The 144,179-nt window shown below is 35.8% G+C and overlaps 2 protein-coding genes across 7 annotated transcripts; one reads left to right on the top strand and one right to left on the bottom strand.

Moving 5' to 3' along the window:
* The first annotated feature begins 14,007 nt into the window (after positions 1 to 14,007).
* On the top strand, positions 14,008 to 81,738 carry Brd8 (Bromodomain containing 8). Of its 6 annotated transcripts, none has more exons than XM_069844039.1 (18): positions 14,008 to 14,229; positions 18,929 to 19,022; positions 22,691 to 22,890; positions 25,676 to 25,808; positions 28,996 to 29,096; positions 33,588 to 33,724; positions 36,299 to 36,415; positions 42,728 to 42,959; positions 51,527 to 51,655; positions 52,548 to 52,662; positions 57,920 to 58,028; positions 60,008 to 61,335; positions 63,606 to 63,866; positions 66,749 to 66,889; positions 68,516 to 68,693; positions 70,018 to 70,224; positions 78,784 to 78,926; positions 81,427 to 81,738. In XM_069844039.1, exons 1-17 carry the CDS (start codon positions 14,211 to 14,213, stop codon positions 78,883 to 78,885), a joined length of 3,603 nt encoding a protein of 1,200 aa, XP_069700140.1. In that variant the 5' UTR covers positions 14,008 to 14,210; the 3' UTR covers positions 78,886 to 78,926; positions 81,427 to 81,738. The 6 variants fall into 6 exon arrangements, with proteins under 6 accessions (XP_069700140.1, XP_069700148.1, XP_069700155.1 ...); XM_069844047.1 differs by having other exon boundaries at positions 78,784 to 78,902; XM_069844054.1 differs by having other exon boundaries at positions 78,793 to 78,926.
* A 229-nt stretch (positions 81,739 to 81,967) lies between these two features.
* Positions 81,968 to 108,485, bottom strand: LOC138712393 (uncharacterized). Its single transcript, XM_069844112.1, has 10 exons — positions 108,132 to 108,485; positions 105,978 to 106,063; positions 104,560 to 104,700; positions 103,089 to 103,221; positions 101,629 to 101,765; positions 100,141 to 100,257; positions 97,836 to 98,085; positions 94,372 to 94,601; positions 86,894 to 87,108; positions 81,968 to 83,040 (listed from the first exon to the last, which is right to left on the bottom strand). Exons 1-10 carry the CDS (start codon positions 108,332 to 108,334, stop codon positions 82,870 to 82,872), a joined length of 1,683 nt encoding a protein of 560 aa, XP_069700213.1. The 5' UTR covers positions 108,335 to 108,485; the 3' UTR covers positions 81,968 to 82,869.
* Between the last annotated feature and the right edge of the window lie 35,694 nt (positions 108,486 to 144,179).

Here is a 144,179-nt window from a genome sequence, read left to right on the forward strand (position 1 = left end):
TTTTAAACTACAGAGGCTATTCATAGACGATAAGATGATAAATGTAACTGTAATTCTTTATTTAACGTTCCTTTTAAACTACAGAGGCTATTCATAGACGATAAGATGATAATTTTAATTGTAATTCTTTATTTAACTTTCCTTTTAAACTACAGAGGCTATTCATAGACGATAAGATGATAATTTTAATTGTAATTCTTTATTTAACGTTCCTTTTAAACTACAGAGGCTATTCATAGACGATAAGATGATAATTTTAATTGTAATTCTTTATTTAACGTTCCTTTTAAACTACAGAGGCTATTCATAGACGATAAGATGATAATTGTAATTGTAATTCTTTATTTAACGTTCCTTTTAAACTACAGAGGCTATTCATAGACGATAAGATGATAATTGTAATTATAATTCTTTATTTAACGTTCCTTTTAAACTACAGAGGCTATTCATAGACGATAAGATGATAATTGTAATTCTTTATTTACCGTTCCTTTTAAACTACAGAGGCTATTCATAGACGATAAGATGATAATTGTAATTGTAATTCTTTATTTAACGTTCCTTTTAAACTACAGAGGCTATTCATAGACGATAAGATGATAATTGTAATTGTAATTCTTTATTTAACGTTCCTTTTAAACTACAGAGGCTGTTCATAGACGATAAGTTGATAATTGTAATTGTAATTCTTTATTTAACGTTCCTTTTAAACTATAAAGGCTATTCATAGACGATAAAACGATAATTGTAATTGTAATTCTTTATTTAACGTTCCTTTTAAACTACAGAGGCTGTTCATAGACGATAAGTTGATAATTGTAATTGTAATTCTTTATTTAACGTTCCTTTTAAACTACAGAGGCTGTTCATAGACGATAAGTTGATAATTGTAATTGTAATTCTTTATTTAACGTTCCTTTTAAACTACAGAGGCTGTTCATAGACGATAAGTTGATAATTGTAATTTTTTATTAATCATTCGTTTCACACTGGACGGGTTATCTAGAGATGGAAATAATTGTGACTGTTATTTAACATTCCTTTGAAATTGCCGTAGGTATAAGAATCGTTTCGTTTAGATATTACCGTATATAATAATATTGGTGAGCTCTTAAGAAAAGTGAAATAAGTTAACTCGTAGCGAATTTTATCTTATAGTATTATTTTGTTTGCTATTTTATATTAAATGTAGAAAAGTAAATAATTGATGAAGATATATATATATATATATATATATATATATATTAGTGCTGTCAATCAGTCAAAATATTTAATCGATAAACGATTTCACTTTATTGTTAAATTTGGTTTGTGTTCAGTGATAAGTATAAAACTTTGTATATTTATAAATACGGTATCGTTATGTTACAAACCAATACTACTTTAGTTATTTACTAACATATTTATTATGCAGGTTTATAATTTACTGCAGCCGTGGCGAAAATGTAACTCACGAGCACATTGTGGCTCGCAATGATAGCTGTGCATTTCTCTTACTTCCTGCCTTCCCCAACCCCCACCCTCTCACTCACTGGAATCAAACCCCGTTCCATTTGCTTATTTATCTCTGACCTGCGAGTGGCGTATCGTCGCAATGTCTCTCTCGAAACCATGTACCTCTACAAAAACGAAAGTTCCGAGTAGGATGGGAAGACGCATTTTTTTGCTGTCAATATGATGAAAATATTACATGTATGATTTGTTCACAAGTATTACGAGGAAAACGGTTGTATAACATAAAACGGCATTATACTGCATGTCCCTCATGAAACATTAAAAGGTGAAGTGTTATTACTATTATTATTATTATTATTACTATCTCTGTACTTAGATCCTTTTTGAGCAGATGTACGAATAATGCCGTTAGATCTTCAATTTAAACTCACAGATTTACTATGTGATGTCAAATGAAAGCCAGATGTAAGGGCTTGACAAATGTTGAACTTTCAAATCTTTGCCAAAAATAAATATCCGAAGCTTCGTTCTTTCGCTCGCTCTGTTGAAGACATGTTCGCTACAACTTACGTTTGTGAAAAAATATTTTCAACAATGAAAATAGTAAAAACCAAATTTAGATCACGACTGACAGACAAATACCTTCGTGATCAATTACGACTGGCAGTAAGTGACATAATTCCTGATTTTGAAACTTTGTCGCAAGACATTCTGAAGACAATTATTAATAGGTTGTGATAATGTGTCCTATGTTTTTTGGTTCATTTCTTTCTCCGTTACACGTACAGTACTAAACATTAGTTTGTAACATTATATTGTATAAATTATATTTAAGTGCTTGACATAAGGAGAATGAAATCCGTTAATAAGTCCCCTTCGGTTGTCCGCCTCCCTCCATAGGTGCTATGCACGTTGCAGGTTACACAGTGGCTCGGCGCACGATGACATTTTCGCTACGGCTGATTTACTGTGTCAATTTCTCCGAGGATTTTTGAGACAAACACAATAAAAAGAGGTATGAAAACTCGCCTAGTTAATACTGCTTCATCCATGATTTTAAACATATGAGTGCACTCACATGGTCCGAATTAAGTGCCGTTCTATATTTAGTAACACTGTTTCCTGCATCACTAAACACGAAAAAATTATTTTCTGTCAAGCACTTCTCCACGATGGTTCAATTTAGTTAGTTTACCCCTCAAATTGTCATGTGACATAATGGAGTTTTCACTGTTCACAGATCACAGAAATCTGTTTGTTTTTTCTTTGGCAAGCTAAACACAAGTTTCATCTACAAACTCAGTAAAGAAACTGCAACAATGCAGCGGTCAAAACAGTAAACTGACCCCTATTGTAATCGGGTCACAAAATTTGAGAAAGAGACGAAGATAGTTACTTTCTCACTTTCACATATTGTAGTCATGGCTAAGGGATGAGTGGAGCGAATCCCAGAAAAATATGTATCTCATATGTTAGGAAGACGAGTTGACAAGGTGGAAGTTTTCTTGAAAAATCAAAAAACTTAATACAATAAGAGTTCCACATTGTGTTTCAACTTTCAATAGAGGTAGACCAGGTCACTGTCCTTATATCTCCATCTCTTTCTGGAGTGTTTGTGCAAAGATTTGCCCTATGCTACCTGCTAACTGCTTTGTAGTTACAAAATAACGGTACTATTGTGCTCTGAAGTTGAGAGACGAATACTGTCAGAATTTTTAGTCTGAGTTTGCATTAACAAAATAATAATTCATATCAAGTACAACTGATTAATTTTAATCGACTCGATTATTCGATTAAATATTTTTGATCGATTAATCTTACAACAGAAATTGATCGATTAATCGATTAAATTCCACAACACTAATATAATATATAAACGCTGTCTATTTTGATTACAGATCTGTTGCTGTTTGCTGATTCAGCTTTCAATTTCGGTACTAAACTTGAATTCGTTTGAAGACAAGACAGGATTTTTGGATTGCTTGATGGAAACATGCAAGAAATTTTTTGTGCCTGGACGACCACTAGTGTTTGCTCTGAGAGTTGTGAAGTTCAGCATTGAATCGACACAGTTCAATTCTATTCCAGTCAGATTTGAGAAGATTCCAGTGCCAAAGTATATAGACGCATTTAACACGATTCGTGGCATGCATTTGAGAAGCAACGAAAAATTAGATTTGGACCGATTGTTCGAAGATAACATTACAGTGACAAGCAACTGTTCAGGTTGCGAAGGCGCGATGCTCAGACGTTTGCATGCGGCCAGCATATGGCCTGTTGTCGTTTCTCCAGTTCACATGGCCAAATTTCATCACTCTCAGTTCAGTCATTGTAATTTTCTATTAGTACTGAATTATGAGGAAGATGATTCGGGTTCTCTGATAGAAAGTTTGTCCCGTCAGTTAAATGTGTTTTCCGAAACCCAATGGTGGACGCTGATACATCGATTTCTGGTCGTGGTGTGCGGAGGTCCAGGGACAAGTAAAGTAGCTAAAGCAATTCTCGAGAAGCTTAGACGGTATGACGTCATGAGCGCTGTTGTTATGTTGCGAGATTACAATCCCATAGTTTTCAATTTGTACACGTGGTACCCCTACAGACAGCCTTCTGGAAATTGTGGCTCTCTGCAGGAAGTTGTTCTGTTGGATACCTGGTTGCATGGCGAAGACGGTGGAAGGTTCATTCAGAATGCGGACATATTCGAAGGCTTGCATAATACTGATATGCAGGGATGTTGCTTTTGTATTTCTCTTAATGAATTTCCTCCATTTGTTATCGTACCCGAAAATAAGAAGAAAGGTTATTCGAAAGACGGATTAGTTGTGAGACTCTTGAATCTGATTGCAGATCGCATGAATCTTTCTCAGCAACATTGTAGCGATGGGTATAATTCTGAATCTCGTATCTCCTTCACAAACACCTTACAGACCGAAAGTGCATCACCGAAAGCATATTTCTACACGGTTAGATACACTTTCATTTTGCCACGATCGGAGCAGAATTCCCGCTGGGCTAGTATTTCAAATGTTTTCACACCATCTGTTTGGATTTGTGTCTTCTTTTCTTTAATTCTCGCCACATTTTCAGCTAGATATCTCGCATACCCTCATTTCGTGAAGGAGTATCACATTTACAACTCCGTCAGTTCTTTCATGTCTACTTGGGGCGCCATTTTGGGTACCGCAATCAAACTGCCCAGGAGTACCACCGTTCGAGTTTTCTTCTTCTCCTGGCTGGTTTACTGTCTATGTGTTAACACCGTCTTTCAGTCTTATATGACAAGTTATCTGATAGATCCTGGATTCAGACACCAGATTAACTCCCTTCAAGAACTCATAGACTTGGGATATAAGCTATCTTTTGACGCAGTGGAGCCGTTTCTCCAAATGACTCACAGACATCAGCTTGCAAACCAGACTTATTACTTCTCTGACTCGAGAGAAGCAGTTGTATTCTTGTTAATTACGGATAGATCTGCTCTCTTCACAAATGAAGAGTTGTTCGCAATCAACATGCACCAGCTGCGACCCGCAAACAACACCGCAACCTTCCATCGCTTTAGCAGCGACATAATGCACTTCCATGTAGGCTTGAGCCTGAACACCAGAATCGACACGGTGGTGACTCTAAGCTACTCCGCCATGCATGAACGTTTCAAGGCGCTTGTCAGCCGTTTGGTTGAGGCGGGAGTCACTGAGAAACTTATGAGAGACATTGTAGGTGTAAAGGAAATCAAGAAATGGACATCAGTGGATTTGAAGGAGGACTTTGTCCCCATATCTCTACCGCATCTACAGTCGCCATTTGCTCTCATGTTTCTTGGATTTGGAGCAAGCCTCATTACCCTCATCGGCGAGATAATAATGCATAATATACGATCAGTCTTACTAATAAACCGTGTATAGTTTTTATACGAGACTTACGCAGAGTTGAGACAGAAAACGTTACTAAAAACCGTGAATAAGCTATGGACGTATAAACAGGCTGTAACTATACAATGGGAATTACTTTGCAGTAGTTATATACACGAAACCCCTTGTTTAAGCGTTGTATATAGGGAAAAAATGGCCGCCCCTCTAACAGCTGTTCGTATCGACTGTCATTTTATGATGATGGTTACCTTGTAACCACAGAAGAACAAACCAAAGATCATAGAATTATTAGAATAATATTGCTGTAGCTTGTACTCTTTGACCAAAATGTAGTGTGGTAATCGATTAGAGCCAGTTGTACTATCGATATTTAACACGCCACACTAGAGTGTTCTACCGGATCCAGTAGAGAACCTCAGATATTCTATTACCTTTCGTAACGAAGTAATGATGAAACTATGACGTAGCTGTGTAACAGTTATATTGTTATACACGAAGTATGTAGTGATTATTAGTAAGGAATTTACACACGACTTATAAAAGAGCTACTCATTGTATAAGTATAAGACAGTTAAACGTCTATATATAGAGTTTTTATTAGTAAGACCGGATGAAAATTGTTCTTCTTTTTCGTCCCCGTTTGTTCTAAAGCATCTGTGTCCTTCAGCCACTTTCTAAAACTAAATTCCATCTTGGGCGAGGTGTGATCATCCGTCCGACATCTTCTTTAATTCTCTGAACCATTAATACTCCAAGTCAGTGATTACTAGACTTCGTAATTCAGCTACCTGTAAACTGGAATGAGGTTGCCTGATTCGAAGTATATGTGACGTCACAGCGCAGGTACAGGTATGTTCGTATACAAAATAATTAGGCTACACATCCTCTGCCCTCTTCCTCTAGAAAGTCAAAACCGGGACGCAGTCATAGTGAGTAGTCTTATCGATCACTGCTCTTACTAGTCGTATTATTTAAATAACTACATCTTTGTGGCTGATTGAAGGGTCATTGAAGAGGTAAAATGCCTTAGGTAAGACACTCAAGCGTGTAATATTGCAGGGCATACTTGAGGATAATTAAAATAATATTTTCACTGTCAATATAGACAACATTACATATAAAAGTGTAAAATATACGTAAACGTCATAAAAACAGTGCACTGAAAGACACTGCAATACCAAGAGGCACTGAAAGTGTGTTGAACGTAATCTAAAAGAACCAGTACTATCACAATCTGAATATTATGAAGACATTAACTCGACGTTTAGCATGGATTTGTGTAGTCTACCATGATGTTCAGTGCTAACATTTTTTTTATTTTATTGGGTTATTTTACGACGCTGTATCAACATCTCAGGTTATTTAGCGTCTGAATGAAATGAAGGTGATAATGCTGGTGAAATGAGTCCTGGGTCCAGCACCGAAAGTCACCCAGCATTTGCTCGTATTGGGTTGAGGGAAAACCCCGGAAAAAACCTCAACCAGGTAACTTGCCCCGAACGGGAATCGAACCCGGGCCACCTGGTTTCGCGGCCAGACGCGCTGACCGTTACTCCACAGGTGTGACCAGTGCTAACATCCCAATTAATAAATTGTGTAGTCAAGATGTATAAATCTACATTTTAGGGAATTTCTAGAAAGGTACATTCAGTGATAAGCGACATATGCAATACCCTAATGAAATACGGAAAAATATCAGACAGTAGGAATATCTTGTAATATAGTAGTGGCAAAAAAAACCGGACCGACCCTTGTAGCTGATTTCAGAGTCACAGATTCAAATTTTGCTAGTCATAAAATACATCCATCTTGTATAATTAATTGTAACAATGAAATTTATTGCATTTGTTCGATTCTTGCCTTCTTTTGTTTCCTTCAGTGCCTCAAACTTACAGATGAAAAAACTTTGAGAGTTTTATTTTCATCTGGCATCAATATTACATTTCTACCTCTATTCGGCAAAGATAACTGCGTATTTTTACATTAAATAGCAGTACATACCTCTGGCTTCACTATCCATACTGAAATTACCACAGTTTGCCACAATACACAGCATAGGGTCGGTTCGGTTTTTTTTGCCACTGCTGTACATCATGCACCAATAACATTATATACATGATATTCAAAGACCTGTTACTAAATCTACGTATTACTCTGTGAAGAGATTTATCAAATCTACATACTTAGACTTCAACAAACAAAACTTGATGACTCAATCCCAAGGGAAAAAATGGAACTCCCTGTATCAAAATCCAAAATTCCCGATTTACCACGAAAATCGTTTGTAGCTGCATTTAGATTGGCAACAGGCCATGATTGTTTGGCCAAACACCTGCATAGAATTGGAATATATCAGTCCCCTAACTGCCCATTGTGCAACTCAAACCAAGAAATGGATTCGGAACACCTCAAAATCTGTGCTTCAGTGGCTGGTCATGATAATATCTTTGAAAAATATTGGAGTGCAAGAGGTCAAATGACTTTATTGTCAAACGCCTGGCATTAGAAAACAACAACAACAACAACATGACATTCAAAGATATCTGACCCCACTCATCGATAGTACGGAAGTCTTGCATCCTTGGAATGGAGCAGTTCATATTCCTGAGTCCTAAGACATTTCATTTACTTGGGGCGTGTTCAATAATGATTTGCACTCCCCCTATAACTCCTGCAAAGTAGCAGTTTGAAATGTGTGGCTATGTATGCGTGAAGATAGACAATAGTACTGTCTACTGCCACCTTTGAAATGATCGGCCTTCTGTCCTATGTAGAAGTCGTTGCAAGTACTGCATGTGAGTTTGTATACACCTGTTAAGTTATATTTATTTGTCTGTGTTGAGATGTTTTGTAGAGTGTTTTGTGTTCTGTATGCGATGTTGTAGTTTAATTTCTTGAATGAAGATGCGATCTTGTGTGTGTGTGTGTTTTTGTTTTCGTATGTTAATATGATGTATTTGGATATGATGATAGAGACTGGATAAATCTTGAATAATTTTTCGAGGGGAAAATTGTTCCGGGGCCGGGCATCGAACCAGGGACCTTTGGTTTAACGTACCAACGCTCTACCAACTGAGCTACCCGGGAACTCTACCCGACACCGATGCAATTTTTCCCTCTATATCCACAGACCTCAAAGTGGGCTGACAACAGTCAAGCAACCAACTTCGAGTGCACACTAACTCCGTGTGACTTAAATTGTGGTTTTCTGTTAAGGAACAGTAACGTGTATTATGCAAATCAAGATTTCAGGTATAACTCCCTGTAAAGTTGATTTGAATAATTTTCGAGGGAAAAATTGTTCCGGGGCCGGGCATCGAACCAGGGACCTTTGGTTTAACGTACCAACGCTCTACCAACTGAGCTACCCGGGAACTCTACCCGACACCGATGCAATTTTTCCCTCTATATCCACAGACCTCAAAGTGGGCTGACAACCATCAAGCAACCAACTTCGAGTGCACACTAACTCCGTGTGACTTAAATTGTGGTTTTCTGTTAACGAACAGTGACGTGTATTATGCAAATCAAGATTTCAGGTATAACTCCCTGTAAAGTTGATTTGAATAATTGCATCGGTGTCGGGTAGAGTTCCCGGGTAGCTCAGTTGGTAGAGCGTTGGTACGTTAAACCAAAGGTCCCGGGTTCGATGCCCGGCCCCGGTACAATTTTTCCCTCGAAAATTATTCAAATCAACTTTACAGGGAGTTATACCTGAAATCTTGATTTGGATTAATCTTGCACAGGATAGGGACCGATGTACAGCATGCAATAACGCAAATCTAGCTGGACAAAATTCATAACTTCTCTGCATTTCAATGGATTGTTATGAAACCCTGTACACACCTTATATATAGCACATATTCTATGTGTACAAACTCATCCTGCCTAAGGTTTTTCCGTGGTTTTCCTAAGGCGCTAAGACAAATGTCGGGATGAGCCCTAAAAGAAATGGGCCACGGACCTGCACTCATATCCCCATTAATCTCCCTAATTACTTTAAATTAATCAACTAATTACATCTCTCCCCCTCTTCGTAATTGAGCCATCATATAGCCAAATGGCTTGTCTCAAAATTGAGACGATTCAACAAGGCTCATGACAGCAATCACCTCCTACATAATAGCCAAATTGGCTAGTCTCTTATACATGAGACAACTCATCTCGCCTAAGGTATTCCGTGGTTTTCCTCAGGTGTAAGACAAATGTCGGGATGAGCCCTATAAGAAATGGGCCACGGACCTATATGCCCTTCCCCATATATATTCCACTCTTATTATAAACGATGTATGCCCTAGTGCGGATAATATAAATAGTCTATTAAATATACGAGGTCACTCAATAAGTCGCAAATTGAAAGGACAGGGAACTCTCAAATTGCAGATTAGATTTCACGGCGTTTCTTCCGACGGCCTTCACGTGCTTTGTCATCGAATAACAGATGACGGCGTCTTGCTATTCTAACGGCAAACACCAGCCAACTCCTCCTCGCCCCGTTCCGTGATCAATTGATCAAAGTCAGTCCCCCCCCGCGTATGTGGTACCTAAGAGGTTACGTCCAATTTCGGCTTCCCCTTCAAAATTTTCTAGAGCTCCCTCAGGGGAGCAGCGTAACCCGGAGTGAGACTAGTGGCCAACAGGCTTGGAGCTCACATATTTAGTTTTGTACAGCCCCCGACCCCTTGCAAGGACGGGTTTTGCGTACCTTTTAAATTTTCCTCCCAATTCTCCTTCGATTTTTCGATTTTTTCGTGTACAAACTCTGACTACGATCGTGTAAGAGGAACTACCTCTTTACACGGGGTGGTTTTAGACAAAAATAGTAACTTCTCTCCTAACTAATAAATTTTTATGAAAAATTGTACGGAAGTTACAGGTAGGATATATTTTTTGTGTACAAACTATATTTACGATCCAAAGAGGAAGTACCCCTTTACAAGAAGTGCATTTACATAAGATTAACTTCTCTTCTACGTAACACATTTTATGAAACTTTGTACAGGTAGCATATAAGTTACTTTTGTGTACAAATTCTGATTACATCTTTATGCTATGTATAGGCCTAAGTTAGTAGTTGTACAAAGTTGCATAAAAATATATTATATAGGAGAGAAGTTGTTAATTTTGTCTAAATGCATCGCTATAAAGAGGTACTTCCTCTTATAAAACATAATCAGACTTTGAAGACAAAAAAAATATATTCCACCTGAAACTTCTGTATAAAGTTTCATAAAAATCTGTTAGATAGGAGAGAACTTATTAATTTTGTTTAAATGCATTTCTAAAAATAGGAGTTTCATTATGGAACCGTAAATACAGTTTCTGCACAAAAAGTATATGCTACCTGTAACTTCCGTACACAGTTTCATAAAAATATTTTAGATAGGAGAGAAGTTATTAATTCTGTCTAAATGAACTCTCTATAAAGGGGTAGTTTTTCTTGTGCAAACATAATCAGAGTTTGTACACAAATCATATGTACCACCTGTATGGCATGTACAAAGTTTCATAACAATGCGTTACTTTTGTTATTGTAATGTCTAGCAGTTCTGAAGATGGCTCTCAAGTCGAAACTAGTCAACTAGGTATCTAGAACTTAGCTCTATTTAACGCGTGAAAGTTATATATTGTATTCAAGTGATATAAAAAAAGTTCTGTACTCAAGACGTAGGCCTATATACCTAATATGCAATTGCAATTCAACACACATATATACAAAAAACAAACAATATCCGCCACCACCAAAACAAATACTCCCACCAGGGGCCTGTTTCTCAAAAATAGTAGTTTAGTAGTTGACCAGTTACTAGTTACCAGAGTATATTTCACCAGCTCTAGTAGATTCTGTTTCTTAAACTATTTTACCAGTCTAGTAACTTGTGACAATTTTTCACTAGTCACATGATCTGTTTCACTAGTTAGCTGATTGAGTTCATTTGTTTATAGTCATTGGTAGATATTGTGATTTGAGGTTAGAAAGCTAAGTTGTTTGTTTTGGTTTTGTTTTCTCTTTTCGGTTGAAATTCCATCAATTAAAAGCAAATTAACTATACTCAATATGATTAATAAATCAAAGGATATACTATTCGGTGCTTTTTAAAGCATATTAACAAAAAATGATGCAGTAAACGAAATGAGAAGAAATTTTGTAATGTGTGAGGCTAGGGAATGGACACCTCAGAACAAAGATTATGCATACGTTAGGGACACTTACTGGCCCAACATTAAGAAAGCAACTTCGATAAGTACCAATTCAAATTGACTAGTGGGTCTACTTCCGACATGAATGTCACTTATAACTTGATGAAAAATCCGCTATTTTTTTTTTTTATTTTAAATTTGATATATTCATAATTATTATTGTCATTTTATATTTAATTTGTAGGCTAAAGCTAACAATGTCAGAAGAACTGGCTGTGGAGGAGGAAAGCCAGTAAAAATTACTGCAGTTGATGAATTGGTATTAGATTATTAGTAAAGAATTCTGCAAATTTTGCTGGTCTAGGATAGAAAGACCTGATGGCACTGGAAAATAATCAACATCCCGATTTGTAGAGCAATTTGTATTTGAAGCTTTGCTGATAATGTATGACTTCTATTTGTTTGTCTTGTTATGGCAGGTCCCACTATATTTAACAACTCTTCAAGCTTTTCAGCACTTTGCCTAAACTTTTCATTATATTTAAACAATGCTCCCTTAAAGGAATAATATTTATTCTTTCTCTATATAGTTTTAGCTCTTCTCATAACAACTTCATCACTTCAATCAGAATCACGAAACCACAATATTTTGTTTTGATTATCTGAGAAAGGTTGTCACTGGTAAATGATAATATAGGAATCACCCGTCTTTAGAGTCTTGTAGGAATATTCCTGTTGAATACTAGTATAATCAACTAGATTAGCATTTTGAGAAACAGAATCACTTATGAACTGGTGAAATCGACTAATATTACTAGTCTGTGAACTGGTAACTACTACTTTACCCTTGTAGTTTCTAGAAACACAGACTTGTAAAATAAAGTAATATTACTACTGTACAGACTAGTATTACTAGTCCGTGAGGTTTGAGAAACAGGCCCCAGAAAACACCGAAACTACAAGCAATACGAGCTGATGCAACAGTAATTCACCAGATGCTGACGAAGACATAAAGCCAGTGTCGAAATAGTATCGTCAATTATTGTACAAGGTACTAGTATACTAGGCTACCTTTTTAATGATTTCAAGTTTTTATATAGTTTTATATTTAATAAATTGTTACCATAGTAATATAATCATAGTGCTTCTGTATAAAACAAATAAAGTACTGCATAAAAAATGCTATTTCAGATGATATTTAAAAAACTATATGGACCCGTTTAAAAATATTACTCCATGACATCATAACTTGCATAATAGCTACAAAAATATTTTGTTTACATAAAAATATTCCTTTCTACATAAATTTGTCCAAAATCCCCTCATTCAATTTTAATTTAAGTTATGAGTTAGTTTTGAAAAACTCTGTACTAGTACCAGTATGTAATAACATGGTGCATTAAATATACTGTAGCCGATCTGACAATATTAGGCCTATTTGTAATTTATCTACAGCTAATTGATCATTACTTTCTGGACACTTCTCATAAATATGTGTTGCATTAAACTGAAAAAGCAATATACATAACAAGTTTATGAAGTGGCTGGAATCCATTGGAAGACAACGTTTTTTATTTGAATCTTTAATTTTTTATCATGCAATGAATTTCTTTAATGCATTATTATTATTATTATTATTATTATTATTATTATTATTATTATTATTATTATTATATTGAATGTAGTTGAACCAAGATCTAGTATATAGTCACGAAGCTCAATACGTAGTAAATATGCATTCACAGATAGTTGCTAACCACTAGGATCGCTACTATCGCCTCATCACAGACAATACGAAATAGTACCTGCACAGTCTATTGTTCCTAGTACCCTCATCAACTCAAGCTTCGTGATTGTATATACTATACTGTGGTTGAAGTTCCAACTTTAGAATCCAATATGAAAACTTTTTTTTTGTCCAATGCCAGGACCCTTGTTATTAATCGCTCCAACTCTATGAGCGAATTCATATATGTAAGTGGGGAACCGGAGTACCTGGACCAGGGATTGCCCAACACAAGTTATGAATTCAGGATAGAACGGATTTGAACCAGGACCCTCTGACTTATAAGCCCAGCACTCTAATACAGAGTGAGAGCTACTATAACGGTTAGAAGCTAATATAAAACTAGCCTAAGTTTTGCATTTGCTTAACGTATTGCATCAATATTTGTTGTACCTATATTTTTCAGCATTTTAACACAAGGAAAATAAATGAAAAGTTGTACTTATTCAATCTACTTCAATGACAGAAAATCAAAAAATTCATACATAAGGTTTACCTTTTCAGTTCCTTTGGCTCTAGTTAATTGTGTACATTTTTTCCAAATTCAAAGAAATTTAAAATCAAGAAGAATGATTGAATTTCCACAACTTTTGCACTGGCGCCACTTTTTCCGCATAGAACTGCTAGCGCTCCGCTAGTGTGCCGTGCAAGTTAAAATGTAACAAAAGAGTAGCGGTGACGTTGCCAACATTGACTCGTCTTTCATGTTTTTACGGACTACACCTTCATCTTCGCACTAGTTCGATTACTTTATACTAATCAAGTTTTGAATTTCATATAAATTTTACATATAGGTTTGACCAATTGTTTCTATTGGACGACATCAGATTATTATTTTTGTATATGAAGTATATGAAAGAAATTGGTATGTTATATTTGCATACCCTGCAAGAAATTAAAATGGCGTTTGTGTTTCATGGATGTAAAATTATTTTCTTATTTCTTATATATACACAATGAATTCTGTACAAGAAAGTAAGTACATAACGTGTATTTATGTATATAAATTATAAGTATATTATTTTTAAAATTTGGGATATGTTGAATATGTGCTGCACTTAGATTTTATTAGGCCTATGTAGGGAGAGCATTGAGGGATCAATTTAAGACAATAGCGTAGATTTCAAATCACTTTTGTTATATTTTGAAACTCTGAATAGCCTGTTAGAATATTTGTCTCCGATGAAATGATCCTTCACGTTGAGGATAAGGGTGAAGTTCAATTATTGCTTGGTAGGTACTGTAACCTCACAGAGCATCAAGTGGAATAGTTCCTCACTTGTATACAGTAACAAAGGGTTGGACCATCAAAATGTCACCATTGTTTTCAAGACCAATTGGCCATGGAATTTATATATAGATGGTGGTAGATGATGAAGTTTGAATACATGTAAGCACCAATGCGGAACACGAGAAATGTTATAAAATGACACAATCTACGACAGGCACCGTAAGGAAGACTATATGAACGTTGTGAGAGTTAAGTTACTTAAATGTTCATGTGATTTATCACTTGTTATATGTGTACGAAAAGGTGCTTGCGCATATTGAAGCTTCAGTTGGGTGCTGGAGATCTAGTTTTAAGGATGAAAGTATAGAATTCGGGTGACATAAACCTTTGTTCTAACATGACGGTTGATATAATGGGAGGTTTGTATGGAAAATGAGTACTAAATCTGTGGTTTTGAATTAATTCAGAAGCGTGTGAATTTTGACACGGGATTCTTTTATTATAGGATATCGCTTAATTTTCGTCAAGTTTGACAAACGATTCTGACGTCACAACATGGCCGACGTAAACCAACACGAGTAAATAAAGCTCACTGAGATATCACCTCAACTAACCCACTAACCTTCTCACATACGTCGACCTCATGTCACTGAGATATCACCTCAACTAACCCACTAACCTTCTCACATACGTCGACCTCATGTCACTGAGATATCACCTCAACTAACCCACTAACCTTCTCACATAAGTTGACCTCATGTCACTGAGATATCACCTCAACTAACCCACTAACCTTCTCACATAAGTTGACCTCATGTCACTGAGATATCACATCAACTAACCCACTAACCTTCTCACATAAGTTGACCTCATGTCACTGAGATATCGCCTCAACTAACCCACTAACCTTCTCACATACGTCGACCTCATGTCACTGAGATATCACCTCAACTAACCCACTAACCTTCTCACATACGTCGACCTCATGTCACTGAGATATCACCTCAACTAACCCACTAACCTTCTCACATAAGTTGACCTCATGTCACTGAGATATCACCTCAACTAACCCACTAACCTTCTCACATAAGTTGACCTCATGTCACTGAGATATCACATCAACTAACCCACTAACCTTCTCACATAAGTTGACCTCATGTCACTGAGATATCGCCTCAACTAACCCACTAACCTTCTCACATACGTCGACCTCATGTCACTGAGATATCACCTCAACTAACCCACTAACCTTCTCACATAAGTTGACCTCATGTCACTGAGATATCACCTCAACTAACCCACTAACCTTCTCACATAAGTTGACCTCATGTCACTGAGATATCACCTCAACTAACCCACTAACCTTCTCACATACGTCGACCTCATGTCACTGAGATATCACCTCAACTAACCTACTAACCTTCTCACATACGTCGACCTCATGTCACTGAGATATCACCTCAACTAACCCACTAACCTTCTCACATAAGTTGACCTCATGTCACTGAGATATCACCTCAACTAACCCACTAACCTTCTCACATAAGTTGACCTCATGTCACTGAGATATCACCTCAACTAACCCACTAACCTTCTCACATAAGTTGACCTCATGTCACTGAGATATCGCCTCAACTAACCCACTAACCTTCTCACATACGTCGACCTCATGTCACTGAGATATCACCTCAACTAACCCACTAACCTTCTCACATACGTCGACCTCATGTCACTGAGATATCACCTCAACTAACCCACTAACCTTCTCACATACGTCGACCTCATGTCACTGAGATATCACCTCAACTAACCCACTAACCTTCTCACATAAGTTGACCTCATGCCACTGAGATATCACCTCAACTAACCCACTAACCTTCTCACATAAGTTGACCTCATGTCACTGAGATATCACCTCAACTAACCCACTAACCTTCTCACATAAGTTGACCTCATGTCACTGAGATATCGCCTCAACTAACCCACTAACCTTCTCACATACGTCGACCTCATGTCACTGAGATATCACCTCAACTAACCCACTAACCTTCTCACATAAGTTGACCTCATGTCACTGAGATATCACCTCAACTAACCCACTAACCTTCTCACATAAGTTGACCTCATGTCACTGAGATATCACCTCAACTAACCCACTAACCTTCTCACATACGTCGACCTCATGTCACTGAGATATCACCTCAACTAACCCACTAACCTTCTCACATAAGTTGACCTCATGTCACTGAGATATCACCTCAACTAACCCACTAACCTTCTCACATAAGTTGACCTCATGTCACTGAGATATCACCTCAACTAACCCACTAACCTTCTCACATATGTCGACCTCATGTCACTGAGATATCACCTCAACTAACCCACTAACCTTCTCACATACGTCGACCTCATGTCACTGAGATATCACCTCAACTAACCCACTAACCTTCTCACATAAGTTGACCTAATGTCACTGAGATATCACCTCAACTAACCCACTAACCTCACATAAGTTGACCTCATGTCACTGAGATATCACCTCAACTAACCCACTAACCTTCTCACATACGTCGACCTCATGTCACTGAGATATCACCTCAACTAACCCACTAACCTTCTCACATAAGTTGACCTCATGTCACTGAGATATCACCTCAACTAACCCACTAACCTTCTCACATAAATTGACCTCATGTCACTGAGATATCACCTCAACTAACCCACTAACCTTCTCACATACGTCGACCTCATGTCACTGAGATATCACCTCAACTAACCCACTAACCTTCTCACATACGTCGACCTCATGTCACTGAGATATCGCCTCAGCTAACCCACTAACCTTCTCACATAAATTGACCTCATGTCACTGAGATATCACCTCAACTAACCCACTAACCTTCTCACATACGTCGACTTCATGTCACTGAGATATCACCTCAACTAACCCACTAACATTCTCACATACGTCGACCTCATGTCACTGAGATATCGCCTCAGCTAACCCACTAACCTTCTCACATAAATTGACCTCATGTCACTGAGATATCACCTCAACTAACCCACTAACCTTCTCACATACGTCGACCTCATGTCACTGAGATATCACCTCAACTAACCCACTAACATTCTCACATACGTCGACCTCATGTCACTGAGATATCACCTCAACTAACCCACTAACCTTCTCACATAAATTGACCTCATGTCACTGAGATATCACCTCAACTAACCCACTAACCTTCTTACATACGTCGACCTCATGTCACTGAGATACCACCTCAACTAACCCACTAACCTTCTCACATACGTCGACCTCATGTCACTGAGATATCACCTCAACTAACTCACTAACCTTCTTACATACGTCGACCTCATGTCACTGAGATATCACCTCAACTAACCCACTAACCTTCTCACATACGTCGACCTCATGTCACTGAGATATCACCTCAACTAACCCACTAACCTTCTCACATACATCGACCTCATGTCACTGAGATATCACCTCAACTAACCCACTAACCTTCTCACATACGTCGACCTCATGTCACTGAGATATCACCTCAACTAACCCACTAACCTTCTCACATAAGTTGACCTCATGTCACTGAGATATCACCTCAACTAACCCACTAACCTTCTCACATATGTCGACCTCATGTCACTGAGATATCACCTCAACTAACCCACTAACCTTCTCACATACGTCGACCACATGACATCACCCCAATCTCCAATCTAGCCAACATATATTCTCATAAACACACTACCGATATCCTATGCTGTGCTCCAACCACGAGAAAGTCTCTGCCGGTTGAGACGAAAGGGAGTAATGCTGTGAATGAATGTTGATGTCATAAGATGTCATAAGGTCACACATGTGGGTACTCATATCTCTATTGGCTCGCTGTCACAGCACAAACAATAACATCAATACACACATGTTTATACTACCCTAGTTACAAAATTAGATCACTGTTAATCTTCTGGTCTTTTAATCTCTCCATACAGGAAATAACAAATCCAGGACAGCGCATGGTTTTTAAACAGACGTTATAACGATAATATTATATATCTACTTCGCTCCAGTACATGTCGCAATAGTAAGCACATTCCTTTCACGGTTGATCTCCTGGTTGGAGAACAGTAGTCATATAGACCCTTTTGACACATGGAACTGATGCTTTGTGAAATTACCCACGAAACTCTCGCTCCATAATGCAAGCAGATACATCTCGTGATATTGTTGTCTGGAGCATGAGTCGTATTAGCTGGGGAACTGGCTACAGCCAGTCAGGGTACACAACAATTACGTCAACTGGGTTCTGAATTGCACTGCATTTTGAAAGAAAATCGCAACATGTGATAAATGATTTGCTTTCAATAATTGTTTGTTTTTATTCGGAGAAGTGATTTTGTATTGTTGTATTTCTGTTACAGGACTGAAATTGAAGAGAGTTCCTATAGACACCTGGTCCACCAAGGAAAAGCTATGTCTGGCTTCAGCTGTGTTGCGGAGTGGCGACCAGAATTGGTATGTGAATGTAACTGTTTCTTAAGTTTAAGAGTTTGTGATTTGTATGCAGCTGTAAGCACACGATTATTATTATTATTATTATTATTATTATTATTATTATTATTATTATTTAATTTATTGGTCTGACCCAATATTTTGGGTTTGCCCTGCGACACAGAATAGCTCACAATAAAATTAAAAATTAAAAATTATATAAACAGGTTTCAGACAAAAGTGATTAAGACATAAGAAATAAAAATAGAACCGAGTGTAATTTAAATTGAATGTACACCATAAAGATGCTGACGAAATATCGCTACAGAAAATTTTATTACGGTGGTGACGATGGCATCTTGAAGATCTCTCGTCAGCTTGTATTTTTCCCTCCACTTTACAAAGGCTTTCGGAATGGTGCCTCTAGCTCTGAAGAAGAGACCGGCAACTGTGATTTTTTCTATGTTGTATTTCGCTGATAGGTACTGAATCGTGGGCTCGTAGATCTTCTTTTTCTCTTCATTCACTTCAGATGGTTGAGTGGCTGAGATTTAAAATCTGATTGTAGGATCAGTTATTTCGGCTGTCTGTTTATTCCTATTTATAGGAATGATATCGATCCTACGATTGCTTCCACCATCAGCAATACAATGAACTTCCTCGTGAATGTCTAGATTTTTGGATCAAAGTGCATCTGCGATCATAGAACGTATGATGTTGTGACGTTTTATTCTGAGTACTTCTCCCTGTGGGCAACTCCCAACTCCCTGTTGTTGTTGTTGTTGTTGTTGTTGTTATTATTATTGTTATTGTTATTATTATTATTATTATTATTATTATTATTATTATTAGTATTAATTATTAGTATTATTATTAATTGTATTTTTAATTAATAAGTTTATTATTGTCATTATTGAGTGTAATTAGTTACCACTGCCACCGGGTATATACCCACTGCAGTGTGAATAAATACATACATACATGTGGTAAAGTTTCATACTCACTGCAGTGCCTTACAGTGGGTTGTGCCTGCAGAGTGACCAGGGAGAGAACATACTGGTGCCACCATCGCAGTCATTTTTAGCATATCTCTCCATTCAGAACTTGATGATCCTTCATGCTTGATGATCCTTATTATATTCCTGTTATGTTTTTCTATAAAATTATTTCTTAATGTTTGTTCACTTGTCGTTTTCTTTGAAGGTTAGTAATCCTATAATCAATTTACCAGCCATTAGATAAATAAATATTACTGCTATTATTGTCTAATATTATTAATTATTATGTATTATTATTAATGTGATTATTATTATTATTATTATTATTATTATTATTATTATTATTATTATTATTAATTTCTTTTTCCTCACCAGTCTCCAGATGCATTAAAAATGCCAACATGCATGGCTGCGAATTCAATCCCTTCAATGTATAGACTTATAGTCGTGTCGCTGTTATTTCCGGTGTGACTCCTCCCCTTTGCTTACGTCTTAGGAAGTGAAGGCTGTATAAAGTCTAGGTAGGTAGTATCGTTCGCCATATTTGTTCTTTCATTCCCGAGCTACCAGACGAGGAATCTATTTGCTTCACTGTTAAACATTATCATGTCGTAGCTCCTATGATAATAAATCAAACGCACTGTAATTCAGCAAATAATTGAGCGGCAAATAACGCCCTCGTGTGATTTCTGCGAACGCAAACTAAAGAGCCAAAATGGCGGGCGATTATATTACGTATTTATCGAGCCATAGGAAATTCATTACATCATCAATAGCGAATCACAAGACGCACACGTTTAAATGTAGCTGACCTGCAACGTGATTGGCTGCCGGAAATAAGAGCGACGGGACTATAGTTTGCTCTTAGCATTGACTTATCATTTATGTATTCTTGTAAAAATTGTATTTAATTTTCATTGCATCATCTCTAGTATTCTCCTAGTATAATATAGCCTATCATAGATTAGAAAAGAATTCTTCACTTAAGATACTTTTAATTTTTTTATGCATCCATTAATTATTAACATTACAATATTGGATACTTATTTTAATTTTTGCATATTATTATTATTATTATTATTATTATTATTATTATTATTATTATTATTATTATTATTATTATTATTATTATTATTATTATTATTATTATTATTATTATTATTATTATTATTATTATTATTATTATTATTATTATTATTATTATTATTATTATTATTATTATTATTATTATTATTATTATTATTATTATTATTATTATTATTATTATTATTATTATTATTATTATTATTATTATTATTATTATTATTATTATTATTATTATTATTATTATTATTATTATTATTATTATTATTATTATTATTATTATTATTATTATTATTATTATTATTATTATTATTATTATTATTATTATTATTATTATTATTATTATTATTATTATTATTATTATTATTATTATTATTATTATTATTATTATTATTATTATTATTATTATTATTATTATTATTATTATTATTATTATTATTATTATTATTATTATTATTATTATTATTATTATTATTATTATTATTATTATTATTATTATTATTATTATTATTATTATTATTATTATTATTATTATTATTATTATTATTATTATTATTATTATTATTATTATTATTATTATTATTATTATTATTATTATTATTATTATTATTATTATTATTATTATTATTATTATTATTATTATTATTATTATTATTATTATTATTATTATTATTATTATTATTATTATTATTATTATTATTATTATTATTATTATTATTATTATTATTATTATTATTATTATTATTATTATTATTATTATTATTATTATTATTATTATTATTATTATTATTATTATTATTATTATTATTATTATTATTATTATTATTATTATTATTATTATTATTATTATTATTATTATTATTATTATTATTATTATTATTATTATTATTATTATTATTATTATTATTATTATTATTATTATTATTATTATTATTATTATTATTATTATTATTATTATTATTATTATTATTATTATTATTATTATTATTATTATTATTATTATTATTATTATTATTATTATTATTATTATTATTATTATTATTATTATTATTATTATTATTATTATTATTATTATTATTATTATTATTATTATTATTATTATTATTATTATTATTATTATTATTATTATTATTATTATTATTATTATTATTATTATTATTATTATTATTATTATTATTATTATTATTATTATTATTATTATTATTATTATTATTATTATTATTATTATTATTATTATTATTATTATTATTATTATTATTATTATTATTATTATTATTATTATTATTATTATTATTATTATTATTATTATTATTATTATTATTATTATTATTATTATTATTATTATTATTATTATTATTATTATTATTATTATTATTATTATAAATTTTTAATTCTGTACTATTATTGTATCACTTCTGCAGGGGCTATTATTGGTCTATGGCTGTTGACTAGCACATTAATATTAATATAAATAAATAAAAAGTACTATATTCGGTCACTAGGATCGAACTCCATCTCCCAATTACTAGGCAAGAATGGTAACCGTAACTGCACAATGCTTGGTGTTTGTTTGTATCATGCTTTTGTGACATTACTGCTGTACATGTGTAGGATGTCTGTGAGCCGAGCTTTGAGGCTGTTTGGAGAGCCTGGCCGCCCGATTGACTGGTTTTCCCAGAAGAGTTGTGCCCTCCAGTATGGAAATCTGCTGGAGAATGTGGACACCCCTAAGCGTAAGAAGCGAACAGACAAATCAGGCAGTGAGCATGTGGAGACTCCGGGGGAAGCCATTGTGAGGAACCTGACACATGGTAAGTGTCCCCATCCTACTTTATCACCATGACAACAATCACAACAAAAACCTTCCTTGTCTCCATCATCCTCCGATCTTCCTTCTTAACTCTGTTCTTGTTTTCCTCATCCTCCCTTTTCCTTGTGTTTCGCGTTGCTCCTCTAATTTTCCTTCACACTCTTCCTCATCCTTCTCCACCTCAACTCTCTTGTTAATTTGCTTCTTGTTTTTCCATAAAATATTTTTTTTTCTACATAATTACTCCTAGAGTATTTTGGATCGTAAAGATGCTCTTAAGAATTACTTTTCAGATTTTTAACTAGAAATACTTCTTTATCTTCACTAGGTATAACTTAGAGGGGAGCTTGGGAATTGGCTGTCACATAAAAATGCACTTGCTCCGTTGTTCACATTGTCTTCCCCTTGTTCTTCTTGTCTTCCTCATATTCTCATTGTCTTCACCTTGTCTGCCTCGTCTTTCTCATGTTTTCATTGTCTTCACTTTGCTCTCCTTGTATTCCTCTTGTTCTCTTTGTATTCTCCTTGTTTTCTTTCTAATGACTAGAGAGCGGAATTTTAGGCCCTAAAAGGTGGCATTTTAGGCGTCTAAAATAGGGTCTTAAACTCCTTTATTTAGACTCTATGAAATAAAAAATTGGCTTTCTTTTAATCATTATTTACTTACTTACTTACTTACAAATGGCTTTTAAGGAACCCGAAGGTTCATTGCCGCCCTCACATAAGCCCGCCATCGGTCCCTATCCTGTGCAAGATTAATCCAGTCTCTATCATCATATCCCACCTCCCTCAGATCCATTTTAATATTATCCTCCCATCTACGTCTCGGCCTCCCTAAAGGTCTTTTTCCCTCCGGTCTCCCAAGTAACACTCTATATGCATTTCTGGATTCGCCCATACGTGCTACATGCCCTGCCCATCTCAAACGTCTGGATTTAATGTTCCTAATTATGTCAGGTGAAGAATACAATGCGTGCAGTTCTGTGTTGTGTAACTTTCTCCATTCTCCTGTAACTTCATCCCGCTTAGCCCCAAATATTTTCCTTAGCACCTTATTCTCAAACACCCTGAACCTATGTTCCTCTCTCAGAGTGAGAGTCCAAGTTTCACAACCATACAGAACAACCGGTAATATAACTGTTTTATAAATTCTAACTTTCAGATTTTTGGACAGCAGACTGGATGATAAGAGCTTCTCAACCGAATAATAACACGCATTTCCCATATTTATTCTGCGTTTAATTTCCTCCCGTGTGTCATTTATATTTGTTACTGTTGCTCCAAGATATTTGAATTTTTCCACCTCTTCGAAGGATAAATCTCCAATTTTTATATTTCCATTTCGTACAATATTCTGGTCACGAGACATAATCATATACTTTGTCTTTTCGGGATTTACTTCCAAACCGATCGCTCTACTTGCTTCAAGTAAAATTTCCGTGTTTTCCCTAATCGTTTGTGTATTTTCTCCTAACATATTCACGTCATAATCATTATTATTATTTATTTATTTTTTTTTTTTTGTTAAAGAATGTCACTAATATAAGATTCAACATTTATTTAATGCAAAATTCTAGGATTATAAGGGTACACATTTCCATAGTTTGCTTCACAGTAGATGATCAGTACCTATTGTGGCTATTGTGTCGCTCACTGCAAACTTACAAATGGTAAATAAAAGAAAGGGGTTGTTATCTGTCTTGGAATGTAAGAGAATGCTTATTCGGGTACAACTCAGCGAGTTTGTGTTAAATTGCTCACAGACAGAGAAAGATATAATAATAAGTTTTGCAGGAGTTCTTTTACATGTTAGTAAATCTATCTACTGACATGAGCCTGTCGAATTTAAGCACACTTAAATGCCATTGACTTCTCTATTGTGTTGTTCACTGCTAGGAAGGAGTTGTTATCCGTTTTGGAATGTAAACGGTACAGGATGTTAAGAAAAACAGTAATCAGTTACGAAAAAGTTGCAACAATTAAAAAAAAAAAAAACTTAAAAATAGACACTAACGTCGAAATAGGCATTTTTAGGCACTACAAAACCCCTTTATTTATACCTGTATTTCCATGAAAATTGTAAATATTAAATCTCAAATTTGTGTATATCAAGGAAAAAAATAGATTTTTTCCTAAATTCCGCTCTCTGCTAATGACTTCGTTGTCCTTGTCTCCCCCCTGTTCTCCTTGCATTCCTCTTGTCCTCTATTCCCCTTGTTCTCTGTGTATTCCCTTTGTTCTGATTGTCTTCGCTTTGCTCTCCTTGCATTCCTCTTGTCCTCTATTCCCCTTGTTCTCTGTGTATTCCCTTTGTTCTGATTGTCTTCGCTTTGCTCTCCTTGCATTCCTCTTGTTCTCATTGTATTCCACTTGTCCTCCTTATGTACCCATGGTTTTTCCAGCCTTCCCCTAGTTATCTTTGTATTCCCCTTATTCTCTTTTTATTGTCCTTATCTTCCTCTGTTCCCCCCTGCATTCCTCTTGTCCTCCTTGCATTTTCCTTATTCTCCTTGTATTCCCCTTGTTCTCCTTGTATTCCGCTTCTTTTCCTTTAATTCCTCTTGCTATCCTTGCATTCTCCATGTTTTCTTTGTCTTTCCCTTGTTCTCCTTGTATTCCTCTTGTTCTTCTCCTTGTTGTTCTTCCTTTTTTATTTCTCATACCATTCACGCAGCTGTCGATTTCTTTTCGTGTATATTTTGTTATTCTTGCATGTTTTCCTCTTACCTATAAACAGTGGCTTCCTGTCCCCCTAAGAGAAGTATGTAATTCTTGTGCAATTTTAGAAAGAATAAATGAGCTGAAGAAGTTGCTGCAGGAAGAGCGAGCGATGTACCTGAAGCTGAAGGACGAAGTGGCGCAGATCAGAGCTGGCCAGGTGGACGACAAGCTGGGCGAGATGTGTCAGCATGTGGAGGAGTGAGTATGCAGATGTGTGGGGTATTTCATCTTGTAGCTCTGCAGCGTATTCAGTTGAAAAACAGGTCAATTCCTAAAACTATCAGGAAGTGATGAAGTTATCCCTGATGGTCTATTGTTCATCTTCCTAGCCATTGGAACCCGAAGTTACCCGATCCTGATGGATTTGAAAGAATGATAAAATCTTTGACATGAATTCTTGTGGGAGGGAAGTAAAGCTGGGAGACCTGTGCCTTAGATTTTTGGCACATATAAGAACCCTGTTCGTGGTAGAGACAGAATTTTTCAGCCATTTCTCGCCTATGGTGAATTTTGCTGCCAAATGTGGAGTGTCGTTTCAAATCATATTAAATACATCCTCGGTCGAAATTTAGTTTGAAGCGATTTCGCATAGCTGAGACAGTATTCTTTAAGACCCTGATCTCATATTGGAGCAATTCGTATTCTTTCCCGTCTTTTTTCTATGATGAAAATTATGTGTTGGATCAAATCGTATTATGTACAACTCCCATGATGTGTTGGATCAAATCATATTATGTACAACTTCCATTAGTTAAAATCTTAAATGGACAGCGTTGGCCAGTGTGCTGTATCTTCCCGCTATTATTGAGTTTCTCGCTGTTTTATAACATTGTGATTATCAAGGTATGTTCAATAGCAAAATCTATTAAGAGCAGTAAGGGAATCAGAGAGAGGAGAGGTGGTGCCCGAAAGAGAGCACTATATGTAGCTAAGAACAGGGAAGTAGTGTAATTTATCTCCACACCTGGAGTAACGGTGAGCACGTCTGGCCGCAAAACCAGGTGGCCCGGGTTCAAATCCCAATCGGGGCAAGTTACCTGGTTGAGATTTTTTCCAGGGTTTTCCTTCAACCCAATATGAACAAATGCTCGGTAACTTTCGGTGCTGGATCCCGGACTCATTTCACTGGCATTATCACCTTCATTTCATTCAGACGCTAAATAACCTAGATGTTGATACAGCGTCGTAAAATAACCTAATAAAATAAAAATCTTCCTAGCCATTGGAACCTGAGGTTCACTGGTTCGAACCTACCCGATCCTGATAGATTTGAAAGAATGATAAAATCCTTGACATGAATTCTTGTGAGAGGGAAGTAAAGCTGAGGGACCTTTGTCTTAAATTTTTGGCATATCTAAGAACCCTGTTCATGATAGAAAGCTTCAGGTTCAGACAGAATTTTTCTGCCATTTCTCGCCTATATTGCAGTTTAAGTGTTCTTAAAACATAACTAGGTCTACTACAGAAAAGCTTAATAAATACCGTAAAATTCATTAAAACCAAATCTGTTTCAATGATAAATGCTAACATTTCATCATAAAGTCAGCAAACCATTTCTTTACTTTCGTTTTTCAATCGAAGTCAGAACCCAAATAACCGGCAAAACCAAAACAGCAACACTTTTGACTGGGTAAAAAAATGTTTAAATCTGCCATATTGCTACAATCATTGTTGCCACATTAGGAAATTCGCACGAACTTTCGTTTTCAGTGAATATTCGAACCTAGAATTAATTTTTTTTTTTTTTTTTTAAATCCAATACCATCAGATTGTCATTTGACATTTCTGGTCTCTCCTGGCAATGGCTTATTTGTAACCCATTTCTGAGGTTGGGGCGCCTGGAAGGCGTAGTTACGCTGCCCCGATGATGTTATGATAGGATGATGATGAAGTGCCAGTAGAGGTCTTAAACCTAAGCCTAACCTAATTTCCAGACATGGACGAACACAGGAACATTCCCCTTTAAGGAAAAATTCCTGTGCTCGAACCTGGGACCTCATGAGCTCTGACCACTAGCCCATGAGGCTGGTCAAGAATTAATGTATATTATTTGTGTTGTGTGACATGTTTAATAAGGAAAATCCACACAGTTTTTATGTTTATCCAGTTATGAGCAAGTGATAGAGAAATAAGCTTCACATGGCTGCAGTTTCAACATTTGGCACCATGAAATACGAACTTTTTTTTTTTTTAGTATACACTGGTATTTATTCAATTATCCAGCAAAATCTCGTATCCGGAACTAGCCTGGTCTCTTCGGTGCTGGTTAAAAGGGATTCTACTATATTATGTGAGAATCATGGAAGAACATGATGATAATAATAAGGAAGTACATTTTTACATTATCAAAGAAGTAAACTAAAATAAATAACATTGCAGGGTTACGAAATTCATAGAATCTACTAATCTTTGCTGTATAACCTACCTTAAAGTACATTAGAATTAAAGAGACAAACATAACCTAATTCGACAAATGAAATACAAACATAAACAGTTGTTTAATGTTATGACGTAGTATGTTTATTGATATGACGTCACTTGTAGCGATTCATTGATAATGTACAACACACTTTAATTCTTCGTGAAACAGAAAGATACATCTCCATACTTTACAGCATTTTTCACCATCTTATTGCGGTCAATAGCAATTATGTGTACTCAATGACTGCCATTAGCCCCGTGCCGTGGCGTCACAGTCTAAGGCATCCCGCCTAGGACTCGCGTTACGGAATGCGCGCTGGTTCGAGTCTTCATGGGGGAAGAAATTTTCTCATGAAATTTCGGCCAGTGTATGGGACCGGTGCCCACCCAGCATCGTGATGCACTTGGGGAGCTATGATAGGTAGCGAAATCCGGTTGCGAATGCGAGCTATAACGGCTGGGGGGATCATCGTGCTAACCACACGATACCTCCATTCTGGTTGGATGATCGTCCACCTCTGCTTCGGCATGTGGGTGTGAGGCCAGCAGCCAGCTGTTAGGTCTAGGCCCTTCAGGGCTATAGCGCAACGGATTATTAATGACTGCCATTAAAATTGACACAGGGACTTCTTCATAAACCTCTAGGTTTATGTTGTTGATCTTGGCAGATGCTATTTCACTCCTTATTAAATGATGCCTGGTGTTTCGGAGGAACTCTCCACAATGAGAAAGTCCAAGAACATGAGGGAGGTTTTACGAAGTGACAGTTATACATCATGAGTATTAGTTCTTTTGGATAGACAAATCGTCGAGGCCAAGAAAGTGTTACATTTGTACCTCCTGTGCATTCAGTAACCTCTGCATGAACAGAGTAGAAGGTTGTTGGGGAAGAGATTAGCTATTTGGACTATATTTTGACATGTGAATATTGCATCTGATAAATGTTTGGTCTGTTTTGTGTCAGAGAACAAAAGCAGAAAGAAAGAGATGCAGAGAATCACAAAAGATGGCTGCAAGAGCGGCAGGAGAAGAAGAATGAGTTGGAGAGAGCTTGGAAACCTCCAGGTGTGTCTTGCATGTTTATTGTGGCGTATCTCACTGCTGTAACTCCTGCTAATCTAGTTTTTTTTAAGTCTGGCCTAGCAGTGAACAATTATTGACATTTCACTTATGGGTCATACTTAAAGGCGAAATTTCTTGCAGAAACGAACGTCTTGGAGTACAGGAAAGTAATGTGGAAAGTAGGGGTGCACTCTGGGGCAAGTGACCCTGAAAAACAGTACATAAATCAGAGGTGCAGCATCCATGCGATGTGGTGGAAGCATTGCGTTCCCTTTTATTTGAGAGGACATTTTTTTATTTTATTCATATAAAGTAATTAACTAATTATTATTAATTTGTTTTAATATTTTGTTATTTCATGTTTACGTGACTTTTTGATTTTTGGATGAATTTGAACTCATGGTGATGTGAGGATGTTAGCTCCAAATATACCTGCTTGTCACAATGGGTTGCTGGGGTAAAGGAAGACCCTCTTTTTGAGGGTATGTTAACAAATAGTTGCTTCTGACATTTCTTCACTGTATTGACAACAGCACGTGTTATTGTTGACAGCGCGATTTTGTGTAGCGTTTCGAAATTTAAGTCACTATGATGTTATTAGTAGACACACATATGAAGGGTACATGGGAAAAACGAACAATATCACAATGCTGTTAAGGGTGATGTCGTTATCTAATTCACTGTATTACTACAAACTTCAGTGTTATTTTTACCAAAAGTGGTAAAGGAGAATTAAAACCACGGATACATTCATCATTTCCTTCATTTCAAGTAGAAACACCAATAAATATAGGAGTGATATACCGAAATAAATCAATATCTCAACCGTAATGGAAAAGTGACATTGTTCATTTTTCCCGTGTATCCTTCATATATGTTAATATTGCAACTATTGAAAACACAAACAAGTTTCCTGTCCAAAGTCACGGAAATAAAAACAGAATTGAATCTCCCTAAATCTAAAGAAAACATTTTAAGCAGAGAAAACCCTCTAACCTTCGAACCAATTAACATTCAACTAGATTTAGAAGAACCAGTTACAAAATCTGAAACTTCCAAACCTGTACTAAAAGCGCTGGCATTAGAAGCTGTGAACAATAGATACCCACCAGAAGAATGGTTACATATCTACACAGATGGGTCTACTATCGATAACAACTCAGGATCAGGAATTACATGTACATTATTCTCATTTCATCAACCAGCAGGACATCATACAACAAATTTTGATGCGGAAATAATGGCTATTCATATCTCACTGCAACACCTGCTGTACAGAATAGATAAATTTCAAAATGCTGTCATTCTCTCTGATTCTAAAACAGCATTATATGCAATAAATTCATATAAAATGATGTCAATCCAAATTAAAGAATGTCACAAAATGATCCAACAACTTCAAAAACTACAGAAAAGAATTCAATTGCAATGGATACCTGCACATTGTGGAATTGCTGGAAATGAAACTGCTGACTTTCTTGCCAAAAAAGGATCCAATTTAATTCAGAATACAAATACAAGCCTACCTTTTACATCCATAAAAAGACTAATTAAAAATAAATATAAAATCAAGCAAAACCAAGCACTATGTACCAAAGCCAAAGATAAAAAATGGAGCATTTTAATAAAAAAACCAGAAATTATTCCAGAAATCCCACGTAAATCTGCAGTAGCAAAATTCAGACTGCTTACAGAACACGATTATTTGGCCAAACACTTGAATAAATAGGAATTTACACAAATCCAAATTGCCCTCTATGCAACAAAGAAGAAGAAATGACTGAAGATCATCTGCAAACCTGTGAAGTTCTACCTGATGGATCCACCACAGAGAAATATTGGAGAGCAAGAACGCTAATGGCTTCGTTGCCAAAGTCCGGCATTAGATAACAACAACAACATATTGCAACTATAAAATATAACATTACTAGTAAATAATAACAATAATGCAAATCAAGATTTCAGGTATAACTCCCTGTAAAGTTGATTTGAATAATTTAAGTCACACGGAGTTAGTGTGCACTCGAAGTTGGTTGCTTGACGGTTGTCAGCCCACTTTGAGGTCTGTGGATATAGAAGGAAAAATTGGATCGATGTCGGTTATAGTTCCCGGGTAGCTCAGTGGTAGAGCGTTGGTACGTTAAACCAAAGGTCCCGGGTTCGATACCCGGCTCCGGAACAATTTTTCCCTCGAAATTATTCAAATCAACTTTACAGGGAGTTATACCTGAAATCTTGATTTGCATAATACACGTCACTGTTCGTTAACAGAAAACCACAATTTAAGTCACACGGAGTTAGTGTGCACTCGAAGTTGATTGCTTGACGGTTGTCAGCCCACTTTGAGGTCTGTGGATATAGAAGGAAAAATTGGATCGGTGTCGGTTATAGTTCCCGGGTAGCTCAGTGGTAGAGCATTGGTACGTTAAACCAAAGGTCCCGGGTTCGATACCCGGCTCTGGAACAATTTTTCCCTCGAAATTATTCAAATCAACTTTACAGGGAGTTATACCTGAAATCTTGATTTGCATAATACACGTCACTGTTCGTTAACAGAAAACCACAATTTAAGTCACATGGAGTTAGTGTGCACTCGAAGTTGGTTGCTTGACGGTTGTCAGCCCACTTTGAGGTCTGTGGATATAGAAGGAAAAATTGGATCGGTGTCGGTTATAGTTCCCGGGTAGCTCAGTGGTAGAGCGTTGGTACGTTAAACCAAAAGTCCCGGGTTCGATACACGGCTCCGGAACAATTTTTCCCTCGAAATTATTCAAATAATAATAATAATAATAATAACAATAACAATAACAATAGTTATAGCCTGCTGCCACTAAGAAACAGCAATATGTTGCAGATATCGGTGCGCTCCCGCTAAGGAGCAATAGATGTGTGAGTATTACAGAAAAGGTAACGGACAATTTTCCCAAATAGATGTCCACTTAAATGTTCGATGTTAATACAGAAAACTAAAATTACTGTATATCCCTAAGTTTTAATTAAAATATTAATAAGATGTATTACTGAAATATTAAGTTGTATAATAAAAATAATGGAAATATTAAAAATGTGTTGGTATTATATTACATTTAGGTATTTTATCTTTTTAAGTTGCCTATTAAGCAACTATATTTGTAAGTTTTAAATTACTAGGAATTTAATAGCTTCCAGAACTGATAATTGAACTAACAACACATCACAAACAGTAGTACTGGTAGCCAAATGCCGTCGACATCAGCTAATTGAATATTACACCTTACATACAATGGTGCCAACTGTGTTACTGAAAAAGAAGGAAACTAGTCATTGACTTAGTTCCATTCACCACAGCATGAAAATCACTCCAGGTGTATTCAGACTGTTTGATATACAGGGTGTTTCCGAGGTGGTGTTACAAACTTTCAGGAATGATGGCAAAGGGCACATGTATCAGTTTGAGATAAGGAACCATGAAATGACTGAGTCGAAAGTTAAAAGCAAAAATAGTTGTGTGGAAATGGAATTGTAATTTAGCACCACGTGCCCTCCTTCCCTTAACTTTTGGAATAGTCATGGAAAATTGATATGGGCCGGATGTCTCCTTCGTGGGTACTTAGCCCTGATACAATCTGTGAGCTTGTCTACTGTTCCCATTGGCTCATCCGTATTCGAAAATCAGGTCTGCTTATTCCGCTCTCGTGTACTCCTCCATTTCACTAGGACTGATCGACTGGACACTGCAACTTGTACACATACACTGCTGTCTACAGACGTGCATATCAGGACTGACCATGTCCGTTACACATTACGCTATCTGCATTGCTTTAGTGTAGTTTCCTGTCCTCACCCCTCAGACAGCGCACTGAATGGAATACTGTAAGTAGACAACGTAAACAATGTCAGATGAATACAGTATGTGTAACATGTACAGATAAATACACATAAATAAGGTGTACAGAGGAATAAAATTATTTCATTTCCATATATATATGAGTTTCAGGTCAGATGTTCTGAAAATACAATAAAGAAAAATTGTAATTTTTTACTTAGCCTCTTCCACTTCAGTGCGATTCATTTATGTTTATATAGAGTGTTAGTTGGGAGACCGGAGGGAAAAAGACCTTTAGGGAGGCCGAGACGTAGATGGGAGGATAATATTAAAATGGATTTGAGGGAGGTGGGGTATGATGATAGAGACTGGATTAATCTTGCACAGGATAGGGACCGATGGCAGGCTTATGTGAGGGCGGCAATGAACCTTCGGGTTCCTTAAAAGCCATTTGTAAGTTGTAAGGTAATTATCATGATTATGGCAGTGATGGTAATAAGTAGCGAAATTTAGAATTCGGTAAATACCAGGGAGCACCCCCAAACAAAAGCTGTCTGTAGATCATTGGATTAAATGTGGTTTGAACCAAGGCATGGGACGTGGAAAGTTCAGAGAACTCTGCTCATTTGACAAATGTTGCATTTTTTACCAGAAGTGGAATAAATAGCATGTTCGTGACTGTTTTGCAGTTACTCCGGCTTCACCACATCGCAAGAAGCTGCACCGAGGGCTTGGAGGCAACCGTCGCAATAGCAGCCAATCAGAACCGAGCAGTGAGGCAGACAGCGCTGTGGATAGTCCCCTGAGTGAGCCTCTCAATGTGGACGTGAGTACAGCTCCATGACAAGCAAAACTCAGTCTTTTCTTAGTATTCTGTGATAAAGTTGATATTAATCTCAGCTTCAGAATGAAATGTGTACTGTAAGCCAACCGTGACAAAAATGTGATCTTGCGCCGAGCCACTGTGTAACCTGCAACGTGCATAGCACCTATGGAGGGAGGCAGACACCTGAAGGGGAAGTGAAGCAACTGTCTGACTTATTAACGCATCTTCAATTTCCTTACGTCAAGCACTTAAATATAATTTTATACAGTACAAGGCTACAAACTAATGTTTAGTATGTGTAACAAAGAAAGAAATGAATAAGAAAACATAGGACACATTATCACAACCTAAAATTAACTCTTCACAATGTCTCTGCGACAGAGTTTCAAAATCAGGAATTATGTCACTTACTGCCAGTCGTAGTTGATCACGAAGGTATTTGTCTGTCAGTCGTGATCTAAATTTGGTTTTTACTATTTTCATTGTTAAAATAATTTTTCACGTACGTAAGTTGTAGCGAACATGGCTTCAACAGAGCAAGCGAAAGAACGAAGCTTCGGGTATTTATTTTTTGGCAAAGATTTGAAAAGTTCAACATTTGTCAAGTCCTTACATCTAGCTTTCATTTAACATCACATAGTAAATCTGTGAGTTTAAATTGAAGATCTAACCACATTATTCGTACATCTGCTGAAAAAGGATCGACGTACAAAGATAATAATAATAATAACACTTAACCTTTTAATGTTTCATGAGTGATATGTAGTATAATGCCGTTTTATGTTATACAACCGTTTTCCTCGTAACACTTGTGAACAAATCATACATTTAATATTCTCATCGTATTATTAACAAAAAATGCGTCCTCCCATCCTCCTTGAAACTTTCGTTTTTGTAGAGGTACATGGTTTCGAGAGAGACATTGCGATGATATGCCACTCGCAGGTTAGAAACAGGTATACATGGAATGGAGTTTGACTTCAGTGAGTGAGAGAGTGGGGGTTGGGGGAGATAGGAAGCAAGAGAAATGCATAGCTATCATTCTGAGTCACATTGTGCTCATGAGTCACATTTTGGCCACGGCTGCTGTAAGCAATACAGAGTGTCTCACCTGAAGGTAGTTCCCAAAAGGATCAGTATACATTAACAAGACTGACTAAAATGAAAAGAAACATTAATATGTCCTACCTGTATGTATGAAAAATGATGCACGACCGCAACATGTGCTGGAAGTGTCCTCCTTAGGCATCAAAACACAATAATTGAACACAGCGCTTAATGTATTTACTCACATATAACTCGCCCTCACATATGTCTCGCACCTGATTTTCTCAATGTGAAATTGCATTAAAAAAAATCCCAGCATATATATCTCATTAATTTCTTGGCAGCGGGCATACCATAAGTATGATCGAAACTTCAAGTGTCAAATTTCTTGTGACATGCAACAGGAGGTGTATTGTTTCGATGCCCAGCAATGCTGGCAGATTCACAATTTGTCTACAACCTCTGGATGTTTCTGTGAACTGAACGAGCCCTCTAAGAACATACGAATATTGTACACTAATTAAATGGCAGCGGGTGGACATAGGCTGACACTAGTGGGCAAAATAGACTGTCATTTGAACTCGTTTGAGGATGTCATAGTGAAGAGTTTTTTTAAAACAGGCATCGAAAATGCACTCGATGGAATTCAAGATGACGCAATATGAGCTCACAACAACAACAAGCATAATGCGCACTAGGGCTAGAGTAGCTTGAAGGTTGGCAGCAGCGATGCTGGTCACCATATTAGATCTGTTAGCTGTATGCAGATATAAGAATATGTAAGCATAATGTGTCTTAAATGCTTTGTATTCCAACAAAAACCTCTCTCACACAAAAATCCCCACATATAACATGAACCCGAATTTTTTCCCTGTGTTTTTGTAAAAAAAAAACCTGTGAACTACAAGTACGGTAATATTCCTGAAGATGGCAGGTAGAACCTGAGGAGATAATGTCCGGGTGTCAGGCCGGATGTTCTCCTGTAAATTGCCAAGTGTACCTGGTTTTTTTTTTTTTTTTTTTTTTTTTTTTTGGCAACGATATATGAGCTACAATTTAGCATTGATGAAAATTAGTGATAGCGAGATGAGGCTGAGGATTCGCCATAGATTACGTGACGACATTTGCCTTATGGTTGGGAAAAACCTCGGAATAAACCCAACCAGATAATCAGCCCAAGCGGGAATCAAACCCAAGCCCGAGCGCAACTCCAGATCGGCAGGCAAGCACCTTATCTGACTGAGCTACTCCCGCCGGTGGCTACGTGGTTTGTTCATATACACATATCCTTTAAGATAACCCCACAAGAAAAAAATCTGGTGGGATCAAATCAGGTGAACGTGGAGGCCATAGCCCTTTAGAAATATGACTGCCAGGACAGAAAGATTCAATCTCAGCCATACTCGCAGCAGAAGTGTGACAAGTTGCTATTTCAATGAAACTTACTGACTCGCTTGTATACATCAATATTTGTGCCATGCAGCTAAGTAACGAATTTGCGTGTTATGTAGTACTGTGTTGTTGCAGGTGATTGGAGATGAAGCAGCCGAAGTTCCTCAAGAGACAAAGCCTACTGTGCCAACCCCAACTTCCCCTCTCTTGACAAGTTTGCTGAAAAGCCCGTCTCCTGCACCTTCAGCTCAGGTTTCTAGACAATTCCTCTGCCTCAAGTATTCTTCTTGTTTATGTATAAGAGCGACTTTCAACTCATGACATCCTGAACAAGATGTTAAGTTGTCAAGAGAAAGCAATCAGTTTTTAGTAGAAATTTTGTGTGTGAAATTAACATAGTCAATTCTCGATTATCTGCAGGAGTGAACTATTTGCATTGTGGCCTGATTATTGTCAACCTTATTTTCTAGCCACAAATCCCATGTTTTAATGTTCTGATTTCCTCTAGTCCTGTTAATGAGGAAGCAAGTGAGACATCACTGGTTTCGATAATCATAAACACTGATTTTGAAGCCATAATTTCTTCACTTAGTTAAGTTATTTATTTATTTTCCTTAAAGCTGAATTTAGTTTGCAGTTTATTACATATTGTTCGTGTGCAATGGCAACATAAGTCTTTCAGTCAAAAATAAGTTGTTTTTAATCAAAAATATATATCATATTACATATTTGAAAATATATGAACAAAATAGAGATAATCATTTGATGACTTATCAGAATAATAACCTAAAAATGAATTTTAAAATCCTTCCCTATGTCTTGGACACTAAACTCTCCACTTATGAATAAAATCCCATATTACTCTCTTGTACCATAATAGTAGTTTATAGTGTAATAGTGGAAAGTTTAGTGAACAAGGCGAAACATAGGTTGATAATTTCCACGAGTGCATAAAATCTGTTTTTGCACGATATTGTGTTTTCTCGTCGTTACAGCAAATGGCCGCCACGATTGGAAGTTGATTTTACTGAATTCAGAGTTGCCAAACTAGATAAGTATGTTGAAATATTACAAGTAATTGCTCTAGAGTTGTAATGAAAAGCACTGCCTTCTATGTATGCTACAATCCTACAGTGCATGTAAAATTCATATGCAAAAGGCAGTGTTATTTAATATACATTATATGAAACAAATCACTGGATTTGAAATTTACTGAACTTTATTTAAATAATTCAAACTTCACTTAACAAAAAGAGATAAAAATTATTCCAAATGAACACGAAATATTACAAGTACCTGAATCATTTTTACTCCTGCACATTGAAGTTGATGGTGAAGTTTGTACATTGGCCAGACTGCTAACATCAGTCAGCTGTTCATAGTGTAAGATATGTTTTGTATATTAAGAGTTCACACCTGTGGAGTAACGGTCAGCGCGTCTGGCTGCGAAAGCAGGTGGCCCGGGTTCGAATCCCGGTCAGGGCAAGTTACCTGGTTGAGGTTTTTCTGGGGTTTTCCCTCAACCCAATACGAGCAAATGCTGGGTAACTTTCGGTGTTGGACCCCAGACTCATTTCACCGGCATTGTCACCTTCATATTATTCAGACGCTAAATAACCTAGATGTTGATACAGCGTCATAAAATAACCCAATAAAAAAAATAAAAGTATATTAAGATTTTAAAAAATATTATTTTCAAAATATACTATCGTGCAAAGATGTTGTACAATACACGTTTGTGAAGTGCATTACAAAATCTTGGAAACAGAAAAACTCGCTCTGCTCGTTTTTCAAACTTATCCTCAATTTTGTAAAATGCGCTTCCCAATCTTGTATCGTAATATACTATTACTCTTGTGTGCTACAGTAGAGCGTCTTGTTTAGGCACAGTGAAAACGTAAACAAAGTGCAAGTAACGTGTGGGAGAGAGGACGAGCCGTGCGATAAACACGAGGGATGCACAAGGTTTTAGTTACATTTACGGCAGAGCATTAATTGAAATTGTATTTTCAAAAAACACACAAAACAAAATAAAACAAATTGCATAACTTTATCATACACACATTTTAACAAACAAGCAATTGTAACATCGAAATAATTCAATGTAACAAATCAAATATGCTACTTATATGATGTTGCTTTAAAGCAGCATTTTTTACGGTCATGAATTTCATTCTCTGTATGACTAACATAATATCACCGTCTTCTGTGGCCGAATTAACAAAACTACAGTATATTGGTCTGAAGTGACGACACTATTTCCAATATTTTTCAAAGATATTATCATGACCAGCCACTGAAGCACAGATTTTGAGGTGTTCCGAATCCATTTCTTGGTTTGAGTTGCACAATGGGCAGTTAGGGGACTGATATATTGCAATTCTATGCAGGTGTTTGGCCAAACAATCATGGCCTGTTGCCAATCTAAATGCAGCTACAGACGATTTTCGTGGTAAATCGGGAATTAACTGTGGATTTTGATGCAGAGAGTTCCATTTTTTCCCTTGGGATTGAGTTATCAAATTTTGTTTGTTGAAGTCTAAGTATGTAGATTTAATAAATCTTTTCACAGAGTAATACGTAGATTTAGTAACAGGTCTGTAAGTAGCAGTGCTGCCCTTCTTTGCTAAAGCATCCGCATTCTCGTTTCCCAGAATTCCACAATGGGATGGTATACAATTATTTTATTGAGTGATATTAATTGAGAGAGCATTTTAGTTATTTCTGCTGTTTGAGATGAAGGTGTGTGTTTAGACACTATTGATAGAATAGCTGCTTTGGAGTCTGACAATATAACTGCATTCCTAAATTTATTGATGTGGCATAGAAGATTCCTGAGACTTTCACTTATTGCAATGATTTCACCATCAAAACTTGTTGTTCCATATCCAAGAGATCTATAAAGTGAGAAGAGACAGCACGTAACACCTGCATCGGTGCCTTGTAAATGAAGTAGCCACCAAAACGTTAAAATATGGTGTTCACTTAAATCGGCTACAACTTGCCATTTTTCACTCCAATATGAAATGAGTACCATTAAAGTAAAATTATCCGGAGGTAAAATAGTCCCCCAATCGGATCTCTGGGCGGGGACTACTTTAATGGTACAGAATCAACTAAACATCTTACAATGGAATGCTGGCAGTATAACATCAGCCAAGAAGACTGAACTAGCCAATATACTCTCAGATAATAATATAGATATCTTCCTTATCCAAGAAGCAAATCTTAATGCTATTTCCTAAATGTAATTATCCCTTCTCAAAGTTCAATTTATTCAGGTACTGTACCTGACCACTTCAGACCAATACACTGTGCTCCAACCACGAGAAAGTCTTTGCGGAATGAAACGCAGGGGGGTGATGCTGTGAATGAATGTTGATGTCATAAGATGTCATAAGGTCACACACGTGGGTACTCGTTTCTCTATTGGCTGGCTCTCACGGCACAAACAATAACATTGACACACACATGTCTACCCTAGTTACAAAATTACATCACTGTTAATCTCCTGGTCTTTTAATCTCTCCATACATATGCAGGAGAGCGCATGGTTTTTAAACTGACGTTATAACGATAATGTTATCTACGAGGGGGATCCAGGAAATAATGACCGTTTTGTTATAATTAAAAAAAAATATATTTATTTGAAAAAACAAAGTCTGTTACATAACTGAAGCTTCCTTTACTTCTCTACACAATCACCACCTACATTTAAACATTTGTCGTATCTGTTCACTAGCTTTAGAATTCCCGTGTTATACTCCTCTGCCGCCAGTTCATTAAGCCAGGTGTTCACTGTCTTCTTCAACTCTTCATCACTTCCAAAACGTGTACCACCCAGAAAGTCTTTCAGCTTAGTGAAAAGGTGAAAATCGCTAGGAGCAAGGTCTGGACTATAGGGCGGATGATCAAAGATTTCCCAACCGAATTGATCCAGCAATTCTCGAGTTGAAGCAGCAGTGTGCGGGCGGGCGTTGTCGTGAAGAAGCACAACTCCTCTCAAAAGCATTTCTCACCTCTTGTTTTGGATGGCTCGCCGTAGTTTTCGTAAAGTCTCACAATAACGATTTGCATTGATCGTAGTGCCTTTTGGCATGAAATCCAGCAAAAGAACACCTTTGCGATCCCAAAAGACAATAGCCATGACTTTTTGTGTTGAGAGAGTCTGTTTGAATTTTCTCGGTTTCTTGGGTGATGAGGGATGATGCCACTGACGTGATTGGCGCTTGGTCTCTGGGGTGTTGTGAGACACCCAGGTCTCATCACCAGTCACAATTTGATCAAGAAAGGCGTCCCCATCTGTGTGATATTGCATCAAAAATGTCAATGCTGAGGCCATTCTCTGAGTTTTGTGTTGGTCACTCAGTTGCCGTGGAACCCATCGTGCACAGATTTTGTGGTAGCCTAGATGTTGCGACACAATTTCACCAAGCAAAGAACGAGAAATGTCAGGAAAGGCAATATGCAATTCGTCGAGTGATGTGCGCCTGTCTTGCAAGATTCTGTCGTTCACTTTAGTCTTCAGGTCTTCTGTGATGATTGATGGGCGTCCGGGTCGAGTTTCATCGTGGACATTTGTTCGCCCATTGTTGAACATTTCGCACCATTTTCTCACATTTCTTTCATTCATTACAGTATCACCATACACTTCTTTCAATTGCCGGTAAATTTCTGCAGGTTTCAAATGTCGGGCATTCAAAAATCGAATCACACTCCTCACCTCACAGTCGGCGGGATTATCAATCACGTCGTTCATTTTGAAGTAACACAAAATGCACAATGGCGACTTGTTGCAACCAGTACTCACAACATTATGAGAACACATGTTAAGGAAGCCAGTTGACCTTCAAACAAGGAAGGGGAGTCAGCTGCACGGCGGGTATGCGCGAACGGTCGTTATTTCCTGGATCCCCCTCGTATCTACTTTGCTCCAATAGATGACGCAATAGTAAGCACATTCTTTCATGGTTGATCTCCGGGTTGGAGAGCAGTACTATAGTTTTGTTAATTCAGGTGCAGAAGACGGCTATATTATGTTAGTCATACAGAGAATTGAATTCATGACCTTAAAAAATGCTGCTTGAAAGCAACATCATATAAGTAGCAAAATTTGATTTGTTATATTAAATTATCACTAACAGAATGTGCCAGATACTGGGAAGTGAGAAGCCTCATGCCTCTGTTTAGTTCTTAGTTTTTAGTTCTTTAAGGATTTTGTTTAGTTACTTTATTAGATTTAATTTTATGTTGTATCATCAAGTTATATTGTTTTAATCTTGAGGTTGTGTTTAGGTCAAAGATAAGTTATCTATGTACCTGTCATTAAAATGAATTATTTCAACATTACAATTGCTTGCTTGTTAAAATGTGTATATGATAATGTTAATGCAATTTGTTTTATTTTATTTTGTGTATTCTTAGAAAATATAATTTCAATTAATGCTCCACCATAAATGTTGTAACCAAAGCCTTGTGCATCCCTCGTGTTTATCGTACGGCTCGTCCTTCCCCCCCCACACATACCTGCACTTTCTTTAGTTTTCACTGTGTCTAAACGAGATGCTTTACTGTATATAATATTTTATCCATTACTGGTATCTAAATTTCATTACTGCTATGTAAATTTAATTTTCTATTGTATGCCTTTTCTTTGTAATGTGTTGTTTCTGAAGAAGTTATAAATGAATATATGAATTTTATGTTTACTAATATGTTGGTTGTCATGGAGAGAGTGATTTAAGAACTTTTATGCTCGACCATGCCGAAATGTAGTAATTATGCACCTGATAGCAGTCCTTTAATACATGTCATTAAAGTACACCTACTCATTAAAGTACAGGTGTTTTCAGCCAATGACAACTCAGCTTACAGATGTTCAGCGAATGACAAGTCAGCTTTGTACTGTTATAAAACCACAAGTATAGATTATTCTCGGATATGCAATCAAAAGAGAATTAGCGAAAAGTCACGGAGGTGGAAATCCAATACTGTTGCAGAAGGTTATGTTCTGTTACTATAATAATTAGGGTTAATTGCAAATAATATTCAAATAAATTCAATTTGTTATCTCGTTTTTCAATGTCGAATTCAATAATCAAGGTTATACCAAGTTTAACGGGATTACACCAATGTTCCTCGGAAAAAAATCAATACTTTCGTGTCTGCGCACATCTCACAATTCACGACCTAGAACAATGTCACTTCCAATCTTGTCAGCTACAAATAAAATGTATACATCTGTATAATTTCAAGTTAGAAATATGGTCGAGCATAAAAAGTCATATGAAACTCGCCTATAATGGTAATTAAGAAGCTCGTATGAAAATTATGAAACTCCCTTGCGCTTGTTTCATAAACATCCATACTCGCTTCTTAATTACTATCATTATAGGCTCGTTGCATAATGTACTATTAATCAGTGCTGTGAATAAAGCCATTGTTCTGGTTGCTAAGGACGGTGAAATAAGGACGAGTTTAGATACCAGTTACAGATAAATTACTGTTATTAACTGAATAGTGACGAATTTACAAAACAAGTAATGAATGATGTTTGTGTTGCAGTCCTCCATTCTCCACTCAGCTATCACATCAACACACCATCGTGGGGGCTCAAACAGCCCCACTATTGCAAGTCTTCTACACTCCTCACCAGGGATTCCTGCCCCAGGTGCAGCCAGCGTAGCCCCACCCCCTGCTACAGTGTCTTCCAGTCTCAAGAATCTGGTGACCAGTGCTATAGGGGCTGCAGGGGGTGAGGAGACACCCAAGCTGACCTCCACGTCGCCTGCAGCTGGTGAGTTCCAAGATCTGCATTGGCTTTCACTGGGTGTACGGAAGGGAACTGTTTTCTCACAAGATGTCATTCACCCACTGCTTACAGTAATGAAACAAATAATGTGAAACTGCACATGCTTTCTCATAATCCTTCTTCCAGTGTTAATACTTCACAGTTTTAAGAAAGAGGCCTCCCTTTGTGATCTTGCTGTTGGAGGTTCAGACCCAAGTTGAGTGTGTTGCATTTTGTGGGACGGAAAATCCGAAGTAAGGCTTTTCATGTAGAACTACGTCTTTGTCCTCACTAGGTGTGAGAGGGTAACTTGAGTCTTAACTGTCACTGAAAAATGCAGTCGTAATCTGTATTCCTCTCTCAAAGTGAGAGTCCAAAGTTTCACAACCATACAGAACAACCGATAATATAATTGTTTTGTAAATTCTAACTTTAAGGTTTTTTTTGAGAGCAGAGTGGATGATAAAAGCTTCTCAACCGAATAATAGCAGGCATTTCCCATATTTATTCTGTGTTTAATTTCCTCTTGAGTGTCATTTATATTTGAAAACAATAACTCCATAAATTTCCTAGACATCACCATAACAAAAATTGACAACAAATGTACCTACAAAATATACAGAAAACCAACCACCACCACCACACACATACACAACACATCTAATCACCCCACACAACACAAACATGCTGCATTCAGGACAATGGTACACAGATTACTCAACATACCCATGAGCCAACAACACTGCAATGAAGAAGTGAACACACTCAAATACATAGCACAAGAAAATGGATACAATCCAAACATAATAGACAACATCATAAGAAAGACAAAACAAAAACTTAACAAACACAAAAACACGCAAAAAACAACACAAACACAAGAACACAAGAAATACATCACACTAACATATGAAAACAAAAGCACACATAAGATCGCATCTTCATTCAGAAAGCAGAAATACGACATAACATACAGAACAGAAAACACACTACAAAGACATCTCAACACACAAAAAACACAAACAAATAAATACAACCACACAGACGTATACAAACTCACATGCAATAGTTACGATAAGTTGTACATAGGACAGACAGGCAGATCATTCCAAACACGCTACAAAGAACACATTAAAGCAATAACCAGAGGACACAATACATCTACATACGCCGATCACATAACCAATACTAACCATACATACAATAACATAAATGCGGACATGGAAATTCTACAAATACAACCCAAGAACCAAAAACTCAACACACTAGAACAATACGAAATATACAAACACACTAAAACACACCCCGATCAAATTCTCAACACATAGATCAATTTCAGTACACACACACTATTTGACTCCACTCTTCAACACCTTTCAACAATCAAACACACCCACTTAACAGGCAGAGAAGTTCGAGATGACGCCGAGATCTAGTAGGCTCTGAGGATGGTGCGTGAAGCACTGAAACAGCTGTAAGCCCGCACAAACTTACATAATTAACACGAGTAAGTCCGCTAGTTAATCAATTAATTACATTTATATTTGTTACTGTTGCTCCAGGTATTTGAATTTTTCCACCTTTTCAAAGGATAAATTTCTGATTTTTATGTAGTAGAGAAAAGTATAAACGGAAAATGTATAACCTACTACATGGGTTATATCTGCACATTAATTTTTCTTAACTACATTTTTAATATCTTCACTGAAGTATGGCTGCATTTATTTTAAAATTACATCTATTTTTTTTTTACAGAGTGTAAACTGTATGACTTGAGGCTTTCCCGGTGTTTGACGTAGAATAACTCTTCTCGGGTTCTCAGCCAGGTGAGTTGGCGATTAGCTTCCAAGCTTTCGACGGCTAGCTCTGCCATCTTTTTCAGGGAATGAAGTTCATCTTCATTCCCTGAAGAAGATGGCAGAGATAGCCGTCGAAAGTTTGGAAGCTAATCTGCAACTCACCTGGCTGAGAACCCGAGAAGAGTTATTCTAGAGTGTAAACTGATTATTAAATATGTTTATAAACTTAGTTTTTTTATTTCTCTTGCCCAAGTATTTTCCAATTCTTGTACAAACATGATTGCCAGACATTCTAATGAAGTTTCCTTAGCTTGTTGTCTTAGTACTGTACTAAAATTGTACAATTTCAACATTCATCATTAAAATACTGGCGAGGGGGGGAGGGTCCTGACAAATGTTTGTGAGGAGGCCCACAGTTCTTACACGCAACAAAAATAATTTCAGAAGGCGATAGTTGAAGTTCACTGCTCTACACGCTGTGCTGGTTCTTCCAGACTGCGTTCATACTGTCATTAGTCATCCTCATTTGTTTTAAATTTAATCTTGCCATCCAAGACTTAGGACTTGCCGTGATGGGGCTTTAAATGTTTTAATTTGATTTTGGTTATTGTCACAATTAACCTTTTTTGTGTGTGTTACTGACTGCTTTAGTTATATTATGTTGTATGCTTTTTTTCATGATTATGGTTTTATTTGTTTGTTGAAAGCCTTTCCATGTTTGTTAATAGTATGTAGTAGAGTCAATATTTTCGTAAACTAATGATCACGAATCATTGTACGTACAAGTAGTGCAGCCTATACAGGGTGTAAATGACTCCACTGACAAACTTTAAGTGGCTGTCTGATTGATGTATCGGAACTTTGTGGGTTAGAGAACTCATGGACAGTAGAGCCTCTTTACTGAGTTAAGGCTGATCCACAATAAACCTGGAACGAGAATGGGAAGTGAAGAACGTGAATGTGAAGATTTTTGACTCACAATATTGAGAATGGTAATGGCTATGCATATCGATATATGTATGTCAGTAACTATATCTGTGGCAGGGAGGGAAAAGATCTTACGTCAACTTTTTGTGAAAATAAGATTTTTATATATTCTGAAAGCAGAAACAATTTCTACAATCTGGTAAAACGGCTAAAGTCAAATAAGACTCCTGATTGGATTTATAGAGTGTTACCAAATGTCCTAAGTACTTTTTGAATCGAGCACATGCTTCCCTATTAAAAAGGTCTAACTTGTATTTTAGCCATTTTATCACATACTGATGCCCTTTCCTTTTAAAACTTTAAGAACCAGGATAAACAGTCCTATAATTGTTCACGACCCATTTTGCATTCCTAATAATTTACATTTCTCATTTATTTTGACATGAAAAAGGTCTTATGTCCCTTCTATTCAGTTTGGCTTCTAGTCTTAAAAGGGCTTAAGTGCGGCTATTTTTGGAAATAATCAAGAAAATTGTTAAATGAGCAACATTATCTATTTTAGAAGAAATATAAACAAATAATATAAAGGAAAAAACTCTTAATGAAAAAAAACTATAATTGAAACAATTTCAATCTTTCTACTGCTCTCCTGAAAAGTATACAATTTTTACTTAAGACCTTTTTCCTCACAGCCACAGATATGCAAAGTCGATATTATGTATACTGATGTTATTTGTGTACTCGTATAATTGACCAATGACATTCTTTCTGAGTACAAGCCAGCCAACATGAACACAGGTTAACCAACTTCAAAATTTATGGCACGGAATATTTAAGAATTCAATTCATGTGATAGGCTGGTCTCATATACACGTATGTAGGATATATGGAAAGTGATTCTACTGAATTTCTGGGTTATTTACAAGCAATGGATGAAGAATAAATTATGTCACGGTCTCCTTGCTACAAAATATACGACACATTTTCTGTCAGTTTACACCATTTTTTCATAGTCCTTGAAAAGTGTAAAAGAAGGATGCGACTATATATATTATTTATATGAAAATCCACAAAATGTGCATTTATACAAAATAGTTGCATTTATTCGAACCTAAGGATCACCAAATGCAAAGACAATTTAAAAATGGGACTGGTTTAAAAAATATGGTTAATTTCCAGAAACTTACTATTCAACTCTTGTCCCCGTCAATGTATTTCCCTTCCCTGTCTACATACCGCTGCATGTGTGTCTTCTGTTCATAACAGTGCTGCAGCCCATCAACCCCCAACACTTTCAGTAGTTGTGTCATTTTTACCTTTGATGAATGTAAAATAGGTTTCCTTCAGGACACTTTTTCACTCTGGGGAAGGGGAAGAAATCACAGGGGGCTAAATCTGGCGAATATGGAGGATGTTCAAGCACTGGAATGTGTTTATCGGCTAGAAACTTCTTCACCAAAAGAGTGTTGTGGGCGGGTGCATTGTCTTGATGCAGCAGCCACGTGTTGTTCTTCCAAAGATCTGGTCGCATCTACCTCACTCGTTGTCTCAGCCTTGTTAAAATCTCAATATAATAATGCTAGTTTACAGACTGACCCTCAGACACCCATTCAACCATGATAACACCCCTGATGTCGAAGAAAACAATTAGCATTGCCTTAAATTTTTACCTGGTTGTTCATTTATCTTCCACTTCCTCCCGACCCTCACTAAAGCTTTTGTGTCTCTCGTGAACGTGATATTAAATTAGCCCCATACACCTGCTTTAATAATTGAATGCTCTCCGTTGGGGATTTTCCCAGTTTTAGTTTAACACTCTGTTCAATTTTTCACTAGGCATTATTCTGGCAAGTTAACGCAGCGTCCACCACTTCAAACCACTCCCAATGACAAACTAAGTTGAACAGCAAGATGAACCAACCCCTCTTGCATTGCAGAAGGTTCAACGTTCACAACTGTCACTAGCAATCCACACCCCTCCTTTCACCCTTGATGGGAGTGTAGCAGTCTCGTTTTTAAATTGTTAAATGTTAACTTTATTTGCAATATGCCAAATCGATAGAAACATGCAATTGAAGTTCTGTAAGGTTTAAAGGTCTACGATATTATTGACTCTACTATATAAACAAACACTTTTCCAGTTTCATGTACCATAAAAACGTTTACAGTAAATATTACGGGGCTCTCTTTTCCCATAGCTCGCAATATGCCAAAAGAATCATGCAAAGTGGCTTATCCTTTCATGTTAAGCAATGGTATTTGGTCTTTGTTGCTTTATGTTTTTAACACTTGCCTGCTTGCATATTTGTACATTAAAATTTGAATGTATCATATCTATTATGAACTGCTCTCCATGCAACATTTGAAATAACAATAATTACAAGACGTGTTATGCTAACTTAGGAAGTTCTGAAATAGACTTAAAGGCTGGTTTTTTTCGTGTCTAGTAATACGTGAGTATGAAATATACACTATGTTTTATTTTAATGTCAAATGTTTATGGGCTTCACATTCGAGAAATCTGGTGACATTTTCTGTTAATAGTGACGTCATACAAGTGTAAGTTTTATGCGTAGGACAATAAACACCTTCTCCTGTGTTGTCGAACCATAATTGCAGAAATCAACACAACACTGAATTCACAATATGTCAAACTATTGTATTCAATAAATAAATACTTCGTTGCTAGGGAAACGTGGACAGCAGATATTATGTGTATTTGGTCGAAGAAAACCTCACAGTGAGGAAACTCCTAAATAAATAAAAATAATTATACAAGAAAATTTCTTTTATACTCAAAATTGCAACATTTATTATTTTTTTTATTATTGTATCTTGCCGTGGGACTGAAGCCGGATTGTCTATGGCAAGTCCTTGGCATCAACCCCTTTGATTTGATTACTCCCCTTTGATTTGATTACCTGGTTCGGTTTTTCCGAGGTTTTCCCCAACCAAAAGGCAAATGCCGGATAATATTTTGGCGAATCCTCGGACCTCACCTCATCTTACTACATCTCGCCAAAATATTGTAAAAAATTGCACAAAATTGTAAAAATTGTAGAAAATTGCTAAATTGTAAAACTATAAAAATTTGTAAAAATTGTAATTGTAATATTGTAAAATTATGACTTGTTCCACATCTTAAAGCTTCATTGCTCATGTAAGGTCTATGGAATAAAATAAATGAATAAAAAAAATGAATTGCTTAAAATGACATGGTAAGAGCATGTCTTCATAAACATTTTTGTTGCAGGAATGAATTAATTTTTGTAATAGAGTGTCCACCTGTCGGGAAAGCCAAGAAGTGTCAGAAAATCCTGGAACTTTATTCCTTCTGTTCAAAAAAAAAATATAATAATAATAATAATAATAATAATTGACCACATAATGTGGTTGATAGCATTACATAATTCGACAGTACTCCTACTTCATGTAATGGAGGTACAGAGTATAGGATATGATAGACATGACCATACATATAGGCTTACCAGGCAATGCAAGAAGTTTAAGCTGGCCACCATTCAATGAAGAAGGTCTGTTGTGTTGTATTAGATGGCTTTGACTGGTGGGGACATTGGTTTTGTAGGTACTGGTAATAAATATGGGGAGCACACATTCACCTGCTTTGGTTTAAGCATCGTATTTCTGTATTCCTTTTTAATAGCTTGAGTTCCTTCTCTCTATGAGCTGGATTTTATAGTATCATTCACTCAATTGTTGCTAAATGTATAATGAGAAAGTATGTGCTATTTTCGTAACAATTTTTTGATGTGAAAAATTTATGCTCCAGAATCAAATGGAGAAAATGTTATGGAAGTTTCAACATCTGACACTATTGCTTAGCAACAGCGAATTACGTCACACTATTGCTTAGCAACAACAACGAATTACGTCACACTGTTGCTAATCACACTTGCTTAGCAACAGCATTGAGTTACCCAACACTATAACAGTTGGACGAGTCCTCTTAGCAAGGGGAGTTTGGTAGTGAACAGAATAATATTTTAATTTGTTTCTTATGCCTTAATAAAGTGAACTAAACTCTAAAATGAATGAAGCCATCATGCATGCAAATAAAACAATTGATAGTTACGTTGCAACACCAAAGATAAACACAGAAATTCAATGTAAATACTTGTATAGGTATATAGTACATTATGTTCAATACAGAAATAAAGGGAAAATAATCTTTAATAATAAAACAAATTTATTTTACTCTCAGTCATATTCACAATCCTCATACTCAAAGTTCAGTTTTTAATATGGGTCTCTGGCAGTTGTTTTTATGTTCGTGATGTGATACGCTTGTTTGCAGACCCTAACCAGAGATGGACGATTTTATTGATTTAATAATTTTTGGTACTTTTGAATGTCTGAATTTTCGTACTTAGTATTTTAATTTCTTTAGTTATGTCCGTTTTTAAAAAACATATAATATTTTGTCACGTGAACAAAAGAAAAACTTACCTGTTAACCTGTTAACAATTCTGAGAAGGTTTTGTTGTGAAAGTTGCTGGAATTGTGGTCAATTGGCCAGAAATTCATTCACATAATAATCAACATCATAACGGTACTGCTTTCCAAATAGAACTCCTATGCAGAAATAAGTTTCAAGAATAAATTTGTAATATTCTGTTGTAACATTGATTTCATCCTTAAGAAATATTTTTAAATGTTAATTGAAGTTTGGTTGTTATATAACATGGATTTAATTTTCGTTTTTAATACACAGCTGCATTCATTTGTTGACAAAACAAAAGAACATTGCCAAATGTCAACAACAGACATGGCCTACACAGTGAATAGGGATTATAAAGAATGGACACTGAGCGAATTTTCCTGTGTTTTGTTTCTCTGTGCGCCGGCGGCTAGTTCCACTTTCAAGCGCTAGAGGTAGTGTAATCGAGCATACGCTAAGATAATAATTGAGAATAGAATTAAGGCACAGGATCCAAACATCGCCTACCTTATTGCATAATCCAGTAACGCTTTGCTTCAAATAAATTCAAGTTAACAGCTTTTCCTTATTTCTCAGTGACAAACTAGTTGTAATAATAATATTTTATATTTCAGATATCATAAATTATATTATAAAATAATACAATGCATTATAAAATTAAGTATCGAATTCATTTAATATTTGTGTATAATATAATATAGGTATATGGTTTTACTTCTCGTAAGAGTTTTGTTTTTCCATTTTCAGCGCTATCAAATCATTACATATTTTAATTGTTGTTGGGGTCAACTTCTGAACTCTCATTATAAAGGAACTCTAGAGTCTAGATATTACAGTTAATGAAGGATTTATTATTTTATGGATCCAATTTATTTTATTTGAGTACATAATGTACCTAGATGTATTAATTGTATGTGTTATATTTCCGCTGTGTCGACTGCTAGCTGGTGTGATGTCAGCGCCAACTCTAGGGAGAAAGCAGAATCTCACGCTCTAGCTGGCTTCAAGGTCATTGAAATCGGTCTGGCTACATCAAAGGTACCGACGCGAAGTGTCCATTCTTTATAATCCCTATTCGCTGGCCTACATTGTTTATCTATGCCTTGAGGATTAATTCTATGAATCCCCTATCGTCACTTTTTTTTTTCCGGGTGGAGGAGTTTTAAATTAAGTCTTTGCTGTTATTACTGAAAATTTACCATCTCTGATGATTTACTTGGGAAACTAGCCATTCAGTTCAAACGTGAACAACTATTCTTGTTAAAAAAAGTGATAATACAAACGCCATTGATGTGTTGTGTGCTTGTGCATGGATATGATACATTCAAGAATTCTGCATGCATCTGTGTAAGCTTGACAGTTGGTTTGTGAGAGTGTTTTGTCTTCAGGCGCACCCACGCTCTCTATGTTGCTTGAGCTGCCACCTAGCCTCCCTGGCAAGCCCCTGCCAGAACTACCTGTCAGCAGTGTTGCCAAACCTCCCCATCAGCACTTGCCTCCCAGCACCAATAAAGCAGGTAAGTTTCACCTCTCATTCTTTCTGGCTGACGAATATATGCTCCTATAGGAATTGCTGGTGTTAACCTTGTCCCTCCTCCTGCCTGGTGTTAACCATTACACTTCGCTGTCACTTAGTGGCAAATACATGGAATTAAGACTTTATCCATTACTGCTAGGAAAAGATACAACTTCAGATAAACAGAAAATGAATTAAACTCAATTTATGAAAATTTGTGACTTGATCCACTTTAGCTCTGAACACCTCAGTTATGTCTTTTTGATCAAATGTTAACTGAGAAATTGTCAGAAATGTCGTTTACCACAGATTATAAAAATTTGAGTCATAGATCAAACACTATCAGAAAAAGTGACTATCTTTTATTTACAAGTCTGGCAAGAAAGATGGTACATTTTAAGGTAGTTTGCAGCAGATTCAAGAAGCGACAGAAATAATATCTTCATATATACACAGATGGATCACTTGTGGACGAAACTGAAAAAGCTGGTGCAGGAATCCATTGCAGAATTTTCAGCTTTCATTTGTCCTTGGGGCCAAACACGTTCTCTGTAATCAATTCTGATCCAGATAAAGATGGCATGCAGAGAAGTATACTTCAAGAAGAAATGTGCAGAAAGGCAGTTGTTAGAAGTGAAACATGTTATGAGGCATTTTTATTTGCAAAATAAAACGTCACAGGTAGTTCTAATTACAGTATACACAAAATGCTTTATATCTGACTTTACCAGAAGGCAGACACACTGATAACCTACTTGAAAGGTTGGCACCTCTGCATGCTGACAATAACCTGTGTCAGAATGTGTCGTGATTTGCTGCAATTCATTACCAACCATCTGCAGCTATTGTTATAGTTTTGGTTACTACTGTCAGTATATTGTTTGTTGTTTTAGGGGAGGTGTGTCACCCTCAGCACCAAGAAATGCGGGTGCGACGAGAAGTTGGTACTGATGAACCAGTCGAGGTGGTGGCGGTGGAGGAACATGCAGATGTGGTCACAATACCTCAGTATGTATGCCTCTACGAACAATATTTATTGTAACTACCAAATATTTTCACTCGGTGAAAAAGAAAGAGAATTCAATATCCAATACAATGGCCAACACCTTCCTAGGACTTATGAATCCAAATATCTTGGAGTTATTTTCGATAGTAAGTTAACATGGAGCAACCATTTGAAATACATTTCTGAAAAAGCTCGTAAAAGATTCTCCCTTCTAAAAAGACTAGCAGGAAAGAAATGGGGATGCTCTAGGAATACTTTGAGCACTACATACAAAATGTTTATACAGCCAGTGCTGACATACTGCGGAGAAATTTTAATTACTTCACCTTTCATAAACGAAATAGAGTTCAAAACCAAGCTCTCAGACTCATTACTGGTGGAATCAAAACAACGCCAATAGATTCTATGAGATTCCTCACTAATATTAACAGGATCAAAATGACAATAGAAGAAAAAGCACTGATTCAATATGAAAAACTTATCAGATTACCAGGAAACAATTGGCATTCATACAGTCCTCTCTGTAGATTGAAAAATCAAAAAAGTTTCATATCCATTGTTCAAGAATTAAAACAGAAAATAAATCAATATCCCGAATTTAAAAGAAAACTTACAAATTAAACCAAACACTTTAACTCTATTAAATATAGAATATAATCTAAATTTAACAAAAGAAATATTGAAATCAGAAGTAAACACTGAAATACTGAAACAATTGTCTTTAGAGACAATTAATATTAGGTACCCTCCACAAAACTGGCTTCATTTATACACCGACGGATTCTTGATCTCCAGAGAACACGGTGCCAGTGCAGGTGTTACGTGCTGTGTCTTCTCACTTTATAGATCTCTTGGATATGGAACAACAAGTTTTGATGGAGAAATCATTGCAATAAATGAATGTCTCAGGAATCTTCTATGCCACATCAATAAATTTAGGAATGCAGTTATATTGTCAGACTCTAAAGCAGCTATTCTATCAATAGTCTCTAAACACACACCTTCATCTCAAACAGCAGAAATAACTAAAATGCTCTCTCAATTAATATCACTCAATAAAAGAATTGTATTCCAATGGATACCATCCCATTGTGGAATCCTGGGAAACGAGAATGCGGATGCTTTAGCAAAGAAGGGCAGCACTGCTACTTACAGACCTGTTACTAAATCTACGTGTTACTATATACAGTCTACTATATACAGTCGCGAAGCTCAATATGTAGTAAAAATGCAAACATGGATAGTTGCCCACCACTAGGATCGCTACTATCGCCTCATCATCGCAGATCTCTCTCCTAGCAGCCGACAAAATATGTTACACTTTCGTTGTGTTCTTTTGGAAAAATTAACACCTTCCTTCCATTATTGAAATATTAAATGCATAAAGTTAATTTATTATTTTAATAAAGTATATTAAATTCCACCATAAACTCGAAGATACCTGCAAGAAATAGGTTAATATTATTTTTGTTTGTGCAAAACGAACTGAAATTTACTATAACAGCTTCACTCATTCAAGATTATAGCGATAATTAACTATGAAACCAGTAAATATTAATTTGCATTTCCCTTTACAACAATAATAATGGAAATGTGCATTAATGGATTAACTTACGTGTGCCGGTACTTGTAGTGTAGGCTTACGTAGTTAAAGTGGGATGAGGTTAAGCAATAATCACACCAGAATTGGAAATAAAACGTGATTAATAAATTTTATTGTAACAGACTTTTTCTATGTCTCTAGTAAAGTAACAAATAAAAATAACAACAAAATTAACAGCTATAATTAAAAACATATCATTTGAAAAAAAAAGTAGGCCTAAGCAATAATAATCCCACCAGAATTGAAAATAAAACGTGATCAATAAATTTCATTAAAACAAACTTAATTTTTCTACGTCTCTAGTAAAATATTATTCCAATTATTGTATTTTAGCCATTAACATTTTCATTACAACCAATAACAAACATTTCACAAGCATCAATGTGAAATACGCAACGAGCTAGCACTCGATGGAAATACGATTCAGTCCAAAGTCGACCATGGACAGTGTATTGTTTCTAGTTGCTAACCGCTTGGAGCGCTTTATCACGAGATTTGCAAAAAATCACCTCAAGCTTCGCGACTGTATATAGTAGACTGTGGTGTTACTCTGTGAAAAGATTTATTAAATCTAGACTTCAACAAACAAAATTTGATAACACAATCTCAAGGGAAAAAATGGAATTCTCTGCATCATAATCCACAGTTAATTCCCGATTTACCACGAAAATCGTCTGTAGCTGCATTTAGATTGGCAACAGGCCAGGATTGTTTGGATTGTTTGTTTGCATAGAATTGGAATGTATCAGTGGCTAACCATGACAATATCTTTGAAAAATATTGGAGTGCAAGAGGTCAAATGACTTTATTGTCAAATGCCTGGCATTAGAAAACAACAATATTTATTGAAGAATTTTAGATAAGGGTGCAAATAGCCATACTAGCTGACACTCCCTTTTTAAACCTTAGTAACTAACTACTATATTTAATCGATTATAAGATGACACCCGAGTTTTATAAATAACACACATGTGCGGAATGACAACTTCCCTGATAGGCAGCAGAGGATCCAGAGAATGGGCTTTTGCTTGACCTAAGTCCATCACCACTTCTTGTGTATAACTTACTGGCATTTCTGTGTTGTTGAGGTGTGTCGAGGAACACCCATTGTTGCCTCAGTTTGCAGTCTGCCTCTTTTAATTTTGCGAGTGATTTCACCCACTTCAATTCGTATAATTTTGGCCTTAAGAGTATGGATCTGTGAAATTTCTAACTTCTACATTTTTACACCAATTAATCTGAAACTTTTAATACATATTTCTTACAATGTGGTTATGCAATACACAAATTTACAATGTGTTATTTCAATTAGTTTACTTATAATTAGTTTTTATTGTTTTTTTAATACTCAGTTATATATAGGCTAATTGTCTCAATTTTCAAAGTCTAGATAATTTTTCTTCATATTTATATTTAGTATATTTCTCATAGATGTATGTAAACTGGCGGCCGGGTAGCTCAGTTGGTAGAGCAGCTGGCTACGGACTGGAAGGTCCGGGGTTCGATCCCAGGCGGTAACAGGATTTTTTTCTCGTTGCCAAACTTTCAGAACGGCCCCAAGGTTCACTCAGCCTTCTATAAAATTGAGTACCGGGTCTTTCCCGGGGGTAAAAGGCGGTCAGAGCGTGGTGCTGACCACACCACCTCATTCTAGTGCCGAGGTCATGGAAAGCATGGGGCTCTACCTCCATGCCCCCCAAGTGCCTTCATGGCATGTTACGGGGATACCTTTTACCTTTTGTATGTAAACTATGACACATGCTCTTCATATTTTTCGAATTACTTTTTGAGAAAAAAATATTTTCTTAAATTATCACATCCTCAACATGTGGTCATTATATATAAATCCCACAAGGGTAGCTGCCCTTCAGTAAGGGTTGCCAAAAGACGCAGCATACTAAACAAATAAAATAAAAATAACCATTTGCGTTATCAGTATTTACTATTTTTATTTTCAAATGGAAGCTACCCTTGGGAAAGTACTTTCAATATCAGAATAAAACACGTGTCAGTTTACTTCACATGCTTTTGTGGACTTCCGTGCAAAATTTCACTGAGATTGGAGGAAAACTGCATTCATTGGAGCATTTTGAATGTTACAAAATGTTGAAAATTAGAAAATCGAGAAAGCGAGTATCAAAGTACAGCATGTATATGGTATACACTATCGATATTCTTCCTTCCTATTCAGATCTACCACACACATTTTTCTTCTACATAGCAGCGCGAAATATGAACTGAATGAAAAGTAAAATTAGTTAGAATGAAGAACAAAGTCTGTCAGAATGACAGCTGAGTGTCAGTTTAAAGGGCTGCAGCTCCACGCAAGCGCTGGTCCGTTTCAATGCGTCCCAAGGGGCTTTAAATTGTCATAGGACCAAAATAAAACAAATTTAGAAAATTGAAACACTATATTAATGTTTGAATTAAAAATAAGTTTTCCTTTTTTTTTTTTTTTTTTTTTTTTTCCTCCCCCCCACCAGTCCATAGTCTTAATATGTAATTTATGCTACAGACCATGTTTTGCTCCTTTAGAAGTCTCCCTTCTGTTTCCATCACTGTAGAACATTCATTTTGTTGACCCTGAAGCACATTGTACAGCTAAATTTTATATCTCTGTACACAGTTATTTTCTGCTGGAAGTCTACCATATTACGACTCATAATGAAAGATGTTATGTTTCAAATGGCCATTATTCTAAGAGTAGTAAGTTAATAGACGGCACAGCCATTTGCACAGATGATTCTCCTTTTAGACCATGAAAAAGTAGCCAATTTATTTCTTGTATACAGGGTGATTCATATATTTCTCCCCTGGTTTATGAAGGTTATTCCTGAGGTTATTTGAAACAGAAAATGTAAATAAATGAATGGGATCACATTCATAATTACATAGTTATGGTAATTTCAAAACAACAGAAGAAAACTTTTATTTCACTAACAAAAATGCAAAAAAGAATTAAAATATAAACAATTGATTGTTTATGTATGAGTCTCTTTCATTTAGAATGGATTTAAATAACATTTTCGGAAACACCTCCCTGAATCTCAAGTCAATTGTCCGCACGGGTTTGAACCACACTTGTAGCATTTTGCAGCTTCACACATTTGTTCCATATTGTCTCTGTGGCATCCAGAATGAGCTGAAGCAACTCTTCGTGTATTTATACCTTAATCTGATACACGATGTCTTTCATCCACCCTCAGATGAAGTAATCTAAGAATGCACATAGTTATAGCAACAAAAATGGCTAGCGCTCCATTCACTATGACGTATTTCGAAATGTGTTGTAACTCTGTAATTATGAATGTGATCTCATTAATTTACTTATATTTTTTGTTCAAAATAACCTCAGGAATCACCTCCATAAACCAGGGGAGAACTTCGTGAATGACCCTGTATAAATGTTGTAAAATACACAGCAAATTTCATTGTGAGGTTCAAGCCATTTACACTTCATTTCAATACTTACTTGTTTGCGTACACTGATACAAAAATATAGTTTCCTTATCAGACTCTAAAGCTTCAATCCAGGCCACATGTTCAGCTGCTACATTCCTTTATGAAAACTCCAGTCCAGTATATGATGTAACAGATAAAAAAATGGTTCCTTGGACATCCCAGCCATTTCATGAACTTGTGTGTTGTTTTTGCAGTTTGCGGGATCAGGTTGTGGGAATGGAGGTGGTTGTGGGACCGCAGGATGTTGGGACCATGAAACCACCAATCACAGCCTCACAGAAACTCCTGGATGAAGAACTTGAGGTAAGCAAACATTTCAACTTCACTAATTTTGATTTCATAACAGTTCTCTTAAATTGAAAGAATTATAGGCTGGTACAGTTCTCTTCTTTCCTGTAATGGAGAATTGTATTTACTAGCGTAATTTCCCCCAAGAATTTTAGGACATGTTTTTCAGAATTTTATTTATCTCGTGTAATGCCACCTCTTACAGTAAATAAAATTGTACACTTCCTTTTCCCTTCAAGAGCTTCTTTTGTGAAGTTTCCAATTGTCAAAAAAATAAGCATGAGAAACCCACGATCATTATCCATCCCTTCTACAGTAAGATCTCAATATGTCAGAGAATAAGATCATTTGTACTTTATTTTCAAAACTATGTTATAATGCAAAACGGAAGTTTTATCCAAACTGAGTTGTTTTGATTCCACATTAGATAATTCAGAGTTAGTCCACAACATATTTTACCCTTTTATTTACTGTAGCTGTGTTTAGAGTCCATGTAAGATTGAACAAACTCACTACAGCTGTATAAAACTAGGACTTAATTTTAAAATTGTTCTATAACACGAAGAAATGATTTAAGTTAATCAAAATGTTACTGTCTGCAACAAATACACACAGTACAATCAACGAGATTTTAAAACGTTCTACTTCAGTTTCGATTTGTTTTCCCCAATAATTTATTATCTACTAACTGTTGAAGTTCACTCAATGGCTTGAGAATCAATCATTCTTGCTAGAAACAACGCAGTACAAAGATTGTATGCACGCAACATGGTTTACTTTACATACAGTTCTATGTTTCCAGCCATCACGTTCAAAATAAAAAGAGATACACATAGTACATAAAAATCTGCTATCAAGAATACATGAAATAAAGATGCAAAAGTTAAAAAAGATATTTTCGTACGTAATAATGAAATGATCACAAATAATGATAATGTAAACATAAATAATACATTATGCAACAAGCCTATAATGGTAGTAATTAAGACGCGAGTATGTATGTTTATGAAATGAGCGCAAGCGAGTTTCATAATTTTATATGAGTATTTTTCGACCATATTTCTAACTTGAAATTATTCATAAGTATTCATGTTATGGTTATGTAAGTGAGGAGCGGAACTGACCTAAATTGTGAGATATGCGCAGACGCGAAAGTATTGATTTTTTCCGAGGAACGAATGTGTCATTGACCTTGATATAATCTAGAGAATAAATGAACATTAATTTTGATATAACCTGGAAATTGATTTAGAATTGAAAAACGAGATGACAAATTGAATTTATTTGAATATTATTTACAATTATCGCTAATTATTATAGTAACAGAACATAACCTTCTGCGACAGTATTGGATTTCCAGCCTCCGTGACGTTTCCCTAGTTGTCTTTCGATTGTATATCCGAGAATAATCGAAAACCTGAACTTCAATGAATAGGTGTACTTTAATGACATGCATTAAAGGACTGCTACCAGGTGTATAATTAGTACATTTCGGCATGGTCGAGCATAAATATCTTTGCATTACAATGTATGGGATTTTGTAGGGGATTTAAAATATGCACGCAAAACTGAAAAGTGCGGTAAATTGAAGTCTGTTATAGTGAGACAGTACTGTATAATGAAAAAGTCTATACGCTTATGACATGAAAGATGATCTGGATTTATTTTACTGACAAATATAAATTCAAAAACGTACAAATCTTTCTAATCAAAATGCAAACAATACACAATCAAGATCTGCTAAAATATCATGGTACTGAATTGACTGAATCTGATGACCATAAGCGAGGAAAAGCAGTTCAAAGATATGAGAGCGCATGTCCTTAGAGGGAAATTTAGGGCTGTGGGAAAAATGTGATAGTTCCAAGGCAATTGGGCACTTGTCTCACTCCATTTTTGGTCTGATGTGTGCGTGGATTTTTCTCTCCTCCATCTTTGCAATCAATCACTGTATGAAATGTGGAGCAATACTGATTTTCTGTATGTCCTTGCAGGATGTGTCCCAAGCTATTGCTGACGTCGAGAAGATGGAAATGGAGAAGCAAGCGAGTAAGAAAGAAGAAGTGGAGAGTAAGCCAGAAGCAGACACCAAGGAGGAAAACATCGAAGTAGAGGAAGAGAAGAAAAAAGAAGCGGAAGAGGTGTCGGAAGATGTAAAAATGTTGATGGACATGCCTATTGTTGTTGAGGAAGCCACTCCTGAGCCCCAGACCATAGCAGAGGTTGTAGAGGTGCCAGCCCACGGCACTGCTAGTGGTGATCTGGACATCATCATCGTTGACAGCAGTACTCTGGGCGGTCAGGAGGAAGTGCCGCAGGACACGGAGTGCCAGGTGGTTGAGGTGGTTCTGGATGGGAAGACCAGCGACGGGAGTAAGCAGGGAGAATCTAGTGACGATTCTGTGACTCTGAACACCAGTGAACAACTGAATGACAGCAAAGATAGCAAGGAAGATGTGTCAGCTGATCAGGAGGAAGCTTGTGTGGTAAAGGAGGAAGACCAGGAGAGTGTCGTCGTGAAGGAAGATAAACAGGAAGTTGCTGCTGACAGTGATAGTGCTGAAGTCACTGTGATCAGTTCCACTGTCGAGGAGGACGATAAGGACCTTTCTATGGACGAGGGGTCTAGGATTGAAGTTGTAGCAATTCAGATGCCTTCTCCAAAAACAGAAGAGAGCTCAAAGGAAGTAGTGAAGGAAGATAAAGATGAAGAAAAAAGCGAGGAGAAAGAGGAACAGACCGAGGTTAAGGAGGAAGGAGAAATGACAACAACTGAAGAAAAGAATAAAGAAGATCTTGTGATTAAGGAAGAGGAACCTGAAAAAAATGACGAAAACAAAGCTCCTGTGGAGGAAGCGAAGGAATCGGAGACGAGCGAAGATTCTAGTGAGCAGAAAGTGGAGATTGCAGATGATAAGAAAGAAGTGCCAGTAAGTGAAGTTGAGAGCGAGGTGGTTGAAGAAAGTACAGAAGAGAAAGTCGAAGACAGTGTGAAGAAAGAGAAGGAAGCTGAACCTGAAGCAGATGAGAAACCTGGCGAGACATCTGAAGCTGAGAAAGAAGCGACGACGACAACAGAACAGGTGGAGGAAGAGGTGAAGCAGATCAAGGAGACGGTGAAGAAGGAGCCGAAGAAGAGGATCACTGCTGAAGACAGGCTCGATGCAATTGCAGAAGATATCATGTCTGAGTCGTACGAGGCTGCAGAGAAAGCGAGTGAGGCCACAGAGGAAGACGATTCCAGAGCAGACAGCAGTGAGGACGAGAAGAAGGCTGATGAGAAGTCGTGGGTTGTGGCAGAGCAGGTCGAAGAAGTTGCCAGGTAGGCAGCTTGTGTGTCTTTCAACACAATTATGCATGCAACGCTAATGAAGACTTGTATTTTATTTTTTGGTAATTACCGGATAGAGGAAGAATTTTGGTCCTGGGAAAATCCGTTTTCATATTTCTCACATGCTATCAGTGTTTTATGCATTTCCTAATATCTCGCTGCCTGTCAGGTTACTTGTACTATTTTTTATTTATTTATTTACATATTTACTTATTTGAGTAGTTTAATATCAAAGACGGACATCTGTTGTCTCCATAGTCTTGATCTAGAGGCACTTTTTTGTTTCACAGTGTTGTTTGCAGTATTTTAACACAATTTATTTTTATAAATGTAGTGTTAGAGTTTGTATATAGTTTCACCATAACTGAAAAAAGCATGAAAAAATGTATAAGAATCCACATTATCTAAATTTCATCTGAAGATCAGATGTCCGCCTTTGATATTAAGCTACTCATTTATTTATTACTTATGTACTTATTTATTTATTTGTTTGTTTGTTTATTTATTTTGTTTATGTATTTATTTATTCACATATTTCTTTATTCACTTCTTTATTTATTTACCATATTTACCCACATAATGAACGCAACCCAATTTTTCACTTTTAAATCAAAAAAAAAAGTTCCCCACATAATAGACACATAGAGAAATGTGAATCTGCGACAAATTTATTTATTACTTATTATTTATTTATATATATATATATATATATATATATATATATATATATATATATATTTATTTATTTATTTTGAACTTACGTATTTATATGCTTATTTATTTACTTATTTATTTTATTTATATATTTACTTATTGTTTTATCACTTATTTACCTATTTATTTATGTATTTATTTATTTTTTTTTGTGCTTATTTATTTAATTATTTATTTTTTATGTGCTTATTTATTTACTTATTTATTTACCATATTTACCCACATAATGAACGCAACCCAATTTTTCACTTTTAAATCAAAAAAAAAAGTTCCCCACATAATAGACACATAGAGAAATGTGAATCTGCGACAAATTTATTTATTACTTATTATTTATTTATATATATATATATATATATATTTATTTATTTATTTATTTTGAACTTACGTATTTATATGCTTATTTATTTACTTATTTATTTTATTTATATATTTACTTATTGTTTTATGACTTATTTACCTATTTATTTATGTATTTATTTATTTATTTTTGTGCTTATTTATTTAATTATTTATTTTTTATGTGCTTATTTATTTACTTATTTATTTACCATATTTACCCACATAATGAACGCAACCCAATTTTTCGCTTTTAAATTTAAAAAAAAGTTCCCCACGTAATAGATGCATAGAGAAATGTGAATCTGCGACAAATTTATTTATTACTTATTATTTATTTATATATATATATATATTTATTTATTTATTTACTTACTTATTTAGGACTTACGTATTTATATGCTTATTTATTTACTTATTATTTTATTTATATATTTATTTATTGTTTTATGACTTATTTACTTATTTACCTATTTTTTTTTTTCATAAGTGTATATTATTTTTGGGAGTGTTTTTTGTAAGTAATTTTATGAGGTTGTTATTGATATGCTGATAAATTATTTGTACGAGTAATTTTTTTTTCTATTGTACTGTATATAAAGTTATTCATCTATTTTAAAACTCCCATTGTTAATGTTATCACATCGTTTCATAGCTTCACGTATAAACTAATGCAAACAGAAGTGTGATGTTTTACTCTTGTATAGAATGTGAAATCCAGTTGTATTTCGGAAGTTGTATTTTGTGTATCGCTGTTTGAATAACATTGTCAAGAACATCCACCATGTCTGTTACAGAAGTGTATTTATTTATTTATTTTTATGCTTATTTATTTATGTGCTTATTTATTTACTTATTTATTTATGTGCTTATATTTACTTATTTATTTGTTTATTTATTTATTGTTTGTATAATTTTTCCCTCGAAATCACTAATAATATTAGTAAACTGTTGAATATTATGCAACAGAAATTTTTACTATTAGTAATTTATAGCTTGTGATTTGTAAATGTATTCTAATAATGTCAGTAAGATCGTGCAACAGGGCTGGTTGTCGGTATTTTAGTTCTTTTTGTCCTCCTGTCTTTCCTTTCTCTCCATTTTAGTCTTTCTCTCTTTGTTTGTCGCTCTCTGGTTGTCGCGAGTCTCCCTACCTTGCTGTAGCTGTAAAAGTTTCTGTTAATATAATTACAATGTCTGCACAACAGCACTGGTGGCAAAACGTGGAAGGAGGAAGATGAGGAAGAAGATGAAGAAGAAGAGAAGAAGGAGAAGGGGGCAGGGGACGAGCTGAAGCAGACGCCCCACAAGACCACCACCGTGCAGAAGGCAACTGTCAGGGCTGACACCCCCTCCACCGAGGATGACAAGACCAACGATGCTGTGGAGCCCCCACGAGGCAATCGGCGTCGAGGGGCTGCTGCCACGCCTGTGGACTCCGTCCCCAACAGCCCTGCCGCTCCTCTCACGTCAGTACACAGAGCGCTGTCAATAGATTTAGTTTTAACCTCGTCTTCTGACATCTGTTTTCCTGCTAATCACTTTATTTTATGTTATGGTAATTGGCACTTCTGAAATTTGACAAGCACTGCCTAGGTTCAGCTAGCTGTATTTAGTTTTGTCTTCCAATTAGTACGTGAGTGTATTCCAATAGTAACCAGCAGACTAAACAGTGTTAGCAACTCTCAGAGTTGAAATTATGGCATTCAAAGTAAAAAAGAAAAAGTATAACCATATTTACTCTGTGTACGTTGTACAACTGCTACAAATTCTTCATTTTCGTCACATCAGGCACTAAAATTTATAGATATAATGTGAAGTAATTATACTTTTGGGTGGCAGTACTGTTTGCAATTGCTGTGAAAGCTTAAACAAAACCAATATCAAACATGCTGCTGCTTTATAGTTGCATGCAGCAAAATAAATGAATGAATAAATGGAAAAAAAAAAGAAATAAATGAACAGATAATTAAATAAACAAAAAAATAAATAAATGGATGAATGAATAAATAAATAATATATTTTTTCCCCCCAATGCCACCAGGTTGTCATTTGATATTTCTGTTCTCTCTCCTGGCAATGGCTTATTTGTAACCCACTTTTGAGGTTGGGGCACCTGGAAGGCAGAGTTATGCTGCCCCGATGATATTATGATAGGATGATTATGAATATGGAGTGTCAGGAGAGGTCTTAAAGTCTTAAACCTAAGCTTAATCTAATTTCCAGACCATGGATGAACACGGAAAGATTTCCCTTTAAAGAAAAATTCCTGTGTTGTAACCGGGAATCGAACCCCGGTCCTCATGAGCTGGAGTCAGTAGCTCTGACCACTAGACCATGAGACTGGTCAAAGTAAAAAAAATATTAAATAAATAAATATTAAAATAAAGAAATAAATGTATGAATGAATAAAGAAATACATAAGTGAATAAATGAATACATTAATGAATGAGTAATTAAATAAATAAATGAATAATTTAATACATAAATGAATAAATAAACAAATGATTAAATAAATAAATGTATGTCACCATGATTAAATAAATAAATGGATGAATGAATAAATGAAATGAAAAATGAATGAATAAATAAATAAAAATAAAATATGAAATAAAAAATAAATGAATGAATCAATAAATGGATAAATTAATGAATACATAAATAAATGAATGTATAAGTAAATGAATAAATGGATGAATGGATGAATAAATAATGAAATGAAGAAATTGAGTAAATAAATAAATTACTAAATGATAAATATATGAATGAATAAATGGATAAATGGATGAATAAATAATGAAATGAAGAAATTGAGTAAATAAATAAATTACTAAATGATAAATATGTGAATGAATAAATGGATAAATGGATGAATAAATAATGAAATGAAGAAATTGAGTAAATAAATAAATTACTAAATGATAAATATGTGAATGAATAAATGGATAAATGAATAATGAAATGAAGAAATTGAGTAAATAAATAAATTACTAAATGATAAATATGTGAATGAATAAATGGATAAATGGATGAATAAATAATGAAATGAAGAAATTGAGTAAATAAATAAATTACTAAATGATAAATATGTGAATGAATAAATGGATAAATGGATAAATGAATAATGAAATGAAGAAATTGAGTAAATAAATAAATTACTAAATGATAAATATGTGAATGAATAAATGGATAAATGAATAATGAAATGAAGAAATTGAGTAAATAAATAAATTACTAAATGATAAATATGTGAATGAATAAATGGATAAATGAATAATGAAATGAAGAAATTGAGTAAATAAATAAATTACTAAATGATAAGTATGTGAATGAATAAATGGATAAATGGATGAATAAATAATGAAATGAAGAAATTGAGTAAATAAATAAATTACTGAATGATAAATATGTGAATGAATAAATGGATAAATGGATGAATAAATAATGAAATGAAGAAATTGAAATAAATAAATTACTAAATGATAAATATGTGAATGAATAAATGGATAAATGGATGAATAAATAATGAAATGAAGAAATTGAGTAAATAAATAAATTACTAAATGATAAATATGTGAATGAATAAATGGATAAATGGATGAATAAATAATGAAATGAAGAAATTGAGTAAATAAATAAATTACTAAATGATAAATATGTGAATGAATAAATGGATAAATGAATGAATAAATAATGAAATGAAGAAATTGAGTAAATAAATTACTAAATGATAAATATATGAATGAATAAATGGATAAATGAATGAATAAATAATGAAATGAAGAAATTGAGTAAATAAATAAATTACTAAATGATAAATATATGAATGAATAAATGGATAAATGAATGAATAAATAATGAAATGAAGAAATTGAGTAAATAAATAAATTACTAAATGATAAATATATGAATGAATAAATGGGTAAATCAGTGGGTAAATAAATACATGACTGAATAAATAGATAAATAAATAAATAAGCAAACAAGTTAATAGATAAATATTGGAAATACTGTAGTTGGTTTAGTGCTGGTACTCTCTGAGTTGCACTGCTGTCCAATGCCGCAATGTATATTTTCTGCAGTAAATTGCACACAGAGGACATTCTTTGTTATCAAATGAAGTAAAATACTATCTTGCTTTATAAATTGTACTCCGTAAGTAGATACTGTTTGTGTAATTGTTTGCATAAATTGACATAGAACAGCTGCTCACACATTGTATGGGTAGCCACTTAGAATACTGTTTTCATATTTACGAGCATATAGATGATTTGTGGTTGCACTTATTCATGAATTATCTTGAATGTGTGACATCAGTGGTTAGGTGTTCATGTGTGACTTGCTGTTGCAGCGATGAAGATCGTGAATACAGAGCTTGGAAGAAAGCCATCATGCTCGTGTACGGACGGCTAGCAACACACAAGTATGCCTCATTATTCCTGCGTCCAATCACAGACGACCAGGCTCCGGGCTATAGCAGTATTGTACACAGGTATCCTTCATTTAGTTAAATTCGAGAATAATCTTAAATAAAGAACTACAGTTGCATTCAACATCTTATCATTTGTAAATAGTCTCTGCACTTTAAAAGGACATTAAAAAAAGAGTTACATGTATCTTATCATTAGGGGGCAGATGTTGATGACCTAAAAATCTACTTAAAATGATCATTAAAATGCCCTTAAACTAATGGAAAAATGACATGAAATTATAAGAAAATGACATTTAAATATTATTCACCGTACTCGCACCACAACTTCTTAAAAATTAGTCACCATTTTTCAATGACTGCCCTGCAACTATCAGAGAGAGGAGGCAACTTCCTGGAATTTGACTAACATAAAGGAAAAGAACGTGCAACAAAATGAAGGTTTTAAGGGAAATCTATAGATTTTAATGAGGATTCACTCAGGGGTGGTCCATGTCAGTGCCTTCATTCTCCGTCTCTTCCTCCTTCCGCACTTCACGTTTGTTACCAGTTCTTCCAGATGAGGGAGTGTGAAAGACAAAACAAATTGTGGGCATAGCGTGCATTCTTGAAATTTTTGTGTTAAAAATACTATATACTACAGTAGACATCCCTTCCGAACCATGTTGAGGACACAACGGCCTGTCCAGGACATAGTGAAAGTTTCCCCCCTTCCAAACATAAATTCTAAAGACACCCTCGTACCGACAAAAGAACAGTAGCAGTCAAAGCCATCACTTAAACTAAGCTGTTGTCAAGCATTTTATATTACTTCGTTGTGTGAAGTGAAGCCTTCAGTGGAATGAGGGATGGACTTTAGAGTCTGTTCCAAACTATAAAACTCAAACTTCACTGTTATTCACTTATTCAGTAGGTAATTACTACTGACCTATTTGGTCAGAAAATGATTTAACAGACCTATTGGTAAAGAAAAAATTAAATGCATCCCAAATGATCTAAAAGTTCTTCAAACTATTAATCAATCAATCTTCTTAATGTATCCAGCTGTTTGCTGACAACATAAAGGCCACTGTAGTCTATTCAGTTGTAGTTTTTCATGAGAAATGAGGGGTATTTTGATCGGTGTTCATTATAGATGCCTGTTGCTAGTAGCCAGAGGTGGGGTGTAGTCAATATATACAGCAGGGCTGTGTCTTCTGCAACTGGTACTGATGATTTTAATTTACTTCTTTTGTGGTTTACGGATGGACAGTATAGAAGAATGTGTTCATCATGATTATTACACCACAGACAAGTAGGATTAAGAAAGGTGAAATCGGTGTAGGTACAATTGAGTGACAATGAGACCTGTTCTGGCTCTTGTTAAAAATGTTTGAACATGTCTGGGCAAGTTTCTTTTTTATGTATAGAATCGGCTAAATAAATTAAAAATTCCACTGAGCAGTTGGCAAAAAAAAAAAGTTTCATTGATAACATATTTTGCATTAAGAATTACTACAATATTTTTACTGAAGATAGGGCTAAAAGCTGACAATTAGAAGAAATAAAATCATATTATCATTTTACACTTATTAAACTACGTACTGAAAAACGATAAAAACCAAAATGTCATTTTTTTGTCAAAATTCGGTGTACAGACTCCCCTTGTAGGAAGAAGCTGTGTGTAAAAGACTTGATTGTGTTGTGTAGGCCCATTGACTTGCTGACAATCAAGAAGAACATCGAGCTGGGAGTGACTCGCACGACTGCAGAGTTCCAGCGCGACGTGATGCTGATGTTTCTGAACTCCATCATGTACAACAAGAGCAGTCACTTCGTGCACAAGATGGCGCGCCAGATGCAGCAGGAGGGCATGCAGCATGTGCAGGTGCTGCAACTTACTTACCTATCTACACCTGTCTCTGTGTCTCTTCTAAACCATTTGTCCACTTTCATACATTTTCAGTGTTTTAAGTACAGACAGGCAAAATATGAAATTTCATGTTGTAAACCATTTATATCAGTATGTGAACAAGGATTTTCATGGTTCACGATGTGTAGAATGCACTTAACTTATTCTGTATGGTTGTGAAACTTGGACTCTCATGTTGAGAGAGGAACAGAGACTAAAGGTGTTTGAGAATAAGGTGCTTAGGAAAATATTTGGGGCTAAGAGGGATGAAGTTACAGGAGAATGGAGAAAGTTACACAACACAGAACTGCACGCATTGTATTCTTCACCTGACATAATTAGGAACATTAAATCCAACGTTTGAGATGGATAGGGCACGTAGCACATATGGGCGAATACAGAACTTAATATGAATAATGAACCTCCTGTTTGAAACTAGCTACAGAAAATTAAAAAAATGAATTATATCATCAGCAAATATACTCTGGCTGTGTTGTACATTTAGAAACTGCTACGAATAATTTATTTTCATCACATTTAACATTAAAATATATCCAAACAATAAAAGCATGGCAACACTGGTTGCAACCGGTGCAAAAGTTTCAACAAAACCAATATCAAAAATGCTGCAGCTGCAACCCTGAGAATCCTGTCGCCATTTTTAAGCCGTGCGCAGCATGAAAAACTAGCTGGCAGCAGGTTTGGCAGCCACTGCTTTTTGGGTTGCACCATTGTTCACACGTCATAGTACAAGAGTTGCGCATTTTTTTGTACTGCAGCGCTGCAAAAGTAGTGACGTATGACCATACCTTAACATCTATGTGGCACTGGGTACCAGTCTTGTTATTTCTTCCTGTTGAAAGTAGATGGTGGTGATTGGAGTTTTACATTCTGTTGTTTGTCCAGTGCCAGATCTGAGCTAGATCCATGTATTGAACTTTGGTTCATATCGGCCAAATGTGTCCAGACTGTTGTCTCTAATAAACTCAGGACCTGGAGCATTGAGGCACGTATGACCCCCCACGACTTCACCCCAGCCTCATTTCAAACTGTTGCAGATAATGATGATGAAATGGAAGGGAGTTGGAGAGAGTTGGTGTTATGATAGGAGAGATGGGAGTACAGAAATCCCTCTGCATCTGCTTTGTCCACACATATTCCACACATTTAGGCCAAGGATCGAACCCAAGCTGCCTGGATGAAAGACCAATGCAATAGTACTGAACCATAGACACAGCCTTGTACATGTCTTGTCACAAGATCTTGATGTGGCATTTTAATATTTGCTGTTTGTCTGCAGGATTTCCTGACAACACAAATGCTCGTGCAAGTAGTGGGAGAAGCCCCCCTGAGGCGAGAAACCCGTACCACGGAGGCTAATAAACAGAGGGACTTCTTAGGCACACCTGGTTCTTCTAGCCAAGATGAAACAGATGGACCGTCAACACAGAGCAACAAACGCAAGAGAGCAGGAGATCAAGATCGTGGCTCTGCAAAGAAAAGAAAGGTATGTATCACAAAAGACAAGTGAAGGTTCTTAGGAATTCAATCACAAGAGAACCATCCCAAGTCGGGGATACGAAAATGCATATTTAAGCTAATTTTTGTTCTACAGAAAGATTAATTTTTAGTCCTACAGAATTTATCTGTTATGGTAACAATGGTTATTAGAGAAGAAAAATTCGCTCCGGTGCCAGGGATCGAACCCAGGTTCTTGATTCTACATACCAAATGCTCTAACCACTGAGCTACATCAAAGTTTAGTCCATAGCACCAGACGAATCCCCTCCTCCAGTGTTTTTCCTTTTATGGCCTTAAGTAGATTCTTCGCCCAACAGTGCATATACCTAGTGTGGAATCCCGGCCACTAAGTCACTCAATTGAGTGCGCTTCTTGTATAATGACAGTTGACTTAGTATATGTCAATATATATGTTGAACATGGAGTAAGACCACAAAGGGAAAAACACTAGAGAAGGGGGATTCGATCCGATGCTGTGAATTGAACTTGGGCATAGCTCAGTCAGTGGTTAGTGCGCTTGGTATGTAGAACCAAGGACCCGGGTTCGATCCCCGGTGCCGGAGCGAATCTTTCTCCTCTAATAACCATAATAACCATAATTTTCGTTTGTTAAGAAACGTGATGATAGTCATTCATTTTGTTTTTCACTCGTTTACGAAATATATTGACTTGAAAATCATTGCTACTTATACTGCTTCTTGCACGCACTCGGATCCTTATAGTTCCCTGACACCGTATCACAGCTCTAGCATTAATACTCTAGTCTATTTCTTTTTCTCTTAACTCATATTAAATACAGTACTCTTGCTGAAATACAAATTCAGTTTGAATTTAAAATATGTATTAACTTTGTGACTCACTTTAAATATGACATTGTGAATTCTAAATGAAGTGGTTGGCACAAAGAGCCATTGAACAGTACAAACATTTTATATAGGCTGGTAACACAAACACAGACTGTTTCCAACATGTAACATTGTTGCAAAAGTGTTATCAAACTTTCTCCCACACCTCTGCCACGCGTATATTAGCATGTCTTTGAAAACAAGTGAATAAAACTGGTGATACACAACAGAATATAATGTCATTGAGAAGCCCTTATTGTGAAATGTGTCTGGAACCTGAGGCTCTATTAGCCGGAAAAATCTGCAGTGACGCAACACAGCATAGACAAGGAGCATAAAATACTATTTGACCACACCAAGGTCATTAACAAATCAAGCCACTACTGGGATCGTACAATCAAGGAGGCCATAGAGATTAAGCTGGAGAAAAACAACTTTAACAGGGACGGTGGACTACAGCTCAGTCAGGCATGGACACCGGCCTTGGACCAGCTTAGGCCCTCTTACAATCAAGGTCATGAAGCTCATGGACCGAGGACGGCAACTGATTCCAACCGGCGGAACAGGACTCGTCGCCTGCCAAACTTCACACAGGAATCCCAGGAGGGGCGGAGCTTACGAGGAATGATAATTCCCGGCCCCAGATTGGCCGATCCGCCAACCAATCCCGTATCACCTGAGACAGCCTAACATCTATATAACCCACGACTTTCTGTCGAGACACAACTTCCCTGAAGATGGCTGCAGAGATAGCAGTTGAAAGCTTGGAACATTCCAAAATTCAGTTAATTCCCGATTTACCACGAAAATCGTCTGTAGCTGCATTTAGATTGGCAACAGGCCATGATTGTTTGGCCAAACACCTGCATAGAATTGGAATATATCAGTCCCCTAACTGCCCATTGTGCAACTCAAACCAAGAAATGGATTCGGAATACCTCAAAATCTGTACTTCAGTGGCTGGCCATGATAATATCTTTGAAAAATATTGGAGTGCAAGATGTCAAATGACTTTATTGTCAAACGCCTGGCATTAGAAAACAACACATTCCAAAATGTTAACTCGGCTGATATCCCACGAAAACATATTAGCGAACCAACGCCGAGAAAGCCTCAAATCATACATACGTGTCTGGAATGTTTTCACAGATAATTTTATGTCTGGAATACTTTTCTCGACTTCGAATTACAATTTTATATTGCCTAAAAAAATACTCAACCAAGGGTTGTAAAAATCTTGTAGTTTTTGGAGGGATAATTTGTGTTTTAATTGTCTTATCATGTTAAGTAGTGTTTACTTCTTCATCAGTAAATATAGTGTCATCTATCTGACCACTCCAGAAGTGGTAGTGTGTGTTTCGTAACATCCGGGAGAAATACAATACATCTCTTAACCACCTTCTCACGTGATTTTTTGTCAGTTTACCAGACTTACTTGCATGGACTACAGTATTAAATGGCTTATCTTTGTCTACACGTTGTTTTACTTTAGGTCCAAATTCTCCTTTCGGTTCTTGAAAGCGTAGTATGTACAGTTGTGTTCCTAGACTTCCAGCTGCATACCTGTGGATTTGGACTGTATACGAATGAGTGAAAGATGCCCTACTGTATTAATTGAGTGAAGAAAAAAAAAATAGACTACAGCATTAATGCGGGAGCTGTGATACAGTGTCACAGAACTGTGGGGATTTGAGTGCGCGCAAGAAGCAGCATAAGTAGCATCGATTTTCAAGTCATTATATTTTCTTATCCATTGTTCAAGAATTAAAACAGAAAATCAATATCCCGAATTTAAAAGAAAACTTACAAATTAAACCAAACCCTTTAACTCTATTAAATATAGAATATAATCTAAATTTAACAGAAGAAATACTGAAATCAGAAGTAAACACTGAAATGCTGAAACAATTGTCTTTAGAGACATTTAATATTAGGTACCCTCCACAAAACTGGCTTCATTTATACACCGACGGATCCTTGATCTCCAGAGAACAAGATGCCGGTGCAGGTGTTACGTGCTGTCTCTTCTCATTTTATAGATCTCTTGGATATGGAACAACAAGTTTTTATGGAGAAATCATTGCAATAAGTGAATGTCTCAGGAATCTTCTATGCCACATCAATAAATTTAGGAATGAAGTTATATTGTCAGACTCCAAAGCAGCTATTCTATCAATAGTCTCTAAACACACACCTTCATCTCAAACAGCAGAAATAACTAAAATACTCTCTCAATTAATATCACTCAATAAAAGAATTGTATTCCAATGGATACCATCCCATTGTGGAATCCTGGGAAATGAGAATGCGGATGCTTTAGCAAAGAAGGGCAGCACTGCTACTTACAGACCTGTTACTAAATCTACGTATTACTCTGTGAAGAGATTTATTAAATCTACATACTTAGACTTCAACAAACAAAATTTGATAACACAATCTCAAGGGAAAAAATGAAACTCTCTGCATCATAATCCACAGTTAATTCCCGATTTACCACGCAAATCGTCTGTAGCTGCATTTAGATTGGCAACAGGCCATGATTGTTTAGCCAAGCACCTGCATAGAATTGGAATATATCAGTCCCCTAACTGCCCATTGTGCAACTCAAACCAAGAAATGGATTCGGAACACCTCAAAATCTGTGCTTCAGTGGCTGGTCATGATAATATCTTTGAAAAATATTGGAGTGCAAGAGGTCAAATGACTGTATTGTCAAACACCTGGCATTAGAAAACAACAACTTTCGGTCCAAATTCTCCTTTCAGTTCTTGAAAGCATATGTATAGTCGTGTTCCCAGACTTCCAGCTGCATACCTATGGATTTGGACTGTGTACGAATGAGTGAAAGATGCGCTACTGTATTAATTGAGTGAAGAGAAAAAAAATAGACTACAACATTAATGTGGGAGCTGTGTTACAGTGTCACTGAACTATGAGGATTCGAGTGCGTGCAAGAAGTGGCACAAGTAACATCGATTTTCAAGTTATTATATTTTGTAAACCAGAAGACACAGCCCTGCAGTATATACTGACTACACCCCACCTCTGGCTACTAGCAACAGGCATCTATAATGAACACCGATCAAAATACCCCTCATTTCTCGTGAAAAACAACAACTGAATAGACTACAGTGGACTTTATGTTGTCAGCAAACAGCTGGATACATTAAGAACATTGATTGATTGATTGATATTTTGTAAACAAAGAAAAAGTGAAACGAATGCATTTCTTACGTTTCTTAATGAACGAAAATTAGCTTAAATATACGTTTTCATTAAATTCAAGCAGCACGACCCGGAACGGTTCCCTTGTCAGATTGAAGGCGATCTTCTTCATGCTGCCTTGTCTTAAGTTCTGCCTCATTCTGCCTTCATGAGGCCCTGGAAGTTATTCTCATGCATTTTCCTTATTTTTCTGGTGGCTATTCTAGTAAAACTTCCTTCATACATTTCGTACTTTTCACACTTGTTTTTCCTAAGATCCCAGTAAAATTTCTATACTTCCTGTACTGCATAGCAACCTCATGGGTTGGTAACAATGCTGGTGACATAAACTTGAGACTTTCTTTGTGTATCTAGTTGTGCTTAGTAATATGATTAACATGAATAACAGAGACAGATGGCTTTCTGGAATAAAAACTGACTCTTACTAACATTGTGTGCTTATAGTTTCTACTACTGCTGCTACTAGGTACTGTTTGGTTGCTTCTATTACTTATGTTGCTGATCTTACAACAGTTATTTCCACTATCACACAGTGAAATCTATATTAAACGACCATTAAAAATTATCGGTTTGAGTGGCATTGTCGGTATAGTCCTGACCTATGCCCGAGGTTGCGGGTTCGATCCCGGTCTAGGTCGATGGCATTTAAGTGTGCTTATGTGACAGGCTCATGTCAATAGACTTATTGGCATGTAAAACAACTCCTGCAGAACAAAATTTCAGCATACCAGCGACACTGATATAACCTCGGCAGTTGTGAGTGTCGTTAAATAAAAAACGTAATTTAATTTTAAATTTCCATGTAAAATTATTGGTCTTTGAGGTCCACCACTATGGAGTAACAGTCTGACCATGAAAAAAGTCGGCCCAGGTTCAGATCCAGGTTGGGGCAAGTTGCTTGGTTGAGGTTTTTTCCGGGGTTTTCCCTCAATACATTAAATGCTGGGTAACTTTCGGCTCTGAACCCTGGACTCGTTTTGCTGGCATTATCTTTACCACACTCACAAGCAAACATTGTCATTGGGGCAGATAAGAAGTTACTTTTTTTTTCTTCCACCATGTTAGTAATGTCAAAACAAGTCTTATACAAATTTTGGCCACTCGAGCACAATTGCGAGGACAATAAAAAATAACTTTCCCTTGGGCCGTTTACAGAAAACACGATTTCATAGAGAGATTTACTGGAACAGATACAGCAATTGTTGAGCTATTTTTCAACATATTCCCCATTAGAATGAGACATTTTGTCATACTGTGAGATCAACTTTCGTATCCCTGTGTCATAGAAGTCTGCTGCCTGGGATCAGAACCATTGTGTAACAGCTGTCTCTGTTGATCCCATGTTATGACAAAATAATGTCTCAATTCCAGTGGGGAATATGTTGAAAAATAGGTCAATAGTTGTTGTATCTGTTGCAATAAATATTCCCATGAAATTGTGTTTCCTTCCTGTAACACCCCCGGGGAACTTATTTTTTTACAGCCCTCGTAATTGTGCTCAAGTGGCAAAAATTTGTACAAGCACTTGTTTTGACATTATTAACATGGTGGAAGAAAAAAAATTAACTTTTTTATCTGCCACTATGAAAATGTTTGCTTGTAAGACGCTAGGTAACTATAGCAGTTGATAAAGTGCCGTAAAATAAACCAATTAAAACTATTGATCTTTGAGTGGGTTGGTCGCTTAATAGGAGAAGGCATTTTACACAAATAATAAGTTAAAGTACTGTAGATATATAAAATGAAAGAACTGGGAATGTATTGTTAATTATAATAAGTTGTGTACAGGTATTTTTACAATTTTATACTGTAATTTATTCCCGGTACTTGCGTTTTAGAAAATCATAAATTATTGAACTCTGTGTCATTTTGTTACTTTTTTTTTTTACATTATTTCATTCTCTAAACTATATTTCAATATATTAAGAAGTCCATTTAGGGTAAAGGTTGGTAATATTGTGATAGTAATAATATTATGATAGTTCTTTTTGAGAATTTTTTTACAATTATACTGAGCAAGGGGAAGATCGGTTTTTGCATCAACGTATTAAGGGAATGTTTGTGGACAAGTTTCTGCACAAAACCGGTCCTTCTTTCGCTCAGTAAAATTGTAATAAATTCTCAAAAAGTACTATCATAATATTATTAGTATCACAATATTACCAACCTTTACCCATATGTTATTTTGTTCTTATATATCTTTCGGTCAAAATTCAACTCACTTCGATGGAGAATTGAGGCAATCATTTTTGCATTAAAATATCTTTTCTACCACATTAACCTCTTTAATAAAACTGTTATATTTAGTGATTCTAAATCAGCTATACTAGCCATTAATGCAAACACCTAAACAACAACAAGAATTGCTGATATTCACGAAAATATCGAACACATACAGTCTTTTCACAAAACAATAGTTTTGTAATGGATTTCTTTACACTGTGGAATTCTTGATAATGAGATAGCAGATTCCTTAGCAAAAAAAGGGCACAAGATCCAAGAAATTACAAATTCATGTTCATCATTCCAGTCCTCAAAACTTATAATCAAGAAAATCACCCAACAATAAATATATGAACAATTAATACATGAGAATGTAAATACGCAATGGAATAATTTATTAAACAGTAAAAATTTAATTCCAGAATGTTCACGAATGAAAGCTGTTACACTTTTTCGATTAGATATGGAACATGATTGTTTGGCTGTCCTATATAAAATAAATATTTTCCTACTCTTAATTGTTTATTTTGTAAAGAAGATAATACTATAATGGATATGACACACCTCAACAACTGTAAAAATTTAACAGCTACAGATCTGTCATTATGATACTGGAAAACAAGAAGGCAAATGGAAGAACTCCAATATGCCAAGCGCTACCAACCAACCAAGATTATAATTACGTCCAGCACTCAAGCCAATAGATCACCATGGCAACTGAACAAGATATATATAAACTGGATATAAAATGATTATAAGATGTAATAATAAGATTAAAGAAACAAAAGTAGTTGAACATTAGAATTTAGAAATCTTCTCACTATTCGTGAGTTGCCACAAGGGACAAAGAGTACTTAACCATAGAAATGTTTACAAGTTCATTGAACCATTAATTTTGTTTTGACAATGAAACTCCTACAAGTACATAGCTGCAAATACATTTTGTGATTGGTGGAAATATACCTAGTTTTAGAGAGGCAAGTGTTACAAAAAAGTAAATAATGCTAATGAACTTGGTTTCATTTCGAATATAGGTGATGCTTCAGGAGAGCAATTGATCCTTTCAATGCAACTAAGGTTACAATCGGAATAATAGATGTAGGTATTCCAAGCCTCTTAAACACATCTTTCATGAAGAGAGTAACGGTACCTCTTGCTCCAACCAGAAGTCCGATTACTTCAAGCTCTTTTAGCTGGTATTTTTGGAGGTAATATGGAATGGTAGGATTGTAGATATTCTATTTTTCCTTATCCATTTCTGCTGGCTGTTCCTCAATTGTTTCGAAACGCACAGTGGGATCAATTATGAATCCAGATCTTGTAGATTCCTTGAAAGCTATTATATCTATGCGCCGTGTACTGCCAGTGACGGAGAGACCATGTACTTCTTCAAAGGTCTTGTAATTGGCATCTTTAAGGGCAGTGGCTATAATTGATCGTACTTGGTGGTGTCTAGCGTTTCGCAGAGCTTCGCCGTGCAGACAGGATCCCAGGACGTGTGCAAGAGTTTCAACCTCGTTGTGGCAATGCCTACAACGGTTGTCCTGAGATCTTCCCGGCACAGCACATACCGCAGCAACATTTCCAACCATTTTAATGCCATCGCGCCATTCGCTGTTGGAGAGTCCTTCGTGTTTACAAATCTGTTTGTTGGCACCAGGATATTGTTTAAATAAAACTACGCCTTTCCCTTTCTGTGGATGACGACACCAAATATCAAATTCTCTTTTCCTCAGAAGGTTACGAATCTTTGTAGCATTTAAGAAATGTTCATTCTTATGAAATAAGGCATCTTCTGGAACAATGTTCAGAGATCACAAAAATTCTTTAATTAATATAAATGCAATTGAAGCATAAAGAGTGAAAAATCCTAACTATGGAATGTTAGATAAGATTGGAAATAATTCTGAGTATACACCATGTGAAAAGAACAGTTATTGCACAGCAAAATTTCGACCAGCTAAAAACTACAGTGCTGTAAAATGAATAAAGTGCTACAGTGGATGATTATGTGACCATATCATTTGGACATTGTTTATATTAGAAGCATACTGTTCACACAAGGAACTGGATTGCATGTGCTTGTGCTGCTATCTGCATTTCCACACATTTCTTCTGAAACTAACATGCCTGCAACATTGAGAACTCTTAAGCACGGCTACTGTCTCTGAACTTCTTTGCAACTTGGAAGTATTCTGATGTCTTGAAGATGTGGTCAGTAATATCTGACACTCACTCGGACTGATTCTGAGTTGTTTCAGGTGATAAGCAGATCACTAAAGCAAACAGAAGGTCGTAGTGCTACGTCTCCGAAATACGTGCAGAACACCTTACTTGACTATTGGAAAAAGTAGACTGGCAGAGAGTGGCAGTGAGTGTCTTCCATGAGGATGTAGTGAGTGCATTCCAAGTACAATAAAGTTTATACTTTTTGACTTGCTCAGCTTTATTTTGTAACCCATTTCCCATTGCTCCATTAAGCATTATGTGGTGCTGTGTAGATCACTTCCCATTGTGAACCAAGAGCAATCCTACAGTGGCAAAAAGATCTACAGTTTTGGCTTATAGCTCTTAGAAGGGGGCTCTTGAATAAAATGAAGGGGAGACTGTTGTATCATGAATCACTTTTCACATTTTATTTATTTATTTATTTTTTTTAATTTTGAGAAATTAAATTTTTTTAATCAAAAAATGCTTGAAATAATTATGTTGTTGTTTTCTAATGCCAGGCGTTTGACAATAAAGTCATTTGACCTCTTGCACTCCAATATTTTTCAAAGATATTATCATGGCCAGCCACTGAAGCACAGATTTTGAGGTGTTCCGAATCCATTTCTTGGTTTGAGTTGCACAATGGACAGTTAGGGGACTGATATATTCCAATTCTATGCAGGTGTTTAGCCAAACAATCATGGCCTGTTGCCAATCTGAATGCAGCTACAGACGATTTCCGTGGTAAATCGGGAATTAACTGTGGATTTTGATGCAGAGAGTTCCATTTTTTCCCTTGAGATTGTGTTATCAAATTTTGTTTGTTGAAGTCTAAGTATGTAGATTTAATAAATCTCTTCACAGAGTAATACGTAGATTTAGTAACAGGTCTGTAAGTAGCAGTGCTGCCCTTCTTTGCTAAAGCATCCGCATTCTCGTTTCCCAGGATTCCACAATGGGATGGTATCCATTGGAATACAATTCTTTTATTGACTGATATTAATTGAGAGAGCATTTTAGTTATTTCTGCTGTTTGAGATGAAGGTGTGTGTGTAGAGACTATTGATAGAATAGCTGCTTTGGAGTCTGACAATATAACTGCATTTTTAAATTTATTGATGTGGCATAGAAGATTCCTGAGACTTTCACTTATTGCAGTGATTTCTCCATCAAAACTTGTTGTTCCATATCCAAGAGATCCATAAAGTGAGAAGAGACAGCACATACAGCTTGTCCAAGTCAAGTCTGCGAGTGGGGATATCGGGATGGAATGTAGGGGCAAAACACAGTTGCCACATAGGTCACTTGACGCTCAGATTTCAACGTGTGCACATCGTTTAAATTACACTACGGAGCGCACGCATTTGTTGTCCTTGTCTTCAGATAAAGGCAACAGTTACGCTGCCTCCCCCCTCATGCAACTTTCTCTCCTACGCCCACGCTTGCCAATCAGAACGCCAAACCTCACTGCCAAGCAGAAGTAGAAGTACAGTCTATTTCAAAGCGTCTTAAATTGTTACCGCTCTATGATCTGAAGCGCAGTAGGAAAACTTTGCTGTCATATGAGACTGTACTGCTCTGCTCTCGTTACCGCCTCCTTTCACTACAGAACTGCCTCCAACTTCCCCTCTCGGCTCGCAGACTTAACTTGGTCGAGCTGTAACACCATTAAAGATTCTTTACAACTTCCTACAGGTTTTTTTTCTGTTTGTTGTACATACCTTGGAACATTGGATCACAGGGAATACAGGTGGAAATATAGCTCTAAAAACTCACATCATTCAAGCAATGTATTTCCCATCATTTGCAGGCTTCTCTGATTGAGATTTCATTTCCTAGAGGACCCATAGCTGCTTCAACAACTTTCTTCAAGGCATCCAGATCAATTGGGGCCTCTTAACTCCAGACTTACTTCGTGGCATGATCTTAAAAAAAAAAGAAAAACAAAAACCGATAGCATCATGTACCTTGGAACATGCCCCATGGTACAAGATATTTTGTGTTCCAGGGTACAAGAGGGTGTATGTTTAAACAAATATAGTTGCCTGAACTAGAGATGAGAATAAATCATGGAAATTAACATATGCAGTGGCGGTGCGTCAATAAAAGAGCACAAGAGCACGTGAACAGCTTGTTTCCATTAAAGCACAAGTAGTTATATTATTTAATACCGTATTGACGTAGTGGGGATGTATAATATCAGGATCAAGTATTTTAAACTTCCTGCATCTTGCATGAACTTCTTATGTAAACTTGTGCGTTCACGTACAAGCTATGCTCTTTGCAAGGAGTTTACAAGAATTACACACATGCGTGGGACAAAATTGTCTTTAATTGGCCGCTTATGACTCGTCAAGAGCACAAAGATTAAGTGAACAGTGAATCTAGCCTGCAGATGTCAGGTGCGTTCAAGTGCTATATCTTGAGGCAGGAAACCCTGGAGTATAACTTCTTTGGTTATTAGGTTTTTTAGTAATGTGTGAATATTCTAGCTATGTATACAGTAGGTTTGTACCATAATATTGATTGGGAGGCAGATTTGGAATCAGTGAAAATAAATGTGCGTGCCTTTGAAATTTAATAGACAGTTGTTGGTAATAAAATAAAGTAAGTGGGTTTTTATTTCGATTTTAAAATAGCTGAAAATACCCGAACTTGTTTTTGAAGTGTTATCTCTTTTCTAGGTGGCAACAGATGAGTGAGACGTGTAGATGTACAGAGCTTCAATTTCAACAGCAAGTAGGGAACTGGTAGATTGTGTGGTGGTCAATGTTTGTGGTTCTCTAGTGGACTGGACTGCAGTGTAGCCAACTGAATATTATGAATAGTCTACTTTCATTGGAGCGAAGATAAATTTGTGACTTGTTGTTATAGTTATTATCACATGTAAGTTTTCATTGTCATAGAGTTTTTTTTATTATACGATATACTTATAGCACTTCCTGTATATTATTTATGTACTATCAACACAGTATTAAAGTATATACTAATATTAACATTTTGCAGTAAGAGATTTACAACGAGCCTGGACCCAAAGCCTTCCGTTACTGTTTCAAAAGTTATTCTTTTGTTTCAGTGCTTAAAAATTGTTTAATGTAGTAGACCTTGGAAATGTCACGTGGCTATAGCAGTGTGGTCTTGAATGTTAGCTAACTCAAGTTTGTTACATGAACATGTGGATGATAGGGGATCTGTGTAAGGATTTTGTGAATAATTAGACACAACTTTAAGCAAAACATCAAGTTTATTTTTTACTAAGTATAATGTATAAAGAAAAAGTGTATTATATTTACATTGTACTTTAAAATAAGCATCGAGGTCCAAGGTATTTCCTGCATGTGACGTAATTGTTGTTGTTATCTAATGCCAGGCTTTGGCAACGAAGCCATTAGTGTTCTTGCTCTCCAATATTTGTCTGTGGTGGATCCATCAGGTAGAACTTCACAGGTTTGTAGATGATCTTCAGTCATTTCTTCTTCTTTGTTGCATAGAGGGCAATTTGGATTTGTGTAAATTCCTATTTTATTCAAGTGTTTGACCAAATAATCGTGTTCTGTAAGCAGTCTGAATTTTGCTACTGCAGATTTACGTGGGATTTCTGGAATAATTTCTGGTTTTTTTATTAAAATGCTCCATTTTTTATCTTTGGCTTTGGTACATAGTGCGTGGTTTTGCTTGATTTTATATTTATTTTTAATTAGTCTTTTGATGGATGTAAAAGGTAGGCTTGTATTTGTATTCTGAATTAAATTGGATCCTTTTTTGGCAAGAAAGTCAGCAGTTTCATTTCCAGCAATTCCGCAATGTGCAGGTATCCATTGCAATTGACGTAATTGTTGCATCAGTCCTTTCTTCATTGCTGGAATATGTTTCAAGCAATTCCCTGCCTGACAGAGGACACAGATGGACACTTACATACTGGTTGAAGGTTCAGGCTAGAGGCTGTGTTTTCATGGGTTCGAGTCCCGTATGGATCTTTGATGTCTGTATAATGTCATAGGTTTCACAACATTTATTCCCTTTATCATGTTTTGAATGATATTACTGTTTATAGGAAGGAAAATCAAGGGGAAAGCAAGGGAGGGATACCAGAACTGAGGCAGGAAAAGCTGAAATTGACCACTTGGTCACACTTCAGTTAGCACGAGGTAAATCCATCCCAAGTACGCCGTCACACGAGTCCATGCATCTGGCAACAGCGGATTACCGCATATGGGAGGGGCTCCAAAGCTAGTGATTCCAACAACACTGTAGAATCCATTTTGTTCTTGCACTGCCAGGGGTCCTCCACTGTCACCCTAGAAAAATATTGTACGTCTTTAAAACATGCTAAAATTCATAGTTCTGTATGTTATTGGACCCATTATAAATACAATACTGTTGACTGTGTACCATGTACAGTAGTTGATGTGTTATAGGATTGTAAATAAAACAAAGTATTGAGAGAAGGAAATTCAGAGGACGAAAACAACTGGAGGATGACGATAAACAGGAAGATGTGATAGGGTGACCAGATTCACATTGATAAAAAAGAGGACACAAAGCTTCAAAAAGGAGGACATTGTTCGAAAAAAGAGGACAGAAAATATGTACTTAGATATAGGCTAAAGCCTATATTATACTTTAATTTATGTCAATATCTATTTTATTACAAAATATTTACATTACAGATTTAGGCTTGTATCATACTTAAAAGCATATTAATATATATTTGATTACTACTTAGACTTCAACAAACAAAATTTGATAACACAATCTCGTGGGAAAAATTGGAACCCTCTGCATCCACAGTTAATTCCCCTATTTACCACGAAAATCGTCTGTAGCTGCATTTAGATTGGCAACAGGCCATGATTGTTTGGCCAAACACCTGCATAGAATTGGAATATATCAGTCCCCTAACTGCCCATTGTGCAACTCAAACCAAGCAATGGATTTGGAACACCTCAAAATCTGTGCTTCAGTGGCTGACCATGATAATATCTTTGAAAAATATTGGAGTGCAAGAGGTCATATGACTTTATTGTCAAACGCCTGGCATTAAAAAACAACAACAACATATGAATAATTTCGAGGGAAAAATTGTTCCGGAGCCGGGTATCGAACCCGGGACCTTTGGTTTAACGTACCAACGCTCTACCACTGAGCTACTCGGGAACTCTAACCGACACCGATCCAATTTTTCCCTCTATATCCACAGACCTCAAAGTGGGCTGACAACCGTCAAGCAACCAACTTCGAGTGCACACTAACTCTGTGTGACTTAAATTGTGGTTTTCTGTTAACGAACAGTGACGTGTATTATGCAAATCAAGATTTCAGGTATAACTCCCTGTAAAGTTGATTTGAATAATTTCGAGGGAAAAATTGTTCCGGAGCCGGGTATCGAACCCGGTACCTTTGGTTTAACGTACCAACGCTCTACCACTGAGCTACTCGGGAACTCTAACCGCCACCGAGTTCGATACCCGGCTCCGGAACAATTTTTCCCTCGAAATTATTCAAATCAACTTTACAGGGAGTTATACCTGAAATCTTGATTTGCAACAACAACATATATTTGATTACAAAATAATTATGATAAAACTTAATAATAATGATTTTACAGTTAGCTACACATGAAAGTCAAGGGAACTATAATTATATATTAAAGAGGACAGAAAATATCTATTTAGATTTACATTCACACCTCGATCTCTCGATTTACTAGCAATAACTCGCGCAAGAAGCTATTACCGAAAAGCAATGGTGGCGTTGCTGTCTGTTTTGATGAGCGTATGTAGGCACACCAAGGAGGGAGAGGTGCAGGCCGATGGAAGTACTGTCTCTTCCAAGAAGATGAACAAAAGATGAGGACATTGCTGTGGAAATAAAGAACGTAGCAAGAGAGAAATTCGAAGCTAATTAAACGCGCAACATATGTTTACGAATGAAATAATAATACCGTGCGATACAAGACACGTATTCACATGCAATGGAACAAAATAAAGTCGTAATGTAACTATCACAACGCAAGACTGATTCTATCGATGTCATTTCTCTTCCGATTGTATTCTTGAATATCATTCAAGCTATCTCGTGACCTTTCCGCTCGCCCGCTCTTCCTTATCGCAGTGTTTGATTCGCATTCCTTCCGTCGGTAATCCATGGTTGCGAGACCTATACCTGTGAGCAACGACCATAACAAGGAGGATCGTTGGCAAAGAGTATATTCCATCGATGCTGCTGCCACCTACAGGCACATTAGTTAAAAAAGGCTTTAAATCAGGTAATTTAAAAATATCAGGCATACAAACAAGTTACGAAAAGGAGGACGTTTCTTGATTTTTTAAAAATCCACCTGGACCCCGGACAAAGACCTAAAAAGGAAGACATGTCCAGACAAAAAGAGGATGTGTGGTCACCCTAAGATGTGATAACATTGTACAACTAAGTAAATAAATAAAATATTTTTATTCATTTGGTTTTCTTTAAATAAGACTTCTGATGTTTTACCATCTTCACCACCATCCCCACAAACCAGCACTACGTGTTTTTTTTTTGTATTGTCACTAGTACCAGTTAACTGTTTACAACTTCTGTTACATTATTTATGATTAATTCTCCTGGCTATTATTATTATTATTATTATTATTATTATTATTATTATTATTATTATTATTATTATTACTGGCATTATTATTATCATCATTATTATTATTATTATTATTATTATTATTATTATTATTATTACTGGCATTATTATTATTATTATTATTACTGACATTATTATTATTATTATTATTATTATTATTATGATTACTGGCATTATTATTATTATTATTATTATTATTATTATTACTTACTTACTTTTAAGGAACCCGGAGGTTCATTGCCGCCCTCATATAAGCCCGCCATCGGTCCCTATCCTGAGCAAGATTAATCCATTCTCTATCATCAAATCCCACCTCCCTCAAATCCATCTTAATATTATCTTCCCATCTACGTCTCGGCCTCCCTAAAGGTCTTTTTCCCTCTGGCCTCCCAACTAACACTCTATATGCATTTCTGGATTCGCCCATACGTGCTACATGCCCTGCCCATCTCAAACGTCTGGATTTAATGTTCCTAATTATGTCAGGTAAAGAATACAATGCGTGCAGTTCTGTGTTGTGTAACTTTCTCCATTCTCCTGTAACTTCATCCCTCTTAGCCCCAAATATTTTCCTAAGCACCTTATTCTCAAACTCCCTTAACCTATGTTCCTCTCTCAAAGTGAGAGTCCAAGTTTCACAACCATACAGAACAACCGGTAATATAACTGTTTTATAAATTCTAACTTTGAGATTTTTTGACAGCAGACTGGATGATGAAAGCTTCTCAGCTGAATAATAACACGTATTTCCCGTATTTATTCTGTGTTTAATTTCCTTCCGAGTGTCATTTATATTTGTTACTGTTGCTCCCAGATATTTGAATTTTTCCACCTCTTCAAAAGATAAATTTCCAATTTTTATATTTCCATTTCGTACAATATTCTGGTCACGAGACATAATCATATATTTTGTCTTTTCGGGATTTACTTCCAAACTGATCGCTTTACTTGCTTCCAGTAAAATTCCCGTGTTTTCCCTAATCGTTTGTGGATTTTCTCCTAACATATTCACGTCATCCGCATAGACAAGCAGCTGATGTAACCCGTTCAACTCCAAACCCTCTCTGTTATCCTGGACTTTCCTAATGGCATACTGTAGAGCAAAGTTATTATTATTATTATTATTATTATTATTATTATTATTATTATTATTATTATTATTATCATCATCATCATTTGTTATTATTTATCATTATTATTATCATCACTATCATTATTAGTATTATTATCGTTATTATTATTATTATTATTATTATTATTATTATTATTATTATTATTATTATCACTTGAGTAGTACTTTTATGAAACTCACCCCTTTGCACACCTCAGGGCAAAACTGTCATGGCCTTAGAGTTGAGACATATTCATGGAATGTAACGAAGTGCTCAAGACCTGAGTGAAGGTTGTGTAAAAATGTGAGGTGCAAAACACGTCAACTAGAGCTAGACTTTAGTTCAGGTCACTTACAGCAGAGAGGTCAGACTTTGGCGTCAAAGTGTTAGCAAAGAGTCTCTCACCCCACACGTCGCTGCCTTGCCAGGCTGCATCCCAGTCTCTGTGCACATCATGGAGTCGTCGATCCGGACGTTCTGCGCAGACCACAGCTGGTTGCACACAGCGTTGTCCAGGATGGTGACGGATGCAGACATGAGGATGGATGTTTGAACTGTACCGTTGGGGCCCGTCAGACCCCAGCCAGCGATCACACCTGTAGCGTGAGCATATGTCTGTCCTGCAATGGACGAGATTCAATTGATTATTTTGGCGTTGATACATCTTTAAAACCTGTACCCTGTAGGAAAAGTTGGGTAAGAAAAAAAGGTATAGCACTTCAGCTAATATCTCAAAAAGTACAACCGATACCCAAAATATGAAAACTGACTTCAGTAACTAACAATAGCTACTTCAAAATCACGCGCATGCGCAGGGAGCAAGGCAAATGTTCGCCATTTTTGGTTCTTTCACTCCAAGTCATGCATTTTCAAGTCTGATAGCTCCAGATTGCAACATGGTAGGATAGTGATATGAATCTCAAACGATTCGTCTGAACTAAATCTAATCAGGAAAAGATAAATCGTAAGTATCTAAACGGATAGTGAAAAGTTGTAAGTGAGAATCCCAAAAAAAAAAAAAATGTGGCTAAAAATCGAAATGTCGAAATATTTGCAGCCAAAGTCCGAGTCAAAATACAAGAAATGCATATCGGATGAAAGAGGAGCTCGAAAGGCATCAATTAAGCTCAAAATGACCGAAGCCGACAATGCAGGGTTTATAGAGAGAGGAAGAAAACCAAAGCAACACAACTTGGAAAGTCCAATCGAGCACCTATACCATGAAATTATTCACCTATACCACGAATACATGCGAACCAATGTATGTAAACACTGAATAAGATTCAATAGAAGGAAACACACATACTGAGCCAGTAAATGTGGTTAGATCTGAAGAAAAATGTGAGAATGTAACACGAATGAATTAAGTGACATTACAGGAAAATAACAAAGTCTGTTGTTTTCACCTAAATCAGTTTAATAAGATAATAATTACAATTTCTTTAAATAAGCATTTAGATTATCTTGCAAATCTCATATAAAAAGATTTAGAAGTTCATACATAAAAAAGAATTACTAATACATAATATTATTAGCATATTTTTCACTTTGCTCTAGAGTATGCCATTAGGAAAGTCCAGGATAACAGAGAGGGTTTGGAATTGAACGGGTTACATCAGCTGCTTGTCTATGTGGATGACGTGAATATGTTAGGAGAAAATCCACAAACGATTAGGGAAAACACTGGAATTTTGCTTGAAGCAAGTAAAGAGATAAGTTTGGAAGTAAATCCTAAAAACACAAAGTATAACATTATGTCTCGTGGCCAGAACATAGTAAGAAATGAAAATATAAAAATTGAAAATTTATCTTTTGAAGAGGTGGAAAAATTCAAATATTTTGGAGCAACAGTAACAAATATAAATGACACTCGAGAGGAAATTAAATCCAGAATAAATATGGGAAATGCCTGTTATTATTCAGTTGAGAAGCTTTTGTCATCCAGTCTCCTTAAAAAAAATATGAAAGTTAGAATTTATAAAACAGTTATATTACCGGTTCTCTATGGTTGTGAAACTTGGACTCTCACTTTGAGAGAGAAACAGAGGTTAAGGCTGTTTAAGAATAAGGTGCTTAGGAAAATATTTGGGGCTAAGAGGGATGAAGTGCTTTGGGAATGCCGAGATGTAGATGGGAGGATAATATTAAAATGGATTTCAGGAAGGTGGGATATGATGGTAGGGACTGGATTAATCTTACTCAGGATAGAGATCGATGGTGGTCTTATGTGAGGGCTGCAATGAACTTATGGGTTCTCTAAAAATTATTTGTAAGTAAAAAGGGATGAAGTTACAGAGGAATGGAAAAGTTACACAACGCAGAACTGCACGCATTATAGTCTTCACCTGACATAATTAGGAACATTAAATCCAGACGTTTGAGATGGGCAGGGCATGTAGCACGTATGGGCAAATCTAGAAATGCATATAGTGTTAGTTGGGAGGCCATAGGGAAAAATACCTTTGGGGAGACCGAGACGTAGATGGGAGGATATTATTAAAATGTATTTGAGGGAGGTGGGATATGCTCAGGATAGGGACCGATGGCGGGCTTATGTGAGGGCGGCAATGAACCTGCGGGTTGTCTAAAAACCATTTGTAAGTAAGTACGTTTTCAGAAAGAGAGGGTGAAGAAAGAATGGTGCTGAAAGTGATCAGGAAGAGGAAAAGGAATTGGTTGGATCACTGCCTGAGAAGAACTGCCTGCTGAAGGATGCACTGGAAGAAGTAGTGAATGGGAAAAGAGATATCAGATGATAGACGACATTAAGATAAAACGGATCATATCCAGAGATAAAGAGGAAGGTAGAAAATAGGAAATATTGGAGAAAGCTGGGTTTGCAGTGAAAGACCTGCCGTTGGGCAGAACACTATGTATGAATGTTTTCAGATGGTTTCTGAAAATTAATTTTTTATTGTCCTTTTTCATTATTGGCACTTACAGACTCTTCATCTGTTTTCTGGAATTGAGTATCTTTATGGTTACCTAAAATTTCTGGACTGATATAGGCCTACCAGTATTTCAAAATTTCGAATTAATAATAAAGATCTCTCTACTGGGTCTTCACAGTCTTTTGCAGTCTGCCAATCTGCATAAAAATATTTGGTTATTGGGAATATGTCCAGTTTTTAAATAGGTTTTCTTAACTATGTAATAGTTAAGTAGGCCTATAAGTGGTATAAGTTTCATTGTTCTTGTAGTTATGTAGTAACCCTATCCCACTTTTTTTTTTATTTGCATAGCTATGAAAACAATGTGAATTTGCCGTATGACGTAATAAATTAGAGAGTGACATCTGTTAGGGATTCTGGTAAAGTTGCATACACGACCCTAGCGGTGATTCTTAGAAGCAAGTCGAACCAAGTTCGCCAAGACGAAATTTCCTGGTTTGGTGTAAAGTGGGTTTTTTTAATATAAATGTGTATATGCAATAGCGGTGTGATGGAAAATTATATTCTATAATATTGGTAGCACATTATATCATCAGATGACGATAGTTTTTTTCTCTTTCTTCGTTACGACGTTGTTTTGTTTCGTAGTGTTTGTGTTGTTGCTTGTTAGCAATTGAAAGTAATACGAAATTATTTTGTGCACGGACATAAAATTGTTTTTTGTTTAAGGAAATGTCGGCATATACATTAACAATATTGAAGGGAATTTGTTATGTAAACTGTCGAATTTATGTGGCATAAGGGTTTGTATGACGGGCGGGAAACCGTGAAGCCATAATGAACGAACGTATGGGTACCGATAAGTGAAAAGAATTGCAGTGAAAGTTTGGATTTGAGTTAAAAGTTGTTTCAGTGCTCTGAATAATGATCTAAATGTGTATTTGTGCTTATCAAGATTTCATTTCTCAAACTGAAAGGAACTTTACGATAAGTGCGTTTCGATGTTGGGGCATTGTACCCCGGTTAGTGTGGATTAGAATATACGATAACGAATATTGAGTACCTGTTCCATTTTGAACATTCTGTGACTTGGATTATTAGTTCGTAGCATCGAAGAAGCGGCAGAGGTGACTAATGGGCGAAAGAAAGGGTAAGTGAATGTAATTTATTACTTGTGCTTGTAATAATGTGTGATTATTCCTGTTATCGTCACTGTTGCTTTTGTAAAGTTAAGTTCCGAAAGAGTAGGCTATGGATGGGCGGTTTCAATCGAAATGCAAATGAATTACTTTAACATTAATAAAATATCCTTTTTACATCAAGTACACATTGAAAGCCATTCTTGCGTATTAATGTAGCTTTTATTCTGTATATTACAAATAGAGTGTACACATGGTTTACCTGTAGTGAAAGCATTGCAATGCTGCGTACAAAAACTAAATCGAAATAACGATAGACATTTTTTTATGCCTAAGCACCGTTTATTTTAATGTATGTATACTTTGTCACGCGATGTATTTGCAGACGTGTGAAAGTTGTTTTGTAAGCAACCCTTCAAAGGAACGTAAGAGCTTAAGTGGGGGTTGGAAGTGCAAGGGAGGGGAATAGCCTTTCCACCCACTGTTGCCTTTGGCTACTGTAGATGGCATAGGACGACGTGTTACCTATGCGCGTTGTACGACAGTCCACTGCTCCGTGGCTAATTTTTATTATTAATGACTAGGGCTTGACACCAAATTGCATGTAGTGTCGCTTTCCCCAGACTCGGATTATTCGGAAAAAAATCGGTTCCTTACATCTGTCGTTTTCCTGTCACGTCTGTGTAACTTATCTGGAGGAAACATTTCAGTAGAGTCCGTGGATAGTAACATAGCACAATATTTTGAACTTATGAAAGTATAACCACAGTCTAGTATATACAGTCACGAAGCTCAGTACGTAGTAAATATGCATACATTAGATAGTTGCTCACTACTAGGATCGCTAATATCGCCTCATTACAGGCAATGCAAAATAGTGCCGGCACAGTCTATTGTTTCTAGCATCCTCAAAACTCAAGCTTCGTGACTGTATGTAGTAGACTATGGTATAACCAAACTACTGGGAGACAACTGACTGGTAAATGGAAGGACAGTCTGACAGATGGACAGACTGAATGATTTTAATGGGCTATGTACTGGTACAGTAGGTTTTAAAGAGAGGTACCTAGATTAATTGATTTTAAAGGCATAATGGACTGATTGATTTTAAAGAGATATAGATTAATTTATTTTAAAGGCGGATAGACTGATTGGTTTTAAAGTGATGTAGATGGATTGATTTTAAAGGGAGATGAACAGATCTGCTTTAAAGGCAGATAGACAGAATGGTTTTGAAGTGAGGGAGATGGATTGATTTTAAAGGGAGTTCAGTGGATAGATTCCTTTATTTTAAAGGGAGTTCAGTGGATATATTCATTTATTTTAAAGAGAGATAGACTGGTTAACTTTAAAATGACAAAGATGGATTGATTTTAAAGGGATTTTAAAGAGAGATAGATGGATTGAATTTAAAGGGTGTTCAGTAAAGAGATTCATTTATTTTGAAGGGAGTTCGGTGGATAGATTGATTTATTTTAAAGGGAGATGGACTGATTAACTTTAAAATGACAAAAATGGATTGATTTTAAAGGGATTTTAAAGTGAGGGAGATGGATTGATTTTAAAGGGAGTTCAGTAGATAGGTTAACTTATTTTAAAGGGAGTTCAGTAGATAGATTCATTTATTATAGATTAATTTATTTTAAAGGAAGTTCAGTAGATATATTCATTTATTTTAAAGGGAGTTCAGTGGATAGATTAATTTATTTTAAAGGGAGATGGACCGATTAACATTAAAGTGAGGAAGATGGATTGATTTTAAAGGGTGTTCAGAGATAGATTAATTTATTTTAAAGGGAGTTCAGTAGATAGATTCATTTATTTTAAAGGTAGATAGACTGATTAACTTTAAAGTGACAAAGATGGATTGATTTTAAACGGATTTTAAAGTGAGATAGATGGATTAACTTTAAAGTGACAAAGATGGATTGATTTTAAACGGATTTTAAAGTGAGATAAATGGATTGAATTTAAAGGGTGTACAGTAGATAGATTTATTTATTTTAAAGGGAGTTCAGTGGCTAGGTGGACTGATTAACTTTAAAGTGACAAAGATTGATTGATTTTAAAGTGAGATAGATGGATTGAATTTAAAGGGAGCTCAGTAGATAGATTCATTTATTTTAAAGGGAGATGGACTGATTAACTTTAAAGTGACAAAGATGGATTGATTTTAAAGTGAGATAGATGGATTGAATTTAAAGGGTGTTCAGTAGATAGATTTATTTATTTTAAAGGGAGTTCAGTGGCTAGGTGGACTGATTAACTTTAAAGTGACAAAGATTGATTGATTTTAAAGTGAGATAGATGGATTGAATTTAAAGGGTGTTCAGTAGATAGATTTATTTATTTTAAAGGGAGTTCAGTGGCTAGGTGGACTGATTAACTTTAAAGTGACAAAGATTGATTGATTTTAAAGTGAGATAGATGGATTGAATTTAAAGGGAGCTCAGTAGATAGATTCATTTATTTTAAAGGGAGATGGACTGATTAACTTTAAAGTGACAAAGATGGATTGATTTTAAAGTGAGATAGATGGATTGAATTTAAAGGGAGTTCAGTAGATAGATTTATTTATTTTAAAGGGAGTTCAGTGGCTAGGTGGACTGATTAACTTTAAAGTGACAAAGATTGATTGATTTTAAAGTGAGATAGATGGATTGAATTTAAAGGGTGTTCAGTAGATAGATTTATTTATTTTAAAGGGAGTTCAGTGGCTAGGTGGACTGATTAACTTTAAAGTGACAAAGATGGATTGATTTTAAAGTGAGATAGATGGATTGAATTTAAAGGGTATTCAGTAGATAGATTCATTTATTTTAAAGGGAGTTCAGTGGCTAGGTGGACTGATTAACATTAAAGTGACAAAGATTGATTGATTTTAAAGTGAGATAGATGGATTGAACTTAAAGGGAGTTCAGTAGATAGATTCATTTATTTTAAAGGGAGATGGACTGATTAACTTTAAAGTGACAAAGATGGATTGATTTTAAAGTGAGCTGGATGGATTGAATTTAAAGGGAGTTCAGTGGCTAGGTGGACTGATTAACTTTAAAGTGACAAAGATTGATTGATTTTAAAGTGAGATAGATGGATTCAATTTAAAGGGTGTTCAGTAGATAGATTTATTTATTTTAAAGGGAGTTCAGTGGCTAGGTGGACTGATTAACTTTAAAGTGACAAAGATTGATTGATTTTAAAGTGAGATAGATGGATTGAAGTTAAAGGGAGTTCAGTAGATAGATTCATTTATTTTAAAGGGAGATGGACTGATTAACTTTAAAGTGACAAAGATGGATTGATTTTAAAGTGAGCTAGATGGATTGAATTTAAAGGGAGTTCAGTAGATAGATTTATTTATTTTAAAGGGAGTTCAGTGGCTAGGTGGACTGATTAACTTTAAAGTGACAAAGATTGATTGATTTTAAAGTGAGATAGATGGATTGAATTTAAAGGATGTTCAGTAGATAGATTTATTTATTTTAAAGGGAGTTCAGTGGCTAGGTGGACCGATTAACTTTAAAGTGACAAAGATTGATTTTAAAGTGAGATAGATGGGTGAATTTAAAGGAAGGTGCGTGCTTAGCCTAACGTCTACTGAGAAATGAAACAGTGTGTCCCGTGTTACAGATTTCTTAACGTAAACATTCCTATGCCCAGAAGGTTCCAGGCAAAGTCTGTCGCTAGTTTCTCGCCAGCAATGAATTATCACACTGAATAATCTATATAGTTTTGATCGTCGTTAAATGAAATAATAATAATAATAATTGACCAAGTAATTGAAATGTTTCTGAAGTTGTTGAATAGGCCCATATTTTGAGATTTTGCACTAAATAATTGAGCATGGTGTTACCGGGGTTTTGCGGCAGGCAGATGGGTCTGATGGATATGGTGTAAGCCACGGGCTGGACCAGACGCAGCATTCCGATGTCGTTGCTGGCCACGAAGTACTGCGGGTGCCTCACGACGTTGCTAATCTGGCTCGCCACTTGTTGCATATCCTGGGGTTGCGGCATGCGCAAATTGTGTGCGCCCAGCAGCACGGACAGGCGACTGATGTCTGGTAGGTTCTGTGCCTGAGGTCTGCAAACAAGGCAGCTTTTAAAGTTGCACTGCAGGCACGACAATTGATGCCCACAGGAGCAAGCGCGCGCTTTAGAGCCCAGGAGAGCCTGAGCGCTTTACAGCGGAAAGGAAAGAGACAGACGAAAGAGGCAGTATATGCCGCTTGGTCGAGCTATATTCATGAAGACCAGCACTGATTCAATAGATAAAGGGAAGAGAACTTATTAAAACTGTATCCATGGTAATTTTTAGATTTGCCTGAGAAGTATGAGTGCATTATAAGAATGTAAGTTTTAATTTTAATGCTCATTTTTCACAAGTTTGATTTTTTTATTCAAAAGAAATATTTTCTCAACTTTTCGTATAGAAAAGTGAAATTTTCAGGTATAGGCCTATTTATTTAGTAGCCTTACAGAATGTTTTCGTAAATATAATATACCGTAAATACGTATTACTGAAGATAGTGTATTGAAAATTTTGAAAATATTCGCATGGAAATTGTTTGTAAGGAAATGAATTAACAAAGCAACTACTGTTACATCATAAGCAAAAGATACGTGCCCATGTGTTGTAACAATGTCAGCTCTATAGCTTCAGCAGATTTCGAGAAAATAATTTAATATTCTGATGATAGGAAGTTGCTCACCAATATCACCTTAAAAGCATAATGCGATAAGAGTTTTGTTATGTAATATTAGTTACACTTAAAACATATATAGCACCTAGGTAACTTTGCTTTGTACTGTAATATTGTTTTGATTAGTTTATTGATTACTTTTGTAAGGCTAAAGGTACCATCAATATAAATTCCAACTTATCATGTCATATTCAATCTCTTTCTTTGGAATATCACTTTCTTTATGAATGATGTGTTTCATCACTTAATACAGTATAATATTATACTACTATGGAATTTAAGTGAATATTCCTTCTTAACTCTCTATTATGTTATTAAGATTTAAAACACAACTGCAATATTAAGAAATCAGTGTTAGTACTTTTGTTTTACAGGCAATATAAATAATATCAAACAGAAAGAAGCCATATAAAAATAACGACATAAAATTTCACGTTCCGTTTGAAGTTTGTGCACCAATGTTTTCTTAATCCAACAAGTTGCTTATTCATATACACAACCCTTCCTCTTTCCATACTTAGCGCTTGCTGCCCGCGCACGACGTCAAGATCAGAAAAATACGCTTGCTTTGACATCACTGTTCTACTGCATCTTTCCTTTTAGTGGGATATTTTACGACGCTGTATCAACGTCTCAGGTTATTTAGCTTCTGAATGAAATGAAGGTGATAATGCCAGTGATAAGAGTCCAGGGTCCAGCACCGAAAGTTACCCAGCATTTGCTCATATTGGGTTGAGGGAAAACCCTGGAAAAAACCTCAGCCAGGTTACTTGCTCCGAACTGGATTCGCATCCGGGCCACCTGCTTTCGTGGTCAGACGCGCTAACTGTTACTCCACAGGTGTGGACTAATCCATATTATTTTAAGGGGGAAGGTATAGTTTGTTCAGCTTCCTCAAGTGCAGTTGGCCATTACACTACATACGAGGAAGTTCGACGAACTAGCCTATACACTTTTCGCTAGTGTAATTTTACTAGTATTTCAATATGTTAACCCCTCAGAATCTAGTCGACCTGGTTGGCGAGTTGGTACAGCGCTGGCCTTCTATGCCCAAGGTTGCGGGTTCGATCCCGTGCCAGGTCGATAGCATTTAAATATGCTTAAATGCGACAGGCTCATGTCAGTAGATTTACTGGCATGTAAAAGAACTCCTGCGGGACAAAATTCCGGCACATCCGGCGACGCTGATATAACCTCTGCAGTTGCGAGCGTCGTTAAATAAAACATAACATCTCAGAATCTATAGGTCCTATGGAAATAAACATTGTACCGGTATATGCTTAATATACACTATCTGTATACTATTACTAAACAATTTTAATTATTTTGAAAACCTAATAGGTATATCGGTACCTATATGTTTTAATTGCGAAGCTTTGTGGAAAATTTTCCTGAATAGCTTTTACACGGTAATTAAACAATCATACCAAGTTCTAATCAAATAGTTGTACTGTCTATTGTAATTGGGACTTTGACCTGTTACAGACATAAAAAAAATAATTCCACACCTGTGGAGTAACGGTTAGCGCGTCTGCCCGTGAAACCAGGTGGCCCGGGTTCGATTCCTGGGTGGGGCAAGTTACCTGGTTGAGGTTTTTTCCGGGGTTTTCCATTAACCCAATGTGAGCAAATGCTGGGTAACTTTCGGTGCTGGACCCCGGACCATTTCACCGGCAATATCATCTTCATCTCTTTCAGACGCTAAATAACTTAAGATGTTGATAAAGCGTCGTAAAATAACCTACTAAAATAAAATAAAAGAATATGTCGGAAGTGTTCGTTTTGTTTCCAATTGACACTTCATCTTCTTTAGCCCACAAATAGCACAAACTTTCTTAAAAGTCCGATTTTTTTTTTTTTTAAGATTTAGATTTTATTTAATAACAACATATACATAAAAACGTTACATTAAAATACCCGAAAGAGCAAAGCTCGTGTTCGGGGACAGTTCCGTTACATAGATACACATAGTTTGTAGACAAAATGCTTAAGAAAAAAGCTCACATAAAGAGGATAATAAAATTAGTAAATAATAATACTAGTAATAACTGAGTGAAAAAAGAGACGATGTTGAGATTGATGGATTAATATTAAATTATTGTTAGTAGTATAATTAGTGCAGGTCATGTTGATATAGTAACCAAGATAAAATAGAAAAATACACTTAGGATAGAAATAAACTTGTTTTACAATACATGGTACATAATATATATACAGGGAAGTCTGTCATATAAATTTTTTAATTCTGGATCTGAAAATTTCATTGCTTAAAGTAGTCAATTCTGGATGAAATTTTATTATCGAATTATATAGCCGTGGACCATAATTTGTACTGTGTAGTAAAGCAGCAGATGTGAAATATTTAGGTTCAAATAATTTAAGAATTGAAGGCGTATTTACAAACACAATACTTCAAATAACAATTGACAAATGATAAACAATCTCCTAACAACGCAGTGTTGTCATGACGAACAAAAGCGCAACGATCTTATGCATCGACCTGATAACAAGGAAAGAGACGCTAAGGAAAGCGTACAAGAGGAAGAAGATGAATGTACAGAACTTAGAAATAGATCAAGAGGGAAGGAGGGTAAAAAGGAAGGCGGTGGACTTACATGGCTAAGCAGTGTCCCGCGGTGAGCACCCACTGGTGAGTGACGAGCGAGCCGCCGCACCGGAGGATGTTATCCAGGAGGATGGCCACCATCCAGGGGTACCTGTACGGCGACTCCACGCCCCCCACTATCCTGGCCGTGGAGGCGCCCAGCGGCCCGCGGGACGTGCGCCTCAGCTTCTGCCTGAACATGGGCTGCGGGGTGGTGCTCTGCATGTACTGGACGTTGGCGATTCCGCAGCCTTCCACCGCTGAAACAGACCGAGGATTTATACAGGGTGTCAAAAAAGTTCGTTTACAACGTTTCAGGGATAATAGAGCTACCGTAAATACTGACATGCAAACAATCTCAGTCCTCGGAACGATAAGGAGATCTTTGCGCTCCCGTGTGCCTCGCCACTGATGATTATGCCTAAGGCTATAATTCTTAGGTAAATAAATGTTTTATTTGCACTTTAATGGAAACTTGTAATTGTGTTTAAGTTTCGGACAAGATTACCTGAGCATATATTTTAAATTTTATTTCACATAAAAACATTATTTTGACATTTTTATGTAAATAGATATTTTCAAATATTCACATAAAACTAAGTTTTCATCAAATAATTTTCGACAAAAGCCCCATTTCAGATTAATCATCACCCGAATGTTCAGTACAGTTGCTTAGACGTGACAGCTGGCAACTGTTTCTCGGAAATGCCTATCCGTGGAACTGCAGTCTTGTCTCCCACCACAAGCGACAACAGCTGTCACTACTAAAAAATTGTACTGTAACTAACACACATACACAGTGATTTGTTATTTAGGAGTGCCTTGTAAGTTATCATAGCGCTGATTCAGAAAAAATTATAATTTCATAAACATCAGCTGCCTTTGTTTCGTTTCCAATCATAAACATGTCGCTAGGGAGTACATGTTGTTTCTCAATAGCCAGGGCGCTCTTTTTCCCAGTACAAGGCAGTGTTCCGTGATTGTCAGTCATTTGTTATGGACAACTTGAGGATGAATCTCATTGTGTACTGTAATTCTTCAGCAGTTGGCGAGACATGATTTATTCTGGTCAGTACGGTATATTGTTTATATTCACATAACATTTAACTTCTCGCACTCAGAGAGTACGGGTGGGGGAGGAATTATCGAGCCCAATAGAAATTACTTCCGGGGTCCCGCAGGGGAGTGTCTTGGGGCCCCTTCTATTCCTTGCTTTTGTAAATGATCTGCCAGTTAACAGCTTGTCAAGGTTCGATTATTCGCGGATGACTGTATCGTATATAGGGAAATAAGAAGTCATAATGATATTACTCTTCTTCAGAATGACCTCAATAGAATAAACGATTGCGCAATGGCCAACAAAATGAAAATAAATTTTCTAAAGAGCAAAGCCATTAGCTTTACAAGAAAAAGAAATAAAATAATCGCATCGTATACGTTAGGGGGTGAAACCATTCCGGAAGTTAACAAATGTAAATACCTCGGAATAACATTTAGCAGCGATCTCGGCTGGGGGGAACACGTTACTGACACAGCGGGAAAGGCATGGAGAGCGTTACACTTTGTGATGAGGGTACTAAGAAAAGGCTCTGATAAATCCAAAGAGATCATTATTATTATTATTATTATTATTATTATTATTATTATTACTATTATTAATTATTGTTTTTTATTTTTTTATTTTATTGGGTTATTTTACGACGCTGTATCAACATCTAGGTTATTTAGCGTCTGAATGATATGAAGGTGATAATGCCGGTGAAATGAGTCCGGGGTCCAGCACCGAAAGTTACCCAGCATTTGCTCGTATTGGTTGAGGGAAAACCCCGGAAAAAACCTCAACCAGGTAACTTGCCCCGACCGGGATTCGAACCCGGGCCACCTGGTTTCGTGGCCAGACGCGCTGACCGTTACTCCACAGATGTGGACGTTTTTTATTAGTTGTGTTTATTATTAATTGTCATTATTGAGTGTAATTAGTTACCACTGCCACCGGGTATATACCCATTTGCAGTGTGAATAAATACATAAATAATTGAAACATAATTAAAGTTTTTCCTTTTTTGTCACATATTTTCCCGATTTTAGCACATAAAAAATCAATATTTTCCCGATTTTTAGTACCTAAAAATCCGAGCCTTACTGATGATGTCTACCGGAATAGTAGACGAAACGTATGGTTGCAACAGTTCCAGTAGACCACGGCCCTTTAGCCCGGATAACACCAATCCCAATGACTCATTCTGAGCAGAAGTGTTCGGTTCTGGTTCACACCCCGTGTCTACCAGTCAACCTTGATCAGAGGCTTCCCTTACCTGGTGGTCGTACGAAAGAACAGTTGATCTGAGCGAGACGGATATTCCAGAGGGCGTTGGGGCTCTGGGTGGTGACCACGACCTGCACCTTGGTGGACTCTGCGACTTGCACCACAGCTGGAACAAAGGAATCTGAGAGGTGTAACCAGCATAGATATGGAGGGAGAAAAAGAGGGAGAAGGGATAACGTAAGAATTTAAGAAGATGGTCTTCTGACCCAACGCTGCTTTCGAGCGTGGGTTCGAATCTTCCTTCCACTGATTACCCGATTACATTTCTTACGAGGTTTCTCCCAACTCTAAGGCGAATGCGAGGTATAGTCCTTGCCAGCTAATAGGCTTCTAAGGGCCAGTTTCATCAACTTACTTGTTTAAATGACTTTACATAAGTCCGACATCGATCCCAGTCCAGAGCAATATTAATCCAGTCCCTAACAACATATCCCACCTCCCTCAAATTCATTTTAATATTATCCTCCCATCTACATCTCGGCTTCCCCAAAGGTCGTTTCTTTCTCAGGTCTTCCAACTAACAAACACTATATGCATTTCTCGATTCACCCATACGTGCTACATGCCCTGCCCATCTCAAACGTCTGGATTTAATGTTCCTAATTATGTCAGGTGAAGAATACAATGCGTGCAGCTCTGCGTTGTGTAACTTTCTCCATTCTCCTGTAACTTCATCCCTCTTAGCCTCAAATATTTTACTAAGCACCTTATTCTCGAACACCCTTAACTTCTGTCCCTCTCTCAAATTAAGAGTCCAAATTTTAAACCCATACAGAACAACCGGTAATATTTACTGTTTTATAAATTCTAACTTTCAGCTTTTTTGACAGCAGACTGGATGATAAAAGCTTCTCAACTTAATGATAACAGGCATTTTCCATATTTATTCTGCGTTTAATTTCCTCCCGAGTGTCATTTTTATTTGTTACTGTTGCTCCAAGGTATTTAAACTTTTCCACCTCTTCGAAGGATAAATTTCCAATTTTTATATTTGAATTCCGTACTATGCTCTGGTCACGAGACATAATCATACAGACATATTTTGTCTTTTCGGGATTTATATACTTCCAATCCTATCTCATTACTTGCTTCAAATAAAATTCCCGTGTTTTCCCTAATAGTTAGTGAATTTTCTCCTAACATATTCACGTCATCCGCATAGACAAACAGTTGATGTAAACCGTTCAATTAAATGTTAAAACTGCACTAACATTATGTTTGTGAACACATGCTAAAACTTTAACAATTATGTTAACATTCTCTCGTGCATTACGGTTCCACCAACGACTTCCAGATAAATATGACTGATAATTGGAAATTCTATGAACCAGGGAGGCATTTATGAACATGTTTCACGCGTGTAATATTACTATCTTTGTGGCTATTATTATTTGTTATTTAAAATGAACCACGAAAGTGATGGTGTGAAAAAAAAAAATAAAGGATCCAGTTTTACTACTATAGTGAATAAACTCACTGGACATTCCATCTATGAGTCCACAGAACGGAGCGTTGAAGCCAGTGGAGTTTGGTGTGTAGTGCAGGATAGTCACGGAGTCCTGCGGACAGGCGTTGTTCATTGCAGTGGCGAGGATTGCCTGAATGAAGTCAATCCTGCAAAACAAATGAATAAGAATCAGTGCTAACCAAGTTGACACATAGGCCCTACTTTCTCATATTTTTTTACGAATAAATAAATAAGTAAATAAATAAATAAATAAATGAAATAAATAAATAAAAAATATATAGATAAATAAATAAATTTAAATAAATAGAGAAATAATTAAATAAATTAAATAAATAGATAAATAAATAAAATATATAGATAAATAAATAAATTAAATAAATTTAAATAAAGAAATAAAGAAATTTAAATAAACAGATAAATAATTAAATCAATTAAATAATTAAATCAATTAAATAAATAGATAAATAAATAAATTAGATAAATAAATAAATTAATTAATTAATTAAATATATAGATAAATAAATAAATGAAATATATAGATAAATAAATAAATAAAATATATAGATAAATAAATAAATTAAATTAATTTAAATAAAGAAATAAATAGATAAATAATTAAATAAATTAAATAAATAGATAAATAAATAAATTAGATAAATAAATAAATAAATTAATTAATTAAATATATAGATAAATAAATAAATAAAATATATAGATAAATAAATACATTAAATTAATTTGAATAAAGAAAAAAATAAATTTAAATAAATAAATAAATAATTAAATAAATTAAATAAATAGATAAATAAATTAAATAAATTAGATAAATAAATAAATAAATTAATTAAATATATAGATAAATAAATTAATTAAATATATAGATAAATAAATTAATTAAATAAATTTAAATAAATAAATACATTTAAATAAATAAATAAATAATTAAATAAATTAAATAAATTAGATAAATAAATTAAATAAATTAGATAAATAAATAAATTTAAATAAATAGATAAATAAATTAATTAAATAAATAAATTAAATAAATAAATACATTAATTAATTAATTTAAATTAATTAATTAAATTTATTATTATTATTATTATTATTATTATTATTATTATTATTATTATTATTATTATTATTATTATTATTATTATTATACAATATTTCCATCTTCCGTTTGCATTTTATTTTATTTTATCTTTACTTTTTTTCAATTTCTGTCTTGGAACTGTCAGATGATCGTCCCTTTGCCTGGTTATCGGTGGTCAATAAAGCTGATTAGTGTCTCTAACGATCCCAACGAGTAGGAGCTCCTTCTGGCACCATATTTTTGTTCACCAATCTTGGAAACTTTGATTTGCTATCTCTTCACCAGCAATGGAAAAAGTTCGATCTACACCTCTTATAAACAGTTCACCATTGCATTATCCCTTTTAGATCAACATTATTTTAACGAGTTTTACCTGACTCCACAAACTCCTCTTCCTGGAACCATCGTGAAGACGCAGTTGACAGGTTCCTGGTTCCTCTGCGGGTAGTTCGGGTTCCGAAAGAAAGCGACGGCGTCGTTGGTTGTCTGGCCGCAAGATTCCTGGACTGTAAGAGACAGCATTAATTTACCGGCCCCTTATGGTGGCTCCTTAGTACATAATATGAGGACGTTTAAGCGAGTGGAAGTGAAATAATTCTGCAGATTGAAAGGGACGAATAGAAAACCTATATTACGTTTTGTGATTACATGCACGGTTAATTATAAAATTAAGTTGAAAGTTTCAGCAGTTCGGCAACATCGCCGCCGCTTTCTTATCGTAATTCAGATGTAAGAGGTCAACTAACTCAGGTCTTTCTGTTTTAGTGAACTACCTCCCATCTCTCTTTCTAGCTGCAATGTTGCGAGCATCGGTCAGTGGTTTCAAATTAGTGGTTTTTAAATTAAATTTACACGAAAACCATCCACGATATTGAAATACGCCAGAGGGATAAATTATTATTTATTCGATTTTATATCGATATGGACAGAAATCACGATCCTACTCGTGTTAGTTACCGAATAAGACAGTGTTAAACATTTGGGAAAATACACGGACTTCCTGCCAATATGGTATTAACTTTTTTGTTACACAACTTACAACATGGGCTATTCGTTCGGAAAATCCTAAGGGCTATTACACTTCCACCCTCTATACATCAATTTCTCGTTCCTTCCTATCACTCACTCACTCACTCACTCACTCACTCACTCACTCACTCACACGAATTCGTTTAATCATCCTCCAACTCAACTATCCATCCATCCATCCACCCACCCATCAAGTAACTCAACCATATTCATCTCTCCACTCGTGGTCTGATTGATTTATTCATTCATTTGTTAGTCAGTTCATTCGTTCATTCATTTGTTAGTCAGTTCATTCGTTCATTCATTTATTCATTGATTCATTTGTTAGTTCGTTCATTCGTTCATTCATTTGTTCATTCATTTGTTAGCTCGTTCATTCCTTTGTTCATTCATACATTTGCTCATTCATTTTAGTTCGTTAATTCATTCGTTCATTCATTTGTTAGTTCGTTCATTCATTTGTTCATTAATTCATTCGTTCATTCATTTGCTCATTCATTTTTAGTTCGTTAATTCATTCGTTCATTCATTTGTTCATTCATTTGTTAGTTCGTTCATTCATTTGTTCATTAATTCGTTCGTTCATTCATTTGTTCATTCATTCATTTGTTAGTTCGTTCATTCATTTGTTCATTCATCCATTTGTTAGTTCGTTCATTCGTCCATTCATTTGTTCATTCGTTCGTTCGTTAATTCAATTATTTGTTCGTTCGTTCGTTCATTCGTTCGTTCATCCGCGCATCCACATACTCACCTACCCAACGCCTTGTCAGTCAGTCAACTCACTCCTTCACATTCGCTCGCCCGGTACTCACAAGAGCAGCAGACGCCCCTGGAGGCGGTCTGAGGGGAGTAGCAGTAGCCGGTGGCGGAGCCCCTGGTCTGGTCGCAGTACTCCTTGGACGTGCAGGTGCCCCGCTCACAAGGCACGTAGCCGCCGAATATGCCCAGCATGCCTGCACCACAGAGAAACCTTGTAATGATATGTATCGAGAACGGCAGGATTGCTAATAGGGAGGCCTAGGAAGAAGTGGTTAGAAAGAATACCAAAAGCATGCAAGCAAGAGGATTACAAGAGGGAGACTGGGGTTAGGAGTGAAAAGTAATAGATAATAATGAGCAAAGAATATGCAACGAAATGCATGCTATACCTGTATAGCCTATACATGACAACTTGCTGTTACACATTGTTCTTAGGTCTGTTCTCTTGCTATTCTTACTATAAAGTGGGGTAAACAAAATCACTTGTCGCTTTCTATTGGCCTTTACATTCACGTGCTATCGGCATAAGCTGCACTTAGAGATCACTGCTTACGTAATAAACAATTGAAGAGTCTGATCCGTTCAGTCCATTTTTATGAAAGAACTGGACTAGTTTTTTTTATATACCGATCTACAGACTGAGCGAGTTTTCAAGTGACATGCACAATAACACAAACTTTTAAACAAGGATTGGCGTTGTTTTGGAAGAAAACAAACTTGGAAATATGATAGAGGTCTTAAAAATTATATACAGGTTGGAAGTGAAATAACCCTGCAGATTTTCAGAGAAATAGCTCATGTTGTGTGTAACAAGAAAGTGTAATACAGTGATACCTGTTTAAATCGGAACCTGAATAATCCGGAATCCTGTCTATTTCGGAACAGTTTATTGGTCCCGGCGAAATTTGTATGTATTATGTGTAATTTTTCCTGAATAAAACGGAAACTGTCCAACGCGGAAACGGAAACTGTCTGCTACTGTTCAAAACGGAAAAAATATTTTGGACACACTATATTTTGTAACTATATTTTGAAACAGCGTGTAGATCTCTCTATAATAAAGATAACATTGTTATAATTTGAACGATCCGCAACACCAAGCACAGGGATTATATTGAAGGAGGGGTAGAAGGACTATGCCTTATGTCGATGTAGATTTTGTTACTCTGACAGTGAAAAATTAGAGAAGGGAAAACGGTCATGGATTAAAAAAATATTCAAATCTAAATATGTGATTTAAAAAAAAGTTCAAGGGGAGGGGTTCAAACCCGATAACCTCCCCCCCCTTGCGTACTCTCCTGCTCTGTATTAAATTGTTTGATACTAACATAATACCGGTACGAGATTTGCTCTTACACTCCATCACAAAAATGTTAGGTTAATTACGCATCATACCAGAATAAGACGAGAGATCTGCCCATAAGTGAAATTGGGAGGACCTGGCATGAAATTGTACAAAGTCAAGACTTACCATTCTGCCTCGTGTATCCTGGATATAGACTGTTCACTGTATAAGTTCGTGATGTCTTGGACATTGTCATCGGATAGACGTTTTGCCTGCGTGACAAAAAATATTAAGTTATGTACGATTTACACTCTTTTAGCGGATTTTAACGTGAATCGTTTCTGCTCAAGGGTCAAATAGAGAAAACGATACGGAAGTTTCAACATCTGACGTCACTTCCTTAGCTACAGATCACTCTTGCATTTTTATGGTGTTTGCTAGAATGATGGACTTGCTTTTTCGCGTGAATTGAAGACCCCCCTGGAATAAGGATATAACCAACAAAACTGTAAGTTATTTACACCCACTGGCGTGGCTCAGTCGGTTAAGGCGCTTGCCTGGCGGTCTGAAGTTGCGCTCGGGCGCGGGTTCGATCCCCGCTTAGGCTGATTACCTGGTTGGGTTTTTTCCGAGGTTTTCCCCAACCGTAAGGAGAATGCCAGATAATCTACGGCGAATCTTCGGCCTCATCTCGCCAAATACCTTCTTACCATCACCAATCTCATCGACGCCAAATAACCTAGTAGTTGATACAGCATCGTTAAATAAGAAACTAAAAAAAAATAAGCTATTTACTAGCAGAACCATTTGACTAATCAAGGATACAAGTTTATTCAGCTATTTAACGCAATAATTTATTGTTATAAATCATGCTTCAAAATTACTTTTTTTCACCTAAGCCAAATATTTCAATAATTTGTTGTTACATCCTTTTTCCAGGGAGGTCTTCAATTATATTTCTTATTTTATCATAGACTCATTCTAATGGCTCTCCTACAAAACAATTCAGATCAAACACAGTAATTTAAACAATAAATACTTCTACAAATGTATTATATATATATTGAAGGTCTTACTAATAAAGGTGTATAATTTTTATACTGACTTATGCAGTGTTGGGACAGAAAACGTTACTAATAAACCATGCATAAGCGATGGATGTATAAGCAGTAAGCGTTGGACATAGAGAAAAATGGCCGCCTCTCTAACAGCTGTTTATACACAAACAGCAAGCACAAAAGAACAAAACCAAGAGCACAGAATAGGCCTAGTTAGAATAATATTGCTATAGTTATACTCTTTGATCAAAATATAGCGTGGTAATCGATCAAGCCCAGTGTACTATCGATATTTAGCGAAGCACACTAGCGCCCTACTATCGGATCCGTTTCTGATAGGGTCACAGTCTACTATATACAGTCACGAAGCTTAAGTTTTAAGGGTGCTAGAAACAATAGACTGTGACGGTACTATTTTACATTGCCTGTAATGAGGCGATATTAGCGATCCTAGTGGTGAGCAAGTACCTAATGTTTGCATATTTACTACGTATTGAGCTTCGCGACTGTATATAATACACTGTGATAGGGTCACAAATGTATCATTTGAATTTAGTTGAATCCTGCTCAGAGATTACGAGTAGTTTCCTTTGAAATACTATACCAATATAATATATTTTGTGCCATCACTATACTCAGTTGAGCACCAGATTAATTCATCATCATAGCTTTTTCTGTTATGGTTTTTATTTAAATTTGGTTTTTATTATTTCATTACATTCCATTTGTTGCATTGTCCCTAATTTTTTCCTCTCTTATTTATACTGATTGTATTATGTCGTATTCTAATCTGTATTTTAATTTCAAACATTGTGGTATTATTTTAATTTTGCATCGTCTCAATTTTATTACTATTTTGTAATATGTTAGCATTTTAATTCTTTTCACTTTTCGTTTAATTTCACTGATTTTGTATTTTGTGACGTGGAGTGCAAGAGAAAGTACTACGGCCTTAAATCTGCCAGTATAAATAAATAAAATAAGTAAATAAATGAGTCAATAAATAAATAAATATGTACGGACAAAATAAATAAATAAATAAATATTGGATTGGTGCAAACGTTTGTAGCGTTGTTCTGCACTTTCATTCATCTGCTGTCCATGTTTCCATAGCAACCAAGTGTTATTTTATTTATGCTACCAACTTATACACCAATCTAATAAAGAAAATAAGTAAATATGTGAATAAATAAATATGCTCCAAAACAAATAAAAAGTAAATAATAATAATAAGAACAATTCGTAAAAAATAGAAAGTGCAAAATGTGGCAGCTGCACTCACCAGAATAACATGAGCACTATCCCAGGTAGCAGGAGCATCACATTGAACGTCACATTTTCCGGCTTGTACAGCTCGAACTGCGGGACGCTGTTGTGTGACGCGACAATACCAGCAGAGACAACAATTAGAAAGTTGTCTGTGAAGAGTAACAGCAATATATAGAACACAGATTGGCTCCAGGGAAAGCAATGCAATTTACGCATGTTACAGCTCACAGTTATTGTATAGAGTTACGACTTCCTTAAAACGATACCTTTTAAACGGAAAGGGGCTTGTTACGGTAATGCTAATGCGGAAAGATAAGAATTCTTAATTTAAAAGCTGTTTTGTACACGTATTTAAGACCCATGCAAACTGGAGGAAAATTATAAGTTACTGATACAAGTTTGAATGTGACGCGTTGCAAGAAACGTGTGTCACGTGGAATACAGCGATAATGAGTGAGTTTATTGCACTATAAATGGATAGATAGCCAGTCGGTAATGTTAATACAATGAAAAAGGAACAAAGACAATTCACACAAAGAAAGAAATAGAGATCACAACGCAACAAAATTAAGATACAAAACAAAACACGGAATAACAAAACGAAATCAAACAACGCAATTACAAAATAGCAACACAAAATACAAAACAACAACACAATTCTTTGAAATCATAACATGAACACAATTCGCAACACAAATCACCCTTAACACTAAACCGAAGAATGAAACTAAACACTTAAGCGACTCTTGTAACGCTTAACCAATTTTAACACTTACGGAATGAAGATAAATGCAAACAAGACGAAGGGCCTGGCTGTCGGAAGAAAAATAAAGAAGGCGAACGCGCGAATACTAAATGAGGCAGTGCAGCAAGGTATAGCTTCAGGATAAGCAGTAACATGAGCTGCTGCCAGGAAGTCAAAAGGAGGATAGCAATGGCCAAGGAAGCTTTTAATAGAAAAAGAGCATCTTCTGCGGACCTCTGGAGAAAGAACTGAGGAAGAGACCAGTGAAGTGCTTTGTGTGGAGTGTGATACTGTATGGGGCAGAAACATGGACATTACGACGAAGTGAAGAGAAACTAAAAGAAGAATTTGGAATGTGGATATGGAAAAGAATGGAGTGTGTGAAATGGACAGACAGAATAAGAAATGAAGCTGTGTTGGAAAGAGTGGGTGAAGAAAGAATGATGCTGAAACTGATCAGGAAGAGAAAAAGGAATTGGCTGGGTCACTGGCTGAGAAGAAACTGCCTACTGAAGGATGCACTGGAAGGAATGGTGAACGGGAGAAGAGTTCGGGCAGAAGAAGATATCAGATGATAGACGACTGACTGACTTACTGGCTTTTAAGGAACACGGAGGTTCATTGCCGCCCTCACATGAGCCCGCCATTGGTCCCTATCCTGAGCAAGATTAATCCAGTCTCTACCATCATATCCCACCTCCCTCAAATCCATTTTAATATTATCTTCCCATCTACGTCTCGGCCTCTCCAAAGGTCTTTTTCCCTCCGGCCTCCAACTAACACTCTATATGCATTTCTGGATTCGTCCATACGTGCTACATGCCCTGCCCATCTCAAGCGTCTGGATTTAATGTTCCTAATTATGTCAGGTGAAGAATACAATGCGTGCAGCTCTGCGTTGTGTAACTTTTTCCATTCTCCTGTAACTTCATCCCTCTTAGCCCCAAATATTTTCCTAAGAACCGAATTCTCAAACACCCTTAATCTCTGTTCCTCTCTCAAAGTGAGAGTCCAAGCTTCACAACCATACAGAACAACCGGTAATATAACTGTTTTATAAATTCTAACTTTCAGATTTTTTGACAGCAGACTAGATGACAAAAGCTTCTCAACCGAATAATAACAGGCATTTCCCATATTTATTCTGCGTTTAATTTCCTCCTGAGTGTCATTTATATTTTTGTTACTGTTGCTCCAAAATATTTGAATTTTTCCACCTCTTCGAAGGATAAATCTCCAATTTTTATATTTACATTTCGTACAATATTCTGGTCACGAGACATAATCATATACTTTGTCTTTTCGGGATTTACTTCCAACCCTATCGCTTTACTTGCTTCAAGTAGAATTTCCGTGTTTTCCCTAATCGTTTGTGGATTTTCTCCTAACATATTCACGTCATCCGCATAGACAAAAAGCTGATGTAACCCGTTCAATTTCAAACCCTCTGTGTTATCCTGAACTTTCCTAATGGCATATTCTAGAGCAAAGTTAAAAAGTAAAGGTGACAATGCACCTCCCTGCTTCAGCCCGCAATGAATTGGAAAAGCATCAGATAGAAACTGGCCTATACGGACTCTGCTGTAAGTTTCACTAAGACACATTTTAATACTATTATAGTAATATACGTTACAAGAGCGGCATGTTGACGTTTTCATGATCGAGGAAAAGATTGAAAAAGCGAAACGTAGTTGAGCTTTTTTAATTTCCGAGAACATGAAAACAAACATACCGCTCGTGTATCGTACATTATTTTGTGCGAAGATCGTTTATCACATACCTGAAAGAGGAATTTCTAATTAGTTGCAATAAAATCTTCATCTTGGTTTCTGTTCAATGACGGCAACTTTGGAAAACAAATATATCTGTCTTCAACATTGTTCCTATAAAATGTTTTCTGTGTTTACTATACTGCAGCGGGCTGTGATATACGTCTGTCTTTCCCTCCCCCCCAGTCTATGATGAGTCTGGAATCTTGTTGATTTTTTCACGGCTTCCTTAATGTTACTTGCATCACGAATGCAGTAACTTTTGTGGTGTTGTAGACTTTACTTAATTTTTGCAAATATTTAAAAACAATAATTAACATTGCAATTTAGGTGAAATTGCAGGGGTAAGTTTCCAATTTATAATTATTACTATTAAAAATAATATGTTAAAAGCCTAAAGCAGTAAAATGAATATGACTCTTAAGCGGTAACAATAGGGAAATTGTTATGTGTGTTACGTTGGGAATACTGAATGTGGTATTTCACACTTACCGCGTATTGGTTCTGTGCGGAAAGCAAGCAAATACGCACGATCTCGCACAAACATTTATATGGTAAAGTACTCTTTGTCCCTCGTGGCAGCTCACGAATAGTGAGAAGATTTCTAAATTAAAAACAATTATAACTTTGTAATGGAACATGCTGTCCAAAAAAAAAATACACCATACATACATACATACATACATACATACAACAACCAAAAATGTATCTAAAAATTGGCTTAAGGACCTTACTAATAGACGGTAATTATACACAGTATTTAAAGAGTGTAAATGATAGGCTATGTTGTTATTGAAGTGTTGTATCAGTGAAGAATTATGTTGTGTCAGTGAAGTGTGCTGTGTAAGTGAAACGTGTTCCTGTCAGTGAAGCTTTATAGTTTATAGTGGCAGTGCAAAGTATTTGAACAGTGAAATGTTTTTGAAGTGTTAGTGAAATCAGGATAGAATCAGTGAAATGTGTCGTAGTTCCATTGCAGTGAGTGAGTTGACAGCGAAATGAGTGTAATTTGAAAGGTAGGCCTACTTGTGCAGATATGAACATATACTCGTGGGTTTCAGTTCGATCTTACCCATAGTTTTAAGATACAAATTAGATTTATTTCAAATGTTATTTTAAGTGATCGTTTCATTTAATTTAGTATCCCTGTTGTTGTTGTTATTATTATTATTATTATTATTATTATTATTATTATTATTATTATTAATATTAATTATTGCTAGTATTAATTATTAGTATTATTATTAATTGTATTTTTAATTAATAAGTTTATTATTGTCATTATTGAGTGTAATTAGTTACCACTGCCACGGGTATATACCCACTGCAGTGTGAATAAATACATACATACATACATACATACATACATACATACATACATACATACATACATACATACATACATACATACATACAATACCAGCAGCACGATTTGTACGTAACTTGCTTCGCTTGTGAGCAGCAGCAAGAGGCAAGGGGGGTATCTTGTCTAGGAGGAAGAGGAGCAAAGAGCATACGAATTCCTTACTTCAAATTAGATTAAAGAAGTGTGTAAAAATGGGAAGCAGTAAAAATCTCTATTCAAATTTAGCACCCTAATAAAGTTGTAGCAGTGCATGTGATAAATCTGTTTATCGACAACGCAATGTCATCAAAATGAGGCAAAAGCAGGTGTCACTGGATAGGTTCTTAGTCAAAGCAAAAGATTCCAGTCAGTCAAGCAGTCAGAAGTGATTCTGTTAGTGATAGTGAAAATATTTTCTTTAAATGTTCAAGAAGTTGGACACGTGCTTGGACAATGCCCCAAAGGCGAGCTGCTGATCAATGCTAGACATCGTGTACGACATGCTTTGGCGATATCATTAAAAACTTTAAATTGGGAGATTCACGAGGAAGTACATTGTGTATCATCAGATGGTTCTTTTAGACGGGCAGACATTATTGCTATTAACGGACGCTTAAAACGGGTTGTTGTTATTATTATTATTATTATTATTATTATTATTATTATTATTATTATTATTAATTATTGTTAGTATTAATTATTAGTATTATTATTAATTGTATTTTTAATTAATAAGTTTATTATTGTCATTATTGAGTGTAATTAGTTACCACTGCCACCGGGTATATTACCCACTGCAGTGTGAATAAATACATACATACACACATACATTCATACATACTTACATACACAGTATGTGAAGGATTTTCGGTAGCGCCCTTTCTTTCCCGCAGTGAAAGTGCGCGCTTGCTGGATGATCGTTGACCCTGTGAATGGGGGCGCCTCGGATGCGGGCCGACCTTAACGAGGAGCTGTTCATTATGTCGGGACGCCCCCCTCGTGACACTCTCACTTCTCCATTGTGACGTCATCTGGTTCTTAGCCAATAAATTAGTATTAAACTGTAACAAATCTAACGTAATTATTATTATTATTATTATTATTATTATTATGCTATTTCTTTCACACGTAAAACAACCTCCCAAAAATTTAATTATACTCTTAATAATGTCATAATGACTAGGAAAGATACTATCAGAGATCTTGGTGTCTTACTTGATTCTAAATTATATTTCCATGATCATGTGCAATATATTTATACCCATTCATTAAGAATGCTTGGTCTAATTAGATCTATAACTTATTCTTTTTCTACTCCTATGTGTTAGTTAATTTTATACTATACATTGGTCAGATCCAAGCTTGAATATGCATCTGTAGTAATGAACTCTATTACTTCCACCGACTCGGCTAAGCTTGAGAATATTCAAAGAAAATTTATTTCCCTTTGTTCTTATAGATTTTTACCTAATTCTGATTATTATAAATATGAGATTAACTGCAAATATTTTAATTGCTGTAGTTTATTTGCCAGACGTCAAGATCTTGATTACTTATTTTTTTGTAAAATTCTTTTTTTTTTCAGTAAGTTATTTTACGACGCTTTATCAACATCTTTGGTTATTTAGCGTCTGAATGAGATGAAGGTGATAATGCCGGTGAAATGAGTCCGGGGTCCAGCACCGAAAGTTACCCAGCATTTGCTCATATTGGGTTGAGGGAAAACCCCGGAAAAAACCTCAACCAGGTAACTTGCACCGACCGGGAATCGAACCCGGGCCACCTGGTTTCGCGGCAGACGCGCTGACCGTTACTCCACAGGTGGGGACTGTGATGTTCTTAAGGGTGATGATTGTGAATCTTTCATAAGCAATATCAGTCTTCGTATTCCTGCTAAGGGTTTAAAACATCATAAATGTTTTACAATAGAAATTCTAAATCTCTCTCTCTCCGGTCTGCGGATGTATAAAATATGCTAATTTGCATGGATCAAGCTTGGATCCATTTAATGTGTAGTATATATTTTGAAGTTTTATATCAGTTTTCATTTATATCTTTTGTTTAAATATGTATTTTAATATTATTCTCGGTAACTTTTATATCATTTTGTTATTTATTAATTTACTTGATTCCATCCTTTCATTTTCAAATACAATTACTTTTATCTCATTATGCTATGTAGTTTAGTCATCCATTTTATCCCGTCCATTCAATGTCATTATTGTCGTTGTATTATAATCTTGTATATATTTGTAATACTATTTTATATGATTCCATTCTTCATTTATGATTCCATTATTTCATTTGTAATTATCATTTTAATTAATTGCCATTAATTTAATTATTTCTTTGTACTTTTATTGTAAACTAGCCGTACCCGTGCGCTCCGCTGCACCCGTTACAAATAAATATAAAGTAATTATATAATTAAAATAGGACATTTGATCCAGGGAGCATTCGCGTTTGATAGAAGGATAAATCGTTTAATATGTTACTTAATTTACATTGTATTTAAAATATTAAAATGCGATCATTTTGATCCAGAGACCACTCAATTGGTGCAATGACAATTCCTTTAACATGTTTCTTAATTGTTATTACCAATTATTTTTGTAAAAGCGAAAATTAACAGAAACATTTTGGCTACAGATATTATATTATATTATATTATATTATATTATATTATATTATATTATATTATATTATATTATATTATATTATATTATATTATATTATGAAAAAGTGTGTTGATAACGGATGTACTCGAATTAGAAAGTTTTTAATTTGTTGTGGGAGCTCTTGAATCTCAGGAGGAACAGCTTTTATAACAGCGCAACATAATCTGCTTGGCTCATTACCCAATTTTTTTTGCATTGCATTTATTGCATATATATTTTATGTATTTTAACACGATTCAATTGAGCATAGTTAAAATTTGAATTATACAATAATGGATTACTAAGCTAACGTACTATTACTGCATACTAAATCAATACACTCTCGTTGTTCGTTAATTCTCTGAGATAAAAATGAATATGTTCATAAACATTATTTTAAGAAATACAGGAAATGAATATACAGAATAACCTATCAAGTTTTCTGTGCATAAGAAGCTATTTTAATCTTACCTGTCCTCAATTCACTCACAAGTTACTGTAATAACATTATAGCATTATGTCCATCCAGAGAAACTACACTTTCCAATGATGAAATAATAATTAATTATACAAATCGGTTTATTTAGCTTCCGATATTACCATATTACTTCATACAAACACAGAAACATTGTCTGTAGGCTATGTTTCTTAGCTTTCGATTGTTGTGTCCAAGGCCCCTTATAGACTAAGTCATTTATTTTTTATTACAATACACCGCCTTAGATTGCAGTTATTTTAATTTTAAAATTCATTTATCTCATTAAATATCAGTCCTATCAACATTTTTCAAAGAATAAAACTTATCAGAAATCATTTTTAAAGAAACTCTTGTTATGTAACATTTTTCAAAAAAATCAATAATAAACGAGATATTTCTATTTATTTAATTCAGGCCCCCTTATAACCCCCCTTTTAAATAACGTATTTTGAATGCCATATAGCCTAAAATCTAAGTTACAATTAACTTAATTTATATTCCAATTTTCATCGAAATCCGTTCAGCCATTATCGCGTGAAAAGGTAACAAACATACAGACAGACAGAGAGACAGACAGACATACAAACAAAAATGTCAAAAAAGCGATTTTCGGTTTCAGGGTGGTTAATTATATATGTTAGGACCAATTATTTTTGGAAAATCGAAAATTACCAGAAAAATTTCGGCTACACATTTATTATTAGTATCGATTATTGCTAATGTTTTTGTTACATTGTTTGTGCTGAACTGTAATTGGCCTCTGGCTGTTGTACAGCACATTAAATATAAGCAAATAAATAAATAAATAAATAAATAAATTATATTATTTTGGTTTCATTAATCGTTTCAATTTTTTTAGTAAATTGGAAGACCTCTCTCGAATGAGGTTTTAACCAACAAATCTGCAATACGTGTTTCTGGAGGAAAAAAAGTAATTTCAGGGGCATATTTCGTTATGCCTGTATTTACTAGCAGACCCATTTCATTAATCAAGGATCATTTATTGTTATAAATAGATGCTTCAAAATAACTTTGACCACCGACTTCACATATTTCATTAATATGATGTTACACTCTCTTTCGAGGGAGGTCGTCAATTATTGTAAGTTTATAAGACAGAAAAATAGAGAAATATGAAATGCCTGGGATTAATTCTTCACAGGATATGAACAGGTCTGCTACCATCAGTAATTTTTGGCTCCCTCTTTTATTATAATTTTCCTTTAGGTTGAATTTTTGCAAGGAATAGATACATTTTCCATTAATTAGTAGATATATAACATAAATAATTATATATCCTTACACTGCTTTTTTGAGGCTTGAAAGTAATGTATTTTTTTAATTTTATTGGGTTATTTTACGACCCTGTATCAACATCTAGGTTATTTAGCGTCCGAATGATATGAAGGTGATAATGCCGGTGAAATGAGTCCGGGGTCCAGCACCGAAAGTTACCCAGCATTTGCTCGTATTGGGTTGAGGGAAAACCCCGGAAAAAACCTCAACCAGGTAACTTGCCCCAACCGGGATTCGAACCCGGGCCACCTAGTTTCGCGGCCAGACGCGCTGACCGTTACTCCACAGGTGTGAACGAAAGTAATGTAATTTTCCCTAAGATAGGTTACCAGCCTTATCGTTAGGTAGTCCAGTAGTGGGGCTGCCACTTTTAGCCTCTCGACAGGCTTGTTAAATACCTCACTCTTTGCCGATGGTCGAGTCATAATTTCCAATTCAGAGGATAAGTTACAAAGAGGATTATATACATTAAAAAAAATAATAAAAGATTTTGGTATGGAAATTTCAGCACAAAAATCAAAAGTAATGGCATTTTTTAGGACAAGACCCAGCCAGAAGCAAGATAATACACAATAACGAATGCCTCGAACAAGTACAAAATTTCAACTATCTGGGTTGTGAAATATCTTATCAAAATGACAAAGATGTGAACAAGAAAATTACAAAATTTACACAAATTCTATGAATAATAAACAATACATTAAAAGCTAAATTAGTACAAAAATCTACAAGAATAAAAATATATAATACACTAGCATTACCCTCCCTTTTATACGGAAGCGAGATTTGGACATTAAAGAAAAAATACATGAACAGAATCAAAGCAACGGAAATGAAATTTTTCAGGAGGACAGCAGGATATACTCTTTTAGACCGAAAAAGGAATGAAGAAATTTTAGAACAATTAGAAGTAGAGTCAGTAGAAGAAAAAATCAACAGATACAAATTAAATTGGCTAGATCATGTAAGAAGAATGGAAAATTCAAGAATTCCAAAAATTATGATGCAGTATAAACCTAGAGGACATCGTCGACCACGAAGACATTTTAGAAGACTGCTAGATGGGGCCGAAACAGACCTACAGAGGCCTATTTCGTGAATTTTTTGTATTTTATTGGGTTATTTTACGACGCTGTATCAACATCTACGTTATTTAGCGTCTGAATGATATGAAGGTGATAATGCCGGTGAAATAAGTCCGGGGTCCAGCACCGAAAGTTACCCAGCATTTACTCGTATTGGGTTGAGGGAAAACCCTGGAAAAAACCTCAACCAGGTAACTTGTCCCGACCGGGATTCGAACCCGGGCCACCTGGTTTCGAAGCCAGACGTGCTGACCGCTAATTCGTGAAGGATGATGATGAAATAAAAAAAATGGTTTATTCTAGTTAACAGCTTATATACGCCTACAAACACAGTACTTAATTTTTAAGATGTAAAAAGTGTTAAAGAGAATGAACATACAATTGAATGCTGTTACGAAAAGAATGTGTGTATAATAGGACGAGCAGGTGGATTAGATACCCACCAAGTCCAATTAATTATAGTTATCTATTTAACATGTTACTTACACAATCAGGGAAGAATTTACCAACATACCTTCCAAAAATGTGTATCGATAGTGACAATACAATATCTGCGGAACACTGTGGAGAATATAAGTATTGATATATTTTTTATGTAGAAGTGGGACACATACGAAATTACGTACTTTATTTACATCGCAATTTTCTTTCGACCTCTGGAAAATGTTGCATAATGCCACGACTTCTATGCCACGCAGTTGTTCGAACGTGTCACTGTGTTGGCAGGAAAACGACGTGAATCCAATAACACGAAAGTTCATTACTTGTTTTTATGTAGATGAAGAGAGAATAATATTTCACACGTATTAATTCCTCGGCTTTATTATTATAATTATTGTAATTGGTAACAAAATAACATATGGCTACCAACGGGTCGCTCTCGTATCTGTCATACTTTTTGGTAAGTAATGGAAATTCAAACTGAAATGAATGTTAGTGCAACGTAAAGAAACAGAAGTTAAAATTCTATACTTTTCTTTGCAGATATTTTCAAGTGTGATAACTAATTATACAGAATCTACTGAATTTATCAAGCCATATGACGACGAAAAACTGACACAATGTGTGGTGGAGTTCAGTAAGGCAGTAATTCCAGAAGGAGAATCCATATATTTTCACCTATCTGATGAAGTACCGTACCTAGATTATTATGTATCTGATACATTTCCGATTGAAAGTATCAATGTAACGCTAAACGAAAATTTGTATTGCTCCTTGGAAGAGAAACAAGTACCAGCAGTATTACTTCTCCCAGTTGTTAGACACGTACCTAATTGGGAAGACGCAGACTATGTTAACGAACAGCGCCGCAAATTACGAATGATGAATATGTTGGTTTTCTTCGAGAATTCACTTTTACATAGTATTCACGCATGTGAGATGTGGAAAATATCTGTGTCCCCAATGAATACAGAAAATGATGTTTGGAAAGATTTTGTCTACAGCACGTACATTTTAGTGGCCTCCTTCATGAACAACTATCTGCTACAATTAAGGATTGATATTATGAACAGACTGGGGTCCTTGTTCAAAACCCACAATTTGAATCAAGTTGCTCGATACATAATAGTGATTTCTGGAGATCCAGCAACAGATGAAGCTCTGCAGATGATTTCCAGCGTACTAAATAATTATGACTTAAATAATGTCATCGTGGCCTTCAAAGAAGCTGAGCCAGGGGTTGTGATTTTCTACACATGGCATCCTCACGAGCTTCCTTCAGGACACTGTGGACATCTGGTGCAAGCTGTTCCACTTTCAAAATGCACCCATGGCAAAATCTACGAAGATTTTGGTCAACTCAAGTTACGAGATTACAGTAACTATGTCCCAATATTAACCGGATGTTGTGCGTACTTCTTCTCCTCCGGTATCAACGAACCGGTTTTCTTTACTCGGAACACTTCAAATGTCAAAACACAGGATATTGGGGGAGGCTTTAAGATATATCAAATAATACTAGAATACCTGAATGTGACAGAAACCTGTGCTGTTGAAGCGGAATACCTTTCTCAGATAATATTCTCTGTTTCCATGCTTTCACAGAGGGGTATGTCTCGCCAAAGAATCTTCAAAGCTTTCTACACAGCAAGGAACACTTTCTTCGTGCATCTCGCTGAGGAATATCCTCGCTGGTCCGCTATAATTCGTGTGTTCTCCCCAACAACTTGGTTGTCAGGGTTGTTGGCTCTTGTGCTGTCCGTCGTTGTCATGAAATGTCTGGCTGTTTTCAATGAAGGACGTGATAAAATAGAAACAGTGAGATGTTTCATGAATATGTGGGCCGCAATGCTCGGCATAGGAGTTGACCAGATGCCTATAAGAATTTCTCTCCGCTTGTGTTTCTTGTCCTGGGTGATTTGGTCTCTCTGTGTGAACACAATCTTCCAGACATATATCACCAGTTACTTTGTAGATCCTGGGTTAGAGCATCAGATTAATAGTGTTGAGGAAGTGCAGGATCGCAAAATGTTGTGGTTGTTTTGCGATTTCAGTACCATAGTTATTGCTGTCCAAATATATGATTATCATAATAATTCCATGCTTTTTGATAATTGTGAGGAAGCTGTGCATTTCTTCATGTCAAACCCAAACACAGCTTTATTCACTGATGAAGATACCTTTCAATTTCATGTGAGTGGCTTGTGTGGTTTGGGTAATCATCCAACGTTCCACAGATTCACAGACAACATCCTGGAATTCCACATAGGTTTCGACCTGAGCTATGACCGCGCCATTCAAACCCTCATAAACAAAGGGACTGTTGCACTAGTTGAGTCAGGCATATCTGGGAAATTGATACGGGAGTCCACAGACCCACGGGGCTTGAAGCAAGCGACTCGCTATGTCATTGATATGAGCAAGGAGTACGTCCCTTTCTCTTTGACCCATCTGCAATCTCCTTTCTTTGTTCTGTTCATGAGTTATTTGCTGAGTCTTTTTGTGTTCTTTGGCGAAATACTGTGTTTCTTTTGGGAACGTAAAAATAGAAGACGATAAATAAAAGCATTATGAAACGTTCATTCTCACTATAACTTTTATCGGTGATTAGGAGTGCTATTGTGTTGTGAAAATTATGTATTTGGTCCCACAATTACAAATTCCTTATGACTAGAGATCAGAATTTTATGTAATTACGTATTATATTCCTTTCAACCTAACCGTATATAAATAACAAATATTTGCGAATCTTGTAATTACCATTAATATATTAAAATTTGATGCTATATATTTTTTATATTTACCCCACATTACATATTATGGCTTGGTATTACATAAATCTACATATTTAGGGGTTTTATTCATTTTTACTTCTCTCAAAGGAAGGAAAAAATTGTGCTGGGGAAGGTTTTTTTTTTTTTCCTTTCAGAGAGTAAAAGTGAATAATAGCCTTTTATAGGTGTGACAAGTACCACGTCCTGCAGTGTAACTAGTGCCTCACAACAGTGACCTAACTTACATCCGAAGACTAACAAACAACCTATGCACACTTGTGCGCAATTTTCCTTTATTATAAAAAGCCTTTTTACCTACCCAAGAAAGGATATATTTCGGGACGAAACATAACGTCCTTAGTTCCAGCAAGTAAGAGAGGCACTCATCCCATACCACCCACTGTAAATATGAGTGAACAAAAGACAACCTTTCTCATACAACTACCTTGTATTGTAAAAATCACTCAGAAAGTAGCGTTGCCTTCATACGGTGGATGGGACGAGGACGACATGACTTGTCTCCAACTGCAATTGTTCTGCACACGTCTTAACAAGCCGCTCCCATGCAATTTGTAACCTTACCAACTCTCTTCGTAATTCTTCCAGGGAAAACCCGTGTCAATTCTGACATGAGACTTTCAGGTTATTCCTTGACCTCTTTATTTTAAATTTAGTAGACTTATACGGAAATGGAATTTTCCGAGCAATTAGAAAGTATGGTTCTCGGCTGGAATAATCCTACCCTTCTGAATGAGACAGGAATGTCACTTTTCAAACAACAGTTTGTAATTACCTATAGTTTGAGATTTTAGTAGTACTCTGTTTCTTACGGGAGCAGCTAAAATGCATGTGTCCCACATCTCCTCTTATTTTCTCCTAATCTAGTAAAGCGAAATAGTGCTTGCAGTACTGTTGTGTCATTCATTTCACTCAGTTCTCTAGTTTTAGTACTTAAAGTACCAATAAAGTGCAAGTGAGTTTATCTGCTGCTTTTAAATAACTAACTAAAATGGCCCCTGTATTTTCAATCCTAACGACAAAAATAAAATGATGGATTGCGGTGGAGGAAGCTTTCACTACAGATGGAAAAAGAGTAATGTGTCAAGTGTGCGGTAAAAAAAAGTCGGGTGCTGTATGAAATCACAACTGGAGAGTCTTACATATCTTATACGTAACAGATATTGATATTAAATATTTTCATGATTTTACATATTTTGGTACATATTCAGCTGATTTTTCTTACATAAATATGTATACATTTCACACATTGATATTACATAAAAATCCGGTCCCTACTTATGATTCAAGCATTCACGCACTTTGTAACACATTCTCACGAGTTTCTTCTCTGTGGGTAAGAAAAGATAAGTGTGTGTTTTTAGAATGTGACCTAATTGTACAATTTTGCTGTGACACAGTTACTAACCAAGTAGCATTCCAGGTCAATTTGTTCAAATTACAATGTCCAACATACAGCAGTCTACACCAAAAATGTCCATAACTAAAACGTCCAATCAAGTAAGGTCAGAAGTCAAAATGTGCAATATAGAGAAATGTCTCTAAGTTATAATGTGTATAATACGAAAATGTCCTCAAGTTAAAATGTTCAGTAGAATACAAATGCTCACAAGTGATAATGTGCAATATATTTCACGTATGTAGGCTACATGTGGCTATTATTCAACAATTTGGTCTTGTAGTCAGTATGTTTGGGGATTTGTTGTGACTGGTTTACATGAATATTAAAGTTTCTAGAAGTGAGTTGCCTTCATCATGGCGAATTTGATTTATTTTAAGAAAGGTTATAACTTTCAGTAAACAATGGTTTCAGGTATCATTCTCACTCCAAACGCAAAAATGGCAAAAAAAAAAAAAAAGAAGTACTGGTGGTGCTCGGAAAGTCAAGTGTATAAACCTCATTGTTTAACAAATAATAACCTACCCATCATATCTGCATTGAAAAAGATGACGTCAGAGTTCATACACATCGGACTATTGCTGTTTGAATCGAAGATAAGAATATTACAGTATTATAATTATGTGAAAGAGTACTAGATCGACTCAGTGAAAATCTATCCCGTGTTGCAGAAGAAATTACTGCGCGCATAATAAATATGATTCTTGTCAACTTGTCCGAGAATAATTATTTAATCTGAAGTCTTGTAAAAAAAATAACACGGGCTCGTAGAACCAATAGTGCAAAGTAATGGAATATTTCCATTCTACATTTGAAACAACTGTTTCTGGATATCATTTCAGTATTTTGAGATTCAGGAAAACATAACACAAAAACACAAGTAGATATACGACACCATACTCCAAATTCACTGTTGTTACATAAAAATAAGGCATTCATTTAATAACGGTGGACATTATTATCATGATCAATTAAAGACTGTGCACATCTTTGATGTTAGGCATTTAAGATAATGGACATATTTTAATAAATGTGGACATTTTAGATACCGGACATTAATGTCTGTGGACATTTTCGATGCTGGGCATTAATGACTGTGGACATTTTCGATGCTGAGCATTAATGACTCTGGACATTTTCGATGCTGGGCATTAATGACTGTGGACATTTTTGATACTGGACATGTAATGTCTGTGGACATTTTTGATGCTGGACATTAATGGTAGTGATTATTTTTGCAGTGGACTACTTCACTGATAATCACTAATTACAGGTGTTTTAATGTGTGTCAAAAAATGTGAAACACACGACATTTTCTTACCCATAATTGTTTTTTCCTTCATTCTTGGACATACTTTTTGACACCTGTAGAATCACTAATAAACGTTATTGAACAAGTGATAACCGCTTCACTGTTTTAATACTATGAATTCTGATAGGAAATTAACTGTTTGATTAGTTTCAGTCTCTCTCTGAAGCGTATTGTATTCCAGCGCTGCATTCTAGTTGCTTGTTGCGGTGGGGTGTGTTTATGATCGCGTCCAGAAAAGTGTGTGTTTTGAAATTCAGTCTAGTGTTCATGATGTATTGTGGGTGTGTTTTTCTGTGTTTGTAAATTGCATATTGTTCTACAGCAGCGTTTCTCAAACTTTTTTGAAGTGAGGACCACTTTTTTAAATCAGAACAGTTCCGCGGACCACCTTACTCTTGTTCCCTTCGAAAGCTAATTTATCATTTTGTAGTAGATTTTAATATCAGTATACTTATATTTTAAAATATAATTGATTAATTAAAATTAATTTTATTTTAATATTAACTAATTAAGCTAATGTTAATAAAAGAAAATTCATTTTTGTTTCTTTAATAAGGCTATTAGAGTTTGGATAATCTTTAACGTATTAACTAAAATTAAATAAATAAATGTTGGTACTCATATTAATGAGATGGATGAGCCTGCCGATTCTAGCACAGTTGTTCTATATTTGGACGCATGCTGGTGAGCGTAAGTCGAAGATTGTCACAAACGTCGAGTCGATTTCGGTAGCCTACTATGACTTTCATAAATACATTGAAAGGTTCGGTCCTCTGTTATGAATATGAGTGGCCCCTGGCTGGGTTACAGGGGCGGTGCCAGATGTGTAGGGAAAAGATGGCGAGAAACACCACGTTCATAGTGCTTTAAATCCCTCTTTTGTTGTTGAGATAGAGTGGGAAGTCAGTAGACGGATTGTCATGTGTCATTTTCAAACTCTGAGATTTTCAGCTGTAGAGTGATACGCAATTCGTTTGAATTTTATATTTTCTTCTGTCTTTGAAGGACCACAAGGACAGACCTCGAGAACAACAGGTGGTCCGATGACCATAGTTTGAGAAACGCTCTCCTAACGTGTTTTTGGAAAGCAATTAGTTGAATTTCCAATATCCTCAGTCAATTTAATAGACCAGTGTATTATGATAATAAATTATTGAAATAATTTTAGTTTTGTCCTTTAAATATTCAGAAATTTGATCCAAACAAAATGTAATCCTTCCAAAATTCCTTTGCTGAACGGAAAGTTACGTCTGTTTATGCTCGAACATGCCGAAATGTAATAATTATACACTGGTAGCAGCCCTTTAATGGACCTATTAAAGTACACCTATTCATTAAAGTTCAGGTTTTCCACCAATCAAAAAGCACCGTTGTAGCAATATGAAAGCGCAAGTGTCGATTATTCTCGGATAGGCTATGCAATCGAAAGACAACTAGCGAAACGTCACGGAGGCTGGAAATCCAATATTGTCGCAGAAGTTTATGTTCTGTTACTATAATAATTAGCGTTAATTGTAAATAATGTTCAAATAAATTCATTTGGTGCTAGATCGTGCGTATTTGCTTGTTTTCCGCACAAAACCAACCCGCGGAAAGTCTACAATTCCACATTCAGTATTCCCAACCTAACAAGCATAACAATTTCCCTCTTCCTACCGCTTAAGTGACATATTGATTTTACTGCTTTAGGCTTTTAACGTATTATTTGTAGATACGTTCATTATAGTAATAATTATAAATTGGAAACTTAGCACTACAATTTCACCTAAATTGAAATGTTAATTATTGTTTTTAAATATTTGCAAAAATTAAGTAAACTCTAGAACTCCACTAAAGTTACTGCATTCGTGATGCAAGTAACATTAAGGAAGCCGTGAAAAAATCAACAAGATTCCAGACTCATCATAGACTGGGGGGGAAAAAAAAGTCAGACGTATATCACGGCCTGCTGGAGTATAGTAAAGTCAGAAAACATTTTAAAGCAACATTGTTGAAGTTAGATATTTTTGTTTTGCAAATTTGCCGTCATTGAACAGAAACCAGGATGGAGATTTCATTGCAACTAATTAGAAATTCCTCTTTCAGGTATGTAATAAACGATCTTCGCACAAAATAATGTACGATATACGGGCGGTATGTGCGAAAATGAAAACTTCAACATACTGCTCTTGTAACGCATAGTACTATTGTCATCTCGTTTTTCAATGTCTAAATCAATTTCCAGGTTATATCAAGATTAATGTTCATTTCACTCTCTAGATTATATCAAGGTTAATGACTTTTGTTCCTCGGAAAAAATCAATACTTTCGCGTATGCGCACATCTCACAATTTACGAGATATTGTACAAAGTCACTTCCGCTCCCCAGTCAGATAAGAATAACATGAATACTTATGAATAATTTCAAGTTGGAAAAGGGGTAAACCATACAGTTATTGGCCACTTAAGGAAAATTTTATGTTTGAACGTCGAGGATTTCAATGCATTATATTGCAAGAAGGAACTGTTTGTGCATATGTAATTATCAGTTATATCTTCATTCAAATCACTATTACAAAAATGGAATCAATAATACTGTGTGATACTAGTGACCAATTAAAATTAATATGTGTGAAATTATAGTCATTGGCCACTTCTTGACAGTTATTGCCCACTGATTGCATAGTTATTGGCCACTTCACAATTATCAACTCTAGCAGACATTTATTTTTGTTTTGGCTGCAAATATTATTTTAAACTGTTCCTATTTATTTCTATTAGTTATTAGACATGCATTGCACTGCCCTAATACCAGTTTTATGTAAAATATAAATCTACATGTCTCTTTACTTTATAGACCCTTATTTATATGTTGCTAGTTTATCAAGTTCTTCAAGGTAATCATAATCCTCCGAACTACCCTTAAGGTCCATACTGTTATGTGAATCTTCTCGTTTATAAAAATGAGTGACACAGGGAGATATCACCATCTTTTTCAGGAATGTGTTGTCTGTGTTTACGTGAATCATAATTTACATAAAATACTTTTTTACAATCTTCACATCAAATTTCACTGGAAGCTTCTTGCAAATGTCACAAATTGGACTTGATTCATTTTGCAATTCTCTGAAGAGTGTTCGTTTTCTTTCTTTTTTTTTCTTTTGTCGCAACTTTACGTTTTTTCTTTCTTTTTTCTTTTCTTAGACAACTTTCCGTTCGCGCTTCTTCCTGTGCATATCATGGTAGCTCTGTGATATTATCGAAAACGGCAATCTTTCTATAACATGTTTGCCTTCTCTTTTAGGTGTCTCTGGCCACAACAGAAACTTGCCGATTGATGTATTCTTGACTCTTTTCAGCATGGAAGATATTTTCTCACTTATGTTCTTTTTACATAGTTATTTAACGACGCTCTATCAACTACGAGTTTATTTAGCGTCGATGGGATTGGTGATAGCGAGATGATATTTGGCGAAATGAGGCCGAGGATTCGCCATAGATTACCTGACATTTCCCTTACGGTTGGGGAAAACCTCGGAAAGAACCCAACCAGGAATCGAACCCGCGCCCGAACGCAACTCCAGATCGGCAGGCAAGCGCCTTAACTGACCAAGCTACGCCGGTGGCTCTCACTCACATATGTTACCACAACCAGAATGTTGACTACTACAACCTGCATTCACACTTGTTGATGTATTGTCTTGGGGAGTCAGCCACTGGCGTAGTTCAGTCGGCTGAGGCACTTGCCTGCCGATCCAGACTTGTGCCCTGGCGTGGGTTCGTTCCCGCTTCAGATGATTATTTGGTTGAGTTTTTTCCGAGGTTTTCCCCAACTGTAAGGAAAATGTGAGGTAAACTCTGGCGAATCCTGGGCCTCATCTCGTCTAATACCATCTCGCTATTACCAATCACATCGACGCTGAATAACCTAGTAGTTGATACAGCGTTGTTAAATAGCCAATAAAAAATACAATATAAAAATTGTCATGGACAGTCACATTCCGGGGTTCATTTCTTGCATTTCATAATAGATGTAATTGTCAATATTGTCAGCCATAACTTCTTGTTGAGTACAGGGTTGTTTCCGATCTCTGATAACGAATTTGAATGACGTCATGTGAGTCAGGAATCACACCAACAGCTAAATTGCTGCGAGAGGTGACAGACCAGTAGTGAGTGATTTCATAATCAGAGTGCACGGTGTATCACAGCAGCAACGCCCAAGAAAATTTTACCTTTCTGGGAGGTGTACGTAACTCTTTCCGATGTCAAATACAGTTACATGAAAATCATAGGAGCCTGCAAAAATCGTGGTTTCATTATTTCCAAGAAAGACATCATATTTGTACTTAATAAGACTGGCAAAGCTCTGATGGGATTAATTCCAGAGTGGAAAAAGCAAGCAAATCCACCCCCGTCAGAAGTTGCTGCATCCCACTAGATGATACAAATTAATTCCATTCGAGCTTCACCAATCTCATTATGTATACAGAAGGTGCCTTTCTTGGAAATAACAAAACCTCGTTTATTGCAAGCTTCTTTTATTTTCACTTAACTGTACTTGGCGTCGGAAAGGGTTGTTATGTACCCCTCCCAAAAAGGTTCTTCTTTGCATCCAGTGTTCGATATGAAATGATATTTTCAGAACACTTATCAATTTCCACCTAAGCTATAAAATTCAAATCACCTTTCCGTTTTAGCATTCTTTATTTTGATTTTTAGGGTTGCCTTACGAACACCGTACTTTTTAGCAATGACTCTAAGGGAAGTCCTGTGACTTCCCAATTCTTCCAATGTTACCTTAATCGCCTTTGGCTTATAGTCAGCCCATTTTGGAATTTTAAAAATAACCTAACCAGGGTATAAAATAAACAAGAATAGTTATTGGCCACCCATTAAGACAGTTATTGGCCACGTGGCTAATAACTATGCACACATTTATTTAATGGACTCAAAATAAAAGTACTAGTGAAATAGTGACACTTAATAAATTAAAAGAAGGAAAATAATTGGTTTTTAAAATTATTTTTAAATTACAGTTATTGGCCGGGGTGGCCAATAACTGAAAAATGCGTTATAATGAAACAGTTATTAGCCAGTAAATTTTCAAAATTTAGGGATTGCATTTTATTACGTTTTATAAGTGTAAAGTCAAAAAAGAGATGTACTTACCTCATAATTGGAATAATAATGAGTACCAGTTAAAAGAAACAGTAATTATTACGACTCAACCACAACACAGTTCTTAAGGATTTCACAAGAAACCAAAGCCTGGAAACGTATGATTTGCAGAAATATCTTTTTCGTCTCACAGTGCTATCTGTTGTTGAAAATTAAAGTAACTACCAAATAAGAAAACATGCTGCTACCATCTGGCAAAATATTAATTAATTATTTGCACATCCTGTCTTATAATAACACATCAAAGTTCACGTGGACAATAACTGTAAGGTGGCCAATAACTGTATGGTTTCCTGCACAGAATTAGTTTTTTTGGAGGTATAATTTTTATAACCTTTTATTGTTATAATAACAATAATAATAATAATAATAATATTATTATTATTATTATTATTATTATTATTATTATTATTATTATTATTGTAAATATAGTCATTACTTTGTTTCTTGCACTAACACTAACATCTAGGTAATTATTGTCAATGTCTCAATGTAACCCATACTGATTATACTGATTGTACTACTCCTTTAGTTGTGTGATTATATTCATACTAGTGGCTTGTGCAGCAAATGCTGCAAACTAAGTTCATTACCATTCAAATTTATTGCCAATGAAGAATACCAGACATTTCGGAAGTTACTTGCTTCCATAATGAAGAAAAAAAACCCTCTGAATCGTTTTCTGTATGCTAAATACTTTTCATTGAATTTATACTATTACTATTACATCTTCAAGCAAGATTAATTCAGTCTCTACCATCATATCCCACCTCTCTCAAATCGATTATAATATTGTCCTCCCATCTACGTCTGCCTCCCTCAAGGTCTTTTTCCTTCAGGTTTTCCAACTAACACTCTATACCATTTCTAGATTAACCCATACGTGCTACATGCGCTGCCATCTCAAATGTCTGGATTTAATGTTCCCAATTATATTATGTGAAGAATACAATGCGTGTAGTTCTACATGGTGTAACTTTCTCCATTCCCCTATGACTTCATCCCTCTTAGCCCTAAATATTTTCCTAAGCATCTTATTGTCGAACACTCTTAATCTCTGTTCCTCTCTCAAAGTGAAAATCTAAGTTTCACAACCATAAAGAACAACCGGTAGCATAACAGTTTTATAAATTCTAACTTTCAGCTTAAAATGTCTACACCACACCGCCATTGAATATATGGAAAAGATTCATACCACTTGATTAATAACTATAAAAATATTTCACTTTAATAACAATATTGTTATCTTAGGTAAGTTTTGTATAGATTTCTATATAGCCGTCACTCAGTAAATATTATAGAAATGAAGATCTAACTTCAGATATTGTCTACGCTTATCTATATAACCCCAAAAGGTTTCACTTTCATATCATTAATAAAGCATTAATCAGTATAATTGGTGACAGATACGTCATTCACTATAATAATATTTCATTTTTAATGGTAATAATGTCATCAAACATTCTTAAGTTTTGTAGTTTTTAATATCCAATATACAGACAGCTGTACTCAGAAAATTACACACCAGAGAATCTTCTTTTTAGTCAATCCTAAAGTTTTTAATAACCCATATTACAGAAACGTTCAGAAAAAGTTACATAATTGAAGATCGACATATTGGCATTATGTCAGCCATCTGAACTCTAGATGTCAGCAATCCTGCAGGTCATAGCCTTCGTGTGATGTTGTTTATTGTAGTGTGTTTGTATTCTGTTTTCTTTTATTCTGAAAGGGCCATTATCTGTTTCTTAAAACTGAGGACAGATGGATTTTGGAAAATAGGAAAATGATGTAGGAAAATTGACATTTCATTAAAAATTACTATTTTTCTGAAAAACTTTGGGTTCCAAGCTTCAAAATAAGGGGTCATTTATTAAAATCCGTTCAGCCGTTTTCCCGTAATTTCCATTACCAATTCAAATTATATATATATATATATATATATATATATAGATGTATTAATCCTTTATTTTCTTGTATACTTGTATACCGGAATGTATTTTCCTGTATGTGATTAAATCCATATGTGTTCAATATATCTTTTTATATACTTTTTAATTTTTTATTATTATTTTTAAGTTAATGCTTGTATACAGGTATGTATTTTTCTGTATGTGCTTTGTTCCTTGTTGAGTGGAAGAGAAAGCCTGATGGTCTCAACTCTGCCAGGGAAAGTAGAACTATTATTATTATTATTATTATTATTATTATTATTATTATTACTATGATTATTATTATTATTATTATTATTATTATTATTATTATTATTATTATTATTATTATTATTATTATTTTGGTTTAATTAATTGTTTCATATTTTTAGTATTTGAAGACCTCCCTCGAATAAGGGTGTAAGCAACAGATCTATAATACGCTTCTCTGGAGGCAAGAACATAATTTCAGGAGCATATTTCTTTAGGGCTGTATTTACTACCACAACCATTAGATTAATGAAGAATATAAATTTATTAAGATATTGGATATATTCATTTATGCTCGACCATGCCGAAATGTAGTAATTATACACCTGGTACTATCACTTTAATGGACCTCATTAAAGTACGCCTATTCATTAAAGTTCAGGTGTTCCACCAATCAGAAAACAACATTGTAGCAATATGAAAGCGCAAGTATCGATTACTCTCGGATATGCAATTGAAAGATAACTAGCGCGAGATTAGGCAATATTAAACTCAGTCGAAAAAAACCACATACAAATTAACATCAATTCACCGTCATCTTCCAGCCTTTTACAAAGCACATTCCCGCAAACTCATTTCACCAACTGCCGGAAAAATATCAATATGGTCGAGCATAAGAAGTCGTATGAAACTAGACTATAATGGAAGTTAAGACGCTCGTATGAAAGTTATGAAACTCGCTTGCGCTCGTTTCAAAAACATACTCGCGTCTTAATTACTACCATTATAAGCTCGTTGCATAATGTACTATTATAACTGCATGCATTCATTTATTGTTATAAATAAATGCTTCAAAATAACTTTGTCCACCGACTTCACATACACCGTGTTCCGCTTATAAGTATAATAAAAGAAATAGTTATAATTTCATAACAATGCATGCAAATGGGTTAAGATTGGTACCATTGTAAAGAGGAAATTGGGAAGTTTTAATCCATTGTTGTTACTTATTTTTAGAAGACTCACGCATGCGCAGATCATTAAATAAGAGAATTCGTATCGTATCTTTAGTCAGTCAGCATGTGGACGCCACAGCAGAAAGCCTTTTGTGTGCTGTCATTAGCAGAACATAGATCCATAATTCGTGTACAGCGCTTGTTTCGCCGTCAGTACAATCTTAGACCGAGGGAAGCTGTACCGACGTACGTCTCAATAATGAAATGGGATAGGCAGCTCAGATAAACAGGAAGTTTGTTGTCTAATGCAGGTAAACATTCCAAGCGTAAAGTGTCTGACGAAAATGTCGAACGCATTCGCGAGGCATTTCAGAGAAGCCCGCGGAAATCCATTCGACAGGCTAGTGTGCAGTTGAACATCCCACCAACAACAGTGCATACAGTGCTCCATAAAAGATTGCGTTTGCGAGCGTACAAGCTGCAACTTCATCAGATGATTACGCCGAATGATAAACTGGAACGAAAACGCTTTGCAGAAACAATGTTGGATAAAGTGGACGATGACGACACATTTCTAACTCGAGTCTGTTTCTCAGATGAGGCAACCTTCCACGTCAGTGGAAAAGTAAACCGACACAATTGTCGCATCTGGGGGTCGGAAAATCCAAGTGTCGTAATTGAACACCAACGGGATTCCCCTAAATGGAATGTTTGGTGTGGGATCATGCGTGACAGAATCATTGGTCCCTATTTCTTTGCTGAAAAGACAGTCACTGCAAACACGTACCTGGATATGTTGCAACTGTATGCTGTGCCACAACTCCCAGATGGAGCAATTTTCCAGCAAGATGGGGCTCCACCACACTTTGCCAACATGGTTCGCACATTCTTAGACGAACAATTCCCTGCAAGATGGATCGGAAGAGGATCACCGTACATCACATGGCCTGCCAGATCACCAGATCTAACACCACCTGATTTTTTCCTGTGGGGGTTTGTTAAGGACCAGGTCTACAGGACGCCAGTACGTGATTTGGCAGACTTACAAGAAAGAATTTATGCTGCTGTCAACAATGTTACACCACAGATGCTTCATAACACTTGGGTCGAGGTTGAATACCGGTTGGATATTTCCCGTGCCACCAATGGAAGCCATGTTGAGGTTTATGGAACATAAGGTAACAAAAATTCCCAGTTTTCATTCTTTGTAGCAGTTGGTTTCAACTATATACTTGTATTAATTCAGAAGTTATAGCTATTTCTTTTGTTATACTTATAAGCGGAACACGGTGTATTTCAATAATGTGATGTTACACTCTCTTTCGAGGGAGGTCGTCAATTATTGTAAGTTTATAAGGCAGAAGTACAGAGAAATATGAAATGCGTGGGATTAATTCTTCACAAGATATGAACAGGTCTGGTGCCAACAGTAATTTTTGGTTTTGTCTTTTATTATACTTTTCCTTTAGGCTGACATTTTGCTCATAAAAGGAATTGATACATATTCCATTAATTAATAGATATATAAAATAAATAAATGGTTTCCTGTAGTTAACAGCTTATATACGCCTACAAACACAGTACTTAATTTTTAAGATGTAAAAAGCGTTAAAGAGAATAAACATTCAATTGAATGCTTTTACGAAAGGAATGTGTGTATAATAGGATGAGTAGGTGGATTAGATACCTACCTAGTCCAGTTAATTATAGTTATCTATTTGATATGTTACTTACACAATCTGGGAAGAATTTACCAACATTCCTTCCAGAATGTGTATTGATAGTGATAATATTATATCTACGGATCATTATGGAGAATATTAGTATTGATATATTTTTATATGGAAGTGGGAAACGTACGAACTTACTTACTTACTTTACTTACATCGCAATTTTCTTTCGACCTCTCGAGAATATTGCACAATGCCACGACTTCTATACCACGCAGTTGTTCAAACGTGTCACCGTGTTGGCAGCAAAACGACGTGAATCGAGTGGCATGACAGTTCATTACTTGTGATTATGTAGATGAAGAGGGAATAATAAAAATTCACACGTATTAAGTCCTCGGCTTTATTAATATAATTGTCATTGCTAACAAAATAACACATGGCTACCAACGGGTCGCTCTCCTATCTGTCTTACTTTTTGGTAAGTAATGGACATTCAAATGTGCACAAGGGCACACTGAAATGAATGTTAGTGCAACGTAAAGAATAAGTAACACAAGTTAAGGTTCTATACTTTTCTTCGCAGATACTTTCAAGTCTGGCAACTAATTATACAGAATCTACTGAATTTATCAAGCCATATGACGACGTACCTGACTGGGAAAACGCAGACGATATTAAAGAACACCGCCGCAAATTACGAATGATGAATATGTTGGTTTTCTTCGAGAATTCACTATTACATAGACTTCACGCTTCTGAAATGTGGAAAATATGTGTGTCCCCAATGAATACAGAAAATGATGTTTGGAAAGATTTTGTCTACAACACGTACATTTTAGTGGCCTCCTTCATGAACAACGACCTGCTACAGTTAAGGAGTGATATTACGAACAGACTGGGGTCCTTGTTTAAAACGCAAAATTTGAATTTAGTAGCTCGATACATAATAGTCATTTCTGGAGATTCAGGAACAGAGGAAACGCTGCAGATGATTTCCAGCGTACTAAATAATTATGACTTAAATAATATCATCGTGGCCTTCAATGAAGCTGAGCCAGGGGTTGTGATTTTCTACACATGGCATCCTCACGAGCTTCCTTCAGGACACTGTGGACATCTGGTGCAAGCTGTTCCACTTTCAAAATGCACCGATGGGAAGCTTGACGAATATTTTGGTCAACTGAAGGTATGAGATTACAGTAACTATGTCTCATTATTAATCGGATGTTGTGCGTCTCTCTTCTCCTCCGGTATCAACGAACCGGTTTTCTTTCCTGTCAACACTTCAAATATCAAAACACAGGATATTGGGGAAGGATTTAAGATATATCAAATAATATTAGAGTGCCTAAATGTGACAGAAACATGTGGAGTTGAAGCGGAATACATTCGTCAGGTAATATTCTCTGTTTCAATGCTTTCACAGAGGGGCATGTTTCGCCAAAGAATCTTCAAAACTTCCTACACAGCAATGAACACTTTCTTCGTGCATCTCCCTGAGGATTATCCTCGCTGGTCCGCTGTAATTCGTGTATTCTGAACAACAACTTGGTTGTCAGGTTTGTTGGCTCTTGTACTGTCCGTCATGAAATGTCTGGCTGTTTTCAATGAAGGACGTGATAAAATAGAAACAGTGAGATGTTTCATGAATATGTGGGCCGCAATTCTCGGCATAGGAGTTGACCAGATGCCTATAAGAATTTCCCTCCGCTTGTGTTTCTTGTCCTGGGTGATTTAGTCTCTCTGTGTGAACACAGTTTTCCAGACGTATGTCACCAGTTACTTTGTAGATCCTGTGTTACAGCATCAGATGGATACAGTTGACTAACTACAGGATCGCAAAATGTTGTGGTTGTTTTGTGATATGAATGCTTTAGTTATTACTGTCCAAATATATGAATATTATAATAATTCATATGCTTTTCGGAAATTGTGAGGAAGCTGTGCATTTCTTTATAGGAAACCCAAACACAGCCTTATTCACCGATGAAGATACCTTTGAATTCCGTGTGAGTGACTTATGTGGTTTGGGTAATCATCCAACGTTCTACAGATTCACAGACGACATCCTGGAATTCCACATAGATTTCGACCTGAGCTATGACCGCGCCATTCAGGCCCTCATAAACAAAGTGACTGTTGCACTAGTTGAGTCAGGTATATCTGGGAAATTGATACAGGAGTTCACAGACCCAAAGGGCTTGAAACAAGCTACTCGCTATGTCGTTGATCTGAGCAAGGAGTACGTCCCTTTCTCTTTGACCCATCTGCAGTCTCCTTTCTTTGTTCTGTTCATGGGATATCTGCTCAGTCTTTTTGTGTTGTTGGGCGAAATATTGTGTTTCTTTTGGGAACGGAAAAATAGAAGACGATAAAATAGATGTGGAGTTATAAAAGCATAACTTAACTGTCATTCACACTATAACTTTTACCGGTGATTACAAGGACTATTGTTCTGTTGTGAAAATTATGTATCTGTTCCCACAGTTAGAAATTCGTTATTGATTATATTCATATGTATTCAATCTCTCTTTTTATATATTTATTCATTGTTTATTATTATTTTTAAGTTAATACTCATACACCGTATATATTTTTCTGTATGTGCTTCGTTCCTTGTTGAGTGGAAGAGAAGGTCTGACGGCCTCAACTATGCAAGGGAAAGTAAAACTATTATTATTATTATTATTATTATTATTATTATTATTATTATTATTATTATTATTGTTATTTTGGTTTAATTAATTGTTTCATTTTTTTTGGAATTGGGGGACCGCCCTCTAATCGGGATTTAACCAACAAATCTGCAATACGCGTTTCTGGAGGAAACAAAATAATGTCATGGGCATATTTCCTTAGGTCTGTATTTACTAGCAGAACCATTTGATTAATCAAGGATACAAGCTTATTCAGCTATTGGAGACATTCATTTATAACAGCCACCGGCGTGGCTCAGTCGGTTAAGGCGCTTGCCTGCTGGTCTGAAGTTGCGTTTGGGCGCAGGTTCGATCCCCGCTTGGGTTGATTACCTGGTTAGGTTTTTCCGAGGTTTTCCCTAACCGTAATGTGCATGCAAGGTAATCTATGGCGAATCCTCGGCCCCATCTCGCCAAATATCATCTCGCGATCACCAATCTCATCGACGCTAAATAACCTAGTAGTTGATACAGCGTCGTTAAATAACCAACTAAAATAAAAATTCATTTATAACTGCATGCCTTCGTTTATTGTTATAAATAGGTGCTTCAAAATAACTTTGTCCATCCAATTCACATATTTCATTAATGTGATGTTACATTCTTTTTCGAGGGAAGTCGTCAATTGAGTATCTTAATATCAAAGGCGGACATCTAACCTTCAGATGAAATTTAGATAATGTGGATTCTTATACATTTGTTCTTTTTTTTTCAGTTATGGTGGAACTACATACAAACTCTAGCACTACATTTATAAAAATAAATTGTTTTAAAATACTACAAAGAACACTGTGAAACAAAAAAGTGCCTCTACATCAAAACTATGGAGATGACAGATGTCCGTCTTTGATATTAAACTACTCAATTATTCTAAGTCTATAAGGCAGAAATATAGAGAAATATGAAATGCGTGGGATTAATTCTTCTGGTACCATCAGTAATTTTTGGTTTCTTCTTTTATTATAATTTTGCTTTCGCCTGATTTTTGCTCATAAAAGGAATTCATACATTTTGAGGCTTGAAAGTAATGTAATTTTCCCTAAGATAGGTAACCAGCCTCATCGTTAAGTAGTCCAGTAGTGGGGCTGCCACTTTTAGCCTCTCGACAGGCTTGTTAAATGCCTTACTCTTTGCCGATGATCAAGTCATAATTTCCAATTCAGAGGATAAGTTACAAAGAGGATTATATACATTAATAAAATAATAAAGGATTTTGGGATGGAAATTTCAGCACAAAAATCAAACGTAATGGCATTTTTAGGACAAGACACAGCCAGAAGTAAGATAATACACAATAACCAATGCCTCGAACAAGTACAAAATTTCAACTATCTGGGTTGTGAAATAACTTATCAAAATGAAACAGATGTGAACAAGAAAATTACCAAATTTACACAAATTCTAGGAATAATAAACAATACATTCAAAGCTAAATTAGTACAAAATCTACAAGAATAAAAATATATACTACACTAGCATTATCCTCCCTTTTATACGGAAGCGAGATTTGGTCATTAAAGAAAAAAGACATGAACGCAATCAGAGCAACGGAAATGAAATTTTTCAGGAGGACAGCAGGATATACTCTTTTAGACCGAAAAAGAAATGAAGAAATTTTCGAACAATTAGGAGTAGAGTCAGTAGAAGAAAAAATCAACAGATACAAATTACAGTGGCTAGATCATGTAAGAAGAATGGAAAATTCAAGAATCCCAAAAATTACGATGCCGTATAAACGTAGAGAACATCGTCGACCAGGAAGACCTTTTAGAAGACTGCTAGATGGGGCCGAAACAGGTCTACAGAGGCCTAATTCGTGAAGGATGATGCTCAAATAAATAAATGGTTTCTTCCAGTTAACAGCAGATACTTAATTTTTAAGATTTAAAAAGTGTTAAAGAGAATAAACATTCAATTGGATGCTTTTACGAAAAGAATGTGTTTATAATAGGATGAGCAGGTGGATTAGATATCCACCTAGTCCAATTAATTATAGTTATCTATTTAACGTGTTACTTACACAATCAGGGAAGAATTTACCAACATTCCTTCTAAAATGTGTATCGATAGTGATAATACAATATCTGCGGAACGTTGTGCAGAATATTAGTATTGATATATTTTTTATATAGGCCTTTCTTGGCACACGTACGGAATTACGTACTTTATTTACATCGCAATTTTCTTTCGACCTCTTGAAAATATTGCACAACGCCACAAGTTCTATGCCACGCAGTTGTTCAGACGTGTTCCTGTATTCGCAGCAAAACGACGTGAATCGAATAACACGAAAGTTCATTACTTGTTTTTATGTGGATGAAGAGGGAATAATAAAAATTCACACGTATTAATTCTTCGGCATTATTATTTGAATTGCGATTGCTAACAAAATAACACATGGCTACCAACGGGTCGCTCTCGTATCTGAAATACTTTTTGGTAAGTAATGGGCGAATCCAGAAATGCATATAAAGTGTTACTTGGGAGGGCGGAGGGAAAAACACCTTTAGGGAAGCCGAGACGTAGATGGGAAGATAATATTAAAATGGATTGACAGAAGTGGGATATGATGATAGAGACTGGATTAATCTTGCTCAGGATAGGGACCGATGGCGGGCTAATTTGAGGGCGGCAATGAACCTCCGGGTTTCTTAAAAGGCAGTAAGTAAGTAAGTAATGGAAATTCAAACTGAAATGGATGTTAGTGCAACGTAAAGAATAAGTAACAGAAGTTAAAATTCTATACTTTTCTTTGCAGATACTTTCAAGTCTGGCAACTAATTATACAGAATCTACCGAATTTATCAAGCCATATGACGACGAAAAACTGACACAATGTGTGGTGGAGTTCAGTAAGGCAGCAATTCCAGAAGGAGAATCTATATTTTTTGACCTGTCTGATAAAGGAACGTACCTTGATTATTATGTATCTGATCAATTTTCGACTGAACTTATCAGTGTAACACTGAACGAAAATTTGTATTGCTCCTTGGAAGAGAAAGAAGTAACAGCAAGCATACTTCACTCAGTTGTTAGACACGTACCTGATTGGGTAGACTCAGACGATATTAAAGAACATCGTCGCAAATTACGAATGATGAATATGTTAGTTTTCTTCGAGAATTCACTTTTACATAGTCTTCACGAATGTGAGATGTGGAAAATATCTGTGTCCCCAATGAATACAGAAAATGATGTTTGGAAAGATTTTGTCTACAACACGTACATTTTAGTGGCCTCCTTCATAAACAACGACCTGCTACTGTTAAGGAGTGATATTGCGAACAGACTGGGGTCCTTGTTTAAAACCCAAAATTTGAATCTAGTAGCTCGATACATAATAGTGATTTCTGGAGATGCAGGAACAGAGGAAGCGCTGCAGATGATTTCCAGCGTACTAAATAATTATAGCTTAAATAATGTCATCGTGGCCTTCAAAGACGCTGAGCCAGGGGTTGTAATTTTCTACTCATGGCATCCTCACGAACTTCCTTCAGGGTCCTGTGGACATCTGGTGAAAGCTGTTCCACTTTCAAAATGCACCCATGGGAAGCTTGATGAAGGATTTAGTCGACTCAAGTTACGAGATTACAGTAACTATGTCACATTATTAACCGGATGTTGCGCGTCTCTCTTCTCCTCCGGTGTCAACGAACCGGTTTTCTTTACTGTGAACACTTCAAATGTCGAAACACAAGATATTGGGGGAGGCTTTGAGATATATCAAGCCATATTAGAGTACCTGAATATGACGGAAACATGTGGTGTTGAAGCGGAATACCTTCGTCAGATAATATTCTCTCTTTCAATGCTTTCACAGAGAGGTAAGTTTCGCCAAAGAATCTTCAAAACTTTCTACACAGCGAGGAACACTTTCTTCGTGCATCTCGCTGAGGAATATCCTCGCTGGTCAGCTGTAATTCGTGTGTTCTCCCCAATAACTTGGTTGTCAGGGTTGTTGGCTCTTGTACTGTCCGTCGTTGTCATGAAATGTCTGGCTGTTTTCAATGAAGGACGTGATAAAATAGAAACAGTGAGATATTTCATGAATATGTGGGCCGCAGTTCTCGGCATAGGAGTTGATCAGATGCCTATAAGAATTTCTCTTCGCTTGTGTTTCTTGTCCTGGGTGTTTTGGTCTCTCTGTGTGAACACAATCTTCCAGACATATATCACCAGTTACTTTGTAGATCCTGGGTTACAGCATCAGATTAATAGTGTTGAGGAACTGCAGGATCGCAAAATGTTGTGGTTGTTTTGTGATCCCATTACCTTAGTTATTACTGTCCAAATATATGACTATCACAATAATTCCATGCTTTTCGGTAATTGTGAGGAAGCTATGCATTTCTTTATGTCAAACCGAAACACAGCCTTATTTACTGATGAAGATACCTTCGAATTCCGTGTGAGTGACTTATGTGGTTTGGATAATCATCCAACTTTCCACAAATTCACGGACAACATCCTGGAATTCCACATAGGTTTCGACTTGAGTCATGACAGCGCCATTCAAACCCTCATAAATAAAGTGACTGTTGGACTAGTTGAGTCAGGTATATCTGGGAAATTGATACAGGAGTTCACAGACCCAAAGGGCTTGAAACAAGCTACTCGCTATGTCATTGATCTGAGCAAGGAGTATGTCCCTTTCTCTTTGATCCATCTGCAATCTCCTTTCTTTGTTCTGTTCATGGGGTATCTGCTCAGTCTTTTTGTGTTCATCGGCGAAATATTGTGTTTCTTTTGGGAACGTAAAAATAGAAGGCGATAAAATAGGTGTGTAGCTGTAAAAGCATCATGTAACGATCATTCACACTATAACGTTTACCGGTGATTACTAGGAGTGCTGTTCTGTTGTGAAAATTCATCTATGTATCTGTTCCCACAGTTAGAAAATCTTTATGACTCAGGCATTCACGCAGTTTGTAACACATTCTCACGATTTTCTTCTCTGTGGGTAAGAAAGGATAAGTGTGTGTTTTTTGAATGAGACATAATTGTACCATTTTGTTGTGACACAATCACTAACCAAGTATCAATCCCGGCCAGTTCGTTGACTGTACAATGACCAACATACAAGAACCAATAATGGAAGGTAGTGGAATATTTCCATTCTACATTTGAAAGAACTGTTTCTGGACATAATGTCAGTACTTTGAGATTTAGGAAAACATAACACAAATACACAAATAGATATACGATACCATACTCCAAATTCACTGTTGTTACATAAAAATAAGGCATTCATTTAATAACGGTGGACATTTTTATAATGACCAATTAAAGACTGTGCACATCTTTGATGCTAGGCATTTAAGATAATGGACATGTCTGTGGACATTTTAGATGCTGGTCATTAATGTCTGTGGACATTTTAGATACTGGACATTAATGTCTGTGGACATTTTAGATACTGGACATTAATGTCTGTGGACATTTTAGATATTGGACATTAATGTCTGTGGACATTTTTGATGCTGGACATTAATGTCTGTGGACATTTTTGATGCTGGACATTAATGTCTGTGGACATTTTAGATACTGAACATTAATGTCTGTGGACATTTTTGATACTGGACATTAATGTCTGTGGACATTTTTGATGCTGGACATTAATGTCTGTGGACATTTTTGATGCTGGACATTAATGTCTATCGACATTTTTGATGCTGAACATTAATGTCTGTGGACATTTTTGATGCTGGACATTAATATCTGTGGACATTTTAGATACTGGACATTAATGTCTGTGGACATTTTTGATGCTGGACATTAATGTCTGTGGACATTTTTGATGCTGGACATTAATGTCTGTGGACATTTTAGATACTGGACATTAATGTCTGTGGACATTTTTGATGCTGGGCATTAATGTCTGTGGACATTTTAGATACTGGACATTAATGTCTGTGGACATTTTTGATGCTGGACATTAATGTCTGTGGACATTTTTGATGCTGGACATTAATGTCTGTGGACATTTTAGATACTAGACATTATTGTCTGTGGACATTTTTGTTACTGGACATTAATGTCTGTGGATATTTTAGATACTGGACATTAGTGTCTGTGGACAATTTTGATGCTGTCCATTAATGTCTGTGGACATTTTTGATGCTGGACATTAATGTCTGTGGACATTTTAGATACTGGACATTATTGTCTGTGGACATTTTTGATACTGGACATTAATGTCTGTGGATATTTTAGATACTGGACATTAGTGTCTGTGGACATTTTTGATGCTGGATATTAGTGTCTGTGGACATTTTAGATGCTGGACATTAATGTCTGTGGACATTTTTGATGCTGGACATTAATGTCTGTGGACATTTTAGATACTGGACATTAATGTCTGTGGACATTTTTGACGCTGGACATTCATGTCTGTGGATATTTTATATACTGGACATTAGTGTCTGTGGACATTTTTGATGCTGGAAATTAATGTCTGTGGACATTTTAGATACTGGTCATTAATGTCTGTGGACATTTTTGATGCTGGACATTAATGGTAGTGGATATTTTTCCAGTGGACTAGTTCACTGATAATCACTAATTGCAGGTGTTTTTATTGTGTGTCAAAAAAAGGTAAAAAAACGACATTTTCTTACCCATAATTGTTTTTTTTTTTTTGTTCATTCTTGGATACACTTTTTTGACACTTGTAGAATCATTAATAAACGTCATTTAACAAGTAATAACCGCTTCACTGTGTTAATATTATGAATTCTGATAGGAAATTACCTCTCTGATTAGTTTCGACTTGCTTTCAGTCATTCTCTGAAGCCTATTGTGTTCCAGCGCTGTCTTCTAGTTTCTTGTGGTGGAGTGTGTTCATGATTGTGTCGAGAAAGGTGTCTCTTTTTGAAATTCAGTCGAGTGTTCAGGATGTGTTGTAGGTGTGTTTTTTGTGTGTTTGTAAATTGCATATTGTTCTACAGTGTCAAGTTTGTGATTTTTTGGCTGGATGTGTAATGTTTTCATGTCAGTGTCTATGTTGCTGTAGTTATGGTTGGAATTTCTCATCTGTACTGCGTAGGTTGTTTTCTGTTGTTTGGTTATGGCTGTGATATGTTCCTTGTAACGTGTTTGAAATGATCTTTCAGTATGTCCGTTGTAGAACTCATTGCAACTATTGCATGATAGTTTTTATACACGTGTTATGTTGTATTTGTGGTTATAAATATATACCAAATACATTACGTCACTTCTGGTTGAGGTTTTTTCCGGGGTTTTCCCTCAACCCAATTTGAGCAAATGCTGGGTAACTTTCGGTGCTGGACCCCGGACTCATTTCACCGGCATTATCACCTTCATCTCATTCAGACGCTAAATAACCTAAGATGTTGATAAAGCGTCGTAAAATACCCTACGAAAATAAAAAAGAACATTACGTCACCGTGGCCTTCAAAGATACCGAGCCATGTGTTGCCAGCTTTTACATGGGCCGTCCATACGAGTCTTCTTCAGTGTCCTTTGGACATCTGGTGCAAGCTGCTCCACTTGCAAAATGCACCCATAGGAAGCTAAAGGAAAGATTTAATCAGCTCATGTTGCTAGATTACTCTTTGTTGATGGCAACCTGTAGCGGTTACTTACTTACTTACTTACTTACTTACTTACTTACTTACTTACTTACTGGCTTTTAAGGAACCCGGAGGTTCATTGCCGCCCTCACATAAGCTCGCCATTGGTCCCTATCCTGAGCAAGATTAATCCAGTCTCTACCATCATATCCCACCTCCCTCAAATCCATTTTAATATTATCCTCCCATCTACGTCTCGGCCTCCCCAAAGGTCTTTTCCCCTCTGGCATCCCAACTAACACTCTATATGCATTTTTGGATTTGCCCATACGTGCTACATGCCCTGCCCATCTCAAACGTCTGGATTTAATGTTCCTAATTATGTCAGGTGAAGAATACAATGCGTGCAGTTCTGCGTTGTGTAACTTTCTACATTCTCCTGTAACTTCATCCCTCTTAGCCCCAAATATTTTCCTAAGCACCTTATTCTCAAAAACCCTCAATCTCTGTTCCTCTCTCAAAGTGAGAGTCCAAGTTTCACAGCCATACAAACAACCGGCAATATAACTGTTTTATAAATTCTA

This window comes from Periplaneta americana, chromosome 2, assembly GCF_040183065.1.
Source record: "Periplaneta americana isolate PAMFEO1 chromosome 2, P.americana_PAMFEO1_priV1, whole genome shotgun sequence".
NCBI classification, from domain to species: domain Eukaryota; kingdom Metazoa; phylum Arthropoda; class Insecta; order Blattodea; family Blattidae; genus Periplaneta; species Periplaneta americana.

Bases quoted from the DNA above. Each gene is read 5' to 3' on its own strand.
- Brd8 (XM_069844039.1), top strand. The intron at 42,960-51,526 runs GTGAGTTCCAAG...TTTTGTCTTCAG, and splicing joins CTCCACGTCGCCTGCAGCTG to GCGCACCCACGCTCTCTATG. The intron at 61,336-63,605 runs GTAGGCAGCTTG...TCTGCACAACAG, and splicing joins CAGGTCGAAGAAGTTGCCAG to CACTGGTGGCAAAACGTGGA.
- LOC138712393 (XM_069844112.1), bottom strand. From the start codon at position 108,334: ATGCGTAAATTGCATTGCTTTCCCTGGAGCCAATCTGTGTTCTATATA. The intron at 106,064-108,131 runs GTGAGTGCAGCT...TTTGTCACGCAG, and splicing joins ATAGTGCTCATGTTATTCTG to GCAAAACGTCTATCCGATGA. The intron at 83,041-86,893 runs GTGAGAGACTCT...ATATTTTTCTAG, and splicing joins GCAAGGCAGCGACGTGTGGG to GGTGACAGTGGAGGACCCCT.